The following is a 106,429-nucleotide window of genomic DNA, read 5'->3' on the forward strand; positions in this document are numbered from 1 at the left end:
TCTGATCACCTGCAGTGCAACCTACTTCACTCTTCTTGTAGGAGAGGTAGACATTAAGAGCTGATGAACTAGAGAAGCTGAGGTATTAGCTCAGCTAGCCAAGGATGTCTGTGGGCATTGGTTTTGCAGTTTGAGGTTTGAGAACCACTCATGCACAGGAACATGAACCTCCATCACATCCTGACAAGTATTTAAGCAGTTCCTTTGATTTCAGGGGGGACCTGGAGGTGTAATGACTTTGCACATCTTAGTGTCTATCTTTAGGCACTGCATGTAACTACTGGAATGTGTGTGTATATTTTGTTGCAGGAAGCAACATACTCATTTCCACTGTTTACCACAGCTTGAAAGGACAGGAAGAAACACTTGAGACACTTGCATCAGAAAGTGGCTCACCTTACATCCAGCTACTTGATGCAATGGCTCATGCTAGAGATAACTGTTGTAGTGCCCACACTTCGCCTTAGAGCAGCAGCTGCTGTGAGAACAATTAGCTGATGTCCTAAGGCCAGCATGAACATCAGAGACCTGTGACCAGCCTCGAGTGAGACACTCTGCCCTTAGACCTCCTCACTGCCTGGGTAAGGGATCACACTGAAACAACCACCTGCATTTCAGCACTAGCACAGTTTAAGAAGCTCTGTATCACAACTCATCTGCTGGAAAAGCCAAGTGACAGGAAAGCCTTCTTGCTCATTCCAAAACTCTCCTCCACATGTATTGCACACTGACACATCCTCTTCCCAAAGAACAGCATTAATAAGCTCTCTGGCACATTTGACTCCATTTGACATCCCTGTTCCCCTACTCCTGCCACAGGAGGAGGCTGAGGAGTCTTTAGAAAGTAATTTACATCATGTGGCTTTAGAAGATTTTACTTATTATCTATCAATAGCATTTTTGAATAAGAAATTACATTTCCTTCAGCCTCATCTTCAAAATGAACCCTGATGGTCTTTCTCCAGAAAGAAAGAATATAAACCTGAGAATAACAACATTCAGAACAACACCAAAATATTAACCTGTGCTGGTTGCTAGCTACTTATTCTGCCAAAGAACCTATTATTGACACCCATTTTTACAGAGGCAACAGAGCTAAAGACTGAAAAATACTAACTTAAATATAAGCAGAGGAAAACCAAATGACAAAGGCTTTAGGATGTAAATTATGTGTACTGTTACTGTACTTCTCTTTCCATTTTTCTTGCTCCAGAAGATTACAGGCAGTCTTTCCTTAATGCCCTGTAATAGGCACACGTGAACAGAGTCCAAGGTAACAATTTAAGGGGAATGTTGTCCGAAACCTAGGCACAACCTGCTCCACTCCTTTAGAAGGTGGAGCAGGCACTCCATTACCTGCACATGAAACTCAGTTGCTCACATTCAAACATCAGGACAGAGAGATATGCCTCTGTTAGGAAAACAGTTGTGTTGGTTTTGGCTGGGATAGAGTTAATTATTTCTTAGTAGCTATGGTTTGGATTCAGTATGAGAATAATGTTGACAACAGGCTGATATTTTGGTTGTTGCCAAGCAGTGCTCACCCTGAGTCAAGGACTTCTCATTATCTTAGGTGCACAAGAAGCTAAGGGGGGAAGCATGGCCAGGACAGATGACTTGAACTAGCCAAAGGGATATTCCATATTTAAACTCAGGGGAATTGGCTGGGAGCTGCCAATTTCTGCTTGATCATGGGCTGGGCATTGGTCAGCAGGTGATGAGCAATTGAATTGAGCATCAGTTTTTTCTCTAGTTTTTTATTTATCCTTTTCCTTTTTCCTATTATTAAGCTGTCCTTGTCTCAGCCTATGGGTTTTACATTTTTCAAGTTCTCTCCATCCCACTGGTTTGGAGGGTGAAGAAGCAGCTGTGTGGTACATAGTTGCCAACTGGACCTAAACGACAACAGCAATATTGAAGAAACTTCAGAGTCCTTCCTTCCATGACCTAACCTTGTCGGTCCTTCCCTGTATTCAGATCCACTGACAGTTAGGAAAATACCTCTACACAATCTGGAAAATGTAGTCCATTAGTCCATGCTCAGCTCATTTTTTTCAAGTCTGCACCACTAAATGTCCTCTCTTTGGACAGCATTACAAACACAAGATTACCTGTGCAAATTTCTTCAGAAGGACTTCCAAAGCCAACTTCTACATAATTTAATCTGTCTGAAGTCATGTCCTGAGTGGTTACTGAATGTAAATCCCTAAATCTCTCCATTCCCTATCCAAAAGCAGAAGATTGTCAGCTCCCAAAATTAAGTTGTTGTTTAGCTCACTAGTATGATCTGAAATTAGGGCACCTAGCAATAATACTCTGTGTGATATACAATGATATATTTTGACTCCCAGCGTTCTCAGTAGATTAGAAAACATAGCCTTAGCATACTGTGCTAAGCACTTTAATTACTGACTGGGTTTAGTACAGCTTAATAAAGCCTTCTCAGCAAACCCTACTTGAATTTCCTTGATTAAAGCAAGATGTGATGCCGTTGCAGTAGGAACTGAAACAATTCTTAACCCATCAGGATCCCCTCCATACACCCTGTAGAACAGCAAAAGCAGAACACTTTTTTTTCTCCCCAGTGAGATTCTTTAAGACAGTATTTTGACAAAGCTAGCAGAGGAGAGGAGATAGGCCACCCAGAAGGAGGCAGAGGAGGCATTAATCTGACAGGTCTTAAAATATTAGTTCTTTATCTGAAGACAGATATTTCTCATCTCTACTAGATTTTACCCAGGATCTCTTTTCCCCCTCCCTTCCATAGTTTTGTCATGCCTTTCCTTTAAAGCTGATGGTTCCTTTTCCAGAGTGGACAGCCTCTAAATTGTGGCACGTGAACTGTAACAACACTATTACAACATAGACTACAAAACTGTCTGAAACCCCCACTGAAACCAACCTAAGGGGATGTAAAAATGATCACAGAGCAATCACTCAGTTAAAAAAAAAAAAGGGTAACAATACCAAAGCCTCAGTACAGCTGCTGCTCCAGACTGTCACATGATGGATGGGGAGATTACATTGTAAGGGTGCATTTGCCCAGGGATTTCTTTTTCCACAGTCCCTCCTATCAGAGACTTGGCTGGAGCTATCAGGTATCATAATTGATTGGTGCCAATAAGTCTATCTAATGGAGATGAGAACCCAGTGGGAAAAATTTCTTTAACACCTAGGGTTTAAGGAAATTAGGTTTGGGGATTTTTTTGCTCCTCTAATCCTGTGTCTATTGTAGGATAACTCCAAAATGGAAGAGCTACAATCTAATTGCCTTTTCTTGCAGTCAGATCTCTCTTTCCCTACTAACCAGCAAGCTGGCTGGTTCTGTGAGCATGTATGGCTATCAGATCTGATAGCTGCATTTTATTGAGATCTGAGCCTCAGCTAGTTATAGCTATCAAATATATAATATTTTTTAAATTGGATTGTAACAAGTCATTCAGTCAGGAATATGAAGGAGTACTGAGGGTTTTGCTTTCCTCATGATGTTAGTGGTTACACACAACCTGCACAGGCTTTAGTTTTCAGAAATCTAGCCTCTATTTACTGGCTATATTTTTAAGACATAACACTTATCTTTTCATATAATTTCAACTACAGATGAGGCCTCAATAACAGTGGCTGTTCATGTGTTATCACAAATTATACTCCTAATCTGTTCAGCTAAATTTCAACCACATTTTATTCCAAGCTATGTTTATTTCAAAACATGCTGTGGCAGAGGATTGCTGCCTTTGGTTTGCAATGTGTTAAGCATATTGTATAAACCTATTTGGTGACAGGTAATTCAAACACAGACTGCCAACTGAGATCCAAGTCTTTCTCTTTGTACTTGCATGACAAACAACAGTAATAAGTAAAAACAGTTACCTCCCTGAAAGCCTGAGGTGATCTTTAGTACAAAAACTGCAAAAAGCACAACAAAAGAAACCAAACATAGATAATCAAAATAAACCAACATGAGTAAAAAGCATAAAATTGCATAAAGTATTTATTTAGATAGATTGTATTTACAAAGTATTTACAAATATTGTATTTACAAAGTTAGATTAAGAAAAAATGATTAGACAAAAGAAAAGGATCTTGCATCTTGCAAGGTGTTCCTCACACCACCAGAAATTCCTTTTCCCATTAATCAGAGGTAATACTGAAGAGGACATTTTCTTGTGAGTTCTGGGTTTGTGGGACAAAGATTAAGCAATTCACCTCAGCTATCATTTACCATCATGTCTTTTTAAATAATAAATTCTTAGAGTACTTTGTTTCCAGCAGTGTTCTAATTCCAGGTTGAACAGCCCAACATCACCTTGCTGCAGCTACTCTGCACGGATATCCCTGAAGACGCTGGGCTGAAGTGGAGTGGGCAAGGCAGGGCAGAGCAAGTGACCTTTATCTTGAGATTTCCTGGACCTCTATTTTCACCTTTCTTCCTTTGTTTCCCTGCTACACCCATTTCTTGTTAAAAGAGGTGGATCTAGCCTGCAGCACTGAACTGCAGACAAACCTTATGACATATGTAAGCATTTGACAAGCCCTGGGCTTCAATAAGGTTGGAGACTGTGCTTCCCAAAGGAATGGATAGTTTCCTACAGCGGCTGGGTGATTGATTTTCTGTTGTATTTTCACAGTGACAGCAATCATGCCTAGATCCCTTCTCTGTGGTGACCAGTGGCAAGACCCAAGGGAATGACCTGAAGCTGTCAGACGGTTTCGGTTAGATATAAGAAAAAGGTTCTTTATCCAGAGTGTGGGATTTGGGCACTGGAACAGGCTTTCTAGGGAAGCGGTCACAGCACCAAGCCTGACACAGGGCTCAAGAAACATTTGGACAATGCTCTTGAGCACATTGCGTGACTCTTGTTACAGGGGTGTCCTGCGCAGGGAATTGGGATTGGGAATTGGGACTCGATGGTCCTTGAGGGTCCCTTCCAACTCTGCAATTCTGTCATTTTCTGGTGCTAATCCCCGCAAAGATAAGGACTGTGCTATGACAAGACACAAGTGGAAGCAGGGCAAACGACGACTAACCGGTCCCTCTGCTCGTCCCGACGGCTGCACTACAACTTGGAGGTGTTGACGCTCAAAGATAAGAGCCTTATCTATGGGCCTCTCCCCCTGCCTCCGCCGGAGCTCTGCCCCACTTGCCGCCTCTCCCCGAGCCCTCGCACCGGGGGCGAGCCAGTGCCGCCGGTCCCGCCGCATCCGCGCTCCGTGAGGGAGCGGGAGGCCGGGCCGGGCCGGGCCGAGCCCGCCCCTGCCGCCGGGCCCCGCCCCGCCCGTCCCCGCGGCCTGCGGCGCTGCCCGGTGCGGCGGGGCCGTCTCTGCGGGCCGGAGCGGCGCGCTGGGTGAGCTCGCTGCCCCCTCGCCCGGAGCGGGGGCAGAGGGGAACGCGGCGGGGAACGGGCCGGGAGGGATGCGGGGCGTGCTGCTGGCAGAGGGGCGGCGGGGCCGCCGGTGCGGCCCGGCTCGGCCCTCCCTCCCTTCCTTTCCCTTCCCTCCCTTTTCCCCAGTTCCTCCGGTGCCGGAGCCGCCGCTTTCTCCGGGGAGGGCGCGGGTTTGTCCCCCTCGGTTTGAAGCCCGCTGCCCTGCTGGGGCGAGGGGGGGCAGGGAGAGGAAGAGGAAGAGGAGGAAGGAGGAGGAAGGCGATCACGTGCCGGGAGGCGGGCTGAGCGGGGCGGGGGTCCCTTTCTGGGAAGGGGATCCCTCTCCGGGAAGGGGGTGCGTGCGGTGCTCGGGGATGCTCTGCGGGCAGGGCCGCCTCTCCCGCATGCCTAGCGCCTCTCCTGCCGGCGGACCCGGAGCAGGTTTGCTTTCCCTCTCTCCTTGCGATTCCAGCCCAGCAATTCCATCCTCAGGGAGGTACGGCGACCTGTTTGTCCTGCTGGTAACGAACCGGGCCCTGCTGTGAGCGAACCGGGCCCTGCGACCCCCCGGCTTGCATCGCGGGAAAATGCTGTGCTGAGGGTTAATTCTGGCGTTGGGCTGAATTTAGGCAGGTTCGGAGGGACACTGCCTGCGTTCAGCATCCGAATTTAAAGTGGGTCATACAGTGGTGAAGAGCAGCGTTTGTAATCCGTGTCGAGGGTGACGCTGGTGCGTCTGCAGAGAGAGCGGGTTAAAGCCGCAGCCTTCGGGCCCCAGCAGCAGCTCAAGTTACTCATTGATGGAGCGCTAACATTCAGCAGCTCCCAGTTCACTGTGGTCAGGTGGCAGCAGACACAGTGGTTGACTTTAACCTGGGAAATAGTCACCACAAATACTAAACTTGTTTGGAGAGGTTGTTTGGTTTTTAATTGTATTAGTCCGCTTAAAAGCATAAGACCATCACTGTGTTTTTGCACCACGTTGTCAATGCTTTTGACTGTGCAAATTTGTCGTCTTGGATTATATAATATGTCTGTATTATATATATTGTGTTGAATATTAATTGCTATGAAAATTGTCATTTTGTGCCGTGTTTTGGGGTATTGTTAGTGAATTCAACATTATGAGAAGATTCATTTCTATTTATAAGTCCGTAGTGGCGCTACTATTTTTAGTAGATGTTTTTCGTCAGCTTTGCAGTTTTAAGTAGGCCAGATGCTGAGTGATTTGGGTTTTGTTTGTTTGTTTGTTGATGGTGTTCAGCGCCAGTTACTTTACATAAAATGCACCCATGATCCTCTTGTTGTGGCACAAATCCATAATTTTAAGTATTTTTTTGTTATTCATGTGTAAGACCTTTTCAGGATGAATGTTGCTTTCTATAGACTTGGCATGTTGAGAAAGATATATATGACCTTTTAACAATGTTGGAATTGATGAAATACTAAACTCAGATGGATTAGGCATTTGTTTTGGTGCATTTGGGCTTAAATGTGGTTGTCTTGATGTAATGTGGTCTAATTTTCATAAATTCTCAAGCCATGATTTTTTCAAAATGAGTTTAGCACAATTGTTCTAGGCCTTCATTCACGAGAAGGAATGTATTTACACTTTACCATTTTAAACTTTGTCAGAGCATCCTAGCTAAACATACAGTTATTAAAATATATTTGTTGAAATGTTTTACAGTTATCTAGTTTCTAATAAGCACAACTAAAGGATTTCACTCAGTGAATTAAGTCAGCATGAACAATATTACCAGTGATTTTGCAGAAGGTATTGATAACATGATAATGGTAAATCACATTTGTGATCAAAATCACAGCAGGAGCTGTGATTTCTCATCCAGCAACTCAGATGAGTCATTTTGAAGGATCACAGATTTGTTGCTTGTTAAACATTCTCTAATTTAACTGTATGTGCTAAACATCTGTTCTTAATTTGGAATCATTAGCAACTGTGTTAAAAGACAACTTGTACATTACCTCTCTGCCTTGCTGTCTTAAATTCAGCTGGGAGTAGAATTAAAAATGAAAAGTTGAAAAAAGTAGTCTTAGAACAAAAAACCACAACTGAATATCTTCTAATGATGTTATGCTCTCCATATTAAGTTCAGCTACTCAGTTATCAGCCTAAAATAGCATCACTTCAAACATCAGGAGTTAATTTCTATCTTTGTGCTGACAGAAAAATTAGATAACTTATACAGAGGTGTGTTAAAATAAGTATTTTCTCCTTGTGGTTCAGATGTAGGTCTTTGCTAGAACTTGTTGCTGCTTGGACTAGATAATTGTTTCCTTACAATGTCCTTTAAAAAGAAAAAAAGAAAAGTAGAGCTAAAATGTAAAACCTGAAACCTCCTTTTGTTTTGAAGCACCTTCAAGAGCTGTAAAAGAGGAATTAAGAGTGAAAAAAATCTTACAAAAGTTTATCCCATTCTGAAATGTATGTCAGTTTCTTGAAATGCTGTTTTCTTTAAGACTCAGGAATTTTCAGGGGTTGTTTGCCTGGAATAAACTTTTGCACCATTTTGTGGAATAGTTCTTGAGGGAGTGACAGAATCCTGGGTGTTTCTCACTAATACATAAAATGCCTGAGCTAGTTCAGGAAGAGCCCCACAGTTCTGTGCTAGCAAAAGAATAGCTTTTCTTGTCCAAGTAGTATCTGGCTAGCAGCCTTGGGGCATATTTTTGTTGTTGATTTGGGAAAAAACAACCAAACAAGTAGGAGTAGTCAGTGTTATAAACCAGTATCATGCTTGATGTTTGAGGCAATCAATCAGTGAGGTGTTTGGCGTCTTTGAAAAATTGTGTTTTGTACTTAGAGGAATGCAGACATGATAAAATAGATGGGGTTTTGCTATCTAAATGGTTTCTTTGGCCCATAGTTAACTCTGAGAAACTGAATGGATATTAGGTCCAATTGCTTATTTAGTGTTTAATGGAGAAAGTTTGCCATGAAATCTTCATTTCATGAGCTGGTGTTGGGTAGGCTACAATATCAGCTTCAGAGAGCACATAACAGATGTGAAGGAGCATTAGTACCAGATTTGTTGGAGGTTTTTCAACTGTCTTTCCCTTATTTTTGTACCAGTTCCCCTTTATGCCCACCTCTCCCTCCCTGCTCTTGCAAGAAATAATTAGCTTTTCTTTTCTTTTCTTTTCTTTTCTTTTCTTTTCTTTTCTTTTCTTTTCTTTTCTTTTCTTTTCTTTTCTTTTTTCTTCTTCATGTAGCTATTTCTTGTGACTGGAATGTGTACGCATACATACAACAGACAAAAATACTGTATACATGGATTGATACAACTGTGGGGAGCTGACTGTATAAAACTTTAAAATCCTGATAGTTTCAGGTCTTTGGCAAGATTACTGAACAAGATTTAAACCAAAAGAAAGGATTATGTTATTTTTTTAAAAACTGTTTTGGTTTGATAATTAAGTTTTGGTTTGTTAATTAATTAAGTAGGACTTGGAGCTGGATGATTTTCAAGGTCCATTCTAATCCATAGCATTCTCTGATTCGATGAAGTGAGTACTGTCATTTGGAATGTATAGGTTGTAAATGGGATGATATGTTCCCAGTTCTATACCTGGGATACTTTCTCTCTCTGTGTTCTAAGGACCTAACAGTGATAGCATGCACAGGATTCAGTTTTGTAGTTTGCAATGTTGAAGAATCTTCAGTGCAGCTGAGATCTGAGGCAGACCTTTGGAACATGTTATGGTGCATCCTTTTTGTTCATTTTTAGTATTTTCTTAACATAGGATATAGTTGCATATTAGCACAGCTCTAATAATGGCATGGTGCAGGTTTGAGCCCTGTATGGGCCATTCATTCTGGTTTGAGCTCATTTTAAAAGTCTAAGTCTGGGATATGCTCTTAAGAAGGAGTCCAGAGGGGAGGAGACTATGGAGATGAAAGGGAGGAAGGACAACGCTGATGCCAAATTTACAAGCTGTTTACTCTGCCATTTTTCTCAGTTCTTGTGGAATAAAAAATGAAGTGTTTGGAAAAGGACAATAGTGTTTTGCAGGACATGGCTCAGTCACAGGGATTCTTTTGCTGCAGGGAAAACTAGTCCAAGGTTGGAGCACTTTGATTTGACTTTCTGAATCTAGGAGTTTCACTCTTGGGATAGAGAAAGGTGACACTGCTATTTCCTCAGATGCTCTACTAACCTGAAAATGTATTTCCTTTTTTTTTTTTCTTTCTCTTTTTCACCTTCTTTCAATGGTCTGAGAAAAACATTGCTCAGTACAAATGTGTGCAATTGCCCTGTTACTGTTGCTAGGTCACCATCGGAGCATAGGAAATTGGGGAAACATTTTTCTCAAGGAAACTGGTGGTTTTTTGTTTTGGTTTTGTTTTTACAGGGACAAGTCACTTATGGTAAGAGCTGCTATTTCAGGATAAATCAGAGCTACTCTAGTTCTGAACACTCAGATAAAACCAAATTCTTTGTAAGGAGCTCTCTCCTGTATGCTGGTAAATCTTGCCCTGCTCCTCCAGTGGGAAACCTTCCCAGTCTTTAAATGTGTTACATATTTGTAACTTGTAATTCCTGCTGTGTTGCCTAATTGAAAAGCTAGAGTATTGCCAAAGCGCTCTACAGTATCTACTGCTTATGTTTGGGGAATTTTGTGGGTGTGCATCAGTTTAAATTTTTCATTCTGACTTTGATTAAAGTGTCTGGCCCCAGGTTTGGGGTTTTTTTGTTGGTGGTGTTTTGGTTTTTTTTTTTAAATATCCCTTCATGTTCACTAAGGAATATTTGTTTTGGACAGATCAATGCTTCAAACAGTGTTTTTAAATGCATTGAAGCATTAAAATATTTCTGAGGCAATGATGTGTTACAGTTAGGGACAGAATGAGTGCTGCTTGGAAGGGATTTAAGTACTCTTCAGGAACAGGAGCAGTGGCTATCAGGAGGTTGCTAGTAATGTATCTGCTGCAAGCGGATTTCAGGAAAATTAGTTCTTGCAGTTATATAAACAAAAGGGACAGTGTATGTCAGCAGAGTGGGTTTCATTCTTCATTTATAGTGGAAAGCCATAAAAAATGTGTCCAGGTATGTTGGAACTCAGTACATCTCTCTGGGTGTCCAGAGTTGCTGGGACCCCTGCCGGGGGACTTGGAGACCCTGGCACACAGCCCAGAACACCTGTGGGTTTGATTATGACCTGTGGAGCAAATTGCCAGCTTTGAATGAAGACCTGAAAGCCACAGAAGTTTAAGTAGTGTAATAATAAAATTATCATTAGGTGAAAAAATAGATTTTGGGATTTTTAGAATAGGGGTCTTGGGGACAAGATGGAGGGACTTGGGTGTGTCCAGCCTTTCTTCTTCTTCTTCTCTACCTCCATCTTCTGCTGTGATGCTGGCACTTTGGGATTGGTTTAGAATAGAAGTTCACTGTCTAACATAGGTGATAGGTATTGGAAAGTAATTGTAAACATGTTATACGTAGCTTGTGGTATAAAGACACAACACCGCCCCCGGGGGCAGTCAGAGTGCCGCTGGCTGTCCTGCTGAGTGGACCTCGGCTGGACAGGAGAAAAATTTTTATAGATAAGATATAATAAACAACTCTGAGACCGAAAACTGAAGAACTCCGACTCAGTCTTCGAACGCACGGGCCAAAACAGAGACTTTTCACGTGTCTCGGGGCTGCAATAAATGGCAAACTCCTGAGACAGGTAAGCTTTGGAGACAGTCTCCAGCTCTTTGGTTTTTTTCCTCCCCCTGATTTATAGTCAGCATTACTTCATAGATATTGGTTTTATCTGTGTTGGCTCTTAATCAGGGTGTGTGCTGATACTGTCAGAAAACACACTGAGAGCCTTCTGCTAATACTCCTGCAGGTTAATACAGCTTCATACCAGAAACTCTTGGTTTATTTGACTTCCAATATAGAGTCTTTACAGAGAATTGTATATTCTGTCCATGGTGTTGGCTAGAGCAATTTGTGTCTATGCCTAGGTAAAGAATGAAGTCGAGCTTCATGATGGTGCCAGAGTAAACAATGGTTTGAGACCATTTTCCTTTAGCTATGTTAAAATTGCCTAAAACTGTCTTAAAGTATAACTTCAATATTTGAATGTTAGTGTTACAATACCAATTACTGTATTAAGCTCTGTTCTTGTGAGAAATTTTGGGGTTTATCCATATTGTGTAGCAGGTAGTGTAAGCAGCAATGTCAGCCCTTTGATCAGAAAATATATCAGTCCTTTGATAAAGAACTGGCATTTTTTATTTGTCTCCTTATGAGGAAAGTTTTTAGCAAGGAAATGCTTTTTTATGTTTGTTTTTGGTGGGATTTTTTGTTGGGTTTTGGGGTTTTTGTTTGTTTGGTTTTTGTTTTTTTTTTTTTCTTATGAGTGAAAATTGCTGCTCTTTTGGTGTCAGCTTTTCAGTAAAAAACTACCCTGTAGTTTTCACAGTACTTGAGCATCTTGCCCACTATATTGGCCATGTCATCCTATTTTACTCATTGGAAAGAAGAAATACTTTCAGATTATTTTTTTAACATTCACAGAAAAGCTGTTTATGGTAGGAATGTTTGGTCCATATTTAGTGTTGTCTGGACACATATACTAAGTATTCTAGGCATTCAGTATGTTTCAACAGCAGTTGTGACACAGTGTTACATTTTGTGCCTAGTTACTTTATGCAAAGGTGACTTCTCTGATATTTTAAAGTACGTTAGCATTGCCTTTTCCAAATTGCCTGCATGTGGCACTTTCAGTTTTGATTTTGCTGAGCTGCTGATAGCCTTTGAGTCATCCTTTTTATTTTTTTCATTTTTAATCACTTCTTTTATCTCTTCTCAGTTAAATTCTGCTGTGTGGTTTTCTTCTTGGAAAGAAAAACAAATCATATATAGTGCTGTTGCTCATGTATGCTACAATAATGCAGTAAACAAAAATAATTTAAACCAAGGACAATAAACTGGAAGAATAGGGGTAGAATAATGATAGAAAAGAGAAGCAGCATTCTGATGTTCTGTCTCTAAGATATGTGTAAAATTGACACATGCAGTGTGGGCCATCTGCTTCTGTCAGTATGAATGAAAATAATGATGTTAATTGTAAATGTAGCTTGAAATCATGGGCAAGCTCTCACCATGTATTGCTGAAGTCTTAAGTAGACTTTGGGGGCAGGGAAGGACTGCAGTCCTAAGCTTGATCACTTTGATTCTTGATTTACTTTTTTTAGCTTGATTTACTTTTCACTTATTATACTTCTACTTATTATACTGGTTAAAACTATTGATAAGTGTAAAATCTGTATTTCACTAGAAAGTTTGAGAATTTAATTCTCTGTTTGGAAGCTTAAGTTACGGGTGCAATGATTAAGTGCTAAAAAAAAAAGACAAAACACACCTTTAATTTAAATAGATACAAACTTTGGAGGCTTTATTTCCAGGAAAAATATGCTGCTGTTGTCTATTACTTTGAATAGGTCAGCATAGAAGACTTACTTAGCTAAATATTTTACTAGCAGTTGAGTGAATATATGCAGTTATGAAGAAAACAAAAAAGCGTCATTAAAATCTTACATTTTTTGAAGAAGGCATATCACAAATATACTAATGTGGATTCTTATTTCAGAAGTTTTATTTCCCTCTTAAATGTTTTTAAACTTCAGTAAGCTTGTGGATTCTGTCATTTCACCTGCCTAGTAGATGAAGGAAAGGTGGTGAATATAGTTTTCCTGGGTTTTATTAAGGTGTTTGATACTGTACCTCCCAGCATCCTTCTGGACAAGTCTGACTTGTGAGCAGGTAGATGGTTGCTGGAAGAGCTGGCTGAAGGGCAGGGCTCTAAGGGTTGTAGGGAGTGAGGCTACACCTAGCTGGAGACCAGTGGTGTTCCTCAGGGCTCAATCCCAGTTCTGTTCACAGTTTTTATCAGTGATCTGGAGGCAGGAGTCAATGCACTGTCAGCAAGTTTGCTGATGATGCCGAAGTAGGAGGTGCTGTTGACACTCTCAAGGGACAAGAGGCCTTGCAGAGGGATGTGGATGGATTGGAGTGCTGAACAATCATCAGTAGCATGAAACTGAACAAGAACAAATGCCAGACTCTGCACCTGGGATAGTGCAAACCTTCCACAAGTACAAATTTCAAGAGTGGCTGGGGAGCAGCACCACAGAAATGGGTCTGGGGATGCTGGCTGACAATAGGCTCAAAGACTGCAGTGGCAAACCATCAAATGCACCACAACCAGCTGGTCAAAAGGAGTGATCATGCCACTCTATTTAGCACTCCTGCAACTTCATTTTGAGTACTTTGTGCATTTCTGGGCCCCAAAGTTTAAAAGGGATGTGAAAGTCCTTAAATGTGTGCAAAAAGACACTGAAGCTGGTTGAAGAGCTAGAAGCAATGCCCTGTGAGAAGCAGCTGAAGACACAGGGTTAATCTAGTTTGGAGAGAAGGAGGCTGAGGGGTGACCACACTGTTCTTTGCAGCTTTCTGAGGTGGTGAAGTGGAGAGGGAAGTTGCTGATCTCTTCTTAGTAGTGCTCAATAGGGCATGTGGGAATGGCTGAAAGCTGCATCCATCAGGGTAGGTTCAGACGTGACAGGAGGAAACATTTCTTTACCAAGAGTGTTGTTGAACCATGGAAGAGCTTTCTTTGAGAAGGGGTTGATGCCCCAAGCCTGACAGTGTTTAAGAGGCATTTGGGCATTGTCCCTAATGCCATATTTAAACTTTTGGTCAGCCCTGAAGTGGTCTGGCAGTTGGATAAGTTTTTCTGTCCCTTTCAACTGAATACTCTATTCTATTCTGCACTCATGATCAGTCAAATAACAACCAGACTGTTATTTGCCTGAAATGCCAGGGATTTTTTTAGCTTTGAAAACACTTTTAAAACATGTAACAGAGATATACTGGAAACAGGATTTTATTTTTCTGACTCTTTCAGAACAGATGTTCACAAGCATTATCACAATGTGCAGGTGTAGCCAGGAGCAGGTTCGTGCAATCTTCAGTTTAGCTTGAAAACCATCACTTGAAGTCTGGCAAAGGAAAACTACAGAACATTGCAAATCCCCTGCATCTTGTGGAGAGCCATTTGCTGGTGGGACTGTGTGGGGAGAACAGATTTCTGTCTCACTCACTTGTCTCTTGTGGCAAGAAGTTAATGGCACAGATGTATCCAACACAGTTGCTATGATCTCCACCTCTCCAGGCAAGTTTGCCCATAGAGTTTCTTGGAATATTCTGAATTACGGGCTGTTTATCTTTCTGGTGAGTGTCTTTCACCTAGGCTCTGCAGAAGATTAATGTGCTGGTCTCTAAACATCACTTCTTCATAGAATGTGTTTGTTTTGACCACACATCCTTCCTGAACCCTGCCATATAGAATAACCCAAACAATGGAACTGCCTAGAGCCAAAAGAAGTGGTGCCAGGTGAACCCAGTTTCCTTCAAATCAGAGACCCAGACACCCAGGTGTCAAACTGTCTTGAAAATATGTTACTGATATTGTAAAAACACCCTAAAAATTATCTAAAATATTAACCTTTACCAGACACAGAAAAGTAAATAACTGACTGATGCACAAAGAAGACTCTTTCTAGGAAAAATCAACTCAGAAGTTTTAAGAATGTGATTTTCACTCTTTATTTGATAATGAATTTTTTTTCTGGCTGAATTTGCATTTTGGCTTTTAAAAACCCAAACCCCAGACATCCTCACACCCAATTTATAATTTTTTTTCTCTGTTTTAAAATTATGCTGGTTTTTAAAAAGCACAATAACCATGACGATAGAACAACAACAATGTCATGTATCACTTTGGATGCAAAAACTCAAGTAATGTGGCAGCATGAATTCAGGCCAAGCACTGCCTGGTTCCTGAATAACAAGAATAAGGATCAGTAATAGTCACATGCAAAAGAATTGTGTGGTTTTTTCAAACGTGTGACACATCTCAATGACAAACACACCTTTTTTGCCTTCCTAAACTTGTTCCACCACTGAGTTTCTTGGCCCGGAATGCATGAAAAGCACTCCTGTGCCTGCCTGGTGCTTGTGTTATCCACATGGAGTGCTGAAAAGTGGCAGCTCCTCATGGGGCTGCAAGCCTGGAACCCTTCCAAGCACAGGCTGTTTTGCACAAGCAAGAACCCCTGGAGAAATGGAGCCAAGGGAAGAGCAGAGGTCACTCCCACTGCAAACTATTGATGGGTGAGAGAGATGGGGCGTGATTGGTGCTTTGGAAGTGCAAGGGAGGAGAAATGTTGTTTCTGGTAGTGCTGAGATGGGAAAGAAAGCAGCTGGCCAAGTCACCATCCAGCACTAAAAGGGAAGTGCTGCTTTTTAATAGTCTTCACGTGCCTGTAAGACAGCCAAGAAGAATTTAAGATTTTTTTGTGCACCCACCCACTGAAACCGTCTGAGAATGTTGGTGTGGTGAAATGACTGATTATGTCATTCAGGTACAAAGGAACTTTTTATTTTAGTTAATGAGAGAAACTATGGGAAACAATCTTTAGCACATACTTGGTGATTAATCAATTTGCAGAGCTGTTGCAATGAGTGCAAAAAGCTGCCAAGCTATGTCTGTTCAGTTAAGGAATCACAACATTTTGATGCCAGCTTAGTGTGACAAGAGAGGCCCTGCCATGTGTCCATACATGGATCTGATGGATCAGCAGGCAGAGCAAGACCAGGGACAAATTCTCTTGCTGTGAGTATCCCCCTGTCTATAGGGCTTTGAGGGAAAAAGTCTGTCAGTAGTAAGGATTTCAGAGTACATAGGATTTATAAGCTGAATCTGATGTTTTGAGTCATGCTTGAAAACAAACTGGTAGCCAACACATTTTAAAACCATGCTTTTCTCTTTGCAAAGGGCCCCACAAGGCAAATGGATGCTGAACTAGCACATTCTGAAACAATTCACTCTTGCTGCACTATTTGCATTGCCATCCTGTGCGTATCTAGCAATAATCCAGACTGGAAGTTACAACTTCCTATATATTTGGCACTGAGTTCCACATCAAAATAAAATAAATATTTTAGCCAATACAGATGGAATTTTTTTGGAGGTTCAGGTGTTACATATCTTTTTATTTTCTTTTTATTTTGAAATATAACCACGATGACCTGATGTGAGGTTTGTGTCTCATCCCAAACATTTTCCTATGGGCTGCTGTTACATAGCAGGGCACTTTAGTGTGAGGATTTTCAGTACAAAGCAAGTGCTGTTTACAGCTGGAGTGCAGTGATCCTGCTCACACCCTTGGGTTCAGGTGCCCAAAGTTCACTGCAGTGCTCAAGGCACCTGACTAAACACACACCCCTTATGTCTCCCTCCTCTACAGCCCTTTGCCAGCCATGTTTCAGGCAGCTGCTGTGGAGACAAAGGAGGAAGATACAAAGGTGCATTGTGCTTGTACACCCTTGCCTGGTGCTTTGAATTCCCTAAAGGCTGTTCTGTGTGACTTGACCTAGACATTGACCCTCCCTGGCTGGCTTTGTCTTCCTCAGCTGTGATGTGTGTGCTCTGGCAGCTCTCCACACCACCTTTACTGTTCCCTGTGTCCTTGTATCCTCCCTTATGTTTGCCTAGTGGTGTGTTACAGACACCCTGTTGAGCTTTGGCTGACTGTGTTCTTGCAGCTTTGGAGTTGAAACACTGTTGAAAGACAGGAGTGGGAAGAATTTCTCTATCTCTTGCCATTAACTTAGAGATAATCCACCCAGGAGGAGGCAAAGTTTTGTTCTTGAATTTCAAAAAGCTATTCCCCCAGTGTTACAAAAACTTGTCTGATGTGGTTTGTACTGCAGGATGTATAGCTTAATCATCTGAGCATTTTACATAAAATTAAATTTTCTGTGTGTTTCCATGAAACTTTTGTGACCTTCTGAGTCCACCCTTTCTAGAAGCCTTAATTGGGCAAATGTTCTCATGGAGGATTTAAGTGAATCATGCATCAAACTGCCCCAGTTTTATAGGAAATTCAGCCTGAAAATTCTTTCAAAAGCCTTGTAGTCAAGAGATTTAGGGTAATTGCATTACCTTTAACCACTAGTTACACACACTTTTTTAATGGAGAAACTGTCTGGCAATGTAAGTTGCTATAGCAGCTGAATTTACAGAGCAAATAGCAGTGTATATGCTTTATAGAATGATTACTACACTATTCAGGGATTTTAATGGACTTTTCATCTTTTGTTTGTGTCAGCTCTGGATGTGCTGTTAACCAGCACTGCTATTTTTAAGGAATTGTATGTGGAAATTCCTTGGTCTTCCTATTTATTGAGAGCATTTAAGTCAGTATTGAAAACCTTAAAGGATGCACAGCATCATGCTTCTTATTCATTCTGTTCAATGATCTCACTCTAGCAGCATGAAGAATTGACCCTTTAAATCTAGACAGTGTTCCCTTACTTCAAACAGCCCAATTGATCATTAATTCTCTTGCTTCACAAATCCCCTGAGAGATGGAGATGAGCTTGATACTGTGTTAGAAGCAATTTCAAGGGCCTACTTGCCTAATTCTCTTAGTCATCAGTTTAGCAAGAAGAGAACTGACATTGTAAGATGAAAATAGCTCTTGGAATTATGGGGGTTTGTTGACTAATGTGGTTTGGTTTTGTTTGTTTGTTTAGAAATCCTTCCTGTATGGATCAGCCTTCTAGTGATGGTGAAACTGGGAGAAGACCACTCTAAGCAAACCCAGGATGATTCGGGTCCCAGCTGATGCAGAAAATGCTCACAGTAGCAGTATGGAATCTTGTCCTTCCTTGCGGGATGTCCACTCCATCAACCCCACACAGCTGATGGCAAGGATTGAGTCATATGAAGGCAGGGAGAAGAAAGGCATCTCAGATGTCAGAAGGACTTTCTGTTTGTTTGTTACATTTGATCTCTTATTCATAACCTTACTGTGGATAATAGAATTGAATGTGAGTTGTCTTTTCAGTACCTACCCTTAGACAGTATATTAAGGTTTTATTCACTTCAGAGATGGTTGATAAGTTGCTCCTTTCTAGCCAAAATTATGTTATTTGTATCTGTTTTAGTTTAAGCAGCTTATTTAAGCTTCCATGAACACAGTACCTACTCAACTGCATCTACTTTTATTCGTTATATGTTTATCTTCTTATTATGAAACTTTTTGATGTTCCTGTAGTCTGTGAACCATGCTGAAAAAAACATTTGAAATCCAGTGTAGTCTTCAGGCATCAAACAGAAATGTTACTGTACATCTTTGAATTTAGCAAGAAGTGTGAATTTTAACCAGATTCAAGACTGCCTTCTGAGCAACTTTAAGTCAGTGATATTTCACTGAGGTGTTAGTCCCTGAAAGGATTTCTAATGGCCAAAACTTTTCTTTTGTTTTATTTTCTTTGATATAAACTTGATATGTTGTGCAGTATGGATGGCAGGGTGCATTTAAACAACATAAACTCCCACAGTTGCCACCTTTTAACTCCAGCATTTGTAATCTGGTCTAAAATTTCCAGAAAGCAACATGATAGCTCATTTGTTGTTACTTCATAAGTAGCATCCTAGTTCTTGAGTTTTAACGTGTAATCTGTTTTGCATTTAAGAAAGGACACACCAAGGAGGAATCCCTTTTCTAGAAAGAAAGGTCTTGAGTAAATATTTTTATCAGCATTTCTTTGCTAGATAAATAACCTTGGTTATTGATTTACATTATGAAGCTTCCGGAGCTGACTGTTCAATAGCTCATTGATACAGTGAAAATTATTCGTTCTTATTTAATTTGAGAAAGAAAATTTGGCTTGCCCAAATGATGTAATTTTGGGACTAGACTTTCTGTTTCTCTCTAGGTGGAAAAGTGGTTGTAGCATAGTGTTCTGATGCAGTTCTTTTTTTAGGCCAGTTTCTCAACAGCTTGTACGACTAAGAGGAACAGAGTGAGTTTGTATCTCTTGTTGAGGTTTCAGAGTGCAGATTTGCACATGAGTGCTCTTAGAATATTGAAGATTCTGAATAGAAAATGCTGCCAACTCATGATACCATGGTGTTTCATTTTGAATGCTACAGTATCAAGGGACCTCAAGATCACAGCAATTTTCTTTGTAAAAAGCTGTATTTTCCGGACAACGTATTATGAACCAGTGTCCTATACTGCCATATGCCAGCAAGAATAAAAAACGGGTTTTTGTCATTAGAAGTCAATGAGATTAGAAGCTAAAATTTGATATCTGGGATCTGGCATGTGCTTAGGTTTTTCGTTCTGTTTTTCTTTGAATTGCTTTGTTTGTGAGAAGTCAAATAGCATTGTGTTAGGACCCTGTGTTATTGGTGCATAAGTAATGGGTCAGAATTGCTATGAGACTTCCTGTAAACATTGTTTTCACTTTGTTGCTGTTATCCAATTTCCTTGGGTGTAGCGTAGCTTATTGTTAAATGCTTCGGGGAGTAGCTCCATGGCATTTTGAGCAAAAATCAAGGCTTCCATGGTTCTCTGTCCTTATTTTCACATGGTGCTCACACAACCACATAGTGATGAACAGCTGGGAGTGAGGGAAGTTGATCTTCCTTGTTTCTGCTGGAATCAGATAATCACACTTGATACAGTAGAGCAACCAAGGGAAAACTATATTTGAAAAGTGGCTATTTGTTAGGTTGCCATAGAGGGGAGGAAGAGGAGAAGAAATAGAAGAAATTCAGAGGTGGAGTGACTAGTCTCAGGAAAACACTGTCCAGCAGTGTAGTTGGAAAGGTGTGGAAGTGTGTAGACTGCGTTGCTTTGAGATAGTGAGCATATGTTGTTGGTGTGCTTTGGTAGCTCCTTTCCTTAAAAATATGACAGTAGTCGAACTCAGTTTTAAAGCCTTCTGTTGGTGTTTTACATAACTATTTCATGCAGTGCTTAATTATGGAATTTCATATTAAAAACAGTTGGAGATGGACACTGAGGTTTTTAATTTTCAACTAAGATAGATACTCCTTCTCATTCTCTGAGCCAATACACCTTAAATTATTTTTTTACAAGGCCAGTTTGAACAGTAGAATCCTTCCACTGGCAAGAAACATGGTGACTAAGGAAGATGTAATTTTGAATCTCATCAGCAAATGGAAGAATTAAACTTGAATGTTAGTTATTTGTGTGAGATTATTCTAATAGTTGCAGCTTCTGCTTTTTTTACTGTGGATCTTTTGGCTCGACTCTCTTAACAAATTGTGTGAGGGCTGATAAGGAAGAGATCTGAAGTATGGATTCAGTTTCTGTTCTGTTTCCTATGTAAAACATGTGACTAACTAGAAACTGGGTTATGGTTAGCTTTTTGATCAGCTGTTTTGATGCTCCTTATAAGAGGAAAACACTTTGTGAGATTGTGTAAGAGTCCTTAACATTTAATCATTTATTCCTCCCTCAATAGCTTGTTTGCTTTTATTTTGGGACAGCCTGAAATGTTGCTTGCCTAGGCCAGATCATAATCCTAAATGTTTTCACTTCAAAAAGTCTATGTAATCTTGAAAAACAAAAAGCAGCAGTAGTCTTGACCTTATCATTCTTGGCAGACAGCTCTTCTGTATTTAGTTTAATGATCTTTTTGTAAATCAGCAGGGAATTATTAGTTTTACACTTCATATTTCTGTGTATTTTGTTTTCTGAAGCTGTGTGTGTTGTTGTTCCTTTGTAGGTAAAAGGAGGCATTGAGACTACCTTAGAGAAAGAAGTCCTACATTATGACTACTCTTCTTCATATTTTGATATATTTGTAAGTGTTCTTAAAAAAAGAAAAAGGAGCAGTAAAAGTATAGTTTTCCCATTCCTCCTTCCACAGATATTTCCTAGTCCTTCCTTGAGTCTTGTGAAAGGGTTGATCTTTTCTTGATAATTTAAACCAGAAGGGCCAAGTTTCACCCATCTAGGGGTTGCTCAGTCCTGCTCTGGCAGCAGGCTCATGGAGCCTGTAGATAGAAATGCTTAGGGCCAATCTGTTTGCATCTTTAGCTTTGGGGTGTGTGGAAAAGCAGATGGAAAACCCGGTCAAGAATGTGACTTTTATGTGACATAAGGTAGTTCATTAAGAGGACAAGACCCACAGCCCTGCACTCTAAAATCATTTTGCTTAAACTGACATTTTTGTCCTTCATTGAGCATAAGGTGGCTGCAATGAAGAGAGACTTGTGCCCAGGGTGGCCTGCACAGGGCAGGTTTTTCAGAGTTCTGTGTTTCAACTCAAACAGCAAAAAGAAATGACACGATGATGCTCTCTTACTATGCATAAGTACCTTAGGCACATAAGAGGAAATCTATTGCATTAGGAAATTTCTTTCTTTAAGCAAGTCTGTAGCTGCACAACCCAAGAAAAAGCTTTTTCTTTACAGTTCTTCTAAAGGGCAAGATTGTTAATTCTACCAGATCTTCTTTGCCTTGCAGAGGTAACTTGGTTTGGTATCAGTCATTTTTACTGATGACCATATCCGGAATCTCTCTTTGAAACTGGTGTAAAACCCCATCCTTACTTCTACATTGGGCATTTGCTGTATCAAATGAACTTACATACTAGATTGAAAAATTTTATAAGCTGGCAAACTATGCTCCTTCTCCCTTTTCCATTGTTTTGCTGGCAGGGTCTCCAGATATACCATGCTGTAGAAGGCAAAAAATGTTATCTGTAACCATTGAAATTCCTTTATCCTGTAGGTGAACCAAGGGGTAAGAACATGTAATGCAAAATAATAAACTTTATTCCCTGGAACAGGACTAGAACTTTAAATTTTGCAAAATTGTTTGTGGGTTTTCACAGGATTTCCTCTGTGTCTACTACGCATCTGCGTAAGATTAAATGGGTTTATCATACCTCTGGCCATGGCTGTCGTTGATTTCTCTTCATTTTTAAGCATTTGTTTCACACTTTGTCTTCAACTTGTTTTAAAAGATGTGTTCAGAATTGAAAATCTACTGTCAAAAAATAAATAGGGAAATTGAAGCTCGGAGTCCCTGATTCAGAGATCTCGTCTGTCTGCTATTGATTTAATTTTCTGGCCTACAAATACCATAACTTTCCTTTCTCTACTGCCAAATAGAATGACTTGCTATCGTGAGCAGCTACATAAAGAATAACCGATTGTTGCAATGTTAGTATTTCATGAAATGCTAGAAGTATAGTAGCACACTGCTAAGATCAGTGAGATGCACAGTGATGCTCAAGGTATCTGCTGGATTAACTGCATCCAGCTGTTAATCAGGATTAACATAACTGCTTAGATTCCAGTCAGGTAAAGTCATCATAAAGACACTTTGTATAGCTTTCTTATGTTTCTGACTTATTAGTGGAATGGCACATTTGAGCCTGTCTAGGCAGGTGGATGTTGCCATTTGCTTTACAAATGGGAAATCGCCTTCTATTTCTGTTTTATAAGGACACATTCAAATTTGTTTCTTGGTAACAGAACTTAGACTGTCATAAGTTTCTTTGTAAGTAGTTAATATTTTTGGTGAGCTGAGAATGTTGTGGTTCTTCTGTTTTCTGAATTAACCAACCAATATTTTTTCCTCTCTCTATAGCTACTGGCAGTCTTTCGGTTTAAGGTGTTAATACTTGCATATGCAATGTGCAGACTGCGCCATTGGTGGGCAATAGCTGTGAGTAGTGGCCAAGCATCATGGAGTTTTTCCTAGAATGGATCAAGCAGACAAAAATTTAGATGCCTCTTAACCCTTGTGTGTTAAGAATCGTCTTGATGGTATCTATATAAAAAATTGTTGCCCAGTAACCAATTAAAAACTTGTTTTCTGGAAGATTCTCTGCCTAAAGGCAAGAATTTAATAGAATAGTGGGTATGGTTGTTATTAGGTATCACGTTAATACAAATTGAAGGTTTATTTTTAATCCAGTATGGATAACTGCTTGTTACCTCTGAGACTTGCTAATCAATGTTGGAAATATATTTGAATTTGTAATAGTGAACCTCCTTAGAAAACAAGAATTGGCATTATTGTACCAGAGATCCAGGTGTCCATTAAGTCCCACATTCCTTAAAAAGTTGTAGGTGCCACCCATTGAACACTAGCACCTGTACTGCTTCATGCTCCAATACAAAATGTTGAATATGTATCCCTTCTTAAAAAAGAAGTTCTCAAGAGCTGTAGGCAACCACAGTGGATTGGAGCCAATATCTTTAATGCAGCTGTATGGTGTGGATGACAAAAAATGCAAAATTTGGTGAAAAATTCATGCTTCCATCAGTCAATACTATAGGTTGTAATAAAATAGGTCTATTGCTGGCTTAGTGCTTTGTAAATTTTTTTTTTCCCCTTACACTGTGATAGGTGCATGTAGAGCATGTTCATGTGTAACTTTCTTCAAGTGAGTAGCATGCAGTTTGCTTAGTACTCTGAGACTACATGCCATGATTTTTATAGATTGTGTTACTAGCATGACACAGTCACATACATAGTGGCAGCTGCTGCTCTGATTGTGCTTATATTTAAATGCATGCGTCTTAAAAGTCCTTGCTCTTAGTTGAGTAGCTTTAGAGTGTTTCTTAATCCTCCAACTTGATGCCTTTGTTTGTGAGGTGGTGAGAGTGAATCCACTCTCATAATTTTAGATACATAAAGCTTCACTGAAGGTTTTGCCAAAGCTTTGAATTTTAACATCCTGCCTGTGATTAACAGGAGTTGGTTCTGCTGTTATTTAAAGAATTGCTGGACCCAAATGCACTAGAAAACATAGAGGCCTTACTTATGTGAACAGGACTTGTTCACTGTTTTTTCAGATTTTGGGGGTTTTTAAGATATTTTATCCAGCATGCTGATTTTTAAAAATATATCAGAGAGTATCAAGTCTTCCAAAAAGAAAATTTCAAAATACCACTCACTTCATGAATTAAAATATTTATTCAAATTTATTCCCACAAATATGTTTTGTTGTTTTAAATGGATATTTTGATTTGGATGGTAGTGAAAAGCATTTGGAACAATTGCTGTTTGCTTTTTTCCCAAATACATAAATAGTTGGTATTTTTTAAGGGACTTGATGAATTAAGTAGACTATCTTCATTATACAGTAAGATCCCAATTTACATACTCAGGCAGTTTAGATTCTACACAAATGCTATGTGGAAATCAATGTTTGGAGGTGTTTGTATTAAAGGTTACCTTTTATAAGGTTATTTAAATAACACTTTAAGTTAATTGTATCATGCTTGTTACATTTATTAATCTATGTGATCTTGCTGTTGTCAGTAAATATTTAGAGTTGTAACAAATAGGTAATGGCATAAATAAGAAGCTAAATCCATTAATTAGTTTATCTCTTCTGTCTCTTTCAGTTTACAACAGCAGTGACCAGTGCCTTTTTATTAGCAAAAGTAATTATTTCACAGGTATATATTCTAATCAAATGTTTGTTTTACTTCGTTTTCTTAAAAGCAAGATTCTTTAGAGTAACTTTTATAATGTTTTCTTTCTTTCTAGCTGTTCTCACAGGGTGCTTTTGGCTATGTGCTGCCCATCATATCATTCATACTTGCCTGGATTGAAACCTGGTTCCTGGACTTCAAAGTGTTACCACAAGAAGCTGAAGAAGAAAATAGTAAGCTTGTGTTATTTCCCTTCAGTCACTGCAGTTGGCAACACTTGATCCCATGTTAACTGGCCAGAAGAATGCTTCTTTCAGTTTCTCAAAATTTGAAGAGCTGTGAAAAAAATTAACTCAAATGGCATGATTTTTTCCTCTTGGAAAGGGGAACATATGCCGTCAAAGAAGTGAGGTGTTAATTAATTTAGGGAGGCAAAGTTAAAAGTCAGAAGGGCCAGATGAGCAGTTTTGTCAAGCACTTGGGAGTGTGTTTTATTTTGTATGCTTGAGGTATGAAAATTTAACTAAGTTGGGCTTGTAAAACTTTATTTTCTGGATAATGCATAAAGTGTCTGGCTCCTCTTTTAGGAAAAGTAGACACAATAACTGATTCAATGTCACTACCTCTTCTTTTGAGGTGGAAAGGGGAAAGCAAAGAAGTGTTGTGGAGAGTCTGTTTCATGCACAGGCAGAATGAGACCAGGACAAGTGTGAATTTCAACCTTTGAGATGAGGCACCAGGTCATCTGACACTCAATAGATTCAACTAAATGGAGGAAATCCACTGTTTCAGTTGAAAGAGAATACTGCTTGAGTGGTGAGGGAGAGAAAGCTTGCAGATGCTTGTGAGTTTCAATAGCAGAAGAGTAATTATACACCCAACCTGTTATTTATGCATCATTACCTGAAATACAGTCTGAAATTCTGTTGGAAAGGCATGTTTATCTGTTAGGTAAATCAAAAAACTTTACATGGGCATGGATGCCTCCATTTTTATGGACTCTGAGTGCTGTCTTTCTGCTTTGATCCCTTCCCTCTTCTTTTTCACTGGTCTGAGAAAGAAGTTGGTTGAATGAGAATAGTAGGGTTTACCTAGAGAAAAAGAAACTTACAGTAACTTTTTTCTATCTTGTAAGGGGATGAGGAAATACAGCTTCATCACGGTGTTATCTAAATAAGATAAGAAATCTAACCAGTTTGGAGACTTGCATTTTTCATATTGAATATTCACAGACAAAATATTCCATACATACACATGCAAATAGTTCATCAAGGTTGCAGAAACCGAATATGTTGAGACAGATGGGTGAAAGCAAGCCATTAGTGAAGGGTCATAGTGGCAAAGAGAGAAAATAATTTATTTGGTTTTGCATGGCACCTTACTGATCATTAAAAATATATTTCAGAAGTTTTAGTTAGCCAGTAAATATTGATGAATTTACATATGGCAACCTAATCATATAATCACACATAGTAGAAGGAAAAATTCCTTAATTCATGTGTGCAATATCTCTGTGTTGCTAGTGTGTGTCATCTTGGCTGCCAGCATTTAAATAGAACACATAAGTGTTAAATTAATTGTTGATGCTTTGTAAAAAGATATTTATTTAAAGAAGTAACTAGTTAGGAGTGCTAATATAATACATCAGTCTTCAAGATTCTTCATCAGTATTTGATCTTTAGGATTTTATGTGTTAGCATTGAGGAATTATTTTCTGCTATTTTTTTTTCTTTTAGGATTTTTGATAGCACAGGATGCTTCAGAACGAGCAGCTCTTCTTCACCCAGGAGTCCTCTCTGACGGGCAGTTCTATTCTCCCCCTGAGTCTGTAGCAGGTAGTTACATTGGCTTAGTGACCCATGTTTCATATTCACTTTACACTCTTGCATATTTCATGCCCTTCAAGAGGGGAAGGGGGAAAATATATTTTTGTTTTTAAATGAAAATTGTATTTATCATCCTAAAATGCAAGATTCTTTTTTGTTCAGTAATTCAGTTTAGTTACTGTCTACCAGATGAGTTACAAGACATGTGAGTATAAGCCATGAGTCATATTCTAACTAAAAGCAAGGTAAGTCTGAAATAAAATGGCTCCAGAACTGAAAAGAGGCAGTTATGGTTTGCTTCTGCCATCAGTGATCCTTGTGGGTCCCTTCCAACCTGAGATGTTCTGTGACTCTGTGGTCTCTTATCTGCCAGCAATAGCATTTATGCAGCAATGCACAATTTAATGCAGCCTAAATTTGGAGCTTTATGCTGTCTTAGGATAGACAATGAACCTGAAACTGCTATAAGGCAAACTGAAATTTCAATCAGAGCTTCTTTTCTTTTCTCATAACAAAAAGAAAAAAGCCTTCTCTCCATGGAAAGGTTCACCTGTCTGAGTAAATCAGTGGGTAATGTTAACTACATCTTAACTCTGCATATCATTTGCTTTGTCTAGTTGAGATATGAGTTGATTAAATCAAAAATAAATGTAAATCCTGCAAGATTCAAGAATGTGTTTCAAGCATTTCAAGGAAGTAAGTAATTTCTTAATGGATCAAATTAATTTGATCAAATTAATTAATTAGAGTTACCTGAGAATGCAGTGGGGAACCCCTACTCCTGTATCAGTCTTTTTCCCCTAAAATGTAAATGTAAACCTCCTCTGCAAAGCTGTGCTGTTTAATGCAATATAATTAAAATGATATCTGGCAGTTGCTACAGGTAAGTTTGCCTCTCTTGCAGTATAGAGTTATACATGTTGGTGATATTTTTCATTTTAATGTATGTCTGGTTTCTCTCTGCTGAGCATCTTGGCTGGCTTAGTGAATGACTCCGAGCTCCATCTAGGGGTCACTGAGCATTAGTGTCGAGTATAACCAGTGATTCAAAGTGAAAATGGATTTTAGCTAAAACTGTGGGTCTGCTTTGAGGAATAATGGAAGTATTGTACTGGACTCAGCTGTTCAGCCTGGGTTTTATGGATTTTTTTTTTAGCAACAGAATACACAGTGTGAGAGGAAGTGCAAGTGAAGCCAACATGTTTTTCTAGACATTGTGGCTGGGTCAGTGTTGCTTGTGCAGTGAGATGTGTTTCAGCATGCATGTATTGATTGTAGGTGTGCCATTACTTTCAGCTTGTCCAATGGGATTCAGTAACAGCTCAGGTCCTTCCTCCAGGTCTGCCCTGACTGCCAAGTATATTTTAAGCACCATTTATGGGTATGAGACACAAAAGAAGCAGTCAGATTAATATATTTGAACTAACACACACTGGTAGTAACAGAGTGGAATTGCTGGATAATGTAGAGTAAAAACAGCTCATTATTAAAATCCTTCTTCAAAAATCTGCATTTCTTTCTGAGAAGACAAACTATGGATTATTCTAAGAGAGCAATTTTTGGTCACATTGCCATACATATTGATTTGACAAATATTTAGAGATAAACTATCCCCTGTGATCGTGCAGCAGGGAATAAACCCTTCTGCTGATATGGCAACATATTTTAAAACAAATCTTTGCTTTTAGGAGGTGGCATATAAAATAAGCTCTGTTGGAATTTTCAGCATATTTGTCTCTTTTTGTCTTTCTTGGAGCGATACATGTCCAGGGACATGCCCTGGAGCCACTTCTTTATATAGTGTGACCCTTCATCTTTGACATTGGTTACTTGGTAACCAAGTCTATTCTGGAGGCTGCAAGTAGAAAATCAGCCTGGAAGGAGTAAATTTATTCAGTTTCTGTACCATTTGAACTTCAAAACACAGCTGATATGCTATTGCAAGAAATGAAAGTCATTCAGACTAATTTGTCAAAAAAAAAAAAAGCTTAACACTTTTGTGTCTTTTAACTTCTCTCAACTGATCTACAGCATTCTTGTTTTCCTTTTCAGGTTCTGATGAAGACTCTGAAGAAAAACAAGACAGTGAAAAACCAATTGTATAGCAAATAAGAAAAAGCAGGTAAGTTCCTTCGCGTAGAACCTGAATATTCCTGAAGATGTGCCTTTTCTTCCTAGTTCCTTTCCAAACAAATTAAATGGTGTGCTAACTCTTAAGAGTTCATAATTTTTGAACTCAGTCTGTCTCTCATAGCAGCCTTCAAGAAGGAAATCCTGCGAAGCTCTTGAGAGCCTAGAGTTGGGCTCTTTGCATTTATTTTTTGGCTCTCCTGGAAAGGACAGTGGTGGACCAGATGTGTAAAAGCTCATTTTTTTGGCAGCATAGAGATATACTTCTTTGGAGATGAAAGCACAAGAATGCTAGGAAGAGATTTTCTTTGGTTTAAATCTAGGACAAATATGCCTGAAGATTCATGGGCAAACCTGATTTGCTATTTCCTCTCCTGTTTAGTACTACAAATGGGTTACACTGGAGCAGCCTCATCTTAACATTTTTGTAGTGTACTTTGTTTAAATATGAGATTACTTCCTTATTTTGGAAATGACTTAATTTACTTCTGGAATTATTGTGCCCCATGCTTTCACTTCACCACTCACAGCAAAGCTTAGGCTGGGGGAGGTATTAAATGTTCTTGAGAAGTTGAAAGTTCTGATTTGAAGCCTTCTAGTGCTCACCTGAAGAGTGGATGACCTTTTCTTTTCAGCCTACCTGTTTACAGTATCTGCTTTCTTCACTCCCATCTTCATTCATCCTGACTTGTGTGATCTGTTGCAGAAAGAAAATCTCTGCAGGAAATTGTTGGGGTTTGGAAACTGGCAACAGAGTCTGTGGCTGACTTGCTGGCAGAGCTGCTGACAGCAGAGTTTACTCGTTAGAAAGTAAAGGGAACGGTTCCCATGTACTGTAATACCTCATGAAGATGTACCTTGTTGACATATGTATATTAGGTTGCCTCCCAGGTGGTATGAAAGTATTTGTCCACAATGTATTTTATTATTCAGTGATTCCTGAAGTTGATCTTCTAATGACTAGGTAATTACTGGAAAGTGTTGTCTTGTGTACTTAATCAAGAGACTGGTAATATAATGAAGTAAAACTTCTGTGGTGGAAGTATATTTAATAATTGTTGGGTCTCACTAGATAAAACTATTTTATGTTATTGCTGTTTGTCATTAGTTTATGTTTATTTTTTTTTAATTCCATGCATTTTCTTTTTTTTTTAATGGATATGTTCACTTTCTAAAATAAAAATGTTAAAACATGAGTAATGAATTATGATATTTCATTGCTTTGTCATTGAAAAAATCTACATTTACCATTCCTGCATATGTGGGGCAATAAGGACTCCAGTTTGCATAGATTTTATGCAAAATGTGTTATAGTACTGTTTGGACTCCCTACGTGGCCTGTAGGGAGGCCATATTAGTGTAGTGGCGCATAACTTCTTTGGTGCATTGGCTTCAGTATGCTCTTCATAAAGTTCTCTTCTGTAACTGCTGAATGAAAATAGAAGCCAGGACCAAGTTTATCCCTTACATTGCTTCAGAATAGCCAAGATCTGTTTCAGAGGATGCAGTTAAGAATAAACTATGAGAAGAGAAATTCAAACCGTGTCATTTAACAATGTTGGAATCTTCCCAACCAAGGATCTGGAGTATCTCTTATGAGGAGAGACTGCAGGAGTTGGGCCTGTGTTGAGTCTAGGGAAGACCAAGAGGGAATCTCATTAATGCAGATAAATATCTCTAAGGCAGGTGCCAAGAGGATGGTGCCAGACTCTTTTTGGTGGTGCCCAGCAACAGGACATGGAGCAATGACTGTAACCTAAAACACCAAAAGTGTCACCTCAACAGGACGAAGAACCTCTTTACACTGAGAGTGGCAGAGCACTGAACAGCTGCCTAGGGAGTTCATGGAGTCTCCCTCTCTGGAGACATTCCAACCCCACCTGGATGTGTTCCTGTGTCACCTGCTCCACGTGACCCTGCCTTGGCAGGAGGGTTGGACCAGATGATACCTAGATGTCCAGTCCAACCCTAAGGATTCTGTGATTAAATTCAGCGAGAAAAACACATCTGAGGTTGGAGGGCAAAGGTTCCATTAAATCTATGAACTTCATCTCTGTGCACAACCCATGACTTTACCTGAACATCTTCTTCATTCTGCAATATGAAATTGCTGTGCATATCTAAGAAATTCAACCTATTCTCAGAGCCTGCTTCCTCCTGCAGTTCAGTACTTGGAAAAAGGAATTAATCCAGAAACTGCAAAGCAGAACAAACCATATGCACTGGTGACAGAAAATCCTTGGGGTGAGGGGGTATTTTGTTTCACCAGACATGAATAGTGATGTTTGGCAGATGTCAGGTAAAGATTTTGCAAGCCTCTCCTAAATAAGCACCTTTCTTCCTGAGTGTATGGCTTGGATGCTCTGCATAGTGAGTTAACTGAGATGCCATGTTTTCATACATGGGTCATTTGCCAAGGAAGTTACTCCCTTTGGTGCATCCCCAAACAATTCCAGTTGCTGCCATGAGAAGCTGCATCTCCTGTAAATCTAAAATGCATGTTATAGCATAGAAAGGAGTTAAAACACTCATTCTGGAATAATTTTGCCCACTCCTCTCAAACCTACCTGTAAAACCTCAAAGTTGACACAAAAACTATTATTCAGTCCTGCACTCCCTGGGCAGGATTTCTCCTCTCCCAGCTACATCTCCAGAACTTTCCACCAGTCTTTCCTTACAAAAGCCGTTTGATTTTGATTCTAATACAGGTGAGGTTCATGTCAAGGCCCATGGTAATGGACTGAATTGCTTGGAATGACTGTGACAGCTTTGTGCTCTTTGTAATGTGTTGGGTTTTCTTTTTGTTGGGCTTCAAAATGAGATTTAAGAAGTTTTGTTTCAAGAAGCAGGTTTGAATCAAGGATTTAAAAGGAAAAATAGCCCAAGCAAGCTGTTAACCAAAGTAATACCATTACCTGCATGTCATGTATCTATGACAAGAATGTTTTGATTGATGGTTATTGCAATCTTAACTTCAAAATATACCATGCAAGAAAGATTTCCTGCATTTTTTATGCAAAGGAAGTACATCTCCCAAGCCCTATTCATTAAATTGGAGACAATGAATATTATGTGTGCATGCTCATTTACTATCTGCCAGGATATTCCCATTTCTATTCTCTGACTCTTTGATTAAAAGGGAAGGGATTTCCCTTATTTCTGCAAGGGCCCTGAAATATTGCAAGACTAACACATGCAGTAACATGATTTTAACTGCTTTGCATGTACACTCCAATTGCAGGTACTGTCAAACAACCCTCATGCTTAAAACAAAAGAATGCAGGTACCCTAGTTTGATTTCCAGAGGCAAGTGAAGTTAAAGCATTCACATTTTAACTAAATTAAGCTCCATCTTCTTCCACAATCACTTAGCCCAGTATATTTTCTTCAACAGAAGTGTATGGTGTTAGTAGACTGGTTAATAGGGAAACTCAGAGTTTAAGTGGAGATTTTATTTTAGGGATTTTCATTGGGGTTAGACACAGCAAAAATTATTTTTTTATACTTTGATCAACAGAAGGAAAATAGATGATTTACTGACATGTTAGCAGTTTAGTAGGGTACTAAATCCCCTTTCTTTCCTCTATCAAGATTCCATCTTTAGCTTCTACTAAGTAAAACTGAATGGTGTCTATCTATAAAAACAGTCTTTAATAACTGCTTGCTCAACATCTTTCAAAAACTTTATACAGGTCAGGCAGGTTAGCAAGCTGCAAAATGTTGCCATCTTCTGCAAAGTGTTTAGGAGGTAAAAGATGAGTCCTAAAAGCTTTGTAAAGCACATGTTCCACTGTCCATTTCCATGTTGTTGAACCAGATTCAGATTCTTCGCTCTGAAATACAGGAAAACAAGGACAAACAAAATGAGGTTCTGTTTAACTAGAGGAGAGCATGCCTTAAAAACTTTACTATGTAACACTACAGCAATTGTAAAATTCTGCTAGTATTAGAAAAGTTCATTCTATACAGTCAATTCTAAGCTCTGTAAAGTCACTTGAGAATGGGTGAGCTTAACTAATCCATTAGGCAGATACTTAGACACAATCAGGTTGTACTTGTAATTTACATGCATCCTTATTCTTCTATAGAAATACAGCATAGAATAGAATAGAATATAGCATGAAAAATACATTCCCAACTCAGAGGCCAAAGAGGCTTGTAATAATATTAAGTACACTGCAATGCCCAAAGCTAAAAGGTTCCCTCAATACCTAAAATACTTCAGAAAATTTAAGCCACATTCTTTCAGAATCTTGCCATACTGCTACTTGATTCAGTTCCCTGAAAGAGCTGGGATTAGAAGTCTACATCTAAAAGAGCAGAAGTATGTTGTTAGTTATCTGCTCACAGAAGTAGTTATGGTATGCTAGTACCTGAGAGTTTGTTGGATTGGATTCCTCTATTATATACTGCTTTCTGATGGAGTAGAACATGGCTAGTTCTTTACTCAGGCTTTCAAAACACTCCTTTTCTTCATCCCAGTTTACCTGTTACAATAAAAAAAAAGTAATTTTATAGAATCTGGGTAGCAGAGACTTAATAAAAGTATAGAATGAAAAAAGAGGGTAGGAATGCAGGCTTTTAAATCAAAATAGAGGCTTGGTCAGTCAGTAGTTATGAATACAAAGGCAAAGTATAACATAACTAATCAGTAACCACAGAACAGCATGTGGAACATGTAACAGTACATTTAAGCTGCACCAGAAACTGAAAAGGCAGGCTGGAATTGCCTAAAGTAAAAAAAGTAATTGTGCATTAATAAAATCCTTGAGAGAATATACCTCTGTGGCCAAGCGCAGGATAAACATAGGCAGTCCTTCCAGTGGTGGGACATAGTTGTCTATCAGAAGTGGTAACCCAGTAAGATTTCCTTCCTGCAAGGCAATACTGCTGGGTCAGTTAAAAAAAAAGAAAAAAGTTCTTTTTTGCAGTAAATGCACCAAAGCTCTTACGTATTTTATGACCGATTCTTACCAAACTCAGTGAGCCTTACAAGTTTTTAAAGCCCTGTCAGCCAGGCAGACACTGCATGAAGAAAGTTATTGGTGTGTTTAATTTCACAAGGCATGAATTAAGCCACTCAGCTCAGGGAGTGGCTGAATTCAACCTTCTTCTCTAGCTTCAGGTTACACAGATACCACTTCCCAAGCAAATATCCAAATGAAGTGCCTGGGCTTGATGAAGCTGTTCACTTTTGTATAAAGTAAAAAAAAAGACACATTGAGAGCACAGTGGTGCTGCAGCCCTGTCTGACTTGAGAGCTGGATAAGATGCACACCTTGTTGGTTAAGAGATCTGCATTCTAGTTATAGAAGCAATGACTGAATTATGGATTGCCCAGAGAGGCTGTGGAGTCTTCCTCACTGGAGATATTCAAGAACCATCTGGACACAATCCTATGCCATGTGCTCCAGGATGACCCTGTCTGAGCAAGGACCTACTGTGGTCCCTGCCAATCCAACCCATTCTGTGACTTGGTAACTAATTACATAGAAACTTTGTGTACCACCCTTCTTAAAGGTAGCATAAGTCCTGAGCATTTTAAATGAAAGGGTTATGCCACCTAAAACCTACTGGAACTAGTTCTTAGTGATGGTAAGCACTGCAAGCAAACTACTGCAGTCATCTGTCACCAAAATGTAAAATTATGGAATCATTTAGGTTGGAAAAGACCTTTAAGATCTAATCCAACCATAAACATAACACTTCCAAGTCCACCATCCATTTACTATCAGAAGTAATAGCTGCAGTCACCTCATCAATTTCAAGAGAGAAATAATCTTTCAACATTTCAGTCTTCTTTTTCAAAAATTCCACAATGTACTCAGCAAGCCCTTCTTTTGGGCCATCTTCTTCTGTCCAGCCACTTTCAGGATCCTCTAAAGCAAGCATTGAAAGCTCATATAAAGGAGCTGGCTCCTGAAAATGAAGAAGGCAGAACTTTGGTTAATGATCAGCACACTCTATTGGAAAGCTGAAACTTCTTCCTTCACATACTAATTAATTGTAATACACTATTTCTGGCCTGCAGAACTAACAGTTCTGTTTATCATAACCAGGATAAAAAGGTATGAATGTCTTTCTTCTTTTTCTGCCATCCACAATCCCACTGAGCACTGTGATATTTTACAGGATAAACACTGGCAATCAACACTGTATTTCTGCTGACTGTATATTCAAATTAATTATTTGTCCCAATGTAATGAGCAACAGCAAAACTTGGTGAAAAACTACAACTGACAGTAATAACAAGCAGGCAGGACGAAAATTTAAACAGTAGCAGCTACAAAATTACTAAGTTTTCTACATTCTGTTCTTAATGAGAAACAAAACAACATTCCTGTAGTGGACAAAAGCAAACCTGACTGTGCAACCAAAACTATGCATTTGTCTGAAAGGACAGACATATTGTAAAGACATTTAAAAAATAATTTCTATAGGATGTAATGTAAAATTATACTTACAGACAACCTTAAGACTCCAAAGTTTGCAAAATCATAAATAAGTATCTGGTAGAAGAGTTCTTGGCTAAATTGAAGCACAAAAATTAATTATATGGACAAGATTGCCATATCTCCACATTACCATAATTAAGAGGGAAAAGAAGGGATCATCCTGGAAACACCAGATATCCATATCTAGTCCTATTAATAAAGATCTTACTTTAATTGAAGATTTAGGGGTTCACCTGCATTATCTAGATATTTACAATTAAATTATTTCTTGGTTTCTGACATCATCAGCCACACTGGTGAAGAAAGGTTACATACTCAAGTATCCAATCACTATGAATTTATTCCCTGAAAATTTATATTTCAACTTCTTTACTCCTTTACTGCACTGTAAGAAATGCAAAGGAACTGGGAAATTAATAGACATGTCTATCTCAAGTCTTTTCTCTGACTTGTTAGAAAATTTGTGCAGCTGGGCCTGTAAGGCTGCACAGGCAAAATTACAGTTTCGTGTTACAATCATGTCCCGCAGATACTTTTAACCCAACTGGATACAATGTTTTCCAGGACTTTTCTGAGGGCTCTGCTTTATGCAAAGTGCTGTAGATGATCCTGCAGTGAATCATGATGATGATCATAGGTTATCTAGATCATCATGAAGCAAGAAAAAGTCTTTCCCTTCCCACTGTCTGTGAGCACACAATACAGTAGGTGGCATTTTAATGATGCTGATTCCCTGCAACTTCTCCCAAGTGTGCCAGACTTGTTTCCACTGTTCTCAATGGACTGCTTAATCTTTACTCTCATGACTTTTCATACAGGCAAACAAGAGAACAATGTTCTTTTCCCTGTCATTGCCTTCCTTCTTCTAATTAGCTTCACAATTGGTACTTATTTCAGCTGCCAACAGGTGTAACAACTCTTTTACCTGAGTTTTGTTGTATTGAGAAGGTACAGTTTTGTCTGGTACTGGGCCAGAGCCCACTGAGGACTGACACAACCAACAAATGAGTGCTCATGTAGCATCTCCTGGAGTTCTGAAACAACAGAGGTGGGAAGAAAAAAAGAATGTAATTTCATAGTTGCAACCCTGCCCTCATTTATTTAGTTGAGTGGTTTGTGTCTTTTTAGCATGAAAGTCTCAGATTACTGTTCAGTCACTCTTACACTCCTGCTTCTTATATCCTTGTATGACCAATTATTCACAAGTTTCAAAATATTAATAATTTTTATGCATACTCACACTATTAAAGTGTAAGGGAGAAGAGTTATTTAACATTTAAACTACAAATGCAAATTAGAAAAAAGAAATAAAGTCCCTGTGTTTGAATAGCCTTCCAAAATTAATTTCCAGCCACAGGAGACTGGTGAGAAGCACATACATGCTTCAAAAACTGCAGGTGTAAACCAGTTTTGCAACACAATCTAGGTATTATCAAACTAAATTCTAGAGGTGTGGTAGAATAGGTCCATAATTTTTTTTCATAATTTCTTTTTATTTCTCTAACAAAATAACTTTAAAAAAAATATATGTATGAGTGAGAAGACTGGGAAAAGTACAAGAAGTCAGATTACATAAAAGAGTTCATTTTAGACATTCCACAAAAAAAAATTCACTAGTTGCCATCCTCGGGAGAAGCTTTATTACAGATGTTTGGCACTGCAGTCACAGCATGTACAAAGCACTATGCTAATTTCACTAATTCCACTGCTAAGTTTTCTAAAGGAATGTAACAGACTGAGAAAAGATTTCTCTCTTTCCAAAGTCTCTTTTAGGTATTTCTTACCTGTGTGTGATGTGAAGATGATACACAACCTCAGGCAGCTTCACAAGTTTTATTGTGAATTTTGAGGCATTTTTGGGTATTTTAAGGGTCTGGGACAACTCTTTGGTTTCAATATTTAAACAGTGACAGGCAAATATGGAATGACTGGGTCAGAATTACCAGTCTCCTGCAAAATGTTTACTGAAGCATAAATAAAGTAAAAGTTCTTGCTTTCTAAACTTTAAGATTCCTATCAATTTATAGAAAAGTTACTTATTACAGATGTCTGTGTGGAGCATCCCCAATTCTTACAACCAGAAAAATCAAAATAAATCCAACAAAGTCCCTGGAATGTAAGGGGTTTAGAGATATGAATAATAAGGGTATGAGTCAGTGTAAGCTGCCTTCAGAGGCAATTGAGTTAAGAGGAAAACACCCTAGAGAGATTCACAAACCTTTTACCTTTGTCTAAAACAACTCTTAACAAAAAAGAGAGTATTTCATAAGTCTCACCATTTAAGTGGGACAGATACAATAAAAATGAAAAGCAAAAGCTTTTGTTAAAAACTTGCTTAGCAGCACAGTATGTGCTGCTGGGCCTTTTTAAATACCTTTTCCCACTTTGAACAGTCATATTTAGTGGTGGAATAACAGTAATTTTGAGAAACAAGTCATGCTTACTTGCATGTGCTTGGTTACTAATTTCCTCCTGGAGAGTCAACACACTAGTCAAGTTGATAATTCTTCTTCTAGGGGTGCAGGCAGCAGTCATGTCCTTTCTGGTGTCATCTTTCTCTAATTCTACATCCATGTCTTCTCGTGGTCTTTTCCTACAATACCAAAACAAAAGGAATTACATTCAATTCTTCTATCACTTAAGCCAAACACAGCAACAGATGAGATGCTCAATTCACATGCTGTATGTTAACACAGGAAATGCAGACAGTTTTCCAGAAAGACAGTTTTATTTTGCTTCTGAGGAGTAATTTGTTAGGAAAGGATAATTCAGAATTTTAAGAGAATTCGTGATACTAATACCAATTATGTTAGGCAGCTGTTGCTTAAGCACCAAGCAAATTTGGCTCTAAAGGACAGATCAAAAATGTTCCTATTTCTAACAATTTTCTTTTCCATACCCCTTTTTCTGTAATACTGGGAAGAGAGAATCAGATTCCCTCAGAAGACTTTGGCCTCTTGTAACAGCTTCTGCAGGAGCTATAAAAAAATTTATAGCACTTTAGCCTTTGCTAGGGAAATGCCTGTCAAATTCAGTGATATAGTTTCTATCCCTCACAAAAGGGAGGCTTCCAGAAAGAGACAGACCAGTATGATCTCCCTAAACTAATGCCATTATTTACACTGCTTCCTGCCTTTCAGTATGCATAGAAACACTATTCCAGTCACAAAATTTATCACAAGTTACGTAATTCACAGTCCAGATTAGGTTTAATTTCTCAATAAAATATCATGAAGTTATTCTTGATAATATTTCCCTCCTGGAAAAGCAGAAGCCCAAAGAGATCAGAAAAATCCATAGTTTCAGGGCTATGCCATGAAATAAATAGGTAGCCTTGCCCCAGTTCAGGAAAGGTGGGGCTTACCGAGAAGGCACAGGAGACAAGTGTCCACTCTCACTCGGCCCCCCAGGCTGCACTGCATCCTCCTGAACATCAACCATTTCAACCAGGTCACTGACTTCTTCCATTTCAGCATCCTGGGGTCTGCCTGCACCCTCTGGAGGTGCTGCATTAACCTCTGCTGTCACTTCAGTGGTGCCTGCACTCAGGGGGTTGTTCACTGGCTGAAGAAAAGCATCCAATTTCTGCTCTCGGGAATCAGTGCGGACCATCTGATGTGCATAAACTTTATCATTGCTTCCCTTGGTGACCACTGAAGAATTTGCTGCTGATTTTACAACCTCATTGGAAGAGCAGTCAGCCCCTGGAAGCAATGTCTTCATTCAGACATGAGAAGAGATTGAACAAGAAGAAAAAAAGAATCAGAAAGATTAGTCACACTTCTCATAGTATCTTACTGCTCGGAGGCAAATTTGAAACCCCCAGCAACACAGTGTCAACTGCTTAAAAGGCCACCAGCTTTGCACTTGCTATCCAGATGGAGTGAATGTCGTCATCTTGGCAGTTAAAATCAATAGTTACCATTCCTGACTCAAAATAAAAAATCTTTAAGGTAAAAAAAATCACAAGGAAATTAGTTTGTATAAAAAATACAGTAATTCTTATGCTATGCTTCACTTAAAGAGAGAGTAGAGTATCTTCCTGACTTTTTTTTCTGGTAAGATTAAATCCAAAATGTTACCAAATACACAAAACAGTTTCTTCAATCACATCTTCTTCACATAAACCAGGACAGAATAAAAAAAAAATTACCACATGTGAAGGCTAATATAAAATTAAGACAACTAATCAGGTATTTGACAGAAATGTACTTAAAATGTTCTCATACTTTTTTCCCTCTCTTTTGCCATATTGTTAACACTGGTATATTAAAGTAACTTGAAACAAGAGCAAAAATCTAAAGGTACCAGTACAATACTGATAAGTGCCATATCTGCAAAGATTTTACTATTGAACAGAGTAAATTATCCCTGATCATTAAAATAATGCAGAACTGGCATCACTCCATAGATATTCTCACCTGAGTGAAGTACATCCTTGAGGAATTAGAGCCCAATAACTTGCTCTCTACATGTTGTTGCACACGCTCCAGAATACTGTCTTCATGAAGAAAATGGACCTCGTGTTTTGTAGGATGCACATTCACATCTACATTCTGAGGGGCTATTTCCAGGCTGCAAAATATTTTAAAAGAAGTTAATCTAAAATATCCCATGGATGGTAGAGAAATCAAAAATTGGTTCACATTTGTCAGGCTTGGGGAGGTTATTCCATACAAATAAGTCAAAATTATCATGAAACCTGCTGAAGTTATATTACAGTCAGACTTGTTTAGAGAACTAAAACATAATCCAAAATCACTCACCAAAATGAGCTTACATTGGTAAGCTTAAATCAACCTCTCCATTGTACAACTACAAAAACCCACTTTTAGAAATATCTTTTACTTGCAGTGTCTCATGAATTAATAGGACAAGACTTCAGCTGAAATTACAGATACTCACTACTGCTAAAAATAAGGCCTGTCTTCTTAGGATTTTCTTAATGTTATTTAATTATCTCCTGCCTGGAGATTAATTACCTCAGTGCAATGCTTAACACTATCATGAGGAACAGAAATGTCCTTCTAAACCTACTCACCCTAGTTCTATCCTACAGGAAGTATTAAAAAGCTACTTCTTCCTATTACTTTACCTTAAGTATAGGAATGGGTGCGTGCTTTTTGGCAAATAAGCAGCGTACACAGTTTCTATGGCTTTGCGCATAGCGGCTGACTCTACCAACCGATCTGAAACACAGAACACAGCGCTGTTTCCAAAGAGCCACAACACCCTGCACAGTGCCCAGCTCCTCCTTCTGACAAACATCTTCACTCTTTGTGCCTTCAAAGGGAATCTGGTATACCCATTTTCCCCCAGGACCTATTTATTCTTCATATAAACCCAGGAATAGACAGTGTTTTTCTCAACATGTTTTACACTTAGAGGAATTTTTTCCCACAAATACTGAAATAACCACGCTACCTTTCATTATTTCATACAGTCAATCCATGCCAGTGTTGCTACAGAAAAGAGATCAATCTGTGTAAGCTGGCAGGACACAGCCATAACCTCGATAGACCAAAGTTTCTTTAGGTCCAGTTTTAGCTGTTTTCCACTAAATACAGCACCAAGTGTGATGCACATTACAAATTGAAAAACACTTTAAGATTTACAATTAACTGTCATATTTATTCTTAAAAATGTTTTTAAGAATGCTTATGTACTTTGTAGGTCTTCATAAAGTTTTGTTCTTCTGATTATGTAAGCAACATATGACTGTACAAAATGCTGCCTTTTTTTTAAACTTACGGTTTATGAAGAGTAAAAATATACATTTCTTCACAGAGTAGTTTGCATTCGTGATGTAACCTTTCATTTTAAAGGCCAGATTTGCATCTTCACAGCCCACTTCTATTAGTTCCCTATTAAGTTTGACAGAAACACGAACAAAAAATTAATTCTTCTGTTGATTTAAATTTTGAACAGTACTCACAAGCAATGATATTCTGTTTTGCCAGTTGGCAGGGTCAGCACAAATGATACAGACACCAACTTTAAGGGATGAGTGTAATTAACTACAGTTCAAAACAGCAAAGACTTACAAAAGGATAATATAAGTAATGCACCTAATCATTACTATAGAAGATTAAGAACATACACACCAGTTACCCTAACACTTTACCATCATCCAGATACACATATCAACTAAGGAGCCCTGGCCACAGAAAAGGACTGGAGAATCACTCCTAGTAACTGGGAAATCCTACACAGTGTGTCTTCACAGGGTGTCTTCACCACACACAGGTGAAGACTCCACCTTTGCTGGGAAAGGGTCCAGCTTTTATATTGTTGAATAAAAAAGCTCACATAATTCTAATGCAGAAACATCTGTTTTCATTCTCCTCTTGGGTTCCACCCAAAGCCTGGCCAGGGCTCAAGGAGGAGCCAAGGGAGTTGGCTTTCACCATATACCTCCAAACAATGTCATATGTCTGATTTCATGGTGTTGTCCATCCTCTAAATATGGAAAGATAAATATGTTCTTATCACACTACATATTTTGCTAATGATCATGCATATTTTGCTAATGAGTAGAGACAAATATCATATAACATATAGTTGGAAGGTTCATCTAAAGGTCAACTTTGGCTTAGGGCCTATTACTCAAGTCTCACTACTCCATATACTGATACATCTTCTGTCACAGTTAATGAAAACATTCGAATTATTTGAGGGACATGGTAATTATTTAACCTAAACTGCATAATTTCATCTTCTTAAGTGTAAACTGGTAATGTTGTGTGGTTGGAATCTGTAAAATTACCTCCATTATCTTTTTAATACTGTAACATTTCACAATGTCCAAAGCATTATAATCTATTGATAATTCCAATATGCATTTCATTGTTTAAGTCATTGACAGTGATTGACAAGAACACTTCAAAATTGTCTGCAGCCAAGAAAGAACAAACGCTTTTTTTTGGACTACTTTGTCCACTATTATCAGTCTAATATGTCTTGGTGGTCTGTTAAGAAGTCATTAAAATATAAAAACTCTCTTGCTCATGCACATAGATCCTAATGTTAACTGTTTTCATAACAGTTTTAATAATTTTAATAATTCATTAGTCAAGGAAAATCCACTTCAGTACTTTGTGAGCACAGCTCTCTAGGAAGGCATTATGCCAACTTCTGAAGTTAACACAGAACAGACTTAAGGGCTACTTATTTCCAATTTAACCTCAATATATATATACCAAGTGTCATTTTTATTTGTGTTCAGTTTTTAACACCATCTTGAACTGGGTAATAAAAACTTTTATTGTTTGAAAAGAAATTATCAAAACATTTACTTTGAAATTTACAATTTGTCCTGAACCATAAAAAGGAAAAATGAGCTACTATCCATATCAAGCTACTATCATTATCAAATGAGCTACTATCCATAGTAGAAAAAAATAAATGCACAGCAAAGAAATACATGTAACGCTACAAACCTCATTACTTCGCAGCCTTTCTATTTTGCTGTGCTTCCTAAACTGTTTTCATGAATTAGAAGTTACATCCATTAAATGTGAATCTTGACTTCAGTCAGTGACAGAACAGAATCAGTGACACCCAGCTGTTCATGGGACAAATACATACAATGGATTCTTCACAGCTGAAAGTCTCATAAAGAGAATTTTTCCTAAAATGGCAGATACATCTTCAAAAGATGATCCTTTGGGGTTTTTTTATTTTTCTATCTGATTTACACAGCTTCAACTAATGTAGCTTTTGTCAAAATAAGAAACCATAATATTTCAGAAAAAAAAAATATGAGTAGCTTCAAAATTTATCAGGTAGCATATAGTAAGAACAGGTAAGATTTTCATGGTACAGGAAGAGGCCAGGAACTTGTAGAGAACACAGGTTCAGCTTGCTGTTTTTACATGAGCACAGAAAGTTACATGCAGATGGCTCCTTTTCAGTGCATTAAAGGAATAACTTTGTAACTTTCCCCTTCCCTTTGGTGCACAATAAAAAAGACACATTCTGAAAAGAAGGATTACAGCACTCCCTCTTCTCTGAAATTAACCATGAAGGAAGCAAGAAAGGTTATCATAAGCCCATGGTCTTTAAAGAGAAAAGGAAGGGTGATTCACTGGAAAGCCTCATATCAAAAGGAAATTTGACATCAGTGTACCTGCTAACAGCATTTCCAAAGATGGCCCTGATGTTGTCCACTGTTGAGGCATTGGATAAGGTTCTAACATCTGACACGGTGTCACCTTGCTAAAGAGAGCAGAAATGAGTATGAATCAATTCACCTTCCTGCAGGAAGTTTTAGAAATACTTTAAATTAAACAATAACATTTCTAAAACAACTACAGGGAACGACATAACATCATTAAATTGTCTTGTATTATTTACTTATTTATACTCAAAAAAGCAATGGATGGTAAATGGCCCATGCTTACAAGATCAGCTAGAGCACATCAGACCCACTGAGGCTAGTAACTCCACCCTGGAAAGTGAGGAACACTTTATTTACTGAACTCAGTTCAGTAAACAATTACCAAGAATGGCACAGAACAATGATAATCTACCCCAGCCTCTTTCATACAGCACTTAGTAACCAGGCTCTCCAGAGAAGCTGAAACAACACATAAAGTGAAACCAAATACACCACTGACCACACAGAATCCTCCAAACTCCTGACAAATATATTTTTGTCTTGTTTACTTCTAAATGATGTGCTTTCTATCCACACTGCATCAACATACCCTTCAACATTTCATTATAAAGGAAGGCTCTCTGTGCTGATCCTGTTGCAAAAGACACAGTGCAAATTTTCTGATATACACATTATGTATATCAGAATTTTCAGATACACACATTATGTATATATATACACAGGCATGCAGTGAAGTTACAAAAATTTTATCTACACACCTTTTTAACTGAAAAGCTGATGCCTGAGTTATGGATGGCATACCTGAAAAACAGATAAAAGTAAGTCTGCAGTATGTGGAACAAAAGGTAATTGTTTCCTTTGATTGGTGAAAAGCAGCTAGTAATGGGGGCAAGCAATTTCACTTCCTGTTAGACAGTAGTGCAATTTGAGCCAAGCTGAGCTTTTGCAGACTGAACAGCTTAAAAAAAAAAGTGTGTCCTATTTAGAACTTGTCTGTAACCACAGGAAATTCAAGGATCAGCTTCCACAGACCTATTTTTTCAGTTTCACTGTACATGTTTTAACTAAAAAACCCATCAAAAAGTATAACAGAATCAAGTCTCAACTACTATGGAAAAGCATCTGAATAATGGCTGGCCCACCCTTCTAACTTCCCCTACCGAGACAGTTCAGCTATCTGTGATCCCCCAGCTGAGATCTGATACACTACAGCTGTGTAATCTTGGCTCAAAATTCTAGGGAAATTACTGCACTGTGAGAAAAAACACACCATAGAACCTTGCAAGATGAGAAAGAAGTCTGCAAGAAAATGCAGACTAAGATTAGACTGCTGCGACTGTGGACTCAAAAATTTATATATAAAATTTATAGAGGGGAAGAAAAACCCCCAAAGAAGGGAAAAAAAACCCAAGAGGGAAAAAAAAACAAACCAAAATTAAGTAATAGAAAAGTTCTAATGAAAAAGAAAACCAATGAGCTGGAGGACTGTAACTCAGCAAGACTTCACATCACCCTGTTTGACAGAACATCAGGATCTGACCCTCCATCTCCTGGCTGAAGTCTGCCTGAGCCAGTAGAGACTCTAGAATAGTTCATTTAGGGAACAGGCTAAACCTTGGTATACAGTCTTGCTTCTCTCTGCTACCTTTTGTGTCTTCTGAAAGCATAAAGCAGTTCTTTTGCTTAAATTGTGCAGATCCTGCTTGCAAGACCTCTGCACGCTATGGAAGACTACAGCAGTGGCAAAAGAGCAACCAAGGGGCCCAGGAAGGGAACATCCAATAGCTAAAATGATATTACTCCTTTTTGGGGGAGTTGCCATTCAGCATTTCTGTATTCAGCCAAATCTCAATGTTCCTGAGCAGTTTTTACATTAATTCTATTCAGCCCAGGTACATTTAAAGTTCACTCATTCAAGTCCATCACCATTTCTTTGCTGGAATTCTTACAAATAATTAATGGCTATAGACAGAATACACTACTTCCTATCTGGATTTTTCACATCAAATTGGACAGGCTGTTATCTGACACTGCACACTAACAAATAGTGCAAAAAAACTGTAACAAAATGACCACCACTAACAACAAAATTACACCAAACAAACAGTTGCCAGTCTCTCTGAAGAACCCCAGTACTCCCCATAGCAGTATATAAAATTGAGAGTCCCCTATTTTAGTTTACCTGCTAACAACTTCTAGTATTTTTGCATATTCTTCATTTGGATTTTTTAAAGCCTTCCTTCTTGTATTTACATTGTAAAAAAGATCTTCAACCTACAGAGAAAAAGTTCACAATTAAAAACAATTTTTAAAATTCTCTCTTACTACAGAATTAATTGAAATCCATCCTGTTAATTATGATTTTATACATAAATTTTCTTAGAATACTTTGGTTTATGAAAAATCAACTTTCAGTGTATTCCTTAACTCCCTAGGTTCACCTAACAAACTGCAGCTTCAAAGATGATACTGTTATGTACCTCACAATGTAATTGGTGCAAGGGGAACAGAAAAGGAACAAGAGGGAACAGACACAAAAACCTACTGTGATCTGAGTTCCTTGGTTTCCAGCACATGGCTTCGGAGGGGCTTTGATTTTTCCATCACTGTAAGTAGCTCTAGAAAGAAAATAAAAAGTTGTCAGTCATCAAGATTTACAGAACAGCAGACATGGACAGATAAACACAAAAGAAATCCCATCATTGTCACACTCCTCCCAGCAAAGAATTTGGGACACTGAGAATTAGCCTCTTCCACCTTTCTGCTAGAGTAAAACTGTCTTCATTGATTGTAAGAGCCAGAGGGGAAGTGGGGGAAAGGGAATAATAGCAGAGGAAAGGAGGCAGATCATGGCATATGCATTTTGAAATTGTATTACTGAGACTTTTCCTCCAAAGGCAGGATTACTGCATTTTTTTCTTTCTTTAATAGCTAGACACAGCTTAATAACAATTATTCCACAAGATTTTACACTTCAATTATGCTAACAAGAAATTCTTGACTTTGTCAAAGATCTGTTTTCTTTGACACTAACAGGATTTTAAGCATAAGAGATTTGTGACCCATGTAGGTCTTTCGGCTAACAAAGTTATAGAGATGCATAAATTCAAAGGATAGACTTTTTTCTTTCCCTCTAATATACCCTGAATGTTTAATGCAAGAAAGACCACAGTCACACAATCTTTTGAAAAACCAAGATTTGGAACATCTCTTTTTTCCAATCCCTTTTCTTAAAGGTAGTTAAGAAATTAATGGAAAAGGTTATAATTTAGATTAAGTTTTCAAAAGAATATCCAAAACTCTTTTTGGATAGGATAAAGCACCTATCATATCATAAAAATATGATAACAAACTAAGCTGTAAGTTCATGTGCTGAGACTTGTGAAATTTGCTAGACATGACGCCTGTAATATACATGCAACTTTTCATTCTGAAATGGAGAAAAATACAAATGTTTAACCTACATTAGCTACGGAAATAAAAGTTCTTTCAAGATTTTCTGCCGCCCCACCCCACCTCCACTAATTTTAAAATACGTTATTAAGCTAAAGCTTACCTTTACAATTTGAAAAAAATACATTTTCTCACATTCCAAGTCTTTTACTCCCTGCCCTTACCAAACCCTCCTCCATAACAAGAGCTCTGAAATCGATACATCTGTTTGTTATTGCATGCAGCAGAAGTCACCAGGGTAATAGGCAGCATACCTGAATGCACACTTTGCATCAGCTGTTTTAGTTGTTACTGTAACATGGGCAACATGACTGATGCTAGCCAAGGCCTAGGAAAAGAGAAAGCATCTTTGTAAACCTTGCTCTGCACAATGATGAGGCATGTCCACATTTTAAACACCATCACTAAATTTCAATATACCACTAGCGAGTAATAAATAAAAATCCTTACAATGAAATTGCATATCAGTAAAGCTTAAACCAATTTTAGTATCTATAATACTAAACTTCCCGTCATTTTATCCAGGAGATTGTTCTGGCTTCCCTAATATTTTGTTATCTCTGATGATGCAAGTGGTTAACCATACTAAAAGAAATTTGCAAAATTATTACAGTTGTGCCTTTTTCTTTTTCATGTTAACTAGAAAGCACCTGGAAGATTTTAGCTGCTACTCTCTCACTCCTGCCCAAGTTCTTCTCTTGACTGTAAGTAATATTACAATGTTAGGTGACAGTGGCTTTCCTGGAAAACTCAATGGATATGTCTACACAGATGAAACCAGCCTCAGGATCAGAAACCACTGGCTATGGAGATGATTATGTTGAAAGTGTGTGAGAAGAGGACCCAAGCAGTCTACTCTCTGGAGCATGTGAGCATCTATGTATCTGAGATATATATCTTGTTCATCCAGAGGGAAAAACTAAACTCATCCTTGACTGTTCTTCCAGAGTTTAGATACAGTCTGTGAGAGTATGAGGAACCAGTATATCTGAGGGATCAGAGATACCAACCTTGTCTAACAACAAAAACAAACGAAGACCACTGTACATTTTGCACATTTAGTTTTAAGTGTAGTATTCAGACAAATGTCTGACATCGAAGATTCACCTCCCACTCAAATCCTCCACTGTCTTTTACCTGTAGGTTCATGAACCATCATTTGAGAAGACAGGCTTTGTTTCAATTTAAAAAAAAACTTACTCCAGAAAGCAAAAAGAATCCACCTAATCTTGAAGACACTGAAATGTATTTTGAACTATATTCACATAGCAGACTCTCTCAGGATACAGAAGCTTCTGTAAAGAGTATTAGGAATGTGATACTATGTAGAACCCCCTAAACAGAATAACAGCAATGAATAGTTTCAAAACCTTGATGAAGAGCTTACCTCGCCCCTAAAACCATATGTAGAAATGCTAGCCAAGTCTTCAAATTTTTGCAGTTTACTCGTAGTAAATCTCTCACATACGATGTCAAGATCTTCTTTCTATGTGAAAGGGACAAGCAACAGTCACTTTCTGAGTTTTTTCAAGATCAGAAACACTTACAAATTGAAATAATTTTTAAAGGGTAGTATCAAACAGCGGTATACACCTGCCAACTTTGTCTACTTACTCTGATACCACAGCCGTTATCTTGAACCTGGATGAACTTCAGACCACCTTCTTTAACTACTACCTGGATACTCGTAGATTTAGCATCCAAACTGCAGAAATCAAGAGACCAAGAAAGCAATTTCAATCCCAGAGTTCTGTTTAATATCTTTATTCATGACCTGGAAGAGGGGATTGAGCATAGCCTTATTCAGTTTGCAGATGACACCAAGTTGAGCAGAAGCACTTATCTGCTGGAGGGTAGGAAGGCTCTGCAGAGGGATCTGGACAGGCCAGATTGATGGGTTGAGGCCAATGGTTTTGAGGGTCAGCAAGATGAAGTGCCAGAGCCTGCCCTTGGATGACAACAACCCGATGCAGTGCTACAGGCTTAGGGAAGAGTGGCTGGAAAGCTGCCATGTGGAAAAGGACCTGGGGGTGCTGCTCTAACAGCTGTCTGAACATGAGCCAGCGTGTGCCCAGGTGGCCAAAAAGGCCAATGGCATCCTGGCCTGTATCAGCAATAGTGTGGCCAGCAGGAGCAGGGCAGTGATTGTCTCCCTGTACTTGGCACTGGTGAGGCCACACCTCAAATCCAGTGTTCAGTTTTGGGCCTCTCCCTACAAGAGAGACACTGAGGGGCTGGAGCATGTCCAGAGAAGGATGATGGAGCTGGGGAAGGCTCTGGAGCACAAGGCTGATAAGAAGCTGAGGGAGCTGGGGGCGTTTAGCCTGGAGAAAAGGAGGCTCAGGGGGGACCTTACTGCTCTCACCTCCCTGAAAGGAGGTTGTACCAAGGTGGGGGTTGGCCTCTGCTCCCAAGGAACAAGTGATGGGTAAAGAGGAATTGGCCTCGACTTGTGCCAGGAGAGGTTTTGATTGCATATTAGGATACATATCTTCTCAGATATGTACCTCTATCTATGGTCAAACATAGAAAAGGTTGCCCAAGGAAGTGTTTGAGTCGCTGACCCTGGAGGTATTTAAATACCTAGAGATGCGGTGCTTAGGGACATGACTTAGCGGTACATTTGGAGTGGTGGGTTAATGGTTGGACTTGACGATCTTGGAGATCTTTTACAATTTAAATAATTCTATGAATCGTTAACCCGGCACCGGAAGCAGACAATTCGTAAGTTTCTCAAACAACAACAAAACAAGCCGGAACACAAACGCAGACAGAAACGCGGCTTTCCAAGCGGTGCTGCCTCCCGTATGGGCGGACGGAGGCACCGCCCCTCCTCGGCACTCGGGCTCCCGCTCGGCCCTGGCTGTCCGCCGGGGCCGGGACGCACGGCCGGGACACGGTGCCAGCCCCGGCAGAGCCCCCCCGCCCCACGCAGCGCGGCCGGGCTGCGGGAGGGGCGGTCCCCACGTTACCAGTTCTCGATCATCTCCTTGATGGCGTTGGCCGGCCTCTGGATGACCTCGCCGGCGGCGATGCGGTTCACCACGGCCTCATCCAGCCGCCGGATGACGCCGGCCATTGGCGCCGCCGGGCCGGGAGCCGCGCTCGCCCCACCGAGGCCGGGCGGGAAGCGGGGCGGGAGGCGGGGCTCGCCGCCGCGGAGGGGCGCGCCCCCTGGCGGGGGGAGGCCGCGCTGAGGGAGGGGAGGGGAGGCCGGGCTGGGCCGGACCCGCCGAGGCCGCGGTCCGCAAGGGGCCCCGGGTATGTCCGACCCGGGCGTTCCGGGGCACAGCGGGTTGTGCGTGAGCCAGCAGGGCGCCTGCGGCCTAGAAACCAGTGGGGGTTACATACCAGCAATGTACCCCAGTGATATCCCCAGCAGGTCGAGGGAGGTGACCCTGCCCCTCTACTCAGCCCTGGTGAGGCCACGTCGGGAGCCCAGTTCTGGGCTCCTCAGTACAAGGACACATGGAGCTCCTGGAGCAGGTCCAGCAGAGGGCAACAAGGTTGACTGAGCATCTCTCTTACGAGGACAGGCTGAAGAAGCTGAGCCAGTTCAGCCTTGAGATTAAATGACTGAGATTGGACCGTATTAATGTGTATTAATATCTAAAGGATGGGTGCGAAGGAGATGGAGCCAGGTCCCTCTTGGTGGAGCCAAGCAATAGGATGAGAAAGGCAATGGGCAGAAACGAATGCACAGGAAGTGATGCACAACTGAATATGTGGAAGAACTTCTTTACTGTGTGGGTGACCGAGCACTGGAACAGATTGCCCACAGAGGTATGAAAAACGCTAATCACTTGTTTTTAAATTTTTAAAAGTTTAATAGTAATAAAATGGTTATAAAAATATTGATAGAATTAGAGTAATAATAATTTGGACAAATTGAATTAGGACAATATGAGACAACAGAGACAAAGAGTTACAGACATCCGGGTACCTTTTTCTGGGCAGCACAAGCCCGAAAAAGGACAGCCATTAACAAAGGATTAATTCTTAAAAACAATAGCCTGTTGCATATTCATACACTTCATACATGATGCATAAATTTTATTCAAATACAGGATTCTGTCTGGTCATCGTCAGCTTCTTCCTCTGAATCCTAACAGCACCTTTGAGGCGGGAAGAAGTTCATTTCTTCTGATAAGAGAGCAATAAATTCTTTTTGTCTGAAAGATTTAGGTCTCTTGTGGCTGCTATCTCACTGCGAGTCCTTTCTTTAAAAAAAGTATCCTACATAGTTTCTATTTTAACATTTTTCATAACTTAAAACTATATTTAACACACTACTTAAGAGAATTAATACAGCATTACTTTCTAACACAACACATATAATATTCATTTTAATATTTGCGAAAAGCTAATCATAAAATATGCATTTTTCACAAAGGATATTGTGGAAGTCTCCCTCACTGGGGATATCCAGGAACCATCTGGATGCAATCTTGTGCCATGTGCTCCAGGGCATCCCATGCCTGAGCAGGGAGGTTGGATCCAATGACCCAGCATGGTCACTTCCAACCTGACCTACTCTATGATTCTTTGAACTGCTGTGAGTACTGTGGCATCCCTCAAGGCTGAGCTCCATGCCTATGACAGCAGGACTGCACTGCTGTGTGACTGCCACTACATGTCTCCAATCACAGGATGCTTTCCAGGGTGTTCCTGTATCCATTGTAATATATGTCTCTGCAATGGCAATACATGTTGTTACTCAGTAATTACTCAAAAATATAAAGCAGATCCTTACTTGTGCAACAGCTAAAACTTGGCAGCAACTTCCAAGCTTTGGGATCTCTCGAGGTTTGGAGACATTTGTTGAGCAGAGCTCTTGCTTTCTCTGCCAGTGCAAATAAAAAGGGTGGTTAAGTCTTGGAATGGACTGCCAGGGAGGTGGTGGAGTCAACATTCCTGGTGGTATTCAAGAAACTACTGGTTGTGGCACTTGGTGCCATGGTCTAGTTGACAAGGTGGTGATCAGTCAAAGGCTGAACTAGAGGATCTCAAAGGTCTTTTCAGCCCTGAATGATTCTGTGATTCTGTACAACCTCATGCATTGTTCTGGGACTCATGGTTGGAGCATGACCAGTATACGGGAGACTGGAAGCTCTTCCCTTCCTTCCAGCAGAGGAAGAGACCATAGCCACAATGCAATGAAACCTGTTGGTCTCACAGTGGTCCTGACCAGCAGGGTTGCAAACAAAGGAGTCAGTGGAACACACATGAATTAAACTACTGCACACCCAGCATGGCTTTGGGCCTGTGTTGTGCTGCACAGACTCCTTCCCCCCTAGAAGAGCCTCAGTCTCATTGTAAAGGAGGAAGCTGCTGGCAGCTCCCCCTCCATACCAGCAATTACACCACCTGTGAGGCCTTTCCCTTATCTACAAATGCAGCAAGGAGTTCTCATGTGAACATCCTTTCTGTTTGACAGCAGAAATGATGAATGGATTTTCTTTCGTGCAAGAAAATCCTACAACAGCTCAAACAGCCAAAATAAGTAACCCTTTCTGCAGACAGGGTCTGCATGGTGGAGTATACTTGCACTGGAAGCCCATTCAAGGCTTCACCACTTAAGGCTCCTAGTATCAAAAGGGATGTAAGATTATCTGTACTATTGTGTCCTCCTTTATTTTTCTATCTCAAATAAGAGATGGTACTGGGATGGTAGTGGTCCAGCATGTCCTGGTGCAAAACAGCTCTTCTCTGCATTTCCCTCAGCACAGTAGCCACTGCTGCTTTCAGGCAAGCTGTAAATCGGGCTTCAGAGAAGCAGAAGCTTCTCCAGGATGGCAGTGTCACTGCAATGCCTTGTCAGGGTGATGTAGCAAGTGTATTGCTGTGTAAAACACCTGAGTGTATTCATGTTTTTTGTCTTGCTATGTCTTGGTAGCTGCAGCACCAAGAAATGGACATCATTCCACTTTAATATGCTCCACAACTGGCATCTCTTAATCTAGTGTAATATAGCTTCAGCTTCCTCTCATCCTCTTCATATCCACCTGTCTTCATCTTTGGAATTGTACATTAATTTTAAAATGCTGACAGCAATAAACAAAGCAGTTTTCACTTTGCGGAAGGGAAAAAGAAAAAAACCTATCCTGAGAAATATCCCTTCACAGCTGTCACTTTAAACAGGATGATCCTGGCCAAGGTCATGAAGAAGATACAGTCCCTCTGAGGAACATGTAGAGCAAGAAGCAGAACCACTTCTGTGAGTGTTAAGGACTAAGCATGTGAAACCTGGACTGGTGGTACCTTGCTATAAGATGCTTTGCCTTCCAAGGACATTTTGTCCTCAGCACTGCCTGGGATGGTTGCTACCAAGTTTCACTCTGTCTAATTCCTGTCCATATGTACAGGTGCCTGCAGTGTGCCCAAGCATGACAGATCTCCACAAAGGCCCCTTTTGAGGCTGACTTCAGGTTCCCCAGTTTTTGACCTTGGCAGAAATACCTGGTGGAAGACAGCAGTCCTGCCCCACCACCTCCCTGCCTGTGGCTTCCTGAACCTCCAGGCTGCATGGTGCATTTTTGTTTTGACTTGCAGGAAAAGATTCAGGAGTTGTTAGGGTGAGTGGGGCAGGGGGCAAAGGGTTAATAGGGACAAAGAGAGGGTGACCTACTGTACACTCACCTTGACTGTGTACTGACCTGGGAAGCACCAGCAGTGTGGAAGCACTGAACTTCAGATCTGATGAATCTGACTCTGCTCCAGGATCTGAACTTAGAGGAGAAATCTCTTTTCAGTGGCCTTGGACAGCCACAAGCGTCACCCAGAGCAGCTGGAAATGGGAGCAGGAATCTGCTGGATCTCAGCATTTGATCTTGGACAGAAGACATTTGCTCCAACTCTCCCTTGTCCATGCTGTTGCTGTCAGTATCTGCCCTGGACCAGCCTGTAGGAAAATCTTCACTTATGTTCCTTTTACCTATGTTAAAGTTTGTATCACAGAGATGCAGCTCAGGATGTCACTTGCATGAAGCTTTAAAATTTTTGTATTGTCTGTGCCAAAACTCTAATTTCTGTGTGGAAGCAGGTGTGAAAAAGTCTATTTCTCTAACTGCAAATAGTCATCAAAGATTTCTTCATATTTACATTGCAACTGCTCCAACTGGAGGTCAGCCCTGCTTGCTCATATCTGGCAAGCTTTGCTCTCACCCATTCCAGTTTGCATGGTTTTTTGTGACAGTGTGTTAAAAAATAAATTTGTTTTTATGAAAGCAAATAAACCCCAAAATATCTAGACTACATTTTAAATAATTTAGGAAAATATAACCAGTGTATTTTGGTGCCAGAGCACAGAAGTGGTGTTAGAGCAAAAGAAGTGGTGAAGAATGAATGGAAAGAGCCTGGAATGTTGGAATCTTAGTGCTTTTTAAGATCCCAGAGAGGAAAGTTGATCTATTTAGCAATCAATGCTATGAAATTTCAGAAGGCAATAATTAGTTTCTTAGAAAGACATGAAACTGAAACAGTTCCACAGTCAGAAATGTAATGAGTTTTTTCCCTTAAGACCTAAAGGATCATTTGAAAAAATGCAATCTAGAAGAGCTGCAGTCTTACAAAAATCTTACTTTTGCTGGGAAAAGGTGGCCTAAGTGTCACTAAACAATATGGATTTTAAATGCTTTGTTTTTTCTAGAAAATCTATTTTCTTAAATGCAAAGATCTATCTAGTTTGGGGTCTGATAATATTAATTAATACATTCTTTTAGACATAAGAAAGAAGTTTTTTACAATGAGGGTGGTAAAACAATGGAACAGGTTGTGCAGGGATGTAGTGGCAGCCCGATCCCTGTAAACATTCAAGATCGGGTTGGATGAGGCTTTGAGGAACCTGGTCTAGTTGAAGATGTCTCTGCTCATTGCCGGGGGGTTGGGCTAAATGATTTTTAAAGGTCCTTTCCAATCCAAACTGTTCTGATTCTATGAAACTTCATATCATTTTGAAGTCCTAGCCACTCATTACCTGCAGCATGTACTTACTATTCCAACTCAAATATATTAGGAACTCCAGAAATCATCTTTGAAACTTATTTGTAGGTAGTTATTGACCCCTTCAAAGTCAACATTGCTTTATTTGCCTTGAGCGGTTAAAAGAGAGTATTAAGAAATAGTAAATAAGGTTTAAGAAAGAATTGGGGCATGGGATTGTAGCACAGGGGAAGCAAATAAAGCCTGGCTGGTTAGGCATCAGGCACACCACTGTCTTCTGTGTGAAACTAGAACCCAAGAGTACATTCTGAAACATGAGACGTGGCTGAAAGAAAGGCAGAGATCTGCAACACTGAAGAAAGGACTGAAGATTGATGAAATCAATTTGAAAGTTTAGGATTATTTGGGTTTTAGACTGCAGCTTAAGCAGAATAGGAGGTTAAAAGATGAGGATTGCTTGAAAAAAAAAAAAAAGCCCGATTTTCTGTTTGTTTTTAAAGAGAAGCAAGTTGAGCAGCATTCCAGTACACTACCACTTTAACAGAATTCCTTGTAAAAAACAGCTGCTTTTTTTTTTTTTAGGTGATATGCCTGTATCTGGAAATGTCTTCTCATTTGCCCTTCAATAAGTTCCCATGATGTGCATGTTCGTGGAAAATGGCATCTTTCACCCTTCTTACAGTTTTTAATGCCAAACTGCAGCATAGTTTATGACAGTTTCTCAAAAATGTCTCCAGTTACCAAGGAAGAGATAACTGAAAGAATGCAAACAAATAACCTTGATTCACAGACCTCTGCTTCTTTTCAGCTTGTCTTGACAGGCACCCAGAGTATCCAGGCAGTTCTTTTAACCCTTATCATTGCAGAATACAGACCCACTCTTCTTGCAGTGAATTTCTCGCACCTTTAGGATGTAGAATAAAACATTAACACAAAATTTGTGCGACAAAGGTTGGCTGTATATCAACAGCAGAAGAAATAGTACTGGCAGTACTGATGTGTTACTAAACCCATCTACAGAGAAGGAGCTGCTTTGAGTGGATGCAGGGCCTACCTAACCCCTCCCACACAACCCCCCCATCCCATGACAGAAGAAAAGGTCTAAGATTCATGTTCCACTGAAATCAGATTATCCCATTTATAATTCAGGACAGTACCTGACACAGGGTCACTTGTTTAACCACAGTAGTTTTATTCTGAGTTGGTCACTCATGGTCCAGGGTTTGGTGAAAACGTGCTTCTATGAGTGGAACAGCTGCTCCAGACTATGTGTCAAATGCCATTATACAAAGCCTCAGGCGTTTGCATGAGGCAAGAGGAGTTTCTGTGGACAATATTGCCCCAATAAAATTTTTTTCACCCTAGTTTATAGTGCATTTTTATGAATTCTGAAGGAAAGTGTTATAAATTATCAAATCAAGAACCAAATTTATGAGAAAATTCAGCAATGATTTATTACATTGTCAGCGAAACAGAATTTTGATCGGAAAAAAAACCCACCACAGCCAAGGGCAGCATCGACCCCAGGATTGGCGCTGTGTGAGCACACGGATCTGACACCCAAATGTCAGAGTCTCCCCCTGTTCACCCCGGCTGCTTTGCGCAGCAAGTTCTTATACAGTTTATTCTGCCTGAGGCAGAGATGACCGAATGTTCCTTTGTGTCCCTTCACATGCAGAACCGGGGCCACACATGTGTAGGGTTAGACAAAAGTCCAGTCCAGGTGTCCAGATGTTGTTAGAGCACTCCGGAGAAGTCGGCATTTACATGGAACAGGGTGGCGCCCGACCCGTAGTGGATGCAATCTTCGAGGTGTAAAATCACTCTTGAGTGGCCCTGGCATTCCTGGGAAGTCAGCTCAGGAAGGTTCCATTCTTACGTTAAAAGACTCGATATTATTTTAACTAGTTGAATAAGACTCTGCTCTGGGGTGGTCAAAAGACATAGCTTGGATCTTACAATATTTTATACATTAATAGCATGAATTACCTCTACCATGTACTACAAAAGCATGTTCTGGAAGCTCATGATGAGAAAATAACTTTGAAGTATTTGCATCCTCTCATCATACCCTGTGTGTGCAGTCCTGTCAGGTAAGGAGTTATAATTTAGTCCACTTGAGATGGCCTTGGAGCACTCAGATAAACAGCATGATTTGTGTCAGATCCTATAGGACATGCCTGATAGAATTTGGAATAATTCTTTTTTGTCAGTAACCATAATATCACTTCTCTATCTAGAATATGGGCATTTATTTCTATGGGCCTTAAAACACCCATAGTTGCATTTCCTATGATATCTTGGGTTTTAGCTTTCTGTTTTTTTTCTTTTTTTGATTTTGTGGGTCTAGGTTTCATATAAGGGGATAGTAAGGTGTGGGTTTTCATATACAGGGATAGTAAGCTCTCTTCACAGAGTAGGTAGACACAACAATTCCTTCTCTAGCCATGGACCCAAGGACAACCAATCTGGATTTCAGGCCCAAGAGTATAAACAACATGGACAGAAGAGAGAAAAAACCAAGAAGGATGGGACTTCATGGGTTGGGGCTGTAATTGGACAATTAGCTCCAATATGCTAATGGACCAAAACTTATAAAAAAAAAATCTTGTGACCAAGACCTCTTTTGCTTCCATCTTGGAGCCATCTGGGCAGAGCCAAAGCCGTGGCTCTGCTACTGCCAGGGTGTGGCCTTTGAAGGTCCTTCAATAAATATCTTTTGATTCCCCTTAACTCTGCTCCAGCCTTTTAAGGCAGCACCTAGAGAAAAAGAAATACTGTGCTGTACAAGCCGAAGTTTTGTTACACTCCAAATCTTACTGGAAAAAATGGTGAGCACTAAATGCATGGAGTTCCTTAAGGCACTATATGTATAGGAACTTGCTCTCCATTTGTTCTCAGCTGTTCAAATTTCTATTCTTTCTTTTATATATGAACTGGTTTAACAAGATTCTCTTCCTGTAATGACCACTGTGGTTTGTTCTCACAGCCTGGGACCACTGGTACCATCCCATTTTTGGTTCTTTTACCTTCAATTTTGTTCTAGGATAATAGATAACACAGTCAACAGAAAATAACTTCCTGTTGTCCCAATCAGCTAAAGGGAGCCTAAACCCAGCCTGACCACTGGGTGGTTGCCATTACTGTAAAATCAACCAGAATGAGCTTGGGCTAACATGACGCAGACCCCGCCCTGTCAAGGTGATGCAAATCCTTCAGGCTTTCATTTGTAGTAGCAGAAATGGCCTTTACTTGACTGCAGATGAAGCCCTGATTCTTAGAGAGGAAGAGAGGACATTGCTGTAGGCAAGGCAGCTTGTATTTGTATTTGCAACATTTGTATTTGTTATCTCTTTGTCTGGCATGAAAAACTGTCACAAGCAGAATGCTTATGCAAATTAATCGAGTCACTATGAAGGCAGCATTTTCCATCGTCCTAAAATGGTATAAAAATGGAATTTTTGACACCAAATTTATGCCAACTTTTCTTTTCCACCCATTACAGCATTGTTCCACAGTGTTTAAATTTTTCCAAGCTACTATTCATGATGATGGTAGTTTTTTTGATTTCCTACTTATATTTTCCTTTGAAACAAAACTTCCTTTGAAAAAAATCTTCTGGACCAATCAGGAAGCATGAAACAAAAGGACTGTTTTATTCCTTTGTTTTTGTAACTTACTTCCTGTGTGACTGTGTATTCTTCAGCATGTAAGAGTTACTTTTATGAAGTATTTTGTGAGGTCCTTATGGTATAATACTTCTGCATAACGTATGTATTCTGCTACTGGATTTTTTCTCAGGGATTTTGTATATTCTGAAAGATCAGGTTTTTTGGCATGGTGACAGAGGAAGCTTAATATGGATTTAAAAGTACTATACTAACTATATAGAATTATATCTTACTGGAAAAAAATTAGAGAAAAAAATTTAAATTATATACAGGTGTCTTCATCTTGAGACATAAGAAAGAAATTTTTTACAGTCAGAACAATCAATCAGTGGAAAAACCTCCTCAAGCTTGCAGAGGACCCCCTCCCTCACTGGTCCAAGGTGCAACTGGACACAGTGCTAGATAATGTCATCAAGGCTCCCTTTCCCACCAAAAATTGGACTAGGTGAACTTTGGAGGCCCGTTCCAACCTGAGCTCTTCTATGGTTCTGTGTTTATTGTATGACTGGACTGCAGGAAAAAAAATTAGTTTTCTAATATTTTCATTGCCAGTAAATAGTGGCAGTGTTTTAACCTAATTTTTATTGTGATTTAAGTCCCACTTTGATTTTGCTCTTTATCTTCAATACATTACAAGAATGGACAAAATACATGTGCCAAAGTTTCAATACCTTGGGCTTTCCCATAATAGGTGGACTAGCTCTTGAGGGACATTTGAGTCTTGGACTAAGAAATCTCTAAAGACTTCCATTTTACTGAACTTCTGAGGTAAAATAAATGAAAAAGAAAAAAAAAGAAACAAAAAAGCTTTATTCCCAGAAAGAAGTGCAGTGGGGGATAAGCCATACTTTTTAACAGCCAGTCAGTGATCTACATGCTTTAAAATGTACAAGTCACATTTTAGGACACAGGTGAGTCAGATACTGGGCAAGGTCTGGAAAAATTTTACCACCGCTCTTCTCAGGGTATTTAATGTCTTTTCAATGGACATCAAGAGTAGCAAAAGCACCACGAACTTCAGTCAGCTCTGCTAAATTTTCACTTTTGTGTTTCTCTTGTATGGAGACACCATACTCCAATAGCAAGAAAGCCTAAAGCAAATAGCTACAAACCCAAATAGAGGGAAATCCTATACTGCAATACGGGCTATATTCCATAACTGTAAGAACACCATGACCTCCAGATTCACATAAAATTTGTGTCATATTCTACAGAAGTTTCTAGGGATTTTAGATAATATTATCTGCAGTATGTAATTCAGAATTGGTTGCCTGCTTGTGCTCTAATGAAAAATATAATGAAACTGTTATAAATAATAAATGATAAAGCCAAATCAATAATCAATAAAAAAAAGGTTTTTATTTTGCGACCAAGATTCAGTCTCCTATAGCCACAATCAAAGGGCCAGCCTTGAGCCCAGGTTTGGTGCTGGCTGAACACAGATCCAAACTCTACTGCTTCAAATCCCCTCTGTTCACCAATGCTGTCTCTGCCAGGCTGGTTTTATACTTTTTTTTTCACCTGGGGCAGAGTTTCTCCTATTCTTCTCATCGCTTCATATATTCATGTAATTTCTTTTTCTCTGTGCTGGGCTGGACAAAACCGTTTCTGGGAAGTGGTGAATGCTGATTGTCACAGATGTGCCTTTTTTCAGACAAGGATCTTTCTTTGACAAGCCAGTTTTTTTGGCACTTCCTATAGGATTGACAGTTGGGTGTAGTGCTTGGTAAAAAGTACATAATTCAGGAAGAGTAAATCCTGTCAGCATCTCCAGAATAAGACAAAAGTCTAGATACAGACCAAATAAGCAGTCCTACAGCTGGAGGAAACATCCTCACAGATGCTCAGATGTACAGGAATGGCCATGTCAGCCATGCTGTACCCCTGGGGTGGAGGGGATCACATTGGCTCCATTGGAAGGTCCTGGAGGATGAGTGGCAGGTGGTGTCCTTTTTAGAAGTCTCTGTCATGGGTTGGTTTTGAGATCACAAAAGGGGACAAGTGAAATTCGTAAAACCTGTTTGCACTTCTGAACCCATGGCGGTGCCCACTGTAGTCACTAAAAACAAATACCTCCTGCTTAAAACTTGGCACGAACTCATTACAAAAACAAACACAGAAAATCCTGCCAATCTTTCCTGGTGTGCTGCCAGAATGCTAGTGCTGAGGTCTGGATTGAAATATATTTGAATTAGTTGTGCTAGTAAACTTGCACAGATTCTTGTTTCCTGATACATAAACATCTCCTGACCTTTGGGAATCTCTTCCTAGGAGCAATCATCTTCCTTTGTGTCACCAAGACTGTCACCTCTGTTTCTCATGAAGTAAAGCTCAATGCCACTCTCTCTTGCTAAAATCCTATCCAGTCCTTGGTGTTGTAGATGGCACATTCTTTACTGGTTAAAATTTGGTCGTCATGCTCCAGAACACACAAAACCCTCTGCTACTTTTATTTTCACAATTGGCTTCATACAGTCTTAGTGATCTCAGGGAGGTGGCATTCACATATTACACCATTGTGAGAGACTGAACTGAACTGAAGTGATAATGACACAAAACATTCCTCCACTTGTGGAGAAGCCAGGGTGCTTTGCTGAAATGGAGGAGGTGAGCTTTTGGGTGTGTAATGGCTGATCTCTGATCTGAAAAGACAGAGGGTGAATGATGGGCTATGAGTTAGGAGACAATCCTGGGAGAGTGGATGATGCCTCTTGTCATGCTATATTGTCCTCCCTTGCACAAACCACTGGGTTGTAGGGCTCCTTCGCCTCCTTAGATTTTCCTGGAGATTTTTCCCCACCATTACTTTGGGACTTCCACCCCTGCCCAATGGCTCTGGTCTGCAACCACCAATTCAAAGAAGACTGTGCAGCAGCCAAGTCTTGTCCCTGGGCCTACAGGTGCTGAGCTCTTTACTCTCTTGTCCTTTCTCTATTTCTTTCTTTTCCCTTGTGCATGGCCATAGGTGATGTTGTTGCACATTCATATTGCAATGTTTCCATGTTGTTATATAACTGTAGATAATAACAACCAAAATTGCTACATACCTGTTTTTAATTTGCAACCAAATTGTACTATAATAAACCCTACACATGTATATTTACAAATACCAACTACTTAGTATTTTCACTCCAATCCTCTCCAAGGGATCTATTAACAAGAATTTGGGTTACTCTTGCCTTCTGCAGCAGGTTGTAACAACCACACATAGGTGGTTGTAAAAACCACACATAGGTGTCTGTACCCCATTAGAGCATACAGGGATGGAAGCAACAAGGACATGAGTCTGAAGTTACTGACCCAAAATTACCTAAACAAGAACTGGAGAAAATTTATGCATCTAATTCAAAACAAAAGAGTGCAAACCCACATACCTTTGTTTTATTATTATTTCCGGTTTCTTCCAGGATGACTCATCTGTGACCACAAGCCTCATGTTTTTGTTTGTTCTGCTGCTGCCAGCTGTTGGTTGCCCATTCTCCAGATTCCTTCAGGCACCACTACTAGGGAGACTTGCTTGGTAAAGTACATAATTCACGAAGAGTAAATCCTGTCAGCCCAGCCCTCAACAAAGAGCCTCAAGAAGTGCCTTCCTTAAACTTTCACCATCCCCTCTCATCTCCACTTTCTCTTTCTTCTTTTGCCTCCACTCCTCCTTGCTCAGCTCTTTTGCCTTCAAAACAAATAGGTTGAGGTGACAGGGGTACAGAAGGAGCACATTTCTTTGCCCTGGTCAGACTTACTGCTCTCCTTGCCCATTCTTCATCCCTTGCTTGGCTCTGTAAGATTACTTGAACTGCTCCCACAGGAGTGACTACACTTTCTATAGCAGTCATGAACTGGCTGGGTTATTCCAAATTGTTTAGCAGCCACAAATAAAAATGGTAAAGAAAGGTAACTATTTATGTGATACTAAGTGACTTTTATGCTTCTGCAGTTTTAATGCTACTATCAATAGCTGAGTTAAAGCCTAGCTAAGAGACATTGCTAGAGCAGTCTTGCCATGCACAACAGATTATACTGCTTTCCTAACAGTGCTTGCTGTCACAGGACTCCAGTCCCCACTCAGGACATACTGTGCCACGACTGTCTTAAGTGTGTAAAGAATCACACTGGAGAATGGCTGTGTTGGTAGCAGACCCAAGAGGAAAAAAAAGCTTTGTCTTGGAAAGAGCACCAGAGATTGTGTGTGCACCACTGACAACTGTAAAATCATACAGACTTCATGGGGGATAAGTAGTCCTTCAGGTGGTTTATGAGTGTACTGGCCTACATGATGCTGGGACAGACATGGTTAAGCAGTCAGGCTTTAAAGAAAAGGAGCAACAGAAAAGGATAATATGCAAGAAGCATTAGACAGGAGAGATGTAAAGGGATTTTTCAGCATTCGGGCAACTAGCAGCAGATTAACAAATTAGGCGTATATTTGCCTTTGGTTGCACTGTCCTTTAATTATTATGTGCTTAATTAAAAGTTCTTTTAAAGCTGGTATTATGCTGAAGCACCTGGTTTCTCTGAAACCTGTTTCTTGACTCAGAAATAAAGCAGGGCAAACAGAAGTCTGTCACCAGTATCAGTACATCAGTTGGAGATAGGCTTTTAAAGTCAACTAAACATCCTGAAATAATCATGCTGATAGAAGCTGCAGCTTTCCACAAAACCACACCTATACCACAAACTTTCGCCCTCATAGTTGTAATAGCTGAAGTTATTGTTTATGGCCAGCATATTTTTGTTGCCTAGCTGTCTTGTGTGGGGCAGTTATACCAGGAAATACATGTTTTACTGTGTATGGTATCAGGAAGCAGCAGGGGCCAGTTCCTTCCCAAGGGTTGGGGAAATGTGGAGATCCCTGGGAGACAGGACAAGCAGAGGCTTTCCTAGCCAGGGTCCATTCTGCCCCATGGGGATGGGGATGGGCATGGGCTGAGGCCAGGCTGGGATGTGTGCTTGCTGGCATGGATCAGAAATAGGCTTGGTGAGGGGAACTAGGGTCAGATTCAGCCCTGTGATTGCCAGGCCCATGTGTTACCTAATCTCCAAAAGCAAGAATAAGAATAAGACTCCTTAGCACCAATTTTCCTGTGTTAAAGAGAGTATCATTTATTTAAGTGCCTGGAAGGCATGGGGGATCACTCCTTTTAACATACCCCCTGATTGTTACAAATGAGTTGCTGATATACAGTCACTACATGCATAGCAGTTTTTACATAAAAAACTCTATTACCATAAAAAAACATATTACCATATGTTTTTTACATAAAAAACCCTATTACTTATTACCATAAAAACCCTCCCCATGTCCCCCAGGTTCCCAAAGTTAGTCCTTGTTTTGGCTGTAGCTGTATTCCTCAGCCAGATGTCCCCTCTTTATCTTCTAAGGTCCTTGCACGGGGGATAATTTCTGCATGCCTTTCTTCTCTGCTAAAGGCCTGCAGATACAGTGTCTTCTCTGCTAAAAGTTCACAGTCACAGTGTCTTTCAGCTCACAGTTACAATAGAAATTAAATTAACCTTTTTGGAGCCACAGGGGCTGAAGGGTGCCCCAGGTGAGCTTGGTCAGGGCTCTTGAGGATGGTGGGTGTCCCCAGGCACCATCGGCGCTGATGTACGGTGTAGTTTGTCCTCAGGGGAGAGGGAGTGATGTTTGTTCCCCATTTCCAGTTGTGCTGGTGTCAGGCACATGTTGCCACTGCAATAGATGCACTGCCTTCAGGGCTGAGTCTGCCTAGCAGCAGGTGCAGGTCTGGGATAAGATGCAGCAATGTCTAACACAGACTGTACTCTCAGAAGACAGGAGATGCTGACTGCACAGGAGAGCGAGAGCTGTTGGTGGAGTAGCTCTCTCAAGCTCAACATGACCCGAGGCCTGTGACATGCACTGCAATTCTCTTTCCTGGACACGTTATGAAGGCTCTTGTTCCCCTCAAAGTGAGGTTTTCCCATCATTGGAAAAGAAGCAGAGATAAAAAGAAGGATTGCTAGCACTATGCCAAGACCCATCCTTCCATGTACCTGCATCATGATCTCTGATGTACAGGTACATGTGTTGAGTGACAAGGAATGTGAGGGATCTATCTACCATGCAAAAGAAATGTTTTCCCTTGGAAATGTACCCACACAGACACTTCTATTCTATAGTCACAATGGAAAGGATTTAGGAGCTATGTATAAATGGCTTTATACATACTTTTCTGCTGCCTGACTGGGCTTTATGACCACCTCCTCCCAGTGCTCTTTGTCCTTTATGAGCACCCCTTATCAACCAGCACACATAACTCCTTACTGCTTACAAACAGTACTGCCTCCCCGAGTGGGTCCACCCTTTCCAGTTTCTGCTGCTTCTCCACTCATACAGATCAGGAAATGCAATAATTTGCAGACTCAGTAATTCACTGGCAATTCATGTGACATGCTGCAGTCAGAAGGAAACGCCCTGCTGCACACCAGAGAGAGGCTTGCAAGCTGCCAAGTTTCATTTTCACAGCTGAGTTATTAAAAAAAAAACACCTAGTTTTGTTTTCTGTCTCATGACTGTTTTGACAAACACACCCATAGCATGCCAACAGATATAGCATGCCAACAGATGTAGCAAAGATTGTTGTGCCAGTGACAGGTCAGAGTCCCTTCTGAGTCAAAAAGCAGTGAGTTCCACTTTCTGCATCGGTATTAAAGTGGGTTGGTCCTTGGTTTCTCTGTGCTGCACTGAAACATCCCTAAATAACAATGATGGGGAGTTTGGATATGTCAGAGACTGCAAAGATTGATGTCTCGAGACAGTTTGGGGTGCATGTGTATGGGGGAAGGGGCAGGTCAGGCCTTGTCCTGGCGAGGTGGTACCCTGCCCTGTACACTCCCCCTGCCTTAGGGCCTGTATCCCAGCCTGGCCGTGGCTGCCAATCCCTGGCACATCTGGGGCAACGCTCCACACCCACCTCTGGAGACCCCAACCCAGCTCCTGAGTGGGTAAATGACCAAAAGTCCTCCATTGGGGAATGGACCAGGAAGGCCAAGGTGTATTAAAGGCTGAACATGAGGCAAGCACATGGCTTGACGCTATCTCCTCTTGGAATGTTTACCTGAACACTGCTGGTGCTAACGTTCAGGAACACATAATCACAGAATGATTATATGCAGGTGCTTTTATTGAAGAGCTCTGGGTATCAGGGGCATAGACCCAAATCTGACTCTGACATGGGTTCAGGATGAACACTTTTTTGTACCCTTACTGTTATCTAACTACCTATTAATTATTAAAATTATTTTATTCTATTGTATACTTTGATCTCATCTAAGCATCGATTCTTGTAATCTCCATCAAACCCCCCAAACATCGTTTCTCATGATTCCTATTATGATTAAACAATAATCATATCCCATTACCAAACAATAATCACATTTAACAATCATATAATTTATCATAGTCACTGAATGATTATACAGGTGCAGTTTTGCATGATCCAGTAAAGCCCAACATTTTCCCAAGGCCTACCCTAACATTTCCCCAGGGCCTACCAGGCCCAATCTTTCTTTCCAACTCCCCTGAATATCCCATGATTTTAGAAATATTTTATCCCTCTACTATCACTGGAACCCAGTAGTGGGTAGCTGTATGTGTCCTTTTCTATATATTTTTTGTCTTTCTCTCTTTTTCATTCTTCTAATTTCCTCTTCTTGGAATTTTTGAGTAACTTAAAACTGAATGGATGTAGAGTTTGCTAAGTTGAATGGACCAAGTTAATGCTTTGGGAAGTGTTTCATGTTGATTGAATGTTGCTCAAAACATTTTGCTAAAGTTCTCTGATTTTTCTCAAGATGAGTATTTTTTTGTTGTTTTGACCTTTTGAGCATATCTTGTCAGTATTTTTCTCAGTCCCCTAACTCAAGAGTACACGAACAACCATAAGCCCTTCTAAAAGTCTCTTCAAGCAAGTTTTTTAGGGGCCTTACAGGAGGTCACATGAAATTCCAGATATAATAGTATTCCAGATATAATAGTATTCATCAGTCACTCATTCCTCTCAATCTTTATATCATGTTGATTCACCCAGGCACTTTTGCCTGAATAAGAACTCCAAAATCCCACCCATGTACTTTGATATTTTCAAGTCACTCAGGAAACAAGATTACCCTGTATTTCCCCACCTCATGTGGATGCAGCTACAAAACAATTGTGGCTGTATTTTGACTGCTTTCTTTAAAAGCAGCTTTGCCTATTATTTTGATGCACTCCACTAGGAGCCAAGTAATATAAAACCATACATGCCAAGGTTAGTATTACTTTGTTTCTCTAGTCCCTAAATGGGTAGCAAGATAATTTATGTGAAAACTCAACACGGAAGATGGATGCTTAGTGGAAGTCCATTTTTTTTTGAGAATGGGATGGGTTGACACCAGGTACCCATCAAAGCCACTCTATCAGTCTTCAGCAGGAATGGAGGAGAGGGATAAAGTGGGAAAAAGTCCTCATAGGTTGAGACGAAGGCAGTTTAATAAAGCAAAAACAAAGGCTGAGTACAGAAGCAAAGGAAAACAAAATATTTGTTTTCCATATTCAAGCAGGCCATACCCAGACACTTTCTGGGAAGTAGGCTTTTAACATGCATAGTGGTTGCTCTGTCTCCAATACAGACAATTCTTGGCACCCCTCTGTCACTGAAAAGATCCAAATGTGTTCTGTGCCCCTGCAGCCTGATAGCACCAGAGTACACTGTACACCGTGGATTTTCTCTTCTGTGGGTCAGTTGTGCCAGGCAATTGAATCTACATGGTTCAGTAAGCCTGGCCATCCCTTTTTTTCTTCTGGTCACACAGGAAAAAACGAAGTGTGCCATGCAGCACATGCCTGGGGCTCCCTTTCCCTCCAACCAGGGCAGGAGAAGACTGATTTCTTGCAGCATGTCCAACTGCCAAGGTGCTGACCCATAAGGCTGAAGATGTACAGAGATGGTCTTCAAAGTTTTGGAAGAGACTTGACTCCAAAAATGGAGGTGTTGATATCTGGGCAACACATTACTGCCAAACTGTTAGAATATAAAGCTGGAGCACTTCCTCCACATGGCCTGTGTGCACAGGACATCCTTTGGATTTGGAGACCTCATAATTGTTTAGATCAGTGTGGATGACTTTCATCACCACTAATTCTCTCCTTTCTCTGTGGTAGGTACACATTCCTGGCAAGATCTTCCTTGAATGGGTACCCTGCTCTCACACTTGAGAGGAACCATCTCCAAAACTATAAGTTGCTGACTCTATTCCACTCTCTCAATTCTCTGGTTTCTAGTGAAGGATCCCAGCTGTTGGATTTCCCTACTCTCCAGCTGCTGACTGCTGCCCTATTATCCCAGCACTGGAGCAGCCAGGCAGAAATCCACTCACTTGTCTGGTGGCTATGGTCTTCATATCTCGAAATTCTGATGAATTGGGACTGGGTAGTTTCTGCTTCCTGTATGAATCCTCTGACTCCTTTCTCCAATTTGTGTGCAGAAAAGGCACACTGTGAAAAGCCAGGGTCCACAAATGAAACAGAGGAATCTTGCAATTTTATTTGAATAAAGGGAAAGTGTTCACCAGGCCATACTCCTTGGGCTCTCTCTTGAGGTATTGAAGGCGCAGCCTCCTCTAATCCTAAGCTCCCAACCACATGTTGCCCTCCTCTTTTACTATTGCTGAAGTACAGCCTTCCTGAACCACCTACTACATATTCCCTCCCTTGAACTTGCATTGTCATTTTCCCTTAAAGTTTGGAGTCTCAGGTTGTTTGGGTTCTGCAGACCTTCTGATAGAAGCTCAAACTGTCTGGGATCTGCAATAGACTTGTTGCAGACCCATTTCTCCTATTACCTTAAAGTTCAGAAGTTCAATCTGGGTCAAACTGCCTGGGTTCTGTAATAAATTTGCAGGGCTTGATGTTCGTAGAGATGTTAGACCCATTTCAAAGACACTAACACCTGCTTCTCCAAAACACCCCCACAGCTGTTCTTCTAAGACCTGATTGGTTTTTTCAGACCTAGGCCTTAGTGAAGACATTAAAACCTATGTCTCCTACCATTAGTGAAGAGCCCAAACCCCATCTTGCAGATCGAGTCATTTGTGAAGACATTAGCACCCATTTTTTTATCATTTGTCAAAGAACCAGCTCCTTGCTCAGACCTTTCCTCTTCTTCTTCCTTTACTAATTGACAATATGGATCCATTGTTTTCTTCATCCACTGTTACTTTCTCAGTACTGGGAGAACTATTGTAGCTGTTGTTTGGGTTCCTGTCTCAACCACGTTCCTCTGAGAGTACCGAACTGCGGCTCCATAGGCACAGGCCAGGACCCAGTACAGTACTAGAAGCTGCTGGTTTTCCCTGGGATAGGCAAGGCACCTATCAGTTTGTGGCATGTCAGTTTGCCAGGGTAACCTCCTCTTCAGGTGCGAATTTCCAGGAATTGGTAGATGATTACTGCCCCAGGAACCTGCCCAAATCCTTCCACACACCCTGCCACTCCAGGACCAGCTGTCCCAGGGCACATTTCAGTATCACCTCATCTGAAAATTGATTTCCCCTAGATCAGGATGACACTGGATTCCACAAACCCCATAATATGCTAATAGTGTTAATAAGTAGTATTAAACAGTTCATGTAAGCATGAACAAGCATCTCTGAGGCCTGCATAATAAAACCATCTGCATTATTCCCAGGCACGGAAAGGGATATATATTTCCTCATGCTCACCATAAGATGCTTCCTCCAGAAGAGCAAGGCCAGAAATGCCAGGGCAAAGGACAGAGCCATTGCTTTGCCACATGCTCTCAAGCTCAACTAAATAAAGAGATAAGCAGTGAAGTCAACAATCTCTGTGACCTGCACAGGAGCTTGATGCTGAATAGCCACTGCAGCTATAGAACACTTAATACAAAACTCTTGTTATCTCGTGCCCCATACTGGGCATCAAAAGGACTGTGGTGGGTTCATCTTGTCTAGAAACCAAGAGGCCATCAAGCTGCTCTGTCACTCCCCTCCTCAGCAGGATGGAGAGGGAAGGAAAAAAGATGGAAAAAACCCTCATGGGTCAACATAAAGACAGTTTAATAAAACAGATCTTAAGCAGTGGTAAGAAACTCCAAAATATTGTTCTCCACCTCCCATAAGCAAGCAACATCCGGCCATGACCTGGGAAGCAGCAGGGCTTCAGCATGTGCAGTGGTTGCTCTGGAAGGCAAATGTAAATAATGAATGCCTCACCTTCCTACTCCTTTCTATTAGCTTTTATATTTGAATAGGCCTCACGTGTTCTGATATATCCTTTTGGCCAGCTGTCCTGGCTGTGTCCTCTCCCAAGATCTTGCCCACCCCCAGCCTACCATTACATTGTTCCTTCACCCCTCCTGGTGAAGGAGCAATGTAATGTTGGTTTTAGCTCCCAAAGCAAAGCACAGCACGGTGGGGGCTGCTGGCAGTGAAATTAACTCCATCCCAGCCAGCCCTGATACAGAGGAAGACGATTAGAAACGCGGTTAACAGAGGGGTGAATTATTGAATGATCTCCTGTGAAGTATTCATCTTTGGCTCATTGGTCCACTTTTCATGGTGTGAAAAGACCATGGGAAACGATGAATTAGCGAACAGTTGCATCGCAGGAGGAGAAGGCTTCAGTCCCCAGGTGATCATTGCACAGTGAAGTCCCAAGGAGCTACAGCTTCCCGGGAGCGGGGGCTGCCGTGAGAAGCCGGAGGGACAGCGCGGCGCCTCAGGACGCGGGGATGCCCTGGCGCGCACCAACGCCGGCTTTCCAACTATCCTGAAGGCACCACTAGGTCATTTTTAACGATGTCACTCTATACGCTTCCCGCTGCCTAGGGAGCCCAGAGCCACTTCCCGAACGTTCCGGCGGGGAGATGGAAGCCCGCTACCTCCCACAGCCGCCACATTCCCTGACGCGGGTCGGCACGGGACGGGACGGACACATCCCCCACGGGGGGGACACATCCCCCACGGGCGGGGCGGTCCCGTTTCGATTCCCGGAGTGCCGTGGATTTGTTTCGATTCCCCCACTCCCACTCGCACGGTGACGCGGGCGGCGGGGGCGGGACGCGGGGCGGAGAGTTTAAGGGCGACCAGCGGAGCGCCCCGGCGGTGGCGGCGGGGGACGGGCGGGCAGGTAGGTAGAAAGATTGATAGACACATTGATTGATCGATGCGCTTCCTCGGCCACCCCTTGTACCCCCCTCACCCTCCCGGTGAGGGCGGCCGGCAGCCGGCGGCTCGCTGCGGGATGCGGGGTCCGGTGGGCTGAGCTGCCCGCTCCCCCCATGGATGCTTGGTGCGGGGGCAGCCGCGGCCTCTTGGGGGTGGCTTCCCATTCCCATCTCGGTGGAGCTCCTGGGAGCTTCCTGCGTGTTGGAGCAGTTCCGGAGAGGGGACGCGCTGCCCCGGCCAGGAGCGTGGGTGCGGGATTTGGCGTGTGGGCAGCGGGGGTGGCTGTGCTGTTTGGGAAGCCTGCCAGGGAATGTGTGGGGTGGTTGAAGGAAAAGGAAAAGAGTGCGTTCTTGCTCCGGCCGGGCATCTGGGAGTGTGTGTTGGCCTGGTGTGGTTTGCGCGGAGGAGCTGGGGGAGATGGGATGCCGTGTCCGTGCTTGAAAGGAAGAGGGAGGACTCCTTTAGCATAGCCCGGAGCGAAGCATTGTTTTCAGTGGTTTTGGATCCTTTCCCTGAAAAGCAAAACTCTTGTACAAGGTCGTGGAGTGGTCACTTAACAAAACAGACTTTTTCAACTGGAAAGGAGTTTGAGCACAGTGTGCACTGCAGAAGAATAAATGCAGAAGGATCTCTCACCAGCTTTTGGGGTTTTTTTTAGTGATTTACAGAGAATTAACTTCAGATTTATTGCGAATGGGAAGAGGCTTTGCTTTCCCATGAAAACATGCCAGAAGGAGTATTTCCTATCAGTGTTTTTTTTACCAACATGCAGTTAAGTTTGTCAAGCATCAAGTTTGGCTGTGAACTGCACAAGCTTGAAAGCCTTGATGTTAGGGCAATCTTGGTGTTTTGGTCTTGGGGTGGTTTTTGTTTGTTTTTTCCTCATTCCAGAGTGAATACCCTCTGGAGTGAATCTATACAAAGGAAATATGCAGGCTGTTTGTTGCCATTTCTCTTACCCGGTCGTAGAATCATAGGAAATGCTGAGTTGGAAGAAAGTTATCAAGATCATTGAGTCCACGCCTGGGCCCCACATAGCACACCCCCCCTAATAATCACACCATGTGCCTGCGAGTGTTGTCCAAATGCTTCTTAAGTCAGACAGACTTGGTGCTGTGACCACTTCCCTGGTGAGCTTCTTTCTGATATCAGTGTAAACCTTCTCTGACTCAGCTTCAGTCATTTTCGTCAAGTCCTATTGCAGGTCACGAGAGTGAAGAGATCAGTGCCTGCCCCTCCTCTTTCCCTCATGGGAAAGTCGCAGAGAGCAAGGAGATCTCCCCTCAGTCTCCTTCAGGCTGAATAAAACAAGTGACCTCAGCTGCTCCCCACAGAAGTTCCTCTTCAGACCCTTCACCATCCTTGTGGTCTCCTTTGGATGCTCTCTAACAGCTTAATGTATTTTTTATATCATGGTGCCCAAAACTGCACGTAGTATTCAAGGTGAGGCCACACCAGTGCAAAGAAGAGCAGGACAATGATGACCGGAACATTGCCAGGCTGAGCAAACAACTGCAGCAGTGTAAACAACTCCCTCTTGGACTGACTTAGCTTTTGTATGGCTGAGCTAGATTAGGGATTTCAAGACTGTTGCTGTTTCAGAGAGAAACAGATTAGCTTTTCCTGCTGTTTTGAGGTTTTGGTGGTTTTTGTGTTGACGCTGTGTAAACAGAACATTGAACATGCTTTTGCATCATTTTTTTTGTATATAAAATGGGTAATGCAAGTCTTTTCTTAATTTATTGGAAATCATAGGTATTTGTATGTATAAACAGATGTGTTTCTTGAAAAAGCAACTCCAGACATGGCTCAACCGTACGTTTCCTAGGTATGACTTGTTAATGGTAGGTTACAAAGAGGGAAGAATCATTTGAAGCTGAAGGCAAAGAAGCCTGTTTTGTTTCCATTAACAAAACAGGATGTGCTGTGGAGCAAGGCCAGACCTGTTGCTGCTGCAAGCTGTGAAAGTCTTCAGGGAAGGCTAGTCAAATGTGCTTGGCCTGAGTTCAGCTTGCAAGGAAAGGAGGAAGGATGTTCTGAGGTGTCATCTGGTTTTGGCTAGGATAGAGTTAATCTTCTTCCTAGTAGCTGGTACAGTGCTGTGCTTTGGATTTAGGATGAGAATAATGTTGACAAAACAGTGATGTTTTTGCTGTTGCTAAGCAGTGCTTATCCTAAGTCAAGTGTTTTTCAGCTTGTCCCACCAGTGGGGAAGCTGGATGAGGGCACAGAAAGCTGGGAGGGGATGCAGTTGGGACAGCTAACGCAAACTTCCCAAAGGGATATTCCATACCATGGAATGTCACATCGCTCTGTCAGGTTTCTGTTGCCCTGTCCATGTTTTACTTGTTTTTACCCTGTCTTTACCCTGTTTCCCAGGGTCTCAAGTAGGTACAGAGCTGGTGTGTGCACCCATCTCTTTTTGTGAGAGGTATTGTCTTGTTCCTGGTGCCGTGCTTCTGATGTTCATTTCCTTGCTATGTCACTTCCTTAGTTCTTGTCACTTGCCTAGTACATTTCCTATGTGAATGTGAACCACAAATCTCTGCTCTAAAGATTAGTAATATTTTAGTGTCCACTTCTTGAGGTTTTGCATGGATTTCTGCTTGTCAGCAGGGCTGGCCCAACTTCTGGCTGGGTTTGAGTCCCGTTTCTGTAGTCCTGTTTGGTGGTCATGAAGAAGTTTGGTGGTTCATGAAGAAGAACTGAGCTGCCAAGCTGTTTCAGCTGTGAGTTTGGTTGGAGACATCAGGAGGCTGGGCTTTGTTATTAATAATTCCTTTCTGACAGTTTCCACAAACAAAAAGCAACATACAGTGGTAATCTGAAAAAAGAGGACCCTGGGAGGTCATTCAGGCCAGCTCTGCCCAGAACAGGGCCCTAGCCCAGTCTTGTTCTGTGTATTCTGCTTATACCCCTTGTTTCATTCAGACCTTGCACAAATCTTCCCTGTCTGCTTTGTATGTGGTGTTTGAGATGTTAACAGGCCTTTGAGACATCTGTGCTAGTTGCATCTGGGGTGTATTTGCCAAATGTTGATAAGGGTGTTTGTCTTGTTTCTGACAATATCTGTGCCCTGCAATCATCAGTCAGAGCACATTTCCAAGGGAAAGCTTGGTATAAAATGAAGAGCTGCTGGGATGTTCTGTCTCACTCTGTGCTCTCTCACCCCAGACATTTAACTTCTTTTGAAAGAACAGCCAGAGCTTAGAAGTCTCACAGCTGACTTACAAAATATAGAACTTGTGCTTGCCTGCTAGACCCAGGTCAGGTGAGAATTCCTTCTCAATAGTGAGAGATCCTTTGTGCTGTTCAGGTGTGCTGAATCAGTGTGGTACTGCATAGATGAAGCTACAGAAGAGTAGCCTGAATTCCCCAGTAGTGCTTCTGCCTGAACACTTAGGAAGGAAGATTATCTAGAGAACCAAATTTCTGCAAGTGTTGAGGGTTGCTTGTGTCCAGTGATGGAGATTGTGTACAGGTTTCCAGTTCAGACTGAAACAACCTGATAAAATGTTCTCTCTATTCACTTACCTGGGAAGTGGTTTTGTCTTTTTAGAGGCACACAGGTCCAGAGATGCATGCTGTCTTTATCTTTGGAGTTCTGTGATGTAGAGGATGTTGACTGGCTGTAGAGCCCAGAAGCAGCAAAGAAACTTCATTTCATCCAATTTGTGCTGAGTTCAGGACAACCTTCTGATAAGAAGCTATCACTATGCTGCTCTGCTTGCCCTAATCTAATCAAAATCTGCTCTAGAATCTCCTTAATTATTTTCCAAGTGGTGCTGGCTTTTACTGGAAGCTAAGGGTCTTTGGAACTTCCAAGGTCTGGTACAAATCTAGCAAGGTGACTTCTTCCAGAATTTTATTTTTTTTCTTGTTTTGTAGGACTGAGTGAGAATCTATCTATAGATAAGGCTATCTCTGTCTATCTATCTGAATATGCCCCTAATGATAGGGATGTCTGATGACTAGCTTTGTAGATTACAGGCTCTTCACTTGAGTTGACCAGTTTCTCCAACATGAGCTGACATTTTACAAGGGTTGAATATGAGATCTTCTTGTTCATTGTCATCTTCTTCAATATCTCTCTTCATGAGATACTGTCTGAACATTCAATTAAAATATGGTTCAGACAAATGTCACTATGGCCTTTTTCAGACTAAACAGATCCATGAGGATGTCCATGTCTAAATCTCAGCTTCTTTCCTCTCTTCATCATGAGATTTCCAAATGTGTCTACTTGTAGCCTGGTCAGTTATAAGCTCTTCATTTTTGTCTCTGCTGTTTCTTCAGGGCATCCTCTGAAAGTACAGGTGATTTCCAGATTTTTCATTTGACTTTTCAACATGCAGTGGAAAACTGAGAGAAGTAAATTTTTCTCTGCTTTTCACTATCAAGGTTAGGCTTATACACATTGAAAGGAGACTGTGTTCTGTAAATATGTCTTTGGTGGCTGCTGTTGTCAGGAAAACAGGTAAAACTGGCTAGCAGGCAGAGCACTGCCATAGTTACAGCCACTTACAGCCTTCTTGGCCTGTGTTTTTCTTTCTTTTACTGGGTCTGCCCTGACATTCACATATGTCTGTATCAGATCACGAGGAAAGTGTCATTTGGAAGACCTGAGTGCAGCGTCCTGTTGCTGGGTGACTGCAGGGCTGCCTGCACACATCCGGTGGTGCCATTGGTGGGCATGCAGCTGCAGGGTCCCTCTGTAGCAGAAGGGGTGACATTACAGTCCTTTCTTGGCATCATGTTCTTGGAGCCAGGATGCTTTTGTTGAAGGAGAGCTAATGGAGCCCTGAGGTTTCCTGTTGGAAAACATGAATTATTTGAATGCTGATGAAATGTATTTAGTTGTAACTCAGCCACAGTGTAGATTGCATTGTTGGGCTTTTTCTTTTCCAACCAGGTTTGTAATGTCTGCCTCTTGGGTTAACAAGGAAGAAGGAATGATTTGCTTAATAGGACTGAGAAAAGCACAGTCTTTAGAAGTCAGATTTCCTGGAAATAGGGGGGTTCTTATTTGTCACCATTCTTTTAATTCAGATGCAGAGCTACTAAGATTGCTGTATTTCATTTGTTCCTTGCATTATGGAAATCTACTGTGCTTGGAGAATAAAAACATTATCCTACCACTGAGTAATGCCATAGGGATGGATCCTTAAGGCTTATCTTTCAGAATCGAAAATAATTAAAAGCATGGCTGTGAAGGCCTTCTATTTTATTTTTTCTGTGAATTAAACTGTGTCATGCAGTTTCTCTTTTTAAAATGTGTAAAGCAGATGCAGACAGAAAAACCAAAGGGTTGGGTTCGCTCTCAGATTTCTAAAGTTTTTAGCACTGCCAGCTTCAGATGTTCAGAAAGCACAAGCTGGCCTCTTGGGACCCATAGCTGGCATAAGGAGCACAACATTTTTCAATAGTGACAAATAGCTTTCCTGGCCAGTCTCCATTTGTGTTTTCAAAATTATCTTCTGAAGCAAGAGAAATCAAAACGTAGCATTGTAACCACTCTAAAGCTCCCTGCTTCTGACAGCAGTCTGACTGAAGCAGTTCAGTGGGACACTGACCAGCAGAGTAACACAAGAGTTGATGACACCTAAAGTAAATGGGAATTTTGCCCACTGGCAGCAGTAGGGTTTGGAGTAGATTGTTTCTGACTTTACTGTATAATCTTTTGGTTTAATTCTGTGAATAAAAATTAATGTGCTTCATTTTGTTGTCACATTTGTGCTGGTAGTCTCAGGAGTCATAAAAAAAGTAAACAGAGTAAATCATGTTGTCTGTTTGATTTTTTTGTTTGTTTTGGTTTTGTTTTATTTCTGTGAATGATAAGGTCTCAACAGTGCACTGGGAAGGGTCTCCCAGGCCTTAGGGTGTCCCCACACCTTTATGTGTTTCATAGACTCCATAGCTTAGGAGAAATCCCTGCTTCATGAGGGCAACGTGTATCTGGGTGTGAGGGATTAAATTTTCTTCACAGTAGCTGGTATGGTGCTTTAAATTTGTGAGCAAAACGATGCTGATAGCACAGTAATGTTTTAGCTGTTGCTGAGCAGTGTTTGCACAGTGTTGAGGCCTTCTCTGTTCCTCACTTGGCCTCCCAATGACTAGGTTTGGGGTACCCAAGAGGTTGGGAGGGGGACACAGCTGGGCAGATGACCCAAACTGACTGAAGGGATGCCATGTGGCATCATGCTCAGCATTGGTAGTGGAGAGGAGGGGACTTAGGGGGATTAGCCTTCTCTGTCTTGGGAACATGGGCATTATTCCATGTCAGGGGGGCAGTTAATGATTGCCTTTGCATCACTTCCGTTATCTTTCTCTCCCAGGTCTCTCTTGGTTACTGAGCAATTTTTATTTTGACCTATACATTTTTTTAGTTTTACTTTTTCCTTTTCTCTTTCCCCATCCCACTGGGGGTGAGAGCATGCAAGCACTTAGCTGCCCAGTGGGGTTAACCCACAGCACTCACCCCCAAAAAATCTTTCTATAATTATATCCAGATACAGCTGTGTCTTTTACTTGTGCCAGTTCAGGCAAAGTAATAGACAACAGTTTTGTTTAATGATCACACTTGATATACTTTACATAATAGGCCCTCAGTTAGTCCATTGGTTTTGAGTTAAAATTGTTTATGCTGCAGGAAGATGTTGGGCAGTAGTAAGACATGCTGTGCTAGCCTGCACAGCAGTTCTTTTGGATCATTAGCTTAGATGTCAGGTCTGCATGCCCAGTGTATCTCTCTGGTCTGCAAACTTGAGTATAGTTGCTAAAGCCTGCAGCAGGCACCCCAGTTATTTATATGATTTACTATTTAAAGTTTTGGCCGGGAAACTCCAGTTCTGGAAAAGGATGAGAACTCGTGTTCTGGTGAAAATTCCTGCTCCCTGGAAAGGGGAGGGCATGCTGCCTTCTGATCTGAAACAGGGAGTTCAGTTCCAAAATTTATCAGCACAGGACACGTTGGAAAGTCCTTTCAAAATGCTCATTGCTGCTTCTGCTGTACTGTGGAAAAAAAAATCTTTTAAATATCTAGTGAATACCTTTTATTTGTACTTGTACTTTTAGTATCTTCCAAAGGAAAGTAAGACAAAAATATAATTCTGGGGAAAAATATTACACTGAGTAGAAGCATAGCTTTCTTTAAAAAAAGAAAAAACCTGAAATTAAGCTAAATTTGGAAAACCACTAGTTCATGTGTATTCCTACTTGAAAAAACTCCTGTGTAGCTGACCTATTTTGGTATTATTCTTGAGAAAATGATTTGTCAAACTTCCTGATGATAATTGAAATCTGAAAGAATTACACAAAAGATGAGGCAGAACCATATTTTATATTTGCTTTTTTCCTTTGTTCTGTTGCTCTATTATTTTCCTTTTTTCACCTTAATAATGCTCATACCATGCAGTGTAAAATAAGGTCTGAATATCTTATGAGTACACTTGATTTGCTGTCTGGAGAAGTGGTATTTTTAAAGTGTATACTGTATGTACATTGCTCAATAAAGTGATGGTTTAATTTGCCTGGGATAAATGTAAGAATTACCCCTCTAGCATGACTGGTTGTCGCGCCTCCCCCAAGTACCTGGGACCTCTTTCTCTTGAGTTTAGTTTTTATCCAGGATTTCATCTGTTCTTGGTGCTTTCCCTGGAATTAGCAAGCTGATGGCTCAATGAAAGACATCATCACAGAGTGTGTGTGTGTTTGTTTGTTTAGTTAAGGTGTAACTTCTGACTGGTCATTTCCCAGTCAGCCTGAAGCAGTGCAGATCTGAGCTTTATGGTTTCACCTGATTTTTCCGCTGTTGCCTTCTCAGGGTGCTGCTCTCCCATCTGCTTGTGAGCCTGACAAGAGCTTTTTGTGCTTGGATAAATGCAAAGGCACAGTGCCATCTGTAGTGTGCTTCACCATATCTCTGTGCTCACAAGACAGCACTGATTCCTGGTGTTTCAGCCTCATCCTGAGGAGTACTACAGAGAAAATACATCAGTAATGTTTCTTGCTTTGTCTGTAAATTTATATACTTAAAAATATCTAGTTTGCTCTGTAGCCAATAGATCTTGCACATGTTTTAGTCCTGCTTTCAGCTGGGATAATTTTCTACTCAGTAGCTGTGTGTTAGATTTAGTATGAGGATAATGTTGATAACCCCCTGATGTTTTAGTAGTTGCTGAGCTGTGTTTGCCCTAAGTCAAGGACTTCTCAGCTTCTGATGCTTCCCTGTCAGCTGCAGGGGACCACAGGAAACTGGGAGGGGACACAGCCAGGACAGCTGACCTGAGCTGGCCAAATGGATGTTCTGTACCATAGAATGTCATGTGTAAAAATTAGGGGGGGAAACTGGCCAGGGGCTGCTCCTCAGGAACTGGCTGGACATTGGTCAGTGGATGGTGAGCAATTGCACTGTACATTAATTGTTTTGTATAGTCTACATATATTATTAGTGGTATCAGTATTAGTATTTTCCCTTCTTTTTATATGATGTTAAGCTGTCTTTATGTCAACACAGAAATTTTACTTTTTTTCCCTAATTCTTTCCCCCATCCACTCAGGGAGTGGGGGAGTGAGCTGAGGTTTATGTGGTGTTTAGCTGCCTGCCAGACTAAACCTTGACATTACGTGAGCAGGTAGCAAAGGTTGCAGATTTTATGGGTTTTGTTACAAGCCTGTTAATAATAAGTAAATCTCTGCATTCCTATTTGGTGAATTAATCTTACTTAATTGCACTGAGATTTGTGAGATTCATACAGGTTTTTACAGGTAATGGAAACAGCTTTTAATTATGAAATCAATCTGTGAAGAAGGATTCTACACAGCAGTTTAGCACTGGATATTTCTCTTGTCTGTTTCTTGTGTGCTGTTGCTCATATGTGTAGCTGCTTTTCCTCTTGCATTTGTTTCTTTCATCTAGCTGCTTGACCATAGCTTTCTTTAATGACACTAATTTTAGAATTTTAATGATGAAATCGTTTTTCAGTAAGTTACAGCTGATGCTAGTTTCAACCTTTGTTTTCTCTGGCCACTTCCTGTATTCATTTTAATAACTGTCTTAAGTCTGATTCAAGGTCCTCAAGCACTATTACCCTACTATGCTGCAATATTTTCTTGCAGTAATTAAGTTTCTATCAGTTCTGTATGAGTTGGATTGTTGAGTATCTAAACAGAGGACCTAGATTAAAAACCCAAAAATTAAAAGCAAGGAAATGAGTTTTGTGTTTAATTAATTGAAATTTATAGCTTCATGTATTTCTTAAGCATATAAATACTGTGTTTTCTCAGATATTTCCTCCTGCATTGAGTATATGCTCACACACTGAAACAATTTGGAATCCTAATTTAAAAGATACAGTTTAAGACCTGAGGATAAAAATTGAAACAAAAATGCATACCAGTGGTAGATCTGGTTAGATGAAGTTTATTTAAAAGTAGATGAAAAATTGAGGAAGCATCAACAACAAAGATAAAGCTGTCACAAGACCTCTATTTTACCAGCCCAACTGCAGGAAACAGAGAAGATGTGCTCTTTTGTCCTTCTTTTCAAATATGCAAAAAACTAAGATGAAAATTTAAGTCAATTTTAGGGAAAGAAATGTCTCATAAGTCAGTGCTTTTGTTTGATTAATTTTTTTTTTCTTTCCTTAGCATGGATCCCATGACATATGCACAGTTGAAGAGGCAAGCTGGGAACCAGGATTTTAAAAATGGAAATTACTCTTTGGCCATCAAAAACTATGATGAAGCTCTCCAAACACTTGGTTATTTAATGCAATGGGTCCCGTAAGTATTCTTGAATTATGAGATGCAAACCATAAGACAAACCTGAAATATGTAAATATGTGCAGTTGCATAGTTAATTCAAAACTGTTTTTTGATCTAACACTTGATTTTCTTGTATCTTTTTTCACACTCTTTAGTGTACCAGTTTTATAGTTATTCTCTTCCTTACATTTATGTGAGAGATTAATTAGGGACTTAAATCTGAATATTTTTACATAAATATCAATTTTAAATTAAAGCTCAAATGCTGCAATTTTGCCATGTCCTGGCCTGTTGCTACATGAATCATCTGATTATCTGTAAAATGACTCATGCAGGCTACTTTGTTCTTGTTACTGGGTCATTCTCAGTATTCTGTGACTTGTTAAAAATAGTTTTTCAGCAGAATATTCCTTTGGGTATTTCTTTCCAGATGCACTTTTAAGTGCTTTTCATCAGTTAACATAAATTGGTAATGTTATTAATGATTAAATAGTTGAGTATTATGTTAACTATTAAATATTCATTACTCCTGTATATTAACACTGCTGTTAACCTAATTTAACACCGGCCACTCATTTATTTTAAATGTGGATTTTTCCCTTGACTTCACCAAGTGGTGATACACTAAGATACATTGAGGTTGTTTTCTTGGTGACCAAAATATTTTTAGTACTCTTTCCATCCCACAGCTTCCATTCATGGGTCTGTTTTCCCCCATTCCTGGCTGCTGGCTTTCACTGAGCCATACGTAGGTGCATCGAGGTGTGACCATGTTCACAGGGGTTCTTGGATGAGGGAAGAGACAAGAATGTTGACTCCATGACCAGAAGGCTTGATTTATTATTTTATGATATATATATATTACATTTTAACTATACTAAAAAGAAGGACAGGTTTTCTCAGAAGCTTGCTAAGCTAAGAATAGAAAGGAAAAGAATGATAACAAAGGCAGCTCTCTCGCACTCTGTCCGAGATAGCCTGGTCCTTGATTGGCCATTAATTATAAACATCTAAGATGGGCCAGTCACAGGTGGACCTGTTGCATTCCACAGCAGCAGATAACCATTGTTTACATTCTGTCTCTGAGGCCTCTTAGCTTCTCAGAAGGAAAAATCCTAAAGAAAGGATTTTTAGTGAAAAGATGTCTGCGACATCGAGGTGGTCTGAGCTCTTGAATGCATACTTCATTATTCCAGTGGCTTGGCTTTCTGCTGCAGAAGACACCAGGTTATCACTATGGGTATCACTTAGGTATCATTAGGATGTCTCTAAGACATTTTATAGCCAATATTCATTCAAATGATCTTTATTATCTACAACTACATTTTTTACCTCTGATTTTGTCAGGTGGATAATACGTGTCAGTTTTTAAATTTATTCATATCACTAACTATAAAGTATGATCCTTTTCCAAGAGAATAAACAGTAATGCTAAAACCATATCTTTAGGTGTTCCCGGGACATAGCTGTGCTGTTGTGCAACAAATCAACTGCTTTGTACTGCCTGGGCAAATGGAAGGATTCAATGCTTTTAGCCCACCAAAGCTTACAGTGGGATCCGGAGTATGTTAAGGTATTCAGATGCTTAAGCTGGCAGTTTTTGCATACCTTCCTTGCTATTTCTTAAATTTTTATTTTTTATTTAATAATGATGTCGTGATCTTCTTTTTATCATGTTTTTGCTTTGGGGCATGCTGAGTAAATACAGCATAAAATTCCAGAATCAGTGTTTGATTCTACATATAAGCATCAGAGTCACAGCTGTAATAGTATTTTTATGAAATGAAGCAGCTGCTCCCTTTTGCACCAGGAGATGCTGGTTCTCTCTGTACCAATGCTTTCAAGAAATGTAACCACCAATATCCCAAACAAGGGTTACACGTTAATGAGTCTTCAGTTCCTGGGAATGGTACTTGGTGCCCGAGGTCATATTGTATTTCCAGCAGACAGAGCAATACATTACACTTGGCTTGTGATTAAATACACATTGATTAAGTACACCTTGACTCAAGTAGCTAGGAATAAGTAGGAGCTGTACAGTATTTATGATACAGAGTTTACTCTTTGATTGGCTTTTATGTGCAATAAACAGTCTTCTGGTCTAACCACTAAAGATTCCTGGAGCCTTTAGTAGAACGTTTTATATTTAGATATGCTAAAATTGCATCCAAATGCCCATTTAACTTGTGCTGTGTTGCAACATGCCAGTTATCTGATTTGAACAAATTAACTCCACTAGGACTCTGAACTGTTACAATCTAATTCAGGGTGAATATAAATGCGTTCAGGTACTATTGGCTGAAGAATATATTGATTGTGGGAAAGAAATACTGCAAAATGCAGTGATCTGGAAACATAAATATATATTCTGAACCTTGTGACACAAAAAAACCTCAATATTGTCCAGAGGAGGTTAACATACAGCTACTGAAAGTAGGTCTTTCATCCTGTGGTTATTTTCCAAGCTTTGAATTTCAGGATTGCACTTTTAGTATCTGTGATAATATCAGTAACATATTGTGAGTTTCAAGGAATTAGAATAAAATAGTTTATTTCACTTCTTTTTTTTTTTGTTTGGATCTATGTATAAGAAGCTGTGGAAATAGTACTACATGTCATTTTTATAACATAATGTGAGAATTAAAAACAAAGCGACAACTTTTTTTTTTTTTTGGTGGTAAATATCTTGGAATATTTTCCCAACATCTTTTTTTCTCCTTTTTTTTTCAGGCTTATTATAGAGCTGGCCATTCATTCATCATGTTATCAAAGTTTAATGAGGCAGTTTCTATGTTCCACAGAGGTCTGGCTCTATTGAATTCTTCTTCAGATCAAACTCAAATTGCTGAGTTTATAGCAGGAATCTTCATAAGTGTCAATGGTAAACTCAAATTAAGACCTTAATTTTTTAAGAGCCTTTCAGTAGTGATGATGAGACTTAGTAGCACATCCTTTGTGAGATCATTCCTTTGATCCTTCAGTGTGTCAGGCCTGTTTGAGGATTATGAATATACTTAGGATGTGGTGAACTTGGTCCAATTTATATACAGCAGACACCAACAATCTCAAAACAGTGCAGGGACAGGAACATGTCAATTATGGAATAGTTAGAAAAGGACAGAATTTACAGTCAGGACGACAAGATTGGATATTTGAAGCTCCAGATCCCAGAGGCTTTGAGTGAGTTTTGTCTGGACCACCCTACTTTTCTTTTAGCCAGGTAGATTTGAGAATTATTAGAAGATAGACAGTTTAAACTTTGTTACAATTTCAGTGTGGAGGACTTTCCCACAGCTACTAATGGACAGTAATGAAAAGAGGAAATGTGGCCTTCCTGTGGCATTGTATGGGTGTTTTTCAGCAATGTCCATCGTCTGTCTCCCTGCTCTCTCTCCTCAGTCTCTCCTCCTCTACTTGCTTTTTAGGCTTTATCTGATGGGCCTACAGGCATGCCAGGAGATTTCAGGTTGTGCCTCTGCTGCCTTCTCCTGAGCCTGTAGCCCCACACTAAGGTCCTTGATTAGAATCAGTAGCTGATTGACCCATAAGTGGAAGAATTGCCATGAGGTTCACAATGCCTTGGGGCTTTGAGGTGTTTCTTGAGAGCAGGGACTAATTTTTTCCCCCTTGTTTAATGAAGTCTGGCCACTGATAAACAGGGTGCTGAATCAGTTGAGTGACCAGCATTTCTTAAGCCCTCACTGGGCAATCCCCTGGTGTGGTGGTTTGACAGGAAATGTGTTTTTTGGGATGCTGTGTTTTGGGCCAATGGATATTCAGGCTTTAATATTGGCATTTAACCTGGCCATTTAGGACATGGACACGCCTCTGAGAACACGGGGTTAAAAGCAGAGCTCTCGCGTGGGCGGGCCCTTTTGGGTTTCCGCGGGAAAGAGTTCGGGTCTCTCCCCTGGCCCATCTGGGGGGACGGGAAAAGCCATGTGGCCGGGAGCGGTAGGCCTGACCCCGGGGGTGGAAGGGAGAGAGAGACAGAGACAGAGAGAGACAGAGACAGAGACACCGGGAGCCATCGGGCAGCCCCCCCTGAGAGACACAGAGAGAGAGAGAGAGGGAGAGCCGCTGCCTGGGACTGTAACCTTGAAGCTTGATAAACATGGGCCTGCGCCGGCAGCACAGCTGGGAAGGAGAAGAAGGGGGGGGGGTGCAGCCGGCCGCTTGTAGGAGCTTTTAACCCCTTTTTGGAGAATGAGAACTTTACAGATCATTGACCTCTCCTAGAAGATAGAGTGGAAGATGAGGAAGGAATGTGCAAGTGTGAGAGAGGTGTGGGCGAGTGAGAGATAGTAGAAGAGTAGAGAAGAATCCTAGTGGGAAGAGATGATGGAGTGGCTTTTGCTGGACTCTTTTTGTATAGCCATGGACAGAACCATGTTCCTTGTGATACAGAGACTGTGTCTAGGGGGAGGCAATGGCCACAGAACCAAGAGGGTTCAGTGTTGGTGCCCCTCGGCCCCAGGGGGTGAAAAAATATGGGGGGGACAGGTGTCCCAAAGGAGAGACTGTGCCTTTTTTGGATCGGGACAAAGCATCCTTAAAAAAGGACAACCCTAGAAGCAGCTCTGGTCCGTGTTCAGTGGTGAGAGCACTGGACATGAGAGGAAGAGGTCATGATGGCAGATTTACTCCGGGCAGTGCCACGAGTGACACAGAAACACACGAGGCTTCGACCGTGTTTCCAGGGGAAGCCCGTGGTACAAGAAGGACTCCTCTCCTCTTGATGAACTGAGGATTGATTGTCTAAAAGGTGGTGCTGGACCGAGAGTTGGTGATTTGAGGAATAGATGTATTGTGTTGGAAATTTGGTGGGGGGAGGAGGAAATGCATTTGTGAGGTTTTCATTTTCCCTGTGTGTGTGTTCCTTTTTATTTATAGTTGTAGTGTAGTTAATAAAGTTCTTTCTTTTCTTTCCTAAGTAGGAGCCTGCTTTGCTTATTCCTAGTCACATCTCACAGCAGCTACCAGGGAGAGGGTATCTTCATGGGGGCACTGGCATTGTGCCAGTGTCAAACCATGACACCTAGGTATTACCCAGTGCTAAAATGATCTCTGTGCAATGAAGTAATTTAGTTGGACACTCCGACCTTTGAAGTGCTCTGTATAACAAATATTCTTCTCTATTGCTTATTCTTGCAGATGAACAAATCTTGCCACAAGCTTTCTACCCTGCATATGATTATATCTTCAGTGCACATTTCAATGCACTGATTTGGCAAGCAGTGATAGAAAGGCTGGCCCAGAAAGGGAAGTGGCGGGTAAGTGTGTCACCATGTCACCTCCCACTGCGCGTTGGGCACTCACGTCTTACCACTTCAGCATAAGTTTGTGTTACCTTTAGAAGCCAAAACTGTGAATATGTATTGCTGCCTGGTTCAAATGTCTCGATTTTGAAGACTTGGAAAAATGCTTTTAGTGATAAATAATTTCTGAAACTCATTTCTGAAAGGGATATGATGGACTTGAAATCCTACTTGTCTCTTGCTGCTATCTGTTGTCTCTCTTATAGTACCACCTAGAGTCACTATTCAATTCAATAATATTCAAATTAGAGAGGTAAAAATACAAATTTATTTGTGGTCCCTTTTACTTCTGTATGACAAGCTGGATTTTTGAAACTGTGAAAGACCCACAATAAAGGAGCATCTCAGTGGAAGTACATATGGTTGTTGAGCAAAACCAGATAATTTAGAAAAATCAGAAGGTGGATCATCTGAAATTATTTTAGTCCTCTCTCAACTGTGGAAAAAATTGATCATTGTCACAGTTACAGCTGTATGGAATGTTGTTGGTGAGGTGCTGGCAGTAGGGCCAGCAGGGCACCTGTGAGGAGTGGCTGGAGCTGTGTCACTTCTAGCTGCCTCTGACAGTCCTATTTTAGGGCATGGCTCAGCCAAGGTGGTGGTGCCTCAGAGAAAGTGTGTTTTAAAAAGGGCCAAGCCCTGGGAGAGTGAGGGGGAAAGAGTGAGAGAAACAGCCCTGTGAGCCCCAGGGGTAGAGAAGGAAGAGGTGCCCCAGGCCCAGAGCAAGGGGCTCCTTTGCAGCCTGTCACAGGCAAAATGGAAGCTTCAGTTGAAGTTTATCAGGGGAACCCTCCTGCTGAGTCATAAGGTTCAGACAGGACCCACTTGCTTTCTGAGCTCCTCAGAGGGGTGCCTAGATGCTGTTGGATCCAATCCTACTCCCAGACTTGGTGAATGGTTTATGTTTAAAGGATAATATATGTGTAATTGAGCCTTTATATGACTTTGTCCCACAGGATTAAGGCTGGCAAACCAAATATATACATATGAATAAAATTAATAACTTATTTAAATTTATGATAATGATCAGACTAAAATGCTTTAATCAGAATTATTTACATACAGTACAGATAGTTATAACAGTTAGTAAATATTATATAATAATATCTACACTATATAATAGTGTACTATTTATTGAAGCAATAGTAAAACATTGGTATTAAAGATAGCAAAATTGTTACTAAGTAGAGATTGATGTTACTCACCCATGCCAGTGGCCATGAGCAAACCTCTTTTGCTCAGCCTCCAGGGGTAGTCTTGAGGGGAATTTCCACTCAGGGGAGGAATCTCTGCACACATACAGGAAGGGATATGTTAGAAGACCCTGCTTTTAAATAGTGTGACTGTGCTTCTGTCATATAAAGGGACTGTCAGTCATGTATTTCTAGGCTGGCTGTGTCAGCTTAGCAGCTTTAGAGAAGTTATCAGTAGTATCACCTGTTGGTTCCTTTATCAGGAACTTTGCTGTGTCGTCACCAGTACCACTTTCTGTCAGGAAACACTGTTTTTCACATCCTCAGAATGTGTAACTCTGGGATTGATGAGTCAGGCTGGTCTCAGCATTCTTCAAGACAATAAGCAGTGTGATCTTCCCTTCTCTATCCAACACTGATAACTTTTACAAATAACGTAAAGTTCAAGCTGTTTTACCACCACTTTACCACCACTCTGCTTAGGCAGAGTAGCTTGTGGAGAGATCATGAAGGAACAGGCTTCTGACAGTAACCACAGCCTCTGGAGGACTTACACTGGAGCTATGGACTCACTGGAGCCCCACATGCCCCATCCAAGCCCCTACTCTGGGCAGGGACATCTCTTATTAGATTAGATTGCTGAAAGGCTGCTGAACCTGACCTTCAACACTCTTAAGGATGGTGCATTCAGAGTTCACTGGTCAGCCTGTTCCAGTACCTCACACCTGTATCATGAAACTTTTTTTCCTTATGTCCAATGAGAACAAACTCTCTTTCAGGTTAAAACTATTACTCTCTTTCAGCTTAAAACTATTGCCTCTTGTCCTGTCACAAAGGCCTTGTTAAACACCCTTTTTTTAAAGCCCCTTTTTTATATTGACATTATTGCAGTAAGTTTTCCCTGAAACCTTCCCCAGGCTGAATAACCCCAGCTTCTCAACCTTCCATCACAGGAGAGTTCCTCCATCCCCATCTAATTGGGGGATGGAGAGTTGCTCCATTTTGTGGCCCTCCTCTGGGCTCGTTCCAACAGGTCCATGTCTTTTCTGTACTGGGGACCCCAGAGCTGGATGTAACATTCCAGATTGGTCTCAGCAGAGCAGAGAGGTAGAGTCATCTCCCTTGACCTGCTGACCATGCTACTTTTCATGCAGCTCAGGATCCCGTTTGTTTTCTGGGCTGTAAGTGCACATCGCTGGCTTTTATCCTAGTTTTCATCCACCATTATCCCACAGGTCCTTCTTCCTCAGTCTGTATTGATACTGGGGATTGCCCTGGCCCAGGTGAAGGACCTTGCGCTTGGCCTTGTTGAACTTCCTGGGCTTCCCATGGCCCTGCTCCTCAAGCCTGGCAGAGTCCCTCTGGATGTCATCCCTTCCCTTGAGCATTATCAACTGCATCACTCAGCTTGGTGCCATCTGCAAACTCGCTGAATGACTGAAGGCACCTCACAGTGCCACTGGCAATGTCATTAATGAAGACAATGAATGTACTGGTCCCACTACAGGCACTGGAGGGACACCACTCACTACTGGTTTCCACTTGGACACTAATCCATTGACTACAGCTCTTTGGATGCAGGCATTCTGCCAATTCCTTATCCATCCAGCAGTCCATTCATTAAATTGATATCACCTCAGTTTAGAGCTAAGACTGTTGTGGGGCACTGTATCGAAGGCCTTACAGAAGTCCAGGTAGATGGTGTCCATAGTCATTCCCTTGTCTTCTGGTGAAGCTAGGTGGGTTTTCAAGGAGCAAGGCAAAGTTTTTTAGAGAAACTGAGAAGATGGAAGAAAGCAGAAGAAGATACAATATTCATTTCTTGCTTTCTGCTTGGGATGTTGGTGTTAGCTGGACAGTCTTGTCCCCAGTGTAAAGGTTCATTCCTAAAGCAGAGGGTTACTTCCAAGCACTGGACATATTCCAAGTATTGGAGAATCTTTTAGGGCCTAACTTTTTAAACATGCTTTTATTTCTGAAGAAACTTTCATCACTTGTAACTTCCTACTCTCCACTGTATATTACATTAATTCAGTTGAAAATTAGAAACTGGGATTCAGTTGTGATATTACAAAAAGGTCTGAAATACTGTTAGTCTGTGCTGGCTTTCTAACAAGATCTGTTGAGGCAGTAAAAACCAAAGTTTTAACTGTGCTTATAAGAGCATTAATGTTTGGGGTTTTTTTTCCAGTCTTGTCTGTTGTTGTTGTCTGAGAAGCAAAAATTGCCCCGTGATCTCAGAGTTAACCAGGTATCTCTGAAGAATCTCTTTGAGGTAAGTTCATGTTTTTTTTATTTTTTCCTTGTATCTATTTATTTTCTTCCTTATAACTTTAGTGAGAGATTTTCCATCTTGAACCAAGAAAAAGAAAATAAAAAATAATACATGGATGTTATATTAATATACTTTATAATCTATTTGTTTGAAAATTTAACTTCATGTAATGTAATATTTCTGAATTAAATTTAATATTTCCAAGGTGTATTAGTATTACAAAGGTGTAGCTGGAGGCTGTTTGTGAGCCAAGAGCTGCTGGGAGTTCAGCAGCTCTGCAGCTCAGGAGCATCCAGTTTCCATAGCAGTGACATACCAGCTTTCTAAAAGCATCTCACAGTGTTTGTGAGAAATTGAGAAGTTCCACTGGGCTTTACCATGGGCTCCTAGAATGATTTGGGTTGGAAGGGATGTTAAAGATCATCTCGTTCCACTCCCCTGTCATGGGCAGGGACACTTTCCACTAGACCAGGTTGCTCAATGCCCCATCCAACCTGGCTTTGAACACTGCCAGGAATGGGCACCCATAGCTTTTCTGGGCAACCTGTTCCACTGCCTTACCACCCTCACAGTAAAGAATTTCTATATTTCTTACAGTTTCTTTCCTGACAGGAACTTTAGAAGACATTAGCTGTAGTAACTGTACTATCCCCTACTTGCTATTAACTGTCTGGCAAGGTTTAGTGATATATGAATGTGAGACTCACAAACTGAGGGCAGAATGAATCTGTTTATTGCATTGTTAAGACAGCATTTATACACTTAGTATGAGGATCTTTGTTCAGTCCTTTGCATGCAACCTGGCTGCAGGCCTGTAATCAATCTGTCAGCCTGACAGTTTGTTAGTTTCCTCAAGGTTTGCAGGCTTCGAAGAAACAGGACGCCTTTCCCGTTCTCAGATAGTGTGTACTTCCTCTCGTGCTTCCCAGGAATTTTCTCAGTATCAGGCTTTGCTGTTTCTCACAAAGTTTTATGTCACTGCAGGCCCCCAGCCAGGTAATAATTAGCATTGACTCCATGATTCTCAGAACTTTATTATTCTATACTTATTAAGAAGCCCATTGCCCTTACAGACAGTCACGATACACGTGGACCCAACTGGTCCTTCCATCTAAACACCATCACCATTGGCCAATTAAGAAACCATCCTTTGGTAAACAAATCTCCATAACACATTGTACATGTTCACAACAATAGGTGCAGCAAGTGAAGATAAGAATTGTTTATCATTCTTTTCTCTGATCTTCTCACAGCCTTTGCCAGGACAATGCCTGGGAAAGTTGTGCACTGCTCTCTGTGGCCAGAGAGCTGCTGCCACAGGTTTATGTCGTATTGGTGGAATATACTAGAATTTGCCATTTGGCTGTTACAGTCCTTGTGGTACTTTGGTCATAAAAATTTAAAATTGGTGTTTTTACCTTAATTGTATTTCAGTTAGGTGCCTGACAGAGTGAGCAGGAGTATTTCTGAGGGTAATGCAAGGGAAATTAATTCACATCTCCTCACAGGCTTGCTTTTAGAGATAGTGGAAGAATTAGTGAATGGATATATGCAAGCATGTCTTGGTTGGGTATCATTAGGCACTGTGCTGTGCCAGTGCTAGCACAGTAACTTCACACTGGCAGTGAAGCCTGGAAACACAGCAGAAGACCCATACAGAGTGTTTTAGCAAAGTGTCTTCCAGCAAAGCAAAATGCCTCATTGAGTCAGGAAAAATGGGTAGGCTTTGCAAATAGTACAGCCCTTTTTTTGTTGAATTGGCCCAACCAATCTTACCTGTGGGTTTGTTGTACACATGGAAGTCTGAAAGAATCAAGATGAAAAATCCCTGAGTACTGATCCTCCTTTGCAAAAATTAGAAAATGTGGCTTTCTGACAACTCAAACTTCCCCTGCTGCTCCTACATTCTCCCTATAATCTGTTGTATTTTGATTTGATAACTGTGCTCAAAAAGTATTTCTTGCCAGTCAAAATTTGGCATGAAGTATTAGAAAAAAAGATTTATTTGTAAATGTTGGAAGCATGTGTGAAGGCTGCTATTTAAAAAGATGACTGGCACAAATGGAGAAGTTTTGTCTGAACACTGTTTCCGACCACCTCCTCATGTCCTGATCCTTCTGGCATATTGTCTCAATTTCCATCTTAGCTTCTGCTGCACACCTCCAGAGTATCCTATATTGCTGTACCCCTTGTAGACTGTGCTTCATGTTCATTAAGTCCTTGCTAGAACATACTTTTTAAGTTCAGCTGTCTTCAGCTCAGGCTGTGTAGTTTCTCAGAATCGTCAAGGTTGGAATCAACACAGCAGCACTATAATCATCCCTAAACTCCAATTGCAACATCCAGATGCCTCTTGAACACTCCCTGAGTTGGTGACTCCACCAGCTTCCCTGGGCAACTTATTTCAGTGCCTAACCACTCTTTCAGTCAATTTTTTTTCCCTAATATCACATCTGAACCTCTGCAGACCCAACTTAAAGCCATTTCTCCTCCTTCTTTCACCCGGAAGGTGGTGAAAGAGACCAACCCCCAAATGGCTACAGCCTCCTTTCTGGAAGCTGTAGAGAACAGTGAGGTCTCTCCTTAGCCTCCTTTTCTCCAGGCTAAACAATCCCAGTTCCTTCAGCCTCTCCTGAGCAGACTTGTGCTCCAGAACCTGTCACCAGCTCCATTGCCTTTTTTTGGACACACTCCAGCACCACAATGTTTTTCCTGTAGTGAGTAGCTCAGAACAGAGCACAGGACTTGTAGTGTGGCCTCACCAGTGCCAAGTGCAGAGGGACCATTGCCAGCCTGGTCCTGAAGGCCACACTATTCCTGACATCAATTTGTTGGGACTGAGGCCACCAGGATGAGTACGGGAATGGAGCACCTCTCCTGTGAGGAAAGGCTGAGAGAATTGCAATTGTTCAGCCTGGTAAAGAAAAGGCTTTGTGGTGACGTAATTGTAGCTTTACAGTACCTGAAGGGAGCCCACAAGAACTCTTTTTACAAGAGCATGTGGTGACAAGATGAGGGGGGATGGATTCAGAGTGAAAGACAGCAGGTTTAGATTAGATATCAAGAAGAAATTCTTTACTCAGAGGGTGCTGAAGCACTGGAACAGGCTGCCCAGAGAAGTTGTGAATGCCTCATTCCTGGAAGTGTTTGAGGTTGAATGGAGTTCTGAGCAACCTGGTGTAGTGAAAGGTGTCCCTGCCTGTGCCAGGGAGTTGAAACTAGATGATATTTAAGGTCCCTTCCAACCCAAGCCATTCTGTGTAAGTCTATGAAATAAATAGTTTCATTTTACAGTGGCTATGGTTTGGTTGTTGTTGTTCTACTGATTCTTGTCATGGAAATATAGAAAATATTGAAAAGGAAATGCTTTTTGCATGTGTAAAAATAATGTGTTGTAATTGTTCTCTTTGCTGCCAGACTTCTGAGTTGTATGGTCATGGTGAGAAGCTGCAGGAAGTAGCAGAGTTAGTCAAGTGGCTGATTTCCATTGGGGCCAAGGCTGAGTCCATCGGGCTGTATCCGCTGCATGCTGTTATCAGACTGTGTATCAAAGCAAGTGAGTGACATCTGCAGCTAAAATAAAACAATGCTGACTTTTATCAGAGGACTGACAGCTGGACCTTTATAAAATTTAAAAAAATTAAAACCCAACAGCTCAGGTCAGGTCATCTAGCTATAACCTTGCACATGCCAATAAAGCACTCTTTTAGAAATGTTGTAAACACTCTCCTCGATCACCCATGCCTGATAGTGGTGGAAACCTAATATAATTGTTCTTTTCTGTGTTTTGAAACAAAAGTGTGATTGATAGGGGTCTTTTGTAACCTGAATATATCAGCTTTAAAAAAGGTACAGGGTTTCTTTCACCCATCTCAGTGTGGAGCAGCAGTTTCTTTGTGTGTGGTAGAGTCATGAGTCAACCTTAGATTTGCATCTTGCCACTCCAAAGGGGGAAAAACCCCAGGATCTGTTTCTTTAAGTTGGTTTTTTTTTTTTTATCATTTCAGCAAAGAACCATCTCTTCAGATGGTTGCTGACTTGGAGGCCAGAGCTGAAGGATAGGATCAACCAGAAAGACAGAGATGGACAGACGCTGCTGCATATTGTGGCCTCTTCCAGTGAATATTCACAGAAACGCAGTAAATACTTTTTTTTTGTGTGTGTGTATTGTTTTGTTTTCATATGGAAAAATCTCTAATGGAAGAAGGTTTCAGACCCTGGTGTTAAATATTTCATGTTAAGGAAGAAAATGAGAAAGTATCTGAATGCAGACTTGTAGTGGCAACTGATGTTTAAACATTCCAAGAATTCCTTTTTAAATTTGTATGCCTGATGTGTGACCATTTTCTTTGCTCTTTGGTTTCTTTGGTTAGGGTTTTCTCACAAGTATGCTGCAGTTTTTAGAATCCTAGAAGTTAAAATTTTTAAATTTTGATGTGCCTTTAAAATCACGTTAGACCACCTGGGGGTCTGAAACAAGGAGTTTTAAATCTAACAGCAAAAATCTGTGAGATGAACATTTCTTGTAACAATTTTGAGTCAAAATTGGGAACATATTGGGAATTCATTTGCCATAGACACGTTCAAAGAAAAACAATTTTCAGTCATTTATATACACTATAGCATCCAACTTTTTATTATAGATACTCCCCGCCCAATTTATTGCATTATGGTATAGGTGTTTTGTTTTTCTTAATTGCCACCAGAACATCTCATCTATCTTTTTTTTTTTTTAGTGAATAACCTAAGTTTTATCCAGCTAAATAGTTCTTTATTACATTTGCTGTCCTGGTTAGACAACTACTACTGAGTAAGTTGTCTGGGCTGTATAAGCCTACGACGTGGCTCCTTTTCTGCACTTGCAATGTATTAATCAAATTTTCTGGGGTGTGTAGGGCTTTGACTCCTTAACTGTCTCACGGTATCTTTCTTGTTCTATGGTATTTAATTAATCTCTAGTTATATGACAGCATTAAACAATCTTATTGAATTCTGTTCTTCAGCTATTGATTAAGTTCTCTAAGGGGTGTGGGTCCATTGAGTTCCTTTCTGCAGGTTGGTGAGGCAATTTCTCAGGGTCTTCTACTGACACTCAGCCAACACAGGTCTAAATTAAAACCAGGTAAAGTAACACAGTTGAACATTCCTTAGCTAAGTAAACATAGTTCATTACAAAATTTTTAAAGGACTACAAAATTCCTGGCTAACTAAGTTATAATTTGCTGTCAGGCCTCTCCTGTTCTTTTAAATAGGTGAAAATTGAAGGCCTAGATAGCAGTGTGCCTGGTCAGAGGAGGCAAACTAAATGCTTTCCTTGACAGTTTCTGTGGGATTTAATTTTATGTTACTCTGGCTTTTTCCCTTGTATTCCTTACTCTGCCCACGAGGTGGCAACAGGAAGCAAACATCACAGCCAAGGTAACTCCAGACTTTTGGATGCTTAAAGTTTATTTGGTAATATTCATGTGGTATTTATTTAGTAGAGAGCACATATTTTTAATCTGTATTTATTTACTAACATTTATGTCTGTATGTATTATATATTATATGAGAAAACATGTATTTTCATATGTATCTACTAAAGTTTATTTTTTTATAGCTATATATAATAAATATTATAAATAATAAAATCACAGAATCAGTAAGTTTGGAAAAGGCCTCCGAGATCTTCAAGTCCAGCCTTTGACTTCCACCCTGTCACCTTATTACACTGGGAAGAATTTAGATTTTTTTTAAAGTTAAAATTATGCTAGAAATTGTGCCAAGTAATTAAAAATAAAAAAGAAAACAGAAAAAACATCCTGAAAAATGTGAATTATTCTTCCTCTTTTTCTTTTTCTTTTTTTTTTTTTATGTATTTCTTTAGGACAAACAGAAGATGTGATCATGCTCCTGAATTTTGGGGTTGATCCCTCTGTTCCAGATGCACGGTCAAGATATGTCATAGATATCTTGAAAAAGAACAAAAACTTTGATGCTGTAAAAGAAGTCAGCAAGCATATTGAGAAAATCACTTCCTCTGGGAAGCAGACAGGTACTACTTGCAGTGTGTGCTTTACCTGTTTTAAAATTAAAACCTTTAGGTACAAAACTGTTTTATTTCAAATAAGTTATTGTGGGTGTGTTTTATGAAACTTTTCCTGTGAGTTGTCACTGCGATCTCCTGCTAGTCAGTAGTGAACATTTTATCCTTGCTTGAAAGCAGCTGCTGGCCAAGTGATGTTTAGATCAAGCTTGGCATCAAGCACAGTTTTTAGGCTACATCTCAGTTTTCATGTGTGTATAACTTGTAAGTTTTTTGGAAAACACGGGGTTTCATTGTCCTTGCATCTTACAGCTCCTGGCAAAGGAAGTTTTCTTTCTTTACTGTGGAGATCTCTGCTCTGGAGAAGGTTTTAGCACAGTGGTTCTCCATTAGGATGTTAACACCAATACCTCTGTGGTAATAATGGCTTTGCTTGGCATTTCGAGTTGCACTGTCTTTTATGGCCAGGATTTTTTTTTAATTTTTGGGTTTTTTTGGCAATGCACAACCTGCAACAGTTTTCTAAGCTTTGTGAAAATGAGAGGCTGGAGAATAAGCCTCAACTTTACAGGTAACAGTCTGAGGTTAGTCTTTCTTTCTAAAAAGATGACCTACCTTGTCTCTCTCTTTGTCCCAAGAGATAAAGCTACTGTTTTGTTTGGTCTTTCATGTATCTGAATTCCTTGAAGCATTTAGGAAGTCCAAGCCAAGTTTTTTGGTATTTAATGGCAATTTTTAGAACATTGTTTAAAATCTGCTATTTCCCATTGCATTAATATCTCTATATCTCTTAAAACTTATAGGTAACATTTTGGTGTATATTTTTAGCTTTGTTTTTTTAATTTTTAGAGGAGAAATTCTTTTATGGCTGTATTTTTTAAATGGCAGTGGGGAATAAGACAAGCTCATTAAAAGTGTACGCTGCAAACATTACTGGGTTTAGTCATCTACTCTAAAAATTCCAAACAATTATATAATTGCAGCATTTTCCTGCCTGCATACAGAAGCTATTACAGTTTTCAGCCTAGTGAATTATGGTAAATGGAGTCATGGTTTGACCTCAGCTGCCAGCTAAGTACCAAGCAGCAGCTCACTCACTTCCCCTTCCCTCCCATGGTGGGTTGACTTAAGAACAGTTTAAAAATTACCACTCCTATTATTATTGTTATTGTTATGAAAAGGAGAAAGAGAGAGGAATAAACCTCAAGAAACACATGTGGTGCACAGTACAATTGCTCACACCCCACTAACTGAGGCTCAACCCATCTCCAAGCAGCAATGGTCCCTTCATGGCCAATTCCCCATAGTTTATATAATGAACATGACATTCTTTGGTATGGAATATCCTTTGGCCAGTTCAGATAAGCTGTCCTGGCCATGCTTCCTCCCAGCTTATTGTGCACCTGCTCGCTCGTGTCCCATGCTCTCCATGTCCTCGGCAGAGCATGGGACATGGAGAAGCGCTTGTCTCAGGGTGAACACTGCTCAGCAACAACCAAAACATCACTGTGCTATCAGCAGTATCCTTGTCCTACATCCAAAGCATGGCACTGTACCATTTACCAAGAAGAAAAATGATGCTGTGCCAGGCAAAACCAGAACAAGAGTGTATTTGATGAAAGTATCAAATTTCCTTTGGGGTCAGAAATCCATCACAGGACTGGCATTGTCAGTAAGAGTTTCAGCCATCTGTTTTTAATCTGTCACTACGCATTTCTTCGAGCCCTGGGATGTAATGCATTACAGTCTTGCCCTGAAAACATGCTGGCAAGGAAGTAGATTTTCAATTTCTGTAATGTTTTGCAGGAGACAATGAAAGTGTCACCACTGATACAGATTCTGTCCAGGATGTTCTGGAACAGTTTGTCCAGTTCTACAGGTGTGAAAATGGAGCACATCATAAAAATGTATTGAAGGAAGATGCAGTTAAGCGATTTCTGAAATGGCTGTCTTCTGTGAAAGGTGCAGTGAGTTCCCAGTTCTCCCTTTCACAAAAATTAATTGCCGTGAAAAATGTGTTTGGTGCTAACATAAACTTACTGCCCTTTTACCCTTCCTTCTGTTATGTGTTTCTGTAACTTTTATGACTGGAACAATGTGCTTTTAATTATATTTAATGTTGTGTTTTGCACTTAGAACCAATGGAATATGCACAGAAATTCATGATGTATCAAAATGTTCAAACTGACTTGGCTGACAGCATAAGGATGGAAAGATATATTTTGCCGTTCCTTACTTTCAATTTAACAAGTTAATTGTTCTGAAATTAGTTTACAATGAGGTGGATTTCATTATGAGTCCTTGAGTGAGTTATGTTGTCTTGACTGTCTTGCAGAAATCCCTGAAGAAATCTCATGCAACATCTCCAGTGCCTGTGCTAACAGCTTCATAAAACAGTTGCTGGGGAAGCAAATGTGGCATAAAGTTTTGCTGCTCCTAACAGGGAAAGCTGATGGGGAAGATCCATCAGGTGGAGGACTCTTCAAAACCTGCAGTCTTTCAGATGTTGACATTGGCAACATTATCCAACAGTGTGAAAAATTGGACGTGCAAGTGCACCTCATAAGATGCTTGCTTGAACGAGGAGGTGAAAAACTGTGATATTAATGTGCTATAAGAGATGCAGTATGTTATTTGACATGTTGGGAGCAAGACAGTCTCAGAAATACCAACACATGGGGGTTTTGTGGCTCTGTATAAGTGCAGCAGCTTGTTGGAGTGCAATGCATTGGCTGCATCTGCTGTGTGGGACATGGCGTAGCTAGTAAGGCTGCTTGGGTGGAAGATGTTTATCAAATGAAATTTGTCTCCTAGGGTTAGTAAAAGGCCAAGGACTATCATTGCCCCTGCACCTGTTGGTGCATAGTCTTTTGGGCCTCAATTTCTCTGTCTTCAGCCACAATATTGTCCTGGTAGAAAGTGTAAGCCACGGTTTTGAGTTCAGTCTGCTGTTATGCTACAAATAGGGGACTTCTTCATTGATTTCAAAGACATGACCAGATGCCTTTCTTTTTTTAACTAGTGTAGACATCATCATACTTGGTGTTTTTGCATGAGCTTATTCCTGGGATCCCTCTGGCATATTTCATTTAATCTTATAGCTTGATGTTAGCTATAAGTTATGGACATGTGGTCCTGTTGAAGCCTTTTGAAGGCCACTGGAGCAAGGAGGCCTCTTGTTTCAGTCAATGACTGACTGACTTGGAGAAGATATGTTCTGGCCTTTATGTCTTCCTATCACAACAGAAGGACTGGTTGTTCAGTTTAATGGGAGACAAGGGGAAATTATGAAGATCTTCTTGGTCAAAAAGTGTTTTAACAGATACACATAAAAAGCTGGCAAAAAAAATACCCCTCTCACCTGCCTGGCAGTCAGCATCTGACGGCATCTGTTCAGAGCTTGCTGCAGTTAGCAGGTTGGTGTATGAGTTTTAAAGCCTGATATTTTCCTGTCCTTCACACCAGCTCTGCCTGATGGTTTTGGAACCAACTCTGAAATACCACTGAAAATATGCCTCAGAATGAATTATTTTGAACTGGCATATTTGCTGCTGACCAAAGGTGCGGACCCTCGAAACCTCTCTGTTACACAAGGAGATACTCCTCTGCATGCTGCAGTTTTCATCTGTTTAAATAAAAAAGGTAAGGCTTTTGCTGTTGGAAACATTCCCCATTCCTTACCTGCCCGTTCTGCTGTTGCAGGGAGGGTGGATCAGGATATCTGACCATGTCTCACTCAGCCCCCAAAGGAATACACATCTGTTAAGCTGATGTGTTCTTCTTTGTGGCTCTGCTGGCTGGGGCTGTGAGGAGAGGTAATGGCAGCTCAGGTGGCATGGGGGAATCAAGGAAGGCTCCTCTCTGAAACCCTGTAAAATGAGTGCTGTGTGGGTTGGAAGAAGCAAAGGTAAAGTAAGAGCAGACTATGGCAGCAGACTTTGAAGGAAATCCTGCAGTGGCATCTGAAATCTGTTTATCAGTTTTTGTTCAGTCATAAATCAAGTAAAGTTTTGTTCAGGGGGGGAGTGAAAGAACTGTAGGGCTTATGTAAAAATATAAAAAGTTAGGATAAACTATGAAATTGATCCCCTAAATCAGGTTTGATTTTAAGTTAGGAAAAAATGCATTTTTGAGTTGAAGGATTAAAATTATTTAAAATATTGAATTTATTAATTTTTAAAACATAAACATTTCATTGAATAGCTTTAGAGAGATTACGAGCATAGATAATGCCAGTTGTCATTTTAAAATTAAAAGATTAAGAAGTCCCATGACCATATGTTCTCTGAAGTATTTTTCACTGTGCAAAGTTTTTGATGTGCAATTTCTTTACAGTGATTTTGGCGTGCAACTATTTTACAGCTAGAATATAAATGTTTCACATCTATTGTCTCATTTAAATCACATCTATTATCTGGATGAAATCTAGAAAGCTGTAGAATATACATGTATTTCCCCCCCCCCCCCCCCCCCCCCGGGGAGGTACCTAATCTTATTTTGTAGGAAGTTGCTCCAGGGACCTCAAATATCAGGAAATATTTGGGATTTCCTGCAGGTTATTTTAGTAAAGCAAAGTTATCTGCAGCAGATTACTTCTGGGTGCCTTATTAAAGTGAACCAAATGACCCCAGAGCACTATCTCAAGCTGCTGCTTGTCTGGATGACAGGGCACCAGTGTCCCTTGGGAAGCAGTCAGGGCTGATGTTGGAAAATGAACAAATCTGTCTGTACCCAGAGGTTAAAAGAGGAATGAAATTGACTGATGCTATGGGAATAATTGCAGCACTAGGAATTTCTAAAGCTTTGTTGCCTTTGTATTGTTTTCCTGAAACTTGGGAAAGCTTAGTTTTGAGTTGTTTCAGGTGAGCATGTTTTATAAACATGAAATGTAGATTTTGTTTTTCTTTTTAAAAGCAACTGATTTTCATTTCCTAGCAGCAGAAAAAAAAAGTATTGAAATTGTTGGCATACAATGCAGACTTATAAAGCAATTTAGTTTATTTTCTGTTTGTTCTCCTGCTTTCAGATGGCATTGGTTTAAACATCCTAAATTATCTGCTTGACCTCTTTGCTTCAAGACCATCTGACTTTCCATGTCTTAATCCAAACATACAAGATGACAATGGAAATACAGTGATGCATATTATTTTCCAGAAAGGATTTTCAAAGCAGACTAAGAGAATAGCAGAGTTATTGGCAAAATTTGACATTAACTTCAACATAAAAAACAAATCAGGAAAAGATGTGATGCATAGAATTAAGAAGAGAGATCCACTGCTAGAAGTGTGGAATAATGCCACACAGGAGAAGAAGAGGCACCGCCAAGACAGAGCAGGGCAGTTGGTTAAAGTATCTAAACCCATTCCAGCCTCTGAGATTTCACAGTCAAAGAGCACGGGGCATTCTTCATCTGGGTTCTCATTAAAGACACCATCTGGCAACGCAGTGCATAATGATTTAAAAACCCCATGTTCCATGAAAACAAAAAAGGGTCAGTTGGCAAAGCAGGAAACAGAAGGAATAAACAGCCCCTTAACACTACAGGAAAGTCTAGTGCAGGCAATCACAGCTTTAATTCAGCAATTGAAAGTGAGCGACACCCTGAAAAAGGATCATCCTCTGGTACAAAAGCCATCTTCAGCCCAGACTAACTCGGAAGAGGGAAGGAGTTCCTTGCAACCTTGTGGAAACATAGCTCATCCTGAAAGAAAAGGGGACAACAGGGAGAAAAAGAAGGGTGCAGGGGAATTTAGTATGGCCCTGCCTAATGGAGAGAAGGAAGAACTAGAGGAAGAAAAGGGGAAGAGTCTGGATATTGAGGCATATGTGCAGGAGTTTGATAACATGACTTGGGAAATAGAGTGCACTCCTGAAATGTTAAAGACTTTGAGCAGTAAAGCTGTGCCTCATTATCTGAAAACTAAAACCATCATGACAATTAAGCGCCTTGGCAATGGGGAATGGTCTAGGGGCCTCCAGAAGCCACTGAAACACTTGAAAGCTGATATCCAGCTGTATGAAGCCAAACTGGGCAAAGGTGCAAGAATGCTATGGGAACTTGCCATTGACTTTTCTCCTCGTTGCAGTGAGAGTCCAGAAAAGATCATGGAGACAGAACAGACAAAAAGTTGTCTAGAAAAATCAGGTAGAGTTTACACAGAAATAATTAGAATTTGGGCCATTGTTCTTGACCACTGCAAGCTGAACCGTGCCTTAGAAAATATATGCATTTCCTACAACCGTGGCTTATCCTGCATTTTGAGGAAAAAGCTCAAGGGTATAAGCGAAGGGCTTCAGAACCACAGTGTGACAACACAGAAGCGTGTTCCACGTTGTTACATTGAAGACATGGAGGCAGAAAAATCAAAAGAACATACCATGCCTGAGTATTTCCCTCCAGCTTGTGCAGCAGAACTGGAATACAATATAATGAAATTCCACAGCTTCAGTACTAACATGGCGCTTAACATTATAAATGATGTGCAGTCTTCTGTTGATTACCCTTTCCGTGTTGGGGAGCTGGAGTACGCAGTGATTGATCTCAATCCAAAGCCTATGGAACCAATCATTTTAATTGGGCGAAGTGGGACAGGGAAGACAACTTGCTGCTTGTATAGGCTTTGGAAGAAATTCTATTCATACTGGGAAAAATCCAGCTTGGCAGATGGACCTCTGTTGGAGAGGCAGACATGGCAGCAGAGGCAGTGCAGTGAGGTTGAAAAAGCTAGTTCAAGGAAGGAAGAGAGTGAACCAAAACACGAGAGCGATAATTCAAGTGAGGAGCAGGTGAGTGATGAGCAAAACCAGGACAGCGAGGATGAAAAGGTTCCCGTAGGCACAGCTGGTGCAGAAATGAATTCATGTGGTGACCATGAAGAAGATCAAATGTGTACTGCAGAAGCATCAAACAAACTGGAGCACCTGCACCAGATCTTCGTAACAAAAAATCCTGTCCTGTGCCGAGAAGTTCAGAAGAATTTCATTGAACTTAGCAAGTCTTCCAAGGTGACCAGTCACTTCAGACCTCTGGACCCAAACATTCACAGGCTACAAGACATTAAAGATGAAAATTTTCCACTGTTTGTCACCTCCAAGCAGTTGTTGCTGTTACTAGATGCATCCATGCCCGACCCATTTTTTCCAAGAAATGAAGATGGAAGTCTTAAAAGAGCAATTGTTGGTTGGAGTCCTCAGGAAGACTTGATTGTACCAAATTGGCAGGATGAAGATGAAGAAGGTAATCTTGAAGCAGAACATGGTGATGATGGAGGAGCTGCAGATGCATGCTCTAAGGAAAATGATCCTTGGACTTTTGTGACTTACAATGTATTTGCAAATGAAATATGGCCAAAAATGATAAAAGGTAAAAGCTTGTACAATCCAGCACTGGTTTGGAAAGAAATCAAATCATTTCTGAAAGGCTCTTTTGAGGCACTGAGTTGCTTTGGGGGCAAGCTTACTGAGGAGCAGTACAAAAAGCTAGGCCGAAAGAGATCACCAAACTTCACGGAAGACAGGAGTGAGATCTATAACCTCTTCTGTCTTTATCAGCAGATACGATCACAGAGGGGTTACTTTGACGAAGAAGATTTGCTGTATAATTTATCTCAAAGACTTTCTAAGCTCAGGGAGCTGCCGTGGTCCATCCATGAGTTCTATGGTGATGAGATACAGGATTTCACGCAAGCTGAGCTAGCCCTGTTGATGAAATGCATCAATGACCCCAATGCCATGTTTCTGACCGGTGACACTGCCCAGAGCATCATGAAAGGAGTTGCTTTTCGTTTTAGTGACCTCAGGTCGCTGTTTCATTACGCAAGCAAGAGCTCTGTGAACAAGAAGCAGCGTGTTAGGAAACCGAAAAGGATTTATCATTTGTACCAGAACTACAGGTCCCATTCAGGTAGAGTAACAAATTTATTTATGATTGGAGCCTGGGCTCTAAAGATGTTACTAATAATTGAAGTTTTCTGCTGGCCAGTTGAAAGCCAGTCTCTATGTGGCCTGTTTTTCAAAAAGATCAGATGGACAGCTTTTTCTGATATGTCAATTCTGTTGTTTGAAAGCTCAAGTGGAAAACCAAAAATGAATGTTTTTAAAATTGTAATTTTTTGAATTCTCATGCTTACTGGATGCTTTGGCTGTGTTTGAGGGAAAAATTAAGATATTATCTTTCGCATTTCTGTTGTCCTATCACCCAAAGCACTAGATTTTGCAGCATTGGTGTGCTGCTTCTGCTTTTCTTACTTGTTTCCCATTTGCGATCTTTATTTTGTGAGAATGCTGCCAAGCCACTGTAGCATGTTTTCTGATCTTTAGAGGCCCAAGAATGACATCCACTCAAATTGGCAGAAACATAAATTGAAGCTTACAGCTTCAGCCTTCCCTGATCAGTGTTTTTGTCATATATCTTGATTCCAAATTTCTAGCAGAAACTTTTAAAAGTGTGTTTGCAAGGACTTCAGGCTGAAATTTAAAACCTTTATTGTGCTTTTTGCAGGTATTCTCCGTTTAGCATCTGGAGTGGTTGATTTGCTCCAGCATTATTTTCCAGAATCTTTTGATCGCCTTCCTCAGGACCGTGGTCTCTTTGATGGGCCAAAACCTATTGTCTTGGAGTCCTGCAGTGTTAGTGACCTAGCAATTCTGCTGAGGGGCAACAAAAGGAAAACGCAACCCATAGAATTTGGAGCACATCAGGTTTGCTTTTCTTAGGCTTTTTGCAGATTCTGCCAGCTCTGTTGCTAAATAATAGTCTTGTATGAACTGCCCACAACTTCTTTTTTAAGCCCTTGTCTCACTGATAAATTAGGCATTTCAAGCTTAGAAACCTTTATTGTGTTGGTTTCTGTTTCTTCTTAATACGTCTGGTTCTTTCTGTTCTTTTTTTGGTGTGAGGTATTGTCTGACCTGTTCCTTTCTAACTCCAAATATTCTTACACCAGATCTAAAACTGTCTGCACATACCACGCATTTGTCAGTCTTCTAGTGGCAGCTTTGTGACCTTTTTTGTGGAGTGTGCTGAAATGTCTTTGTGAAATGTTGTCTAGTTTTTGAAAGGCTCTTGTATTATCATCATGTTTGTCTTTCTCTATGCAACTGTTACTTTTTTTTTCCTTTCTGCTTTCTAATGTTTTTTTACAATGTATTTTATGGCAGGTGGTATTAGTGGCAAATGAAACTGCGAAGGAGAAGATACCTGAGGAACTTAGTTTGGCACTTGTACTGACAATTTATGAAGCAAAGGGCTTGGAATTTGATGATGTCCTCCTTTACAACTTTTTCACAGATTCAGAGGTATTTAATTCTTATCCTTTTTCTGCGTTTTTTTCTGAAGTCTATCTTTCTAATTAATGGTTCAGCTGGGAAAGTATTCCCTCTTTTCTCTGAAGATGAATGGTCTCATCAGAGTAGAAAACAGAGAGGTCACAGGTTTATTAATTGAGAACCTGTTTCCTTAAGTGCTGCACTTTCCTTCAGGTTTACTGTTAAAATTTAAGGGAGAACCTTGGGGTACACACCACGTTGTAGACACACACTCTTCTGCTGCACACCAAGACTACTCCTCTGACCCCAGCTAGGCAAGTATTCCAAGTATTCCTTACTTAACATGCTCGCAGACACTCCATGTACCCACGACTGAGTTACTCTGTGATTAAACATTCAGTGTGAACAGCCCTGTTGCAGATGTCCTCTGCCTCTGCTCCTCAAAACAATGTCTCGTGGTTTTCAGCAGATAAAAACCACAAGAAAACTGAGGGCAGCTTACTGGTGCCCCTTCACAGAGGTTAGTGAATGTTATGTGATGAGGGCAGAAGGAAGGAGCTTGAGGTAAATACTGGCTGTCACAGTAGATTTCTCAAAGTTGATTTGTTTCTGGTGGTGCAAGTTCTAATCAGGAAAACAACAAGCCATTTATCAGGATTTAGAGAAGCAGTTTAGCAGAATTGAGTTGTGTAGAGCATTTTAGCTTAGACTAATGTATGTCAGGCCTGGAGAACTGTTTTCATACAATTCTTCCGTGTTTCTGTGAGTCATGAGTAATTGAGTTGATTTGAGGAGCTAAACAAGCAGGCAAGAAAGCAGCTCACCCTGAGGTTTTCTAATTTAGAAAAGCTGAATCTCTGAACCGTTGTAAACACAGCAATGTGGCTGTGTGCACTTCATAAAGTGTTGGGTTTTCTTTTTATTTGTCTTGAAAATGGGATTTAAGAAGAGTCTTGTTTCAGGAAGCAGATGTGAATGAAAAATCTAAAAGGCAAAAAAGCCAAGCCCCCAAAACACAGCAAGCTCTTGACCAAACTGATACCTTTAGCTGGTTATCATGTTACAATCTATGACAGGCTTAGGAATATCTTCATTGATGATTTTTTAAAATCTTCAAAGTACATTTTTCAGGAAAGGTTTCCTGCTTTTTTCTCCCATGGGAAGACAGTTAACTTGTTTTGTGTTGCTGAAAGCTCAGCAACATATAAATTGTAAAAATGTTATTTGAGCCTTATTATGAGTATTTTTCATGTTGTGCCAGAAACTTGGCAGTATTTAATCACATTTCAATTAAATGGAATTTTCAATACCAAAAGGGAAAAATGAACATCACTTAGAACATAGTCATGATTTTAAGGTTATTAGTTTTGCAGGGGATCAGGAGCCTGCAGAGTAGTGTGATCAGGAGCTGGCATTTCCTACATGGCATGAGAGTGCACAGCACTGATCTGCTGCCACACTTAACTTATAGTTAGGAGTGCCTGTGCATATTTATAGACATCTTTCACATGTCTCTGTGTTGGAGTTCAATATTTTCTGACCACGCTTTTTTAGACTTTCCCCATGAGTGGGTTTTTTTTGCTCACCTCTGAGTGTTCTTACAAGAGGAGGTGTTGGCAGGTGCCATTCCACCCCCTGGCTGAGACCAGCACTAGCAGTTACTGGTGTTCAACACGAAGCTTAATACATTCATCACATGAATGACCAGCCAGATCTTTTCTGGGAGCCTTGAGGATGAGAATATACACCAGCATGGGATATGTGTGGGTCCAGCTCACTGAGCTTGTCAGTTTTGTAGAGTCAAGGAGACTTAGTGGCTGCCCTTCCTAACCTGCAGGCCAAGATCTCTCCAATGTATTTTAGATAGTAGATTTTAGTATGACAAATTGCAGCTTGTGAGTGTTATCCCACCACCATTTACTTTTCATTCTGCCCCAAGCTGGCAGGGAGCTACCTGCCCCAGCAATCAGCACACCCCCCCTCAGTGAGTTTGCCTGCTGTGATATCAGGGGTTTATAGGAGGATCCTTGTCCCTTGGTCTAAAACTTGACCCTCCTCCATGGTGAAGGTAACATGACTTCCTCCACAGAGGGGTCATTGTAAGGGTGTTCAGCTGAAAATGTATAGTCCACCT

The 106,429-nt window shown here is 40.6% G+C and overlaps 3 protein-coding genes across 8 annotated transcripts in view; 2 read left to right on the forward strand and 1 right to left on the reverse strand.

Moving 5' to 3' along the window:
* The first annotated feature begins 5,254 nt into the window (after positions 1 to 5,254).
* On the forward strand, positions 5,255 to 29,823 carry STARD3NL (STARD3 N-terminal like). Of its 5 annotated transcripts, XM_066556664.1 has the most exons (10): positions 5,315 to 5,345; positions 16,696 to 16,753; positions 17,987 to 18,283; positions 20,999 to 21,076; positions 22,873 to 22,950; positions 24,642 to 24,695; positions 24,787 to 24,904; positions 26,408 to 26,506; positions 28,550 to 28,619; positions 29,334 to 29,823. In XM_066556664.1, the coding sequence occupies exons 3-9, from the start codon at positions 18,059 to 18,061 to the stop codon at positions 28,600 to 28,602; spliced, it is 705 nt and encodes a 234-aa protein (XP_066412761.1). In that variant the 5' UTR covers positions 5,315 to 5,345; positions 16,696 to 16,753; positions 17,987 to 18,058; the 3' UTR covers positions 28,603 to 28,619; positions 29,334 to 29,823. The 5 variants fall into 5 exon arrangements, with proteins under 5 accessions (XP_066412780.1, XP_066412744.1, XP_066412761.1 ...); XM_066556683.1 differs by lacking the exon at positions 16,696 to 16,753 and having other exon boundaries at positions 5,255 to 5,345; positions 29,263 to 29,823; XM_066556647.1 differs by lacking the exon at positions 16,696 to 16,753 and having other exon boundaries at positions 5,255 to 5,345.
* A 2,235-nt stretch (positions 29,824 to 32,058) lies between these two features.
* Positions 32,059 to 49,767, reverse strand: MLH1 (mutL homolog 1). Of its 2 annotated transcripts, XM_066556630.1 has the most exons (19): positions 49,627 to 49,767; positions 48,269 to 48,359; positions 48,042 to 48,140; positions 46,909 to 46,982; positions 45,747 to 45,819; positions 45,384 to 45,475; positions 43,960 to 44,002; positions 43,211 to 43,299; positions 40,834 to 40,946; positions 40,178 to 40,271; positions 39,504 to 39,657; positions 38,447 to 38,799; positions 37,527 to 37,675; positions 36,008 to 36,116; positions 35,092 to 35,155; positions 34,382 to 34,546; positions 33,409 to 33,501; positions 33,001 to 33,114; positions 32,059 to 32,460 (listed from the first exon to the last, which is right to left on the reverse strand). In XM_066556630.1, exons 1-19 carry the CDS (start codon positions 49,731 to 49,733, stop codon positions 32,293 to 32,295), a joined length of 2,244 nt encoding a protein of 747 aa, XP_066412727.1. In that variant the 5' UTR covers positions 49,734 to 49,767; the 3' UTR covers positions 32,059 to 32,292. The 2 variants fall into 2 exon arrangements, with proteins under 2 accessions (XP_066412727.1, XP_066412736.1); XM_066556639.1 differs by lacking the exons at positions 40,178 to 40,271; positions 43,960 to 44,002; positions 45,384 to 45,475; ... (3 more) ...; positions 48,269 to 48,359; positions 49,627 to 49,767 and having other exon boundaries at positions 43,211 to 43,298.
* A 22,097-nt stretch (positions 49,768 to 71,864) lies between these two features.
* Positions 71,865 to 106,429, forward strand: part of TRANK1 (tetratricopeptide repeat and ankyrin repeat containing 1) — a 51,706-nt gene continuing 17,141 nt past the window's right edge. Inside the window, exons 1-16 of the mRNA XM_066561890.1 lie at positions 71,865 to 71,895; positions 72,832 to 72,883; positions 80,101 to 80,235; positions 81,667 to 81,790; positions 82,948 to 83,098; positions 85,372 to 85,490; positions 88,920 to 89,003; positions 92,421 to 92,559; positions 93,011 to 93,142; positions 94,870 to 95,037; positions 96,835 to 96,990; positions 97,364 to 97,615; positions 98,494 to 98,670; positions 100,055 to 102,931; positions 103,529 to 103,728; positions 104,188 to 104,325. Of these exons, the coding sequence (XP_066417987.1) occupies positions 71,865 to 71,895; positions 72,832 to 72,883; positions 80,101 to 80,235; positions 81,667 to 81,790; positions 82,948 to 83,098; positions 85,372 to 85,490; positions 88,920 to 89,003; positions 92,421 to 92,559; positions 93,011 to 93,142; positions 94,870 to 95,037; positions 96,835 to 96,990; positions 97,364 to 97,615; positions 98,494 to 98,670; positions 100,055 to 102,931; positions 103,529 to 103,728; positions 104,188 to 104,325 (4,935 nt within the window). The remainder of the gene's footprint in view (positions 71,896 to 72,831; positions 72,884 to 80,100; positions 80,236 to 81,666; positions 81,791 to 82,947; positions 83,099 to 85,371; positions 85,491 to 88,919; positions 89,004 to 92,420; positions 92,560 to 93,010; positions 93,143 to 94,869; positions 95,038 to 96,834; positions 96,991 to 97,363; positions 97,616 to 98,493; positions 98,671 to 100,054; positions 102,932 to 103,528; positions 103,729 to 104,187; positions 104,326 to 106,429) is intronic.

The sequence above is a fragment of the Molothrus aeneus genome, chromosome 1 (genome assembly GCF_037042795.1).
Source record: "Molothrus aeneus isolate 106 chromosome 1, BPBGC_Maene_1.0, whole genome shotgun sequence".
NCBI classification, from domain to species: Eukaryota; Metazoa; Chordata; class Aves; order Passeriformes; family Icteridae; genus Molothrus; species Molothrus aeneus.

What these genes read in the sequence shown, in the direction of transcription:
- STARD3NL (XM_066556683.1), top strand. Translation starts at nt 18,059, where the DNA reads ATGATTCGGGTCCCAGCTGATGCAGAAAATGCTCACAGTAGCAGTATG. An exon ending in CAAAAGTAATTATTTCACAG is followed by an intron (nt 24,696 to 24,786) that starts GTATATATTCTA and finishes CTTTCTTTCTAG; the next exon opens with CTGTTCTCACAGGGTGCTTT. An exon ending in TCCCCCTGAGTCTGTAGCAG is followed by an intron (nt 26,507 to 28,549) that starts GTAGTTACATTG and finishes TTTCCTTTTCAG; the next exon opens with GTTCTGATGAAGACTCTGAA.
- MLH1 (XM_066556630.1), bottom strand. Translation starts at nt 49,733, where the DNA reads ATGGCCGGCGTCATCCGGCGGCTGGATGAGGCCGTGGTGAACCGCATC. An exon ending in TTGTCTCCTGTGCCTTCTCG is followed by an intron (nt 37,676 to 38,446) that starts GTAAGCCCCACC and finishes TTGGTATTGTAG; the next exon opens with GAAAAGACCACGAGAAGACA. An exon ending in TTGGAGTCTTAAGGTTGTCT is followed by an intron (nt 34,547 to 35,091) that starts GTAAGTATAATT and finishes CTTCATTTTCAG; the next exon opens with GAGCCAGCTCCTTTATATGA.